Source organism: Salmo salar, chromosome ssa06 (genome assembly GCF_905237065.1).
Source record: "Salmo salar chromosome ssa06, Ssal_v3.1, whole genome shotgun sequence".
Lineage (NCBI taxonomy): Eukaryota > Metazoa > Chordata > Actinopteri > Salmoniformes > Salmonidae > Salmo > Salmo salar.
Window position 1 is genome coordinate 49,279,753 of NC_059447.1, and position 121,896 is coordinate 49,401,648.

The 121,896-nt window shown below is 43.0% G+C and overlaps 3 protein-coding genes across 4 annotated transcripts in view; all 3 read left to right on the top strand.

Annotated features, from left to right (window-relative positions):
- The window catches only part of LOC106607584 (serine/threonine-protein phosphatase 2A 56 kDa regulatory subunit), a 158,114-nt gene extending 113,352 nt beyond the window's left edge, over positions 1 to 44,762 (top strand). The window contains exons 3-13 of the mRNA XM_014204662.2: positions 18,945 to 19,046; positions 19,177 to 19,269; positions 32,585 to 32,715; positions 34,039 to 34,098; positions 34,476 to 34,584; positions 35,498 to 35,551; positions 37,540 to 37,590; positions 37,722 to 37,841; positions 42,533 to 42,660; positions 42,980 to 43,081; positions 43,379 to 44,762. Of these exons, the coding sequence (XP_014060137.1) occupies positions 18,945 to 19,046; positions 19,177 to 19,269; positions 32,585 to 32,715; positions 34,039 to 34,098; positions 34,476 to 34,584; positions 35,498 to 35,551; positions 37,540 to 37,590; positions 37,722 to 37,841; positions 42,533 to 42,660; positions 42,980 to 43,081; positions 43,379 to 43,625 (1,197 nt within the window). The 3' untranslated portion in view covers positions 43,626 to 44,762. The remainder of the gene's footprint in view (positions 1 to 18,944; positions 19,047 to 19,176; positions 19,270 to 32,584; positions 32,716 to 34,038; positions 34,099 to 34,475; positions 34,585 to 35,497; positions 35,552 to 37,539; positions 37,591 to 37,721; positions 37,842 to 42,532; positions 42,661 to 42,979; positions 43,082 to 43,378) is intronic.
- A 5,349-nt stretch (positions 44,763 to 50,111) lies between these two features.
- LOC123743330 (rho GTPase-activating protein 20-like) lies at positions 50,112 to 88,430 on the top strand. The gene is made up of 4 exons (XM_045719514.1): positions 50,112 to 50,453; positions 78,750 to 78,838; positions 84,345 to 84,515; positions 88,262 to 88,430. Exons 1-4 carry the CDS (start codon positions 50,346 to 50,348, stop codon positions 88,428 to 88,430), a joined length of 537 nt encoding a protein of 178 aa, XP_045575470.1. The 5' UTR covers positions 50,112 to 50,345.
- Positions 88,431 to 89,482: 1,052 nt separating this feature from the next.
- On the top strand, positions 89,483 to 97,090 carry tagap (T-cell activation GTPase activating protein). Of its 2 annotated transcripts, XM_045719475.1 has the most exons (10): positions 89,483 to 89,643; positions 90,290 to 90,374; positions 91,091 to 91,144; positions 91,645 to 91,693; positions 92,017 to 92,180; positions 93,731 to 93,892; positions 94,101 to 94,210; positions 94,721 to 94,901; positions 95,171 to 95,267; positions 95,456 to 97,090. In XM_045719475.1, the coding sequence occupies exons 2-10, from the start codon at positions 90,348 to 90,350 to the stop codon at positions 96,706 to 96,708; spliced, it is 2,097 nt and encodes a 698-aa protein (XP_045575431.1). In that variant the 5' UTR covers positions 89,483 to 89,643; positions 90,290 to 90,347; the 3' UTR covers positions 96,709 to 97,090.
- Positions 97,091 to 121,896: the final 24,806 nt, after the last annotated feature.

A 121,896-nucleotide genomic window follows, 5' to 3' on the forward strand; every position in this document is an offset into this window, starting at 1 on the left:
TACCCTCCATTTACCCATCGCCACGGTAGATTTATTGTATTGAAACATGCGTGGCATAATCGAGTAAAGAGGAAGTTGTACTACACCACCTCTGTAACTTACTGGCAATTGTGTTCATGCAGCACAGCATGAATATGATTTGCTCTAAATTATGCTGTAGCTAGGCTCCATCTCTAATAGGCTTTGTTAGAAATGAGTGATGAGTACTACATGTCTACCTAAACACCCTACAGTAAATGCTGTCTTTAACACACAGACACATGAACACTAGTACACACAGAGAAGCACTTATGTCCATAAACACACACACACATACAGTACACACACACACTATTCTGGATTATAGGGATTGGGCTGCCACTGGGTAATGGGCATCGTGCCAATGCAGGCTGGTCTTTAGATCATGCCATGGTTTTACTCTTACTAAGTTATCTTGCATATTTGCATTATCTGTGTGTGTGTGTGTGTGTGTGTGTGTGTGTGTGTGTGTGTGTGTGTGTGTGTGGCTAACTTTAAAAACAAGCCTTTCTGTGAGTTAGTCAGGCCTTGTCACAAATGATTGTGACTGAACAATACCATTAAACTGTTTCTATGCATCCTAGACTACAGGTAACCTAACAGTTAAGAGCATTGGGCCAGTAACTGAAAGGTCGCTGGTTCGAATCCCTGAGCCGGCAAGGTGGAAAAACCTGCCGTTCTGCCCTTGAGCAAGGCAGTTAACCCCCAACAACAGCTGCTCCCCCGTGCACCGATGACGTGGACGTCTATTTAAAGCAGCCCCCCCGCACCTTTCTGATTCAGAGGGGTTAGGTTAAATGCTGAAGACACATTTCGGTTGAATGCAGTTAGTGTGACTGACTAGGTATCCCCTTTCCCTACATTCAATTAGGCCTGTCTGTCTTTTCTAGTTTTGCAAAGGAAACTAGTCTTTCAGTCCCAAGATTTTGAGGAGACCTAGTGAAAGTAAACTAAAAATAGAAGGTAATCTGTGGTCTCGGGAGACCTGTAGTGAAAGGCTTCCAGGCTCAGCATCGTTCAGTACCTAGTAGCCCAAGAACACACACTGCTGCTCCCCAACAGGTTTCGCCTTTTAAAAATAGAGGGAGCAGGAATTGTGCAAAAAGCATAGGGAACCAGCACTGTTCATGCACCATTGAGAACTTCAAATATGGAGAAAGAGAGTAATGGAAACAGGGAGATGGTGAGAGAGGACTAATGTTCTGTCCTCTGCTTTCTGTCTGTGGCAGTGATCGATTTTCCTTATTTATTTGTTCAAGGAGGCGGTGAACACGTCCATGTCTAGGCTATTTCCTGTGAAAGGCCAGGCTGCTGTGGCTCGTGACTAGAGTGACTCTCTTCACTGAACCTGAAGCTACCACTGGTTGTTGGGCTTGTTTTGGTGTATTTACCCAGCATTTTATAGGTAGGGCCATACACCAGACCTGGGTCACAAATACAATTTCAATTATTTCAGTTACTTTCACATTCATTTCAAAGTAAGTTTTCAGATATTATGTATTTGAAAATACAAGTAGTTGAATATTGGAATGTATTTGGAATACAAATATGCATTTGAACCCTATCAGTCCCGAGACCCCAGCAAAATTGTTTTTACATTTTCTTTTCAGCACAACCAGCGCTACATGTACAACACAAAACAATTTGACATAAATAGTTGCATTCATGAGTTTTATTGACAAATGTAAAAAAAAAGTATTATAATAATGGTCCGCCAAAGCAAAAATGTATTTACACGGCTTGTATTTACACCATGTAAATACATTTACACGGCTTGTACAAAACATTGGGAACACCTTCCTAATAGGGTTGCACGATATATCGGAATCGGACAATATTAGCTAAAAATGCCAACATCGGTATCGGCCCGATGTCTAGATTAACACCGATTTGCAAAACTGATGTCAAAGCTGACGTGCATACCTATATAATGTAGGTAATGACGCCACGTAAAATGTTGCGCTACACGTGCAACACAGCATTCCTAACCTAGCCCACAATGTCTGCTATGTGGCTTGAGCAGTTAACAAGTCTAGCAGTCATTTGAAAGAGTAAGAACATTTCACCGAGACAACTGAAAGGCAAAATCCATTAACGGCAAGATAATGAAATTCATCAACCGTTCTCTGTCATGGGAGATGTTAGCTTTTGTCGACTAGTCGAGCACCGGTACACACAACCAAGTGTGCTATTTTTCAGATGTTGCCCTACCGGAGTTACACAGTAATAGTGTCACTGCTATTAGCTTCACGACATACTATGGAAGCTGTTTGGGTCTTTGCGTGTCAAAAAAAGATACACGTCAAATAACACTATTTGACACGTCAAATAACACAGTTCTATTATAGAATGTTGTGTGTTCTGAATTTGCACGTGCAAGCCAAGGGCCACCACTACTATCAGTAGCACTGCCAAAGCTGTACAAAAAAGTCTGCAAACAAGCAAACACCGTCCACGAACAATGTGCTTACAGTACCGTGTTGGTAATAAAGCATCATTTGTTTGATCGCAACTTCTGGGTTAGCTAGTTTTCGCTTGGTACCTAGCTAGCACCAATACAACCAGCCTGATAACAATGACCAGTAGAAACTGCAGTCATTTTCATTATTCTTAGCAATGATCTAGGAATCCTTGTAAGTATTAGCTAGGTTGCCACTTGTTTTTCACCTATTGAAATTTAACTTCTGTTCATGAAAATAAATAGCTAGCCAGCTACTTAACCCTGTTGCCCAAAGCTAACATTATAAGCAGCCAGCTAGCTAGTATCTGGCTAGTGAGGCTTGACTGGCCCGGGTTATGTGTTGTGAAGCTAGCCACAATAAGGATTAGGCACAATAGTGGAATTTGTGGTTTGCCTTCAAAATAAAAGTACCTATTTGAAAGTGATGCAGAAGGTTACAATTGGTGGAATCATGCCATATTTAGACTGGATAATGTTAAACAAGGTTGGAATGTGAAGCAATGAAATGTGGTATCAATCTACTCAGTGACACCCACAGAACACAACTGTTTAGAGTTTACGCAAATATTAGTGTTGTAGCTCTTATCGCGGGACTGTGAGTGTGTGAAATTACCTCCCCAGTCAGCCTATTGTCATGACATGCCCTGGGGGGAGGATCATAGCCCCCCCCCCCATCTCTCTCGCTCGCTCTCTCTCTCCCCACAGTTTTATGACTTTACGACAGGTCATAAATACCTGGTATAAACTGCCATGCAGTATTGAGAGTCTAAGAGAACAAAGAACCTCTCTTGGCCAAACTCCTAAATCCCCAAAATGCGAGAATCAAACAATATTTCCACTTTTGAGAATGTGGGAATGGTCCGTTAACACTTAAGGGACAGTTAAGACGAGTGTGTTTAATTTGGTGATCTCATGTGGGTCAGGAAACACACACCGTTATCTCTTAAAGTGTACATTTCCCAACTGTCAGGTTTACATCTAAATATTGTGAAACGTATGTGATTAAACATGAAACTATTTGTGAAAAGATGTAATGTGATGTTAACCTTCTAAATGAGAGTATGGATTTTCATAAAGATTATCTAGTCAGTAGCCACGCCCACGTGAGCATAGACATTACATCGGCGTCATGGAATCGCCCATTTCGACTGAAATGTATAAAACCCCCTCCTGATGAAATTCACACCAGACCACGCAAACCACGGTGTAAGCTAAGGTTGCAAATGGTTGTATTTCTAAGACTAGAAAACATGCTAACGTGACATGTTGAAATAGTTGGCACTACAACTCTACCGAAGGACAAGACTATACCATGTGGAGCATTGGCTACACAGCTGGAAATGGTTAAACTCTATCGATCACAGAATAAGAGCAAATCTTAGACGTATAATTACTAGTCTGCAGCTAGAAATTACGTAAGTCTAGTACGAGAATATCGACAACCGCCAAAGCATCTATCTATGAGAACTAGAGGTCGACCGATTAATCGGAATGGCCGATTTAATTAGTGCCAATTTCAAGTTTTCGTAACAATCAGTAATCTGCATTTTTAGACACCGATCATGGCCGATTACACGGTCTCCACGAGGAGACTGCGTGGCAGGCTGACTACCTGTTATGCGAGTGCAGCAAGGAGGCAAGGTAAGGTGCTAGCTAGCATTAAACGTATCTTATCAAAAACAATCAATCTTAACATAATCACTAGTTAACTACACATGGTTGATGATATTACTAGTTTATCTAGCTTGTCCTGCTTTGCATATAATCGATGCGGTGCCTGTTAATTTATCATTGAATCATAGCCTACTTTGCCAAACGAGTGATTTAACAAGCGCATTCGCAAAAAAAGCACCGTCATTGCACCAATGTGTACCTAACCATAAACATCAACGCCTTTCTTAAAATCAATACACAAGCATATATTTTAAACCTACATATTTAGCTAATAGAAATCCAGGTTAGCCGGCAATATTAAACTAGGGAAATTGTGTCACTTCTCTTGCGTTCATTGCACGCAGAGTCAGGGTATATGCAACAGTTTGGGCCGCCTGGCTCGTTGCAAACTAATTTGCCGGAATTTTACGTAATTATGACATAACATTGAAGGTTGTGCAATGTAACAGGAATATTTAGACTTATGGATGCCACCCATTAGATAAAATACTGAACGGTTCCGTATTTCACTGAAAGAATAAACGTTTTGTTTTCGAAATGATAGTTTCTGGATTTGACCATTATTAATGACCAAAAGCTTGTATTTCTGTGTGTTTATTATAATTAAGTCTATGATTTGATAGAGCAGTCTGACTGAGCGGTGGTAGGCAGCAGCAGGCTCGTAAGCATTCATTCAAACAGCACTTTACTGTGTTTGCCAGCAGCTCTTCGCAATGCTTCAAGCATTGTGCTGTTTATCAACTCCCGAGATTAGGCTGGCAATACTAAAGTACCTATTAGAACATCCAATAGTCAAAGGTATATGAAATACAAATGGTATAGAGAGAAATAGTCCTATAATAACTACAACCTAAAACGTATTTCCTGGGAATATTGAAGACTCATGTTAAAAGGAACCACCAGCTTTCATATGTTCTCATGTTCTGAGCAAGGAACTTAAAGGTTAGCTTTTTTACATGGCACATATTGCACTTTTACTTTCTTCTCTAACACTTTTGTTTTTGCATTATTTAAACCAAAATGAACATGCTTCATTATTTATTTGAGACTAAATTTATTTAATTGATGTCTTATATTAAGTTAAAATAAGTGTTCATTCAGTATTGTTGTAATTGTCATTATTATAAATATATATATTAGAAAATCAGCCGATTTTAATCGGTATCGGCTTTTCTGTTCCTCCAATAATCGGTATCGGCGTTGACAAATCATAATTGGTCGACCTCTAATGAGAACATTTCCGAATGGTGCTCTGAAGTATCCATTTTAACCACGAAAGACATTGTGACTTCTGGGAACGTTAACCAGAGACTCTGATGAACCCTACAGGATGATCGAGGATTCCAACAGAGAAGAAAACAACGACATTCGGGCATAAATATATAAATTGGAATTATTCTCTAATGAACGGCCGTTCATGTGCAAAGGATTATCATTTTAATTAGTATAATTATAGACTGTGTAGTGAATCCATTTTGTCTTTCCAGCTCTTTCTCAGTCCCCATCCCTTTCCTTTTACGACCAAGCTGTCACATCGGCTTAGCCCACTAGGGACTTTTCTATCATTGTTAGTAACCAATATCTAATGTTTATGTATTTCTATGATTATTTAGTTCGTTAGTAAATAATGATTCATTATGGGAACTAGGGTTCGTGTAGATAACCAAGAATTTTACAACATTTGGAATGAAACTAATGAGGTAACAATTCATTTATGGAAGACTAATTGATAAGATGTGAAAATATCTGAAGAGTCTTCGTGAAAGAGACTATAAATATTTTCCCGTGGTGCCCCGACTTCCTAGTTAATTACAGTTTACGTGATTAGTTTAATCACGTAATAATAACGTAGAGAATTGATTTGATAAATTGTCTTCACATTTAATGATCGTCACAGACACGACACTGTTGTGGGCATTGATATTCGTATTGCACTGAACAGCTTTACCTTTTCGGTCCGCGTTGTGAACCCGAATGAATATATAAGAATAATACATACAAAAAATATACCTATAGGCTATGCCTACGCTGCAATTTAGGCCTATGCCTCGTAAATCTGAGCTGAAAAACATTTCAGGCTATTCCGTTAAAACAACTAGAGCCTTTGCGCACATTGTAATCAAAATTCTGTACAATGGCGAGTGGTGGGGTTGATTGACCAGAATTGGAGGATCCTCCATCGTCGTTTAAATCTCCAGTTTGGGAACATTTTGGCTTCCCAGTAGATTACAACGGCAATGGACATAGTTGTGGGTAAAATGTTAACAGTATATCTCTACGCTCAACGAGAATAGCATATTCAGCTGCAAACACCTCAAATATGTTGACACGTACGCCAACATCACCCCAGTATACCGGCGCAAGACGGAAACACAAAGAAACAATGTCTCCCCTCTGCATTCAAGCAGCCCTTGGCAGCTGATTCTGATCGGGCCCCAAAAAATACAAGTGCAACAGTAGGTAGGTGATGCTTGTATTTTTTACAGTCTTTGTGCGCATATCCGCAGCTATAATCCATTCTCGGTGGTTGTGAATAGGGAGTTTCAGCACCTCGTAAAAGCCACGTTACTAACTTCTTATTTCAGCAAACAGGTAGTACCCTCCTACATGCAGTTACATTGGAAAATATTCAGACCCTTTGACTTTTTCTACATTTTGTTACGTTACAGCCTTATTCTAAAATGAATTTAAAAAATATTAAAAATCCTCATCGATCTACACACATTAAACCATAATGACAATGCAAAAACTGTTTTTTTTTTTACATTTTTGAAAGACACCTAAAGGACTCACAGACCATGAGAAACAAGATTATCTGGTCTGATGAAACTAAGTTTGAACTGCCAAGCGTCACGTCTGGAGGAAACCTGGCACCATCCCTACGGTGAGACGTGGTGGCAGCATCATGCTGTAAGGATGTTTTTCAGCGGCAGGGACTGGGAGACTTAGTCCGGATAGATGAACAGAGCACAGTACAGAGAGATCATTGATGAAAACCAGCTCCAGAGCGCTCAGGACCTAACACTGGCGTGAAAGTTCACCTTCCAACAGGACAATGACCCTAAGCACACAGCCAAGACAATGCAGGAGTGGCTTCGGGACAAGTCTCTGAATGTCCTTGAGTGGTCCGGTCAGAGCCCAGATTTGAACCCGATCAAACATCTCTGGAGAGACCTGAAAATAGCTGTGCAGCGACGCTCCCCATCCAACCTGACAGAGCTTGAGAGGTTCTGCAGAGAAGAATGGGAGAAAATCCCCAAATACAGGTGTGTCAAACTTGTAGAGTAATACCCAAGAAGACTCGAGGCTGTAATCGCTGCCAAAGGTGCTTCAACAAAGTGCTGAGTAAAGGGTCTGAATACTTATGTAGTATTTCATTTTTTTTTATTTGTCATTATGTGGTACTGTGTGTAGATTTTTTTTCTCATCAAACATTGAATCAAATTTAAATTAAGGATGTAACGTAACAAAATGTGGAAAAATTAAGGGGTCTGAATACTTTCCTAATGCACTTTAATAAAACCAAAGCTTTCAATTAATTGGCCAATGCACCCTGTGACAGTCCATTACATTACCCTGGAGTTGGAGATGTATCGTGCTACGGACACACCCCATTTTTCTTTTATTTTATTTCACCTTTTTTTTCAGTTGCGACCTGGCCAAGATAAAGCAAAGCAGTGTGACACAAACAACACAGAGTTACACATGGGATAAACAAACGTACAGTCAATAACACAATTAAAAATATATATGTACAGTGTGTGCAAATGTAGTAAGATTAGGGAGGTCAGGCAATAAATAGGCATTATGGCGACATAATTAATTTAGCATTAACACTGGAGTGATAGATGTGCAGAAGATGATGTGCAAGTAGAGAAACTGGGGTGCAAAAGAGCAAAAAAATAAATTACAATATGGGGATGAGGTAGTTGTGTGGGCTATTTATAGATGGCCTGTGTACAGGTGCAATGATCGGAAAGCTGCTCTGACAGCTGATGCTTAAAGTTAGTGAGGGAAGTTAGTGAGGGAGATATGAGTCTCCAGCTTCAGTGATTTTTGCAATTCGTTCTAGTCATTGGCAGCAGAGTACTGGAAGGAATGGCGGCCAATGAGGAGTTGGCTTTGGGGATGACCAGTGAAATTGACCTGCTGGAGCTCCTGCTACGGGTGGGTGTTGCTATGGTAACCAGAGAGCTGAGATAAGGCAGGGCTTTACCTAGCAAAGACTTATACAGTTGAAGTCAGAGGTTTACATACACCTTAGCCATATACATTTCAACTCAGTTTTTCACAATTCCTGACATTTAATCCTAGTAAAAATTCCCTGTCTTAGGTCAGTTAGGATCACCACTTTATGTTAAGAATGTGAATTGTCAGAATAATAGTAGAGAGAGTGATTATTTCAGCTTGTATTTATTTCATCACATTCCCAGTGGGTCAGAAGTTTACATACACTCAATTAGTATTTGGTAGCATTGCCTTTAAATTGTTTAACTTGGGTCAAAAGTTTTGGGTAGCCTTCCACAAGCTTCCCACAATAAGTTGGGTGAATTTTGGCCCATTCCTCCTGACAGAGCTGGTGTAACTGAGTCAGGTTTGTAGGCCTCCTGGCTCGCACGCGCTTTATCAGTTCTGCCCACAAATTGTCTATAGGATTGAGGTCAGGGCTTTGTGATGGCCACTCCAATACCTTGACTTTGGAAGTATGCTTGGGGTCGATGTCTATTTGGAAGACCCATTTGCTTTAACTTCCTGACTGATGTCTTGAGATGTTGCTTCAATATATCCACATAATTTTCCTTCCTCATGAAGCCCTCTATTTTGTGAAGTGCACCAGTCCCTCCTGCATCAAAGCACCTCCACAACATGATGCTGCCACCCCCGTGCTTCACGGTTGGGATGGTGTTCTTCTGCTTGCAAGCCTCCCCTTTTTTCCTCCAAACATAACAATGGTCATTATGGCCAAGAAGTTATATTTTTGTTTCATCAGACCAGAGGACATTTCTCCAGAAAGTATGATCTTCGTCCCCACGTGCAGTTGTAAACCGTAGTCTGGCTTTTTTATGGCGGTTTTGGAGCAGTGGCTTCTTCTTGCTGAGCGGCCTTTCAGGTTATGTCGATATAGGACTCGTTTTACTGTGGATATAGATACTTTTTGTACCCGTTTTCTCCAGCATATTCACAAGGTCCTTTGCTGTTGTTCTGGGATTGATTTGCACTTTTCGCACCAGATCTTTTTTAGGAGACAGAACACTTCTCCTTCCTGAGCGGTATGATGGCTGCATGGCCCCATGGTGTTTATACTTGCGTACTATTTTTGTGCAGATGAACGTGGTACCTTCAGGCATTTGGAAATGCACCCAAGGATGAGCCAGACTTGTGGAGGTCTATAATTTTTTTCTGAGGTCTTGGCTGAATTCTTTTGATTTTCCCCATGATGTCAAGCAAAGAAGCACTGAGTTTGAAGGTAGGCCTTGAAATACATCCACAGGTACACCTCCAATTGACTCAAATGATGTCAATTAGCCTATCAGAAGCTTTTAAAGCCATGGCATAATTTTCTGTAATTTTCCAAGCTGTTTGAAGGTACAGTCATCTTAGTGTATGTAAACTTTTTGACCCACTGGAATTGTGATACAGTGAATTATAAGTGAAATAATCTTTCTGTAAACAGTTGTTGGAAAAATGACTTGTCATGCACAAAGTAGATGTCCTAACTGACTTGCCAAAACTATAGTTTGTTAACCTCTCTGGGCCAGACGTCCCACCCTAGTCAACAGCCAGTGGAATCCCGTGGCGCGAAATACAAATACCTAAAAAATGCTATAACTTCAATTTCTCAAACATATGACTATTTTACACCATTTTAAAGACAAGACTCTCGTTAATCTAACCACACTGTCCGATTTCAAAAAGGCTTTACAACGAAAGCAAAATATTAGATTATGTCAGCAGAGTACCCAGCCAGATATAATCAGACACCCATTTTTCAAGCTAGCATATAATGTCACAAAAACCAAAATCACAGCTAAATGCAGCACTAACCTTTGATGATCAGATGACACTCCTAGGACATTATGTTATACAATACATGCAAGTTTTGTTCAATCAAGTTCATATTTATATCAAAAACCAGCATTTTACATTAGCATGTGACGTTCAGAACTAGCATTCACACCGAATACTTCCGGTGAATTTACTAAATTACTCACGATAAACGTTCACAAAAAACATAATTATTTTAAGAATTATAGATACAGAAATCCTTTATGCAATCGCGGTGTCCGATTTTAAAATAGCTTTTCGGTGAAAGCACATTTTGCAATATTGTGAGTAGATAGCCCGGCCATCACAGACTAGCTATTTTGACACCCACCTAGTTTGGTACTCACCAAACTCAGATTTACTATAAGAAAAATTGGATTACCTTTGCTGTTCTTCGTCAGAATGCACTCAGGACTTCTACTTCAACAACAAATGTTGGTTTGGTTCCAAATAATCCATAGTTATATCCAAATAGCGGCGTTTTGTTCGTGCGTTCAAGACACTATCCGAAGGGTGACGCGCCGGCGCATATCGTGACATAAAATTTCAAAATATTCCATTACCGTACTTCGAAGCATGTCAAACGCTGTTTAAAATCAATTTTTATGCGATTTTTCTCGTAAAATAGCGATAATATTCCGACCGGGAGACGTCCTTTTCGTTCAAAGGCTCAAAATGTAAAATGGACTCTTCACGAGCGCCCGTCTCATTGTTCTCAGATCGACCACTTACCAAATGCGCTACTGTTTTTCAGCCAGTAACTGCAGAGTCATCATTCAACGTTCTGGCGCCTTCTGAGAGCCTATGGGAGCGTTAGAAAATGTCACGTTACAGCAGAGATCTTCTGTTTTGGATAGAGATGACAAAGAAGGCCAAGAAATGGCGCTTCCTGTTTGGAATCTTCTCAGGTTTTGGCCTGCCATATGAGTTCTGTTATACTCACAGACACCATTCAAACAGTTTTAGAAACTTTAGGGTGTTTTCTATCCAAATCAAACAATTATATGCATATTCTAGTTACTGGGCAGGAGTAGTAACCAGATTAAATCGGGTACGTTTTTTTATCCGGCCGTGCAAATACTGCCCCCTATCCCCAACAGGTTAACAAGGAATTTGTGGAGTGGTTAAAATGAGTTTTAATGACTCCAACCTAACTGTAGGTAAACTTCTGACTTCAACTGTATATATGTGTGTATATATAATCGATACGCATATACATACATACATACATACATACATACATACATACATACATACATACATACATACATACATACATACATACATACATACATAGATGACCTGTAGATGACCTGGAGCCAGTGGGTTTGGCGACGAATATGAAACGAGGGCCAGCGAACAAGAGCATACAGGTTGCAGTGGTGGGAAGTATATGGGGCTTTGGTGACAAAATGGATGGCACTGTGATAGACTACATCCAATTTGCTGAGTAGAGTGTTGGAGTCATTTTGTAAATGACATCGCCGAAGTCAAAGATCGGTAGGATAGTCCGTTTTTAGGAGGGTATGTTTAGCAGCATAAGTGAAGGAGGCTTTGTTGCGAAATAGGAAGCCGATTCTAGATTTCATTTTGGGTTGGAGATGCTTAATGTGAGTCTGGAAGTTGAGTTTACAGTCTAACCAGAACCTAGGTATTTGTAATTTTCCACATATTCTAAGTCAGAACCGTCCAGAGTAGTGATGCTAGACGGGCAGGCGGGTGCAGGCAGCGATCGGTTGAAAAGCATGCATTTAGTTTTACTTGCATTTAAGAGCAGTTGGAGGCCACGGAAGGAGTGTTGTATGGCATTGAAGCTTGTCTGGAGGTTTGTTAACCTCTCTGGGACATCTGGGACGCAGTATACAGTTACCCGCCAAGTTCTGGAGTCAACTAAACTCAGAATTAGTATTATAAATCTTCCCTTACCTTTGCTGATCTTCGTCGGAATGCACTCCCACTTCCACAAGAAATGTTCTTTTTGTTCGAAAAACTCCATATTTATGTCCAAATACCTCCGTTTTGTTTGCGCGTTCAGATCACTAATCCAAAGGTATAACGCGAGAGTGCAAAACCAGAGACGAAAAGTCAAATAGTTCCATTACCGTTTGTAGAAACATGTCAAACAATGTTTACAATCAATCCTTAGGGTCTTTTTAACATAAAACTTCGATAATATTCCAACCGGACAATAGCGTATTCATTACAGAGGAAAAAGAAGGAGCGGCGCGTCAGTGTGCCTGCGCAGTAAACAACTCACTGGTCCCAGGCAGTCCACTGATTGATTGAGCTCCTATTCTCTGCCCAGTGACAGTAGACACATGAAACAAGTTTCTAAAGGCTGTTGACAGCCAATGGAAGCCTTAGGAAGTGCAAAATGACCCCACAGACACTGTAATTTCGATAGGGATTAGATAGAAAAAGTCACTTCCTGGTTAGATTTTTTTTTCTCTGGTTTTTGCCTGCCATATGAGTTCTGTTATACTCACAGACATCATTCAAACAGTTTTAGAAACTTCAGAGTGTTTTCTATCCAAATCTACTAATAATATGCATATCCTACCTTCTGGGCCCGAGAAGCAGGCAGTTTAATTTGGGCACGCCTTTCATCCGGACGTCAAAATACTGCCCCCTATCCTAGAGAAGTTAACACGGTGTCCAAAGAAGGGCCAGAAGTATACCAGAATGGTGTCGTCTGCATAGAGGTGGATCAGAGAATCACCAGCAGCAAGAGCAACATCATTGATGTATACAGAGAAAAGAGTCGCCTGAGAATTGAACCCTGTGGCACCCCCAGAGACACTGCCAGAGGTCCGGACAACAGGCCCTCCGATTTGACACATTGAACTCTATCTGAGAGGTAGTTGGTGAACTAGGCAAGCCAGTCATTTGAGAAACCAAGGCTGTTGAGTCTGCCGATTTAAGAATGCAGTGATTGACAGAGTCGAAAGCCTTGGCCAGGTCGATGAAGATGCCTGCACAGTATTATCTTGTACGATGGTTGTTATGATATCGTTTAGGACCTTGAGCGTGGCTGAGGTGCACCCATGACCAGCTCGGAAACCAGATTTAATAGCGGAGAAGGTACGGTGGGATTCGAAATGGTCAGTGATCTGTTTAACTTGGCTTTCGAAGACTTTAGAAAGGCAGGGTAGGATAGATATATAGGTCTGTAACAGTTTGGGTCTGGAGTGTCCCCCACTTTGAAAAGGAGGATGACCTTGGCGGATTTCCAATCTTTAGGGATCACAGACGATACAAAAGAGAGGTTGAACAGGCTAGTAATAGGGGTTGCAACAATTGCGGTGGATAATTTTAGAGAGGGTCCATATTGTCTAGCCCAGCTGATTTGTAGGGGTCCAGGTTTTGTAGCTCTTTCAGAACATCAGCTATCTGGATTTGGGGGAAGGAGAAGTGGGGGTGGCTTGTGCAAGTTGCTGTGGGGGGTGCAGAGCTGTTGGCCGGGGTAGGGGTAGCCAGGTTGAAAGCATGCCCAGACGTAGAAAAATGCTTATTGAAATTCTCAATTATCGTAGATTTATCGGTGGTGACAGTGTTTCCTAGCCTCAGTGCAGTAGGCAACTGGGAGGAGGTGCTCTTATTCTCCATGAACTTTACAGTGTCCCACTTATGGGAGTCACTAGTGCAAATCTGACACTAATGGAGGCAGTCTCATGTTGCGTTCGTAACCAAGGGGAAGTGGGAATTTACCATACGACTGGGAAATAATCCACTTGAACGGTGGTAATTACTATCATCCTGAGCACCCACTTCTCCCACATGGTGAACTCTGACGTCAGCTACAAAGGAAATGGCCTCTAACAGTGTTTTATCGGCAGTTAAATGCAACAAAACAATATTTATAAAAAACAATATATTCATGTGTTTTTTTAACTCTATAATTTGTTTATAAGCGTGATAGCTGTACTTTGAGTTTGTTGACACAGCTTGTTGGCCTTTAGTCAATTGCAGTTTCTTAATGAGTTCAAATCACATGAATGCATCCAACTGGTAGTTATGACTTCACAACTGGTAAATTACCACCTCCTGCTCAGTGGGATTGAGATCCGGGCTCTTCGCTGGCCATGGCAGAACACTGACATTCCTGTCTTGCAGGATATCACGCACAAACGAGCAGTACGGCTGGTGGCATTGTCATGCTGGAGAGTCATGTCAGGATGAGCCTTCAGGAAGGGTACCACATGAGGATGTCTTCCCTGTAACGCACAGTGTTGATATTGCCTGCAATGACAACAAGCTCAGTCCGATGATGCTGTGACACATCGCCCCAGACCATGACAGACACTCCACCTCCAAATCGAACTCGCTCCAGAGTACAGGCCTTGGTGTAACGCTCATTCCTTCGACGATAAACGCAAATCCGACCACCACCTCTGGTGCGACAAAACCGCGACTCGTCAGTGAAGAACACTTTTTGCCCGTCATGTCTGGTCCAGCGACGGTGGGTTTGTGCCCATAGGCGACATTATTGCAGGTGATGTCTGGTGAGGATCTGCCTTACAACAGGCCTACAAGCCCTCCGTCCAGCCTCTCTCAGCCTATTGCAGACAGTCTGAGCACTGATGGAGGGATTGTGCGTTCCTGGTGTAACTCAGGCAGTTGTTGTTGCCATCCTGTACCTGTCCCGCAGGTGTGATGTTCGGATGTACCGATCCTGTGCAGGTGTTGTTACACGTGGTCTGCCACTACGAGGACGATCAGCTGTCCGTCCTGTCTCCCTGTAGTGCTTTCTTAGGTGTCTCACAGTACGGACATTGCAATTTATTGCTCTGGCCACATCTGCAGTCCTCATGCCTCCTTGCAGCATGCCTAAGGCACGTTCACGCAGAGAAGGGACCCTGGGCATCTTTCTTTTGGTGTTTTTCAGAGTCAGTAGAAAGACCTCTTTAGTGTCCTAAGTTTTCACAACTGACCTTATTTGCCTACCGTCTGTAAGCCTTAGCCTCGTCGTTAAGCCTCGTCTTAACGACCATTCCACAGGTGCATGTTCATTAATTGTTTATGGTTCATTGAACAAGCATGGGAAACAGTTTACAATGAACCCTTTACAATGAAGATCTGTGAAGTTATTTGGATTATTACGAATCATCTTTGAAAGACAGGGTCCTGAAAAAGGGACGTTTGGTTTTTTTTGCGAGTTTATTAGTTTATGCATAGTACTGTCTGTAAACAATTTGTCTTTTCTTAGGAAGTGTCTAAAATAAATGGTGTTAGCCGCTAATGCTAATCATTAGTTAGCTAGCTAAATCAATTGAGGCCAGAGAAAAAAGTGGTAAAAAAATTATGAAAATTGCACAGCATCGCGTCAGCTAGGCAAGAATGAAGGCTACCCGACACTCACTTTTAAGTTGAACGCCATGTTTCTTCTCAAATCCGCAGGACGTAAAACAATATAGAGATAAGATGGATATCTATTTTGAGAAATTACATGTAGTATATTCATATTTTAGCATACACTTTTCATATTGTGAAATTCCTGCAGTCGGCACATGACCACAGAGGCATTGCTCTGGCTACTAAGCAAAAACTATTTACACAATAAACATACAATTCAAATATGCTATTTTGTCGTCAATGGATGAACGGGCGATAAACCAAATAGAAACTGATAATGGTGCATGTGACTTCAATGAACTGAATGATGAGGAGGGTGAAGATGGTGATTTTAAATTTGATTGATCTAAATGAAGAGGGTGAAGAGGTTGATTGAATTTAGAACAATAGTGTAATGATAAAGAGTTGTGGGCAGGGGGTCTAATTATTTTATTATAAAAGCCTGGAAATGGTAGCCTATATAATCTTCCCTCAGAGAATCAAATCAGACACTGAGAACAACATACAACGTGTGTAGTTCACAATAGCAAGCCGAACCAAACTACTGGACACACTGACCGCATTGCTGCAGAATTTAGATGGGTTGTAGTCAGATTGAGGATCGGATATTGAGCTTGAAATCGATTCTTCTTTATCTGATTCTAACGTTGACTTCGAGCCTCCGCCTGTGATGCCTGAGCCTCGTCGCAGTAAAACCAGAACTGAGCCAACTGAGACCTGCTCTCCCGCTTCCCCAAACACCACAGCTCCCTCTCGGGAAAAAGAAGACACAATGTCTAGTCGGCAGGTGTACACGAAACAAGGCCTATGAAAACTGCAGTGCAACCAATTTGTTTGTGGGGCTTGTTCACACAAAACCCTGAACCTGTGCTGACTGTGGACCCAAAACATAAAAAGAAGCCAAGATTGATTAATGCATAATGGCACAATACAGTGTCCAATACAATCAACAAATGACTGTTTTTTTTTATCTTGTCATTAATATATTTCCACATATTTCTTTATGCAATTAATCCTTTACAATAGTTTAACTATTTATCAAGGGTTGGTGCTTATGTTTGCGCACCTTGCAGGTTGACATGCAAAAGTAGACGCTGGAAACGTTCTCAGCAGGTACTTATATACTGAAAGGCCTGGCGGTTCTAGTGTTAATAGGGATATGCATCTTTACCGTTCAAGACGATTCGATACGTATCTAGATACATGGGCTCCGATACGATACAGAAACTAGACGTTTTAGTTTGAAACGATTCAGTTTGATTAGAGGAACGAATCCATGTGATCTCATCACAATCGGCCACTAATTAATTTGTCATTTTTGCAGATGAAAAATGTTCGAGCTAGTAATTTATCAAAATGTATTTTTTTTTTAATTGCTATGACATAGCCAATGAATATATAGCACAACTTTGGATTTCACCCGTCTCATAATCGAATGGTTTAGACATGTGGTCACCAACCTTTTCTGAGCCAAGATCACTTTCTGAACCAAAAGGCAGGCCGAGATCTAACGCTCAGATTTTTTTTTAAACATGTTACATTTTTTTAAAACCTGTGCAACATTTAAAAACAGTTCTGTAGCAATGAGGTTTGTGCAGTAGGCAATAGCTCAATACATTATCACTGCATATAAGCTATTCTTGAATTGCCCTGCCAATGTTGTTATTTTCAGACCATTGTAAAATGATATATGATCACCCTGGTAATATATAATTTGTTTTATTACTTGTGAGGCATAATTGAAATCATTTGCGTCTATTTTTTTTTTTTTTTTTACTGGACTGCGTCTGATGCAGCCCAGTATCGCCAAGCGCTACATTGACCATCAGATGCTTGTGATCAGTCTCGGAGGGAGGGAGGGATGAGTCATGTCGCACTTCAGTATTAGTGACTCATGCACCAATTCATGTTTTTTGTTGATTTTATTTAATTAAAAAATATATATATTTTTTTTTTTTGGGGGGGGTAAATGTAAATATCCATACACACATATATACATACAAAGACCTATATAAACATATATACTTTTTTAAAGAATATACATTTATTATTATTCCCTGCAAACCCTACCACCGATCCCCCAATTGGAGTAAACTAATAAACACTTCGGCTTTTACCTTCAATTTATTCATCTTATACACATTTTACAGACAGTCTATTTTACAATAGTTCTTTTTTTTTCCTTTTTTTCCTTCCTCTATTTTTGATGTCCATCCAGTTTGATTTCTATTTGTAACTGTTCTATATCATAAAAGTTCTGAACCTATATACATTTTACAGACTCCGTATGTTTTACATTGTTTATCCTGTTATTAGTCCCACCCTTCAGCTTCATTCAACCCCTCCCATCTATCTCTCAACATCATCCATTTCGGATTTCTATTTGCCATATATTTTTCAACTGTGCCGTGATGCTTCACAAAACAATTGAACCTTTCTATTCTCATAGCTTCTACAGATTGTAAATTAAAAATAAACATTTTTGCTAAAATAATTATTATATTATTGATTGATTGACTATGGCTTTTCAAATCACTAACCCTAACCCAATTCATGTTGTTACTCGTATGACCAAATACTCCTCGATATTAGAAACGCGCTGCTAATAACTACGCAAGTCTATCGATAGCGTGAGTGTCTAGGGAGACAGTGTTTTATGGCTTATAAAGTGTTGACAGTGCTGAATAAAATCTTAAACACCAACTCATAAAAACAGCAGCTCTTTGCTGTATTTGTTGACAGTCTCTCTGGTCATGTTTTTTTAATTTTACACAGTAGACGACTATCAATTTCGCTGTGGGCTAGTGAAAGCTGCAGACACGGTGATCTGGCTATTTGATTGGCCAGCCGTAGGCCTATAGGTACACTTGCTTTTCTTTCCGGGTCTGCATGATAGGGGGAGTTTGTACCTTCAGACTCATTAAATGGTTCAGAATGAACAGTTAAACTACCCAGTGTACAGGGCAGCTGAATCAAGTGCACCTACCCCAAACTGTGCAAAACTTTTTACAGAAATGTTTGGTGATCGACTAGGAAACCCTTGCGTATCGATGAATCGTTACATCCCTATTGCTTGAATATACCACAACCCTCAAGCCTTATTGCTTAATTAGACTTTAGTTTGACTGTAACAGCTAGCCAAACTGCATTGGACATGAAATATCTTAAGAAAAACCATTCTGGTTTTTCTTTCATTATGTATTGTATGCTGGAAACCTAATGGATAAACAGTGTAATACCTCAAACACCTGTATAATCTTTGAGTTTCATGTAGCTCACCAAATCTAAGGTCTGTTTCCCATAGAGAGTGGGTGAAAGTTTGCACTTTGGCCAAGTGCTTTCATGTAATTTTTTGCTGTTTTAGTGTATTCATTATATGTCCTCTTGTTCACAGATCTGCACCAACATTTTGCGGACTCTTCCGCCTAGTGACAACCCCGATTTTGACCCAGAGGAGGACGAGCCCACTCTAGAGGCCTCATGGCCACACATACAGGTAAAAACATGTCACTTTAATTTGACCTCTTCTTAACTTTTCTTTACGTATGTGTTATACCTGTTAGTATGAGCTTTATGTACAATTCATGTACCTTTTCATAGATTTGTATTTGATTTACTTTTCCCAGCTTGTCTATGAGTTCCTTCTACGATTCTTGGAGAACCCAGACTTTCAGCCCAGCATCGCCAAGCGCTACATTGATCAGAAGTTCGTGCTGCAGGTAAGCATCGCATCTGATGTCACACTGACCCGTTAATGACCCTTATCCTCTCAGATTTCATGCCGTCATCGTCAGTCACTCAAATGGCCACATGACATCACCATCAGCAGGGGTGTATTCAATAGGAAGCAAATTTCCGAAAACGTTCAACTTGACCAATAAGAAACTGTTGTTTTTGTTGCATAATGTGTTCCGTTGACAAACGTTTTGCTTTGTTTGCTATGGTGTATAGGGATGTTCCAAATAGACCATTTAAAAAAAAAAAATAATAATGTTTAAACCGCCATTTTCTTTATCGGTTTTCTGTTAAAGCGATAAGAAGCATTCATAGAATTCAACGTGAATTCAGAGCGTTAAGCATTGCACCTGTACTACAATTACTGTACCTCAATTTCACTTTGGAAAGTTTGCATTTCCTTCTCATTTAACTATTACCATATAGGACTTCGCTGCTGTCACTTGCCTTTCTCTGCCATTTTCCAACTGTTAACGATGACGGCGTAGGGGTGGAGAAATCAACTCCTAAGAATCGTCTCCTAAGATTCAGTATTTTGGGAACAGAGGAGACTTTCATAGCAAGCTAGCGAGGGACTGAGAGAGAGGGGAGGGGCACAGTAAAGGCATGTCGGCCACCAGGCAGACAGTCAGAACCGTGTACTAGGCCTGTCTTATCAGCAATCAAAAGCTGCATCCCACAATGGAATGCTGTATCTCGCAATTTCTTGACTTGCTATGTCTCACAACTTCAGTAAAGCAGGGCCTATTATCAATGAATATGCTAGGATATTGAGAAGTTGAGCCTCGCGCTTCATCGCTCTTAGTTGTTTTGGAAATTGACCCACTATGCTGTTTCTTTCTGCATCTACGCCCAATATATTTTTGGATAGGGATTTTTCTTAACATTAAGGATCCCAATTTTGTTTAATAGTGTGCACTAACGAATACACCCCTGGTCTGTCAGTGTTGTTCAAAGCTATTGTATTGATTCACCAAATATTGTAGAGACTCTCATTTCATGTTGTTTACTGTGTTAGTTCTATGTGGAACTAAAGGGTACACACAGACCCAAAAAGACAGACCTGGCAGCATTACAAGCCTCAGACTGACTGCTAAACATCTACTCTTCAAAAGACAGTACAATATATCAAACACAAACCGCATTTGGATAATCATGTGTAAGCGGTCATATTGATTTAGTTTAAACAAAAACAGCACCAATTTCCAAATCTGTTTTTTGCTCGAGAGCCTCAAGTTCAGAGTATGAAAGACCAAAATGTTTTGATTATATCTCCTGGCAGTTATCAAAACCAGGCATGTGGTGTCGCTTTGGAGGAAGTCATCTTACAACAACTTGTACATTTCTTCAGTGTCAGTCTCAGCATTTAGCCTAGTTTGTCGTCGTATGCTTCGGCTTGGTATTCCAGGATCTATACCGTCATATTAATTTGGCACCAAATGGTAGAAAACAGACAAACTGGGAGATACGACCTGAACTGTCAATAAGAAACGCAGGTTTCCGCATTTTGATATTAAACGTTTTGCTACGGTGTGCCCTAATGAATACGACCCAGTCTCACCCTTGCAGGAGCAACCAACCGGGGCTGCGCCGTGCGTATTTATCGAGCCGTCCTGCTTTCCCCAGGGCAAGGGAGCGAACAGGGACTAATACTACGGCCTGGAATGTTGGCTGAGCTGCAGCATCCGAGGTGCTCAGGCTAAATTTCCATGATGCGAGTGGTGTCGTGGGGAGCTTTGAATAGCTCCCTGTTTACATTGCAGGAAGAGAAAAGGGGACTGTGGTCAGAGAGAGGCTGGGGAAGAGGAGCGGAAGGATGGCAGAACAAGCCCAGTTTTTTGTTGTAGTGTCAGTGCTTTCCCGTCTCTCTGTAAGCTTGTTAGAGACAGATCTTGACATGGGAGAGGGACTGTACGATATGCTCACAGTGGAACTGATGGTTAGAATGTGTTTCATTTCATCTTGGTAAGCAGTAAGTATTTATTTTAGAAATGTTTGTCTGGGGAAAAAGCATCCCTCTGCGAATGTTTAGCTCATTCATAGTCTTCAAATGAGTGTGTGTGCACGTGTATACTACAGTATGTGAGTGCATGCAGAGGGGAAGAAAGTGCAGCCCTGTCATTAGCGTAGTTACAGAGGTGTTGTCACCACAGTACGGCTTCCTGTGAGTCTGCTGATGCTGGACAAAAAACTCTACCAAAAGCTTTGAATGTGTCATATATCAAATATTCAATTGATTCATTTTGATTCAATTTAAAGCATCAAATGGCTTGAAGTATTTCCTGGCGATGTACAATGCTTTCAAAAAGTCTTCACACCCCTTTACTTTTTCCAAATGTTGTTGTTACAGCCTGAATTAAAAATGTATTAAATTGATATGTTGGTCACTGACCTACACACAATGCCCTATAATATCAAAGTGGAATTATGTTTTTTGAAATTTGTACAAGTTCATTTAAAAGGAAAAGCTGAAATGTCTTCTGCCAATAAGTATTCAATCCCTTATGGCAAGTAAATTAGTTCAAGAATACAAATGTGCTTAACAAGTCACATAATAGGTTGCAATAAGTATTTAACATGCGCCGTTTATACCTCCCGTGTGCATGCCAGCATGCCGGTGATTAGTGGTAGTAGTGGTGGGCAGGCTTCTATTTGAATAAATCCATTGAATATTCACCATAAAAAATAAATCCATTATTAATTTGTTCCTAAGAAACATTTATTTTGTAGTGAAAATATAATGGAATATAACAGAATAAAATAAATATTATTTTCCCCACACAACGTGTGGAACCGCTGTCATATAGAAAAGTTATATTTCGAAACAGAGCCGAAGCCCATGCTTTTTTGATCCACGTTTCATCTCTTTCCTGTCCTCACTACCACTTTGTTAGGGAGCATCTGTAGGGTCTTACATTGAGAGTATCTTAAAGATAATCAATTTCCCTTGCCAACATTTTTTAGCTACCGTAAATTCCGGACTATAAGCCGCAACTTTTTTCCCAGGCTTTGAACCTCGCGGCTTAAACAATGACGCGGCTAATATATGGATTTTTCCCGCTTTCAATTTTTATTTTCCAAAAAAACACATTCTGTGACGTGCTCAGTTTTTTGGCGGCATGAAGCTTTCATTAGACCAATGAAATTGCCGAACGGGTTAAGGTCAAACAACTTTTTAGTTTACTGTTTAGATTAAATCGAGCGCTCTCAAACTTCCCATCATTCTGATTACGGTAGTCATTTTGTCACCCTCATCATGGCAAAGACACGGAGAAATGCATATGATGCAGCTTTCAAGTTGAAGGCGATTGATCTGGCTGTTGGAAAAGGAAATAGAGCTGCTGCACGCTAGCTTGGTCTTAATGAGTCGATGATAAGACGTTGGAAACAGCAGCGAGAGGAATTGACTCAGTGCAAAAAGACAACTAAAGCTTACTGCAAATTTTTTATTTTTTGTTACAAGCCGTGTTTCGTTAAAGCCTATTTATTTTTGTTACAAGCCGTGTTTCGTTAAAGCCTGTGTAAAGTTCATTTGTTTCAATGTAGGCACCTGCGGCTTATAGACATGTGCGGCTTATTTATGTTCAAGATAATATATTTTTTTAAATTCAGTGGGTGCGGCTTATATTCAGGTGCGCTTAATATTCCGGAAATTACAGTACTATCTTTAAGCCTTTGTCTGGGGGGGGGAAAAATCTATCCATAACTGTTATAGGGGTTACCGTCCTCCCTCGACTAACCTTTGTGCACTCGAGGAGTTAACTAGTTTGTTGTCGTCTTTTACTAAATTAGAAGTTATTATCCTGGGTGAACTAAATTATGAGTGGGAAATGCAGGCTTTAGACAATTTATACTGAACAAAAATATAAACGCAACATGCATCAATTTCAAAGTTTTTACTGAGTTACAGTTCATATAAGGAAATCAGTCAATTGAAATGAATTCATTAGGCCGTAATCTATGACTGGGAATACAGATATGCATGTATTGATCACAGAATCCTTAAAAAAAAGTTGGGCCTGTACCAGAAAACCAGTCGGTATCTGGTGTGCCTCATGCAGCGCAAGACATCTTTTTTTGCATAGAGTTGATCAGGTTGCTGACTGTGGCCTGTAGAATGTTGTCCCACTCCTCGTCATTTGCTGTGCGAATTTGATGGATATTGGCGGGAACTGGAACACGCTGTCGTACACGTCGATCCAGAACATCAATGGGTGACGTCCGGTGAGTATGCAGGCCATGGAAGAACTGGGACATTTTGAACTTCCAGGAATTGTGTACAGATCCTTGCGACATGCATTATCGTGCTGAAACATAAGGTGATGGCGGCAGATGAATGGCACGACAATGGGCCTCCAAGATCTCGTCACGGTATCTCTGTGCATTCAAATGCCATCAATAAAATGCAATTGTGTTCATTGTCCATAGCTTATGCCTGACCATACCGTAACCCCATCGCCACCATGGGAGACTGTTCACAACGTTGACATCAGCAAACTGCTCACTCACACGACACCATACATGTGGTCTGCTGTTGTGAGGCCCGTTGGACGTACTGCCAAATCCTCTAAAACGTTGGAGGCAGCTTATGGTAGAGAAATTAACATTAAATTCTCTGGCAACAGCTCTGGTGGACATTCCTGCAGTCAGCATGCCAATTACACGCTCCCTCAAAACTTGAGACATCTGTGGCATTGTGTTGTGTGACAAAACTGCACATTTTAGTGGCCTTTTATTGTCCCCAGTACAAGGTGATCATGCTGTTTAATCACTTTCTTGATATGCCACAACTGTCAGGTCGATGGATTATCTTGGCAAAGGAGAAATGCTTTTTAACAGGGATGTAAAACAAAAATGTGTGCCCCAAATTTGAAAGAAATAAGCTTTTTGTGCATATGGACAATTTCTGGGGTATTTTATTTCAGCTCATGAAACATGAGACCAACACTTTACATGTTGCGTTTATATTTTGTTCAGTGTAAAAGGCATGTAATGATCTAAACCTAACCCAGCTAGAGACTAAGCCTACACCGCCCAACCCTAAAGATCCTTCAAAGTCCACTCTGATTTGGTCTTATTTTAACAAATACACCAGAGAAATATGTTTCCACTGGTGTCTTCGCCAAAGACATTAGTGACCATTGCCCAGTTGTTTGTGTTACAACTGTGAGAATACAAAAATCGAAGCCTCGTGTCATCACAAAGAGGAAGTTCAAAACTTCAGTGAACAGGCTTTTTTATTTTAGTGACCTTTGATTGTATTTCAGCTATCCCTGAACCTGATTTAGCTTTGAGCCTTTTTGCAGATGTCTTCAATAGTATTGTATTCATGCTACCTTAAAAAAAATTAAGGGTAGAAGGTAGATCAAATGCCTGGTTTTACTCAGGAATTTGCAGTCATTCATAAAAGAGATGATGCTTGGGTCAAGACCAGGACAGGCTTTGGCCCAGACTGGCAAGCTTTTAAGCAAATGAGGAATCATTGTGTAAGACGAATCGGAAAGGCTAAATCTGATATTATTGAACCGCTCATTCGGATTGGGATCGCGGCTAAATTCTGAGAAACTTTCAAGTCCCTGTATGGTTTTACTTCCTCCTCTCTGCCACAACAAATTAATTCAGACACTGGCCTCATTACGGGAAAAAATGCCAGAATTGATGCATTTAATCTAGGCCTAACCCCATTTAGTCGACTGGTTGATTGTTTGGTCAATAGGCTGTTGCTCGACTGAGATTTCTTTAGTCGAGCAGTAGCAAAAAAAATAAACACTATCATTGTGTACAAGACACCTGTCTGATTTGCGCCTGTCTTAGTGGACTAATCCATTGTGGAGGCCATGGGGATGACATGTGCTACTGAAATTGTATATTGTTATTTACATAAGAACAATGGTGCAAAACTAAAAATATATATATATCATTTTATAACAAATGCACTTTCTCCCCAGTTTGCTGTTCTTAAACATCAGTGCGCTGTTGAATTGGCACCTTTTCCTAGTTGCTATGTGCATAACATAGAACAATGTGGCAGGGGCAGCAGCTGAGTTAAGAGATGAGAAAACAGCTCTTACCTTATTTGTCTAAGAAAAGTGAGGAGAGAGGAAACGCCAACTTAATTTGGTCTATAATCAACAGCCTAACTGTTAAATGTGTCTAGCTTTATAAATCATCCATAGACAGTGCATTTGGAAAGTATTCAGACCTCTTGACTTTTTCCACATTTTGTTAACGTTATAGCCTTATTCTAAAATGGATTAAATAGTTTTTCACCCCCCTCATCAATCTACACACAATACCCCATAATGAAAAGGAAAAACAGTTTTTTATACATTTTTGCAAATGTATATTAAAAAAAAAGTATTACATTTACATAAGTATTCAGACCTTTTACTCAATACTTTGTTGAAGCACCTTTGGCACCAATTACAGCCTAGAGTCTTCTTGGGTATGACGCTACAAGTTTGGCACACCTGTATTTGGGGAGTTTCTCCCATTCTCCTTTGCAGATCCTCTCAAGCTCTGTCAGGTTGGATCGGGAACGTCGCTGTACAGCTATTTTCAGGTCTCTGCAGAGATGTTCGATCGGGTTCAAGTTTGGGCCACTCAAGGACATTCAGAGACTCGTCCCGAAGCCACTCCTGCATTGTCTTGGCTGTGTGCTTAGGGTCATTGTCCTATTGGAAGGTGAACATTTGCCCCAAGTCTGAGGTCCTGAGTGCTCTGGAGCAGGTTTTCATCAAGAGATCTCTGTACTTTGCTCTGTTCATCTTTCCCTCGATCCTGACTAGTATCCCAGTCCCTGCCGCTGAAAAACATCCCCACAGCATGATGCTGCCACCACCATGATGCTTGGCATCCAAGCCAAAGAGTTCAATCTTGGTTTCATCAGACCAGAGAATCTTGTTTCTCATGGTCAGAGTCCTTTAGGTGCCTTTTGGCAAACTCCAAGCGGACTGTCATGTGCCTTTTACTGAGGAGTGTCTTCCGTCTGGCCACTCTACCATAAAGGCCTGATTGATGGAGTGCTGCAGAGATGGTTGTCCTTCTGGAAGGTTCTCCTGTCTCCACAGAGGAACTCTCTCTACTGACAATTCCTTTGACCCCATGTCTTGGTTTTTGCTCTGACATGTGCCATCAACTCTGGGACCTTATATAGACAGGTGTGTGCTTTTCCAAATCATGTCCAATCAATTGAATTTACCACAGGTGGACTCCAATGAAGTTGTAGAAACATCAAGGATGATTAATGGAAACAGGATGCACCTGAGCTCAATTTCGAGACTCAAGACTGTAAACTCTCCTTCCAGACTCACATCAATCATCTCCAATCCAAAGTTAAATCTAGAATTGGCTTCCTATTTCGCAACAAAGCATCCTTCACTCATGCTGCCAAACATACCCTCGTAAAACTGACCATCCTACCAATCCTCGACTTCGGCGATGTCATTTACAAAATAGCCTCCAATACCCTACTCAACAAGCTGGATGCAGTCTATCACAGTGCCATCCGTTTTGTCACCAAAGCCCCATATACTACCCACCACTGCGACCTGTACGCTCTCGTTGGCTGGCCTTCGCTTCATAATCGTCACCAAACACATTGGCTCCAGGTCATCTACAAGACCCTGCTAGGTAAAGTCCCCCCTTATCTCCGCTCACTGGTCACCATAGCAGCACCCACCTGTAGCACGCGCTCCAGCAGGTATATCTCTGGTCACCCCTAAAGCCAACTCCTCCTTTGGTCATCTCTCCTTCCAGTTCTCTGCTGCCAATGACTGGAACAAACTACAAAAATCTCTGAAACTGGAAACACTTATCTCCCTCACTAGCTTTAAGCACCAGCTATCAGAGCAGCTCCCAGATCACTGCACCTGTACATAGCCCATCTATAATTTAGCCCAAACTACTACCTCTTCCCCTACTGTATTTATTTATTTTATTTATTTTGCTCCTTTGCACCATATTATTTATATTTTAACTTTGAACTTTCTTCAAATTACAAATCTACCATTCCAGTGTTTTACTTGCTATACTTTATTTACTTTGCCACCATGGCCTTTTTTGCCTTTACCTCCCTTATCTCACATCATTTGCTCACATTGTATATAGTCTTATTTTTTTCTACTGTATCATTGATTGTATGTTGTTTTACTCCATGTGTAACTCTGTGTTTTTGTATGTTGTCGAACTGCTTTGCTTTATCTTGGCCAGGTCGCAATTGTAAATGAGAACTTGTTCTCAACTTGCCTACCTGATTAAATAAAGGTGAAATAAATAAATAAATAAAAAATGTCGAGTCTCATAGCAAAGGGTCTGAATACTTATTTAAATAAGGTATTTCAGTTTTTACTTATTTTTTTTAATAAATTTGCTAACTTTTCTACAAATCTGTTTTCGCTTTGTCATTGTGTGTAGATTGATGAGGGGGAAAAAACGATTTAATACATTTGAAAATAAGGCTGTAACAACAAAATGTGGAAAAAGTCAAGGGGTCTGAATATTTTACGAATACACTTAAAGGGGAACTGCACCCGCTGATTTGGCTTTGTTTTTTGGCTTGCTCCTGAAGAAATGTTGGCGGCCATGACATAAGCCAAACGTGAGTTGGCTTAGTGGTGTGGTATAATGTGGGTGTTTCTTGGCTCTGCATCCATCCATGACCAGGGGATCAGTCTGGCACACAAATGTGCACTTGTCTAACAGAAAAACAGTCAACAATTGTCATCATCCCTCAATTATAAACATAGCTCAAGAAATAATGTCATCTCATTTGGAAGCTAATTCTATGCTTTACGGATTTAGATTCAGGCTGGTGACGCTGTTACATTATGCAACCTACTGTGACATGTTTTATGTCCCTGGGTTGGTTTGAGTTTGTTGCTGCTAGTTAGTACACTGTTGTAGTCAGACATTAGTTAGCTAGTACCACCATAGATGCATCCCATATTTATTCGTGCCTCTCAGAGGCTGTGACTGTTTCGTCTAAGTTACACTAACTTAGTGGCATGGAAATACGATTACATTGCTAAAGTAGGCAAATAATTAGTAGGTAACAACTTTGTCGTATTATGTCGTCAAATTTACTTTAGAGAGATGGCAATGTTGTCATTACTGTTACTAGCAAAGTTCGTCAAAAATACCTAGCAATGCTAAAGTTATACTGCACCTAAAGTCAGTCTGGCGACATCACAATCATGACGAAAGATTTTCCTACTAATTATTTGCCGGCTTTTGAAATTGTGTTTCCAAGCCATATCTGAGTTGTATTGAGGTAGGCTAACCTTAAGCAGCTAGGTAACGTTATTAGGGTAGCTAGCTAGCTAACGTCAGCGATAATGATTATTACATTTACATTTTAGTCATTTAGCGGACGCTCTTATCCAGAGCGACTTACAGTAGTGAATACATTTCATAATACATTTTTTTCCGTACTGGTCCCCCGTGGGAATCGAACCCACAACCCTGGCGTTGCAAACACCATGCTCTACCAACTGAGCCACACGGGACATAGACTGCTGGTTATGTATATGATTTACCTACTGGTATACTCACCACCACTGGGGACCAACGAACTCCAACCACCTATTCCGCTGGATAGGATCCTTTGGCAGGGCATGCCGACCACGATCCTTTGAACGTGTTGGAGGCGACGTAACATAATGTAACAGAAACAAGGGAGCCCCATTCAATGAAGGGAAGCAAAGTGGGTGGAGGGGTGACTTGCACGTGGAGCTTGGCAAAAGGGGGCATGATTTGTTGACATAATTGTAATCCAAAACCCAACCTTAAATTACTCTTGATGCACTGAGGTTCCAAAATGTGTTTTAGATGAGACCGATTGTATGACTTAAAGGATCCTATTTACACTTTGAAGTCCATTTTGACACTAGAATAAATGTTTGACTCAATGCCACATAGGCCGTTTTCAAAGGGATTAGTTGTTTTTAGGCTTCTGCTGTGGTAGGATCAGAATGCCCATGTCTTCACTGTCAGCTCTGTGCTTGTCAGGGCAGGGGAACTGGGAGAGCGGGCCTGATGGGACAAACAACATGGCAGGGAAATCACTCGGGACATTCTGTTCTTACTGACTGACTGGCTGGCTGGCTGATTGACTGACTGGTGTGACTGACTGACAGGCTGACTGACTGGTGTTAGTGAGGAGTTATTCTCACCTGCCCCGGCCGTATCCTGAACCTGAACAGGCCCTTTGCTGTTGAACAAGTCGTTTAGTCACTTCAAAAGATGCATCGCTGTGCTAGAACTGAACTGAAACCTATTATGAGTCATGCATTCAAAGTAGGCCTACATTAGCATTCTCTTTCTCTGTTCCCTTTCTCACTTTTTACTTTCTATACTTTCTATTTTTACACTGTTTCGGGTTTAGGTGTGCGCGCACACATGCAATTTTGTACCTTTTAGGTATTGTTAACCAGTATTGCATTTGCTTCCTGTATATAACACAGGTTAGGATACGGACTGTAGAAAGAGGGTGTTTGTGTGAGTCTAATCCCTATCGTTAGATGTATGCTGTGAACCTCTTAGGGTGGCCCTATGTGTTGTCAAAACATAAAACACTTACAGTGTAACAGGTCAGATAAAACACTTACGGCCTCCATACGTTCCCTCTGTTCTCCCCCTCCTAATCCACGGTTAGCCTGTCCAGGCAGAGATTTCTCTGAGAGCCCACTGAGTGGTCATCTTTTGGCTGTGTCCCATATGGCACCCCATTCCCTACTACTTTTGACCTCGGCCAATAGGGAATCCCATAGGGTTCTGGTCAATAGTAGTGCACTAAATATGTGATAGGGTGCCATTTGGGACACAAGCGGTGCCTCTGATTGAACCGTTCCCATGCATGGAAGTTATTATTAAACTGTACCGTCACATCAAGTGCAGGCAGCGAAAGGAAAGAGAGCTGCAGGCAGACCAGGGGGGCAGTTTTAACCTTGGAGCACAGACTGAGGCTCAGCCAGGGCAGAGGGGAAGAGTGAGGATGCGCTAGAGGTCACGACCTCCCCGTAGATACACCCCGCTTGTTTATGTAGCTGCTCCAGACCCCCTCCCTCCCTCCCTCCCTCGGCCTTCTCAATCAATGTACTGCACACAGCTACAGTGTAGACTGTACATGCATTATAGCACACCCATAATAAGTATTTCTACAGCTCTCTCAAATGCATGCATGTGCATAGTGTGTACGCACAGCACGCTCACACACACAGCAGGGGTGCGATAACTTTTCTGTCACGCAGTGTCAAGCTCATTCGACACCTTTCTTTAAGCTACTCTCAGAGAGTGCTGCTGCACATAAACAGACCTGATGAGGATCAGTCATTTTGTTAATGCAGCATTCTCCTTCAAACCCGGTCTCAGTGGGTGTCGGGGCTTTAAAAAAAACATATCTGTTGTTCTGCTTCCCGATCGATAGCATAAGAGGTGTTTAAATTGAGCTCAACACTGCTTTCTATGAATTTTAGCAGAACGTAGCTCTTTGCTTTGCCTCTTTTCTCTGCAGCTGCAGGTAGTCTTAGACCTGCAGAGAAAATGACTATACTTTGAGTGTAAGTTTTAGAAACCTAATGGCTTGCTCAGGGGCAAAAAGCCTTGTCATTTCAGTTGAACCATCAGTAACTACACTTTTGCAGAGAGAATTGACCTTGCTGGAGGTTGGTTGGATCACAGGCCGTAATGTCAGAGTGACTTTATGTGCACTGATTGACTCATTTCAAAGCATCCGTACTGTGTTTGAACATGGCGCCAAAGGCAATTAAGAGAAACCGCTGTGCTAGCTGGTGCCTTGACATTGTCAGAGGCAGAGGACATGGAAGGCTGCATTTAAGACAACTGGGTCGTGTTCTGTAATGGAGAAAAGGTATTGAAACAGGGAGCTACTTAAGTACCTGTCTAGTGAGAACATAGAATTTTTGTTGCCAAACGTTTTGCTACGGTGTGCACTACTGAACACGACCTTGGATAGGATCGTTCTGTAATGTCTTGTTTTCTTTGGTGCTAAGACGTGTTGACTTGGCATGTTAGCACCAATCGTGTAATACAGTAGTCTCTTCCACTCTACTCTCAGAATGTTTTTATAGTTCAACTTCATACTGTGAAACGTGTAGATTGACAATGACGAACTCACAGTAAAGTGTCCCTCTTGGCTCTTTGTGTAAGAGACATGGGGCTCTTTTTGGGTGACCTTGTAGGACAGAACATATGCTCGGATGAACACGGTCCGCTCAGCTCCTAATGCTGCTGTAACATAACAGACATGTCAAAGGTCTAGTTCAGGACAAACTGCATTAGCCTCTGGGTGAAATCCCACTGGTCGGGTCTTGATTATCATTGATGGTGATTGAATATTGACCCTGGCCTCCTGCATAGCTGAATCATAGCCTGGAAGGGGACACATCCCAATAATACCAAGCAGCAGCATCCTTTCCTATGGCCTATTTCCTTGTGCTCGCTGATTTAAACAGACTTGATGGAGTTAGGCTAAGCAGCATGGCATGGATGAAGCAGAAACATTTTCCCGTGTTGCTTGTAGGCCAGCAGTCCTGTCGAATCAGTGCAGGGTTACAGTAAGTACATTGCAAAGGAAACCCTGAGAGTATTGGTATGAAGCCTCGTAGTGTCTTTGTGTCTGCAACAGGGGAGTGTGCTGCGTTTGGTGTCAGGCTGGGGGAGGATGGCAGGACTGTAATTGTGGCACTTCTCTGCTGGAATGGCAACCCTGTCATTGTGGTGCTGGCAACCCCATAGAAAGACGAAGAGTAACGTTATAGTACTAATGACTCATCATACTGAAGGATGGAAATAGCCTTTTTCTATGCCAAGGCTTTGTATCTATATACAATATGGTGTCTACATGTGCATGTTATAAAAGTGGTCGATGGCTGCAATATGATTTGATTATGTCCACTCTTTGCTCAGATGACTACTAGCAGTCATATAGTGGATTATATGTGTTGCATTTGGTGATAGAGGTTGTAAGCTTTAGTTGAAACTGTCTTTAAATTATGTTTATTTTCTTTTTATACCACCCTCTGTTGGTGTGACTTGGACCTTTGTATGTTTAGGCTTCTATTTGTTTCTATTGACAATTTTGGTAACAGACAGCCTTTGCACAGCGTCTAGAAAATCAAATCAAAGCGAAACACCACTGTCATCATGGAGAGAGACAGCCCAGTCAGGAACAAAACTTTCTATTCTAAGCTTTGAGAATGACACTGGGAAGATAGCCTATAAGTTGATGTCCTCTTTTTCTGTCCCTCTTTGTCTCTGTCTCCTCTTTGTCCATGGCAGCTCCTGGAACTGTTTGACAGTGAGGACCCCCGGGAGAGGGACTTCCTGAAGACTGTCCTGCATCGGATCTACGGGAAGTTCCTGGGGTTGCGGGCTTTCATCAGGAAGCAGATCAACAACATCTTCTTGCGGTGAGTGAATAGTGAAGCGCCCCTCGTTCACCGGAACAAACAGCAGGGCATCCTTCAAAGACCCACACAGGGATCCTTAAAACTGGGTTCAAACCCCCCGCAGCTCAGCCCATAAAAAGTCCATGGCCGTATTCATTAGGGCCTTCGGTAGCAAAACGTTTCGCAACGTAATAGAAATGAGCATTTCTCATTGGAAGAGTTCAGGTAGTCCCGCTGTGTTTCAGTCCATTTTCCTCCGCTTGTTGCCTAATGAATACGACCCTTGTGTTTTTCTCCAGTTGGCTCCTTTTACAATGCCACCACTGACCACCACCTCCTTTCAAACCGGAACCACCCGTATGTCTCTGAAAGCCCACACCTGTCAGTTAGTTTCCCCTCTTCTTTCTGTCAATGCCCTGGCTGAGAAGGGGAACTGTACTGCTGTGAGTGTTTCCTTGGCAGGCTTTCCCTGCCATGCTCTTTTAGACAGAAACAGCAGCAGCGGCTTGGGGACAACTGATAGATAGTCTTGATAATTTCCCATCTATGTCAGACCCCACAGCACATCTGTTGTCAGTGCAGAGGAAATGTCCTTTGGTCATAGGGTCAAAAGTCAAATGGGATTCTCATAAAGGATAGTTTCAGACTTTCTAGATGCAGTACTATGATGACAGTAGAGTCATTATTTTGGATTGCAATGATGTTGAGCTTTTCTCAATCCTTCGGGCTCCACTCCTAACTCTAAACATAATGTCTCATCTCAAGTGACGACCACTAGCAAAACTGTACCTCCATTCACGTTATGAGACACAGAAGCACAGCAGAGAGTCCTGTTGCTGTGGTTACAGAGAAACGCTTTACTCCTTGTTGATTGAGGGAGGGGCCCACTCAACGCTGACCATCTGCCGCCAGGATTAAAAATGCCATCGGAGGGCATTCAAGTGCTCCATTCGAGCCGCCATACCCACTGCACGGTCTGACTGGCAGGGCAGTACCAACGGCTTCCAGACAGCCCAAATGGGTCATTCAACAAAAAAATAATCATTGTTTGGGGGGGGTGGGGGGGCTCTGTTTGGGCTGCTCTGCTTTCTGCAAATGAGGTGGGGGGGGTTAGTTGGGTTAGGAGCGCTACAGTGGCTGAGCACATTTCACAGCTTTTACATGTTGTGATTCGACTCAGTGAGCATCAAAGTCAGCAGAGGGTGCCATTTTAGCCTTCCTAATGCACTGTCTCTCTCTCTCTCTGCTCCATTGTGTCCAATCAGAACCATACGCTCCGGTAGTCTCTGTGTAGTCATTTGAAGTTTGATGATGGTGTGTGTTTGTGTTGTCTGATTCTGGTAGGTTCATCTACGAGACCGATCACTTCAATGGAGTGGCCGAGCTCCTGGAGATACTGGGGAGGTGAGTCCAGAGGTTTTTGTGGTGTGATTTCAAGCATGCATCGACAGCATCAACATATAGCAATGTTATCAAGCATCTTTGACTCTAGCTGCATGTTGCACAAAACTGCAGTAGCACAGCAAGCACATGACATTGTATTAGGTGGAACTAGGACATGAAACCTTGTACACTCACTCGGGCGCTTCCTGTTAAAAGAAAAATGAAGCTTTATTATTTTGTTCCACAGTGAAATGTCTCCCTGGTTCTACCTATGAATACTCATCTCTCTCTGCCTCTCAGACCGCCCACCCGTGTGTGTGTGTGTGTGTACAGTCTCTCATGCATGCGTGTTTGCCTCTCAAGGCGATGATTGGAGTGTTGCATTTGTATATCTGCAGCATCATCAATGGCTTTGCACTGCCGTTGAAGGCGGAACACAAGCAGTTCCTGATGAAGGTGCTCATCCCCATGCACACCGGCAAAGGGCTGGCCCTGTTCCACGCACAGGTAACCAAACACCTAATACAAGATCAATAAATAACACATTTTAACAATTTGCTTTAACTACTCTCTCTCAGTAGTCAACCGCTCTTCTATCTAATCTGAGACATGTAACTGGTATTATGTGGGTTTAAAATGAATTACAGGTCAAATGTTATACAATATTATGACATAGTAATTAGCTTAACTACCCGTTTGTTCTGTCAGGTCAGTCTTTTTGAACAGTAGGTGATGTAGAAAGAAGCCTGTGTAAGCATAACTCATGAGCTAAAATGAACTGTGCTCTGAAAAAAGCCTTGGATAACAGTGCCATCTAGAGGCCGTATTATACACTTGAAAGCTCTGATAGTGTTGTATGCACTGAGTGTTCAAAACATTCCATTACATAGACTGACCAGGGGAAAGCTATGAACCCTTATTGATGTCAACTGTTAAATCCACTTCAATCAGTGTAGATGAAGGGGAGGGGACCGGTTAAAGATGGATTTTTAAGCCTTAAGACAATTGAGACATGTATGTGTGCTATTCAGAGGGTGAATGGGCTTTTGAACAGGGTATAGTAGAAGATACCAGGTGCACCGGTTTGAGTGTGTCAAGAACTGCATTGCTGCTGGATTTTATAAACTCAACAGTTTCCCATGTGTATCAAGAATGTTCAACCACCCAAAGGACATCCAGCAAACTTAACATAACTGTGGGAAACATTGGCGTCAACATGAGCCAGCATCCCTGTGGACCGCTTGACACCTTGTAGAGTCCATACCCTGACAAATTGAGGCTGTTCTGAGGGCAAAAGGGGGTGCAACTCAATATTAGGAAGGTGTTCCTAATGTTTTATACACTTGGTGTATAGTACACACCACATTGGAATGTGTCTGTTAAGTACGTAAGCTCACTTGCCTGTTCTTTGTCCTTTCAGCTGGCCTACTGTGTTGTCCAGTTCCTGGAGAAGGACCCCACCCTCACCGAGCCGGTACTCTAACTAACTAACATTCCTTACATTCTACTATGGAGACACTAGGTTCCCATAAGAAAAAGTAATATATGGCTATATATATATGTGTGTGTGTGTGTGTGTGTGTGTGTGTGTGTGTGTGTGTGTGTGTGTGTGTGTGTGTGTGTGTTCACTACCGTTCAAAAGTTTGGGGTCACTCAGAAATGTCCTTGTTTTTGAAAGAAAAGCACACTTTTTTGTCTATTAAAATAACATCAAATTGATCAGAAATACAGTCTAGACATTGTTAATGTTGTAAATGACTATTTTAGCTGGAAACGGATGATTTTTAATGGAATATCTACATAGACGTACAGAGGCCCATTATTAGCAACCATCACTCTAATTGATCATTAGAAAACCCTTATGCAATTATGTTAGCACAGCTGAAAACTGTTGTTTTGATTAAAGAAGCAATAAAACTGTCCTTCTTTAGACAAGTTGAATATCTGGAGCATCAGCAATTGTGGGTTCGATTACAGGCTCAAAATGGCCAGAAACAAAGACCTTTCTTCTGAAACTCGTGTATTCTTGTTCTGAGAAATGACGGCTTTTCCATGCGAGAAATTGCCAAGAAACTGAAGATCTCGTACAACGCTGTGTACTAGTCCCTTCACAGAACAGCGCAAACTGTCTCTAACCAGAATAGAAAATATAAATGGACTGACAGGGAGACATAGTGGAGTGGTAATGCGCATGCAAGCAGTTGCTCCTTACGCCACTTGGGTACACCTCAGCATCCACCGAGAGGCTCTTGCTGCCAAGGGAATGCCTGACAGCTTGAAAGACGTTTTGGACACTACAGTGAAAATGCTTAACTTTGTTAAAGTAAGACCCCTGAACTCTCGTGTATTTTCTGCACTTTGCAATGATATGGGCAGTGACCATGTAACGCTTTTACAACATACAGAAGTGCGCTGGTTATCATGGGGCAAAGTATTGACCCGTTTTTTTAAATTGAGAAACGAGCTTAAAGTTTTATTTACTGACCATAATTGTCGCTTGTCTGACCGCTTGCATGATGACGAGTTTCTCACATGACTGGTCTATCTGGGTGATGTTTTTTCTTGCCTGAATGATTTGAATCTAGGATTACAGGAACTCTCCGCAACTAAACTCAGCAAAAAAAGAAACGTCCTCTCACTGTCAACTGCGTTTATTTTCAGCAAACTTAACATGTGTAAATATTTGTATGAACATAAGATTCAACAACTGAGACATAAACGCAGTTCCACAGACATGTGACTAACAGAAATGGAATAATGTGTCCCTGAACAAAGGCGGGGTCAAAATCAAAAGTAACAGTCGCTATCTGGTGTGGCTACCATCTGCATTAAGTACTGCAGTGCACCTCCTCCTCATGGACTGCACCAGATTTGCCAGTTCTTGCTGTGAGGTGTTACCCCACTCTTCCACCAAGGCACCTGCAAGTTCCCGGATATTTCTGGGGGTAATGGCCCTAGCCCTCACCCTCTGATCTAACAGGTCCCAGATGTGCTCAAAAGGATTGAGATCCGGGCTCTTCGCTGGCCATGGCAGAACACTGACAGAACGAGCAGTATGGCTGGTGGCATTGTCATGCTGGAGGGTCATGTCAGGATGAGCCTGCAGGAAGGGTACCACATGAGGGAGGAGGATGTCTTCCCTGTAACGCACAGTGTTGAGATTGCCTGTAATGACAACAAGCTCAGTACGCTGTGACGCACCGCCCCAGACCATGACGGACCCTCCACCTCCAAATCGATCCCGCTCCAGAGTACAGGCCTCGGTGTAACGCTCATTCCAGTTTCCTATAGGGAACAAACAGTGCTAGCTTCCTCAAACATTTATTTTTTTCAAAATCATCAATAGCTCATATTGTACCAAGGTAAATAGCATGTCAAATACTGTTGGTTTGTTGACTAAAGACAGACAGATAAAATGAAAGGCTCTTCCTTGGAACTAAATGTCATCTGTTCAATCCTCAGGTGATTCGGGGGCTGTTGAAGTTTTGGCCCAAAACCTGTAGCCAGAAGGAGGTATGTCTGTCTGGCTGTTCCGGTCTGTTTCTCTGTTATGACTGCCAGATTACACCGCACACTGGAGCAGATACTTGTAAAAAAAAGTGTATCGGCATCTCTTGAGCATCTGTGTGCTGTGATGTACCTAGGTGATGTACCTAGGGGAAATCGAGGAGATCCTGGATGTCATTGAGCCCACCCAGTTCAAGAAGATCCAAGAGCCCCTGTTCAAGCAGATCTCCAGATGTGTGGCCAACCCCCACTTCCAGGTACAGTCTTGACTTCCAACTTACTTTTAGCTCCTTGTGGAAAGGAAGTTGGCAAAGGGCCTCAATAAAAGTGCATCTCCAGCATACCCTTATCGTTTTAAAAGCGAATTTGATCATTAGAAAACCCTTTTCCAAGTATGTTGGCACAGCTGAAAACTGTTTTGCTGATTTAAAGAAGTAATACAACTGGCCTTCTTTAGACTAGTTGAGTATCTGGAGCGTCAGCATTTGTGGGTTCGATTACAGGCTCAAAATGGCTAGAAACAAAGACCTTTCTTCTGAAACTCGTCAGTCTATTCTTGTTCTGAGAAATGAAGGCTATTCCATGCGAGAAATTGCCAAGAAACTGAAGATCTCATACAACGCTGTGTACTAGTCCCTTCACAGAACAGTGCAAACTGGCTTTAACCAGAATAGAAAGAGGAGTGGGAGGCCCCGGAGCATAACTGAGCAAGAGGACAAGTACATCAGAGTGTCTTGTTTGAGAAACAGACCCCTTACAAGTCCTCAACTGGCAGCTTCATTAAATACACTGCTCAAAAAAATAAAGGGAACACTAAAATAACACATTCCTAGATCTGAATGAATGAAATAATCTTATTAAATACTTTTTTCTTTACATAGTTGAATGTGCTGACAACAAAATCACACAAAAATAATCAATGGAAATCCAATTTATCAACCCATGGAGGTCTGGATTTGGAGTCACACTCAAAATTAAAGTGGAAAACCACACTACAGGCTGATCCAACTTTGATGTAATGTCCTTAAAACAAGTCAAAATGAGGCTCAGTAGTGTGTGTGGCCTCCACAGCCCTGTATGACCTCCCTACAACGCCTGGGCATGCTCCTGATGAGGTGGCGGATGGTCTCCTGAGGGATCTCCTCCCAGACCTGGACTAAAGCATCCGCCAACTCCTGGACAGTCTGTGGTGCAACGTGGCGTTGGTGGATGGAGCGAGACATGATGTCCCAGATGTGCTCAATTGGATTCAGGTCTGGGGAACGGGCGGGCCAGTCCATAGCATCAATGCCTTCCTCTTGCAGGAACTGCTGACACACTCCAGCCACATGAGGTCTAGCATTGTCTTGCATTAGGAGGAACCCAGGGCCAACCGCACCAGCATATGGTCTCACAAGGGGTCTGAGGATCTCATCTCGGTACCTAATGGCAGTCAGGCTACCTCTGGCGAGCACATGGAGGGCTGTGCGGCCCCCCAAAGAAATGCCACCCCACACCATGACTGACCCACCGCCAAACCGGTCATGCTGGAGGATGTTGCAGGCAGCAGAACGTTCTCCACGGCGTCTCCAGACTCTGTCACGTCTGTCACATGTGCTCAGTGTGAACCTGCTTTCATCTGTGAAGAGCACAGGGCGCCAGTGGCGAATTTGCCAATTTTGTTCTCTGGCAAATGCCAAACGTCCTGCACGGTGTTGGGCTGTAAGCACCTGTGGACGTCGGGCCCTCATACCACCCTCATGGAGTCTGTTTCTGACCGTTTGAGCAGACACATGCACATTTGTGGCCTGCTGGAGGTCATTTTGCAGGGCTCTGGCAGTGCTCCTCCTGCTCCTCCTTGCACAAAGGCGGAGGTAGCGGTCCTGCTGCTGGCTTGTTGCCCTCCTACGGCCTCCTCCACGTCTCCTGATGTACTGGCCTGTCTCCTGGTAGCGCCTCCATGCTCTGGACACTACGCTGACAGACACAGCAAACCTTCTTGCCACAGCTTGCATTGATGTGCCATCCTGGATGAGCTGCATTACCTGAGCCACTTGTGTGGGTTGTAGACTCCGTCTGATGTTTTGGTCACTTTTGAATGCTGACGGTGCTTTCACTCTAGTGGTAGCATGCTACCACTAGAGTGAAAGCACCGCCAGCATTCAAAAGTGACCAAAACATCAGCCAGGAAGCATAGGAACTGAGAAGTGGTCTGTGGTCTCCACCTGCAGAACCACTCCTTTATTGAGGTTGTCTTGCTTATTGCCTATAATTTCCACCTGTTGTCTATTCCATTTGCACAACAGCATGTGAAATTTATTGTCAATCAGTGTTGCTTCCTAAGTGGACACTTTGATTTCACAGAAGTGTGATTGACTTGGAGTTACATTGTGTTGTTTAAGTGTTCCCTTTATTTTTTTGAGCAGTGTATTTCTACTACATTGCATTTTAGTTACTGTTTATACATGCCACATATTTATTTATATCCTGGATTCTTGACATACAGTAGCTCACTAATATATCTACTACTATACATTTTATTCTTAGTATATCTTGTGTAAATTAATCCGGTGTACACTCAGTGGCCAGTTTATTAGGTACACCCATCTAGTACCAGGTCGGAACCCCCCCCCCCCTTTGCTTCCAGAACAACCTGAATTCTTTGGGGCGGGGACATGTTGCTCAATTGGTATCAAAGGGACCAAACATCTGCCAGGAAAACACTCCCTACACCACCGCCACCATCCTGTACCGTTGACACCAGGCAGGATGCCATGAAATCCTGACTGTCATCAGCCTGATGCAACTGGGATTTGTCGGACCAGGCAATGTTTTTCCACTCATCAATTGTCCAGTGTTGGTTATCGCATGCCCACCGGAGCCCTTTCTTCTGTTTAGCTGATAGGAGTGGAACCTGGTGTGCTTATCTGCTGCAATAGCCAATCCGTGACAAGGACCGACGAGTTGTGCGTTTCGAGATGCCATTCTGCATACCGATGTTGTACTGTGCCGTTATTTGCCTGTTTCTGGCCCGCCTGTTAGCTTGTACGATTCTTGTCATTCTCCAGGAGGACGACCGTTAATGAGATAATGGAACCGGCACGCCTGGCACCGATGATCATTAATTTGCCCGTTCTAACAATAAAATGGAACAGTAACTCATTGCCTTGATACCTGTCTGCCTGCTTTATATAGCAAGCCACGGCCACGTGACTCACGGTCTGTAGGAGCGAACCATTTTCAGTGAACGGGGTGGCGTACCTAATAAACTGGCCACTAATCGTATATACGTATAGATTGCATTTGGATTACTGTTAGTGTTAATTGGATTCGTTCCGACATTTCTTGTGTATTTATTTATTTTGTTGTGTACTTGTTTGACATGTTACTGCATTGTTAGGAGCTAGCAACAAAAGCATTTCGCTGCACCCGCTATAACACAATACCTCATGACAATACAAAAAAAATAATTTATAAACTTTTTCTAATTTATTAAAAATAAAAAACGGCTTTCACATTTCCAAGTATTCAGACCCTTTTACTCAGTACTTCGTTGAAGCACCTTTGGCAGCAGATACAGCCTCATGTCTTCTTGGGTATGACGCTACAAACTTGGCACAACTGTATTTGGGGAGTTTTAACCATTCTTCTCTGCAGATCCTCCCAAGCTCTGTCAGGTTGGATGGGGAGCGTTGCTGCAAAGCTATTTTGAGGTCTCTCCAGAGATGTTCGATTGGGTTCAAGTCCAGGCTCTGGCTGGGCCACTCAAGGACATTCAGAGACTTGTCCCAAAGCCACTCCTGCATTGTCTTGGCTGTGTGCTTAGGGTCGTTGTCCTGTTGGAAGGTGAACCTTCGCCCCAGTGTGAGGTCCTGAGTGTTCTGGAGCACGTTTTCAACAAGGATCTCTGTACTTTGCAGCATTCATCTTTGCCTTAATCCTGACTAGTCTCCCAGTCCCTGCCACTGAAAAACACCCCCACAGCATGATGCTGCCACCACCATGCTTCATCGTAGGGATGGTGCCAGGCTTCATCCAGACGTGACGCTTGGCATTCAGGCCAAGCTGTTCAATCTTGGTTTCATCAGTCCAGAGAATCTTGTTTCTCATGGTCTGAGAGTCCTTGAGGTGCCTTTTGGCAAACTCCAAGCGGGCTGTCATGTGCCTTTTACTGAAGAGTGTCTTCCATCTGGCCACTCTACCATAAAGGCCTGATTGGTGGAGTGCTGCAGAGATGGTTGTCCTTCTGGAAAATTCTCCCATCTCCACAGAGGAACTCTTGAGCTCTGTCAGAGTGACCATCGGGTTCTTGGTCACCTCCCTGACCAAGACCCTTCTCCCCCGATTGTTCAGTTTGTCTGGGCGGCCAGCTCTAGGAAGAATCTTGGTGGTGTCAAACATCTTCCATTTAAGAATGATGGAGGCCACTGTGTTCTTGGGGACCTTCAATGCTGCAGAAATGTTTTGATTCCCTTCCCCAGATCTGTGCCTCGACACAATCCTGTCTCAGAGCTCTATGAACTATTCATTCGACCTCATGGCTTGGTTTTTGCCCTGACATGCACTGTCAACTGTGGGACCTTATATAGACAGGTGTGTGCCTTTCCAAATCATGCCCAATCAATTGAATATACCACAGGTGGACCCCAATCAAGTTGTAGAAACATCTCAAGGATGATCAATGGAAACAGGATACACTTGAGCTTAATTTTCGAGTCTCATAGCAAAGGGTCTGAATACTTTAGACATATTTGCATATTCCATTACAGTCAATGGTAAGTGATGACTCAACAAAATGTGACAGCCAATTTTCGCTGTAACGAAACAAAATATTTATAAAACGATTTTGTGAATAAACTACCAGCACAGAAACAGTGAAAGTAAGGCCACATGTAAAAATGGGTGAACTTAATGTTACTGTCATTTGTGAAGACTGCCAGCCCAGCTCATTTCCTCTTGATCCCAACAGGTAGCAGAGCGAGCCCTCTACTTCTGGAACAACGAGTATATCCTGAGCCTCATTGAGGAGAACATCGACAAGATTCTGCCTATCATGTTTGGTAGCCTGTACAGAATCTCCAAAGAACACTGGAACCCGTACGTACTCCACTCTCAGGTTCTCAACCCATTGCCCTCAGGGTAAAGCAGTAACAAGTAACAACGCAATGCTTAATACTGAACTCTTAACTATGGTTGGGGTTTTAAGTTTTCTGCGATATCCCTCTAACTGTATGTATGACAAAATGGTATTGCTTTATTAGGGCGTAATACAAGTTTGTGTTTTTCTAGTTATCCAATCCTAGCATTGCTACTGTAGGATTGAGTGAGAGCCAGTGAACATCTCCGGATGTGTTTAATTCTGGCTCATCTCCGGATGTGTTTAATTCTGATGCCATTATCCCCTGTATGTTTCCAGGACAATTGTAGCTCTGGTCTACAATGTGCTGAAAACCCTGATGGAGATGAACAGCACGCTATTTGATGAGCTGACAGCCTCCTACAAATCAGACAGACAGCGGTGAGTGAGCTCCTCCAGTTCATATATTCATTTTAGTTCTTCAGTCTAAACAAACAGTGTGAGCAAACTAGTACAATATATAGTAAGGGATTGAGTTGGGAAACAACTCTGGCTTGTTTGCTTTGTACAACACATAATACATTGGATTACATTACCTCTGTTAATTACCCATTTTCGAGGACAGTCAGTCCTTCAGTCCCCCTCTGTACCTAAGGTCTGAAATTGGTGTGTGTGTGTGTGTGTGTGTGTGTGTGTGTGTGTGTGTGTGTGTGTGTGTGTGTGTGTGTGTGTGTCCAGGGAGAAGAAGAAGGAGCAGGAGAGGGAGGAGCTGTGGAAAAAGCTAGATGAGTTGAAGCTGAGCGATGCGGCAGCACTGGTGCAGAACAACAGCCACGGGCTCCAGAACGCTGCCCAAAACAACAACAACAACAACAATCACCACGACAACCAGGAGAAGAGCACCGCTATCTCCGCGGACCATGAAGACCCCGTTGTTGCCATGGATACCACGGAGGGTGTTGAGGTTGTCACAAGTGCCAAATGACACAGGACTCCATTTTGTACTCCGTAACAGTTTCAAGGCCGTCTCAGAACTGTCAGGGAGGGGCTTGGGGGTGACGGGGAGGAGGGGTCTGAGAAAATAGCAACAAAAAAAGAAACCTCATCAGTATGTTCAATCTATATACAGTAAAACTATTTCAAATGCCAGCAATTGTCCTTTGGCAGAAAACGTATATTTCAATTTAAGAATATTTTGGGATGTTACAATGTGGCCACAGTATATTGGTAAACTTTTTTGTCTGATCAAAGAATTTATCCTTTCACATTTACTTTCTTAACTGAGAAAAGATTTTTGTGATATTCAATGTATAAAAAATATGAGGGGGGGGGGAAATAATGACTTGAAAATAACGTTTCTGATTGTGCTGCACTTAGAGAAGCTAAATGGCTATTTTAAGATTTGTCTTTTGTATGTGCTTTCATCACTGCTCCCAACACGGTTGCAAACTTAAGCGAATAGGGGTTCAGGGGGCGAGCTTTAGGGGGTGGGTGGGAGACCGTGGAGACAGGAGTGTGTTCATAGTCCCTACATAGGAGACCTGAGTGAATGTCACTATCATGAGGTCTCATGTTTTTGGGTGTTTAATATTCTTATCTGAATACATGATGCTGAATGTTATAGCTGTTATTATAACACATTCAAAACCTGCAGCCATAAAACCTATTTACAGTAAGTATTTGAAATGAGCTTAGTTTAGAGAAACAAATGATGAAATGGTCACAGATTTAAGTACGTATAACATATTTTTCCAGTCTAAATAGAGAATCGATTAATAATTAAAAAAGCTGATGTAGAAAAAAGAAATGAGCCATATATTTTTTTTCCAGAGTATTGTTAAAGACAGATGTTGATTTTTGAAACCAGGTGGTGGCAAATTGTCTGGTTTCTGCAGATGGCTGGATGCAGTGTGTGCGTGTATGGGGGAGTTTGCTTTAACGTGAGTGTCTGTTCTCTATTGTAGGTCCAGTCTTTTCTGATGCCTTTCTGTCAGAGTGTATGTACCATTCCAATCTCTGTGATATACAACTGTGTGGGGAACCTGTTTTGTAATGACAGACCTTATCTAGGTTTTGAACACCATCAAAATAAAGTCTACCTTATGTTTCTACTCAAAAAAAACATGGGTATGGCTCTCTTTTTCTTTCGTCTTGAGTAGCAGCAACATTTTAAGTCACTAGATGGCCCCAGAGTTTAAAATTAATATTGTGTGTCGGAGTTGTAGTATCCTAATTTAAAACCCTATTTATCAAAAGTGATATAGTTTCTTAAAGAATTCAAAGCCAGCACAGGTTTCAGATTTTGTTGCCTTAAAGTTTCCTTTTAAAAATATTAATTTAGGATTTTTCCACACTGATCTTCTACACAACCTTCACATTTAAAATGAAAACATTTTTAGAAAATGTAAAATTGAACATTTTATAAAATGTTTAACGGATTTTATTTTTGGAAAAGTGAGGCGAGCAAGCAAAGTTTTTACAATGTAGTAGACAAGTCTTAAAATATCATAGCATCCTTAGTTCAACACCTAACGGCTTAATCAATCGATTTTAGCCTCTTGTGGAGGCTAGAAGAAGCATAGTTCAGACTTAATCCGAGTGGAAGTTGTGTATCTCTACTGGAAACTTGAAGACATATTTTTCAGATGTATTTTTGTTGAGAAAAGTAAAAAGGGGCATTTAATTAAATTTGTACAGCCTTACAAATAGTAAACCGGAATGTCTTGATTGCAACAGTTTCCTCAGAGGTTGGGATGTAATCTGTAATCTTTTTTTGAGAAGATTTAAAACGGGCAAACCGCAGTAATCCCCATCACTTTTTCTGTAAAAACTGAAGAAAAGGGCTAGAGAAATGTAACCACTGAAATTCATAGACAGATCTATGGATGCAAGGTCTGACCATGTCAAATTATTGTTTTAACCCTGTTTCGAGGCTACACAATGTTTGTTTAATTTTAATTTGTTTACAAACATTGGAGTAAAACAAGTTTATAATTTGGGCTCTGATGGGGTACGGCGGTTGAATTAAGATCATGAGGCCTTTATAAGAATCAATGGATACATACCATTATTTAACAACTACAGATTGTCCCTTTAAATATTACACCCCAAAATGTGGACTATAAAGTGTAAAAGGGGGAAAGGACAAATTATTTGAATACGTTGGAAAAGTGTCTTCATATCAAGATAATTTGATAACGTGACAATCTACAGTATGTACTGCAGGCTGTGTACCTGAATAGTGAGACGCTCACACGAAATAGCCTATCTGTAGCTACTCGGGTACAGAGTATTTATAGCATGCCCATTGAACACAGCGAGAATAAAGACTCCTGCTTAAAGCAGTCCACACATCAGAGAAAAAACTTCAGAGCCTGACCAAAGAATCCCATAATAATTATCTTCAGAGACAGCGGCTGTGAGAAGAGAATACACATGATAATTGAGCAAGCAAAGGACATGTCACGTTATGCTAATTAGGAAGTATGAGGAGACAGACACGAACATGTGATCCAATGCCACACATATTTTGCTTTTGCTGGCTATTAAATGTTGAGGTAGAGTCAGATGTCTTCAAGTTTCGTGAGGTGATTTACCCTTTCCTGAAATGTTATCAAAAATGATCCTTCTGAACTCATCTGTATACACAGTTGTGGGTGGGAACAGCACTGTCTCCTCCAAACTCGTGCCCGTTGCTGACATACATTACCGTCCAAAAGTTTGGGGTCACTTAGAAATGTCCTTGTTTTCCATGAAAACATACATGAAATGAGTTGCAAAATGAATAGGAAATATAGTCAAGATGTTGAAAATGTTATAAATAATGATTTTTAATTGAAATAATAATTGTGTCCTTCAAACTTTGCTTTCGTCAAAGATTCCTCCATTTGCAGCAATTACAGCCTTGCAGATCTTGCATTCTAGTTGTCAATTTGTTGAGGTAATCTGAAACGATTTCACCCCATGCTTCCTGAAGCACCTCCCACAAATTGGATTGGCTTGATGGGCACTTCTTATGTACCATACGGTCAAGCTGCTCCCACAACAGCTCAACAGGGTTGAGATCCAGTGACTGTGCTGGCCACTCCATTATAGACAGAATACCAGCTGACTGCTTCTTCCCTAAATAGTTATTGCATAGTTTGGAAATGTGCTTTGGATCATTGTCCTGTTGTAGGAGAGAATTGGCTCCAATTAAACGCCGTCCACAGGGTATGGCATGGCATTGCAAAATGGAGTGATAGCCGTCCTTCTTCAAGATCCCTTTTACTCTGTACAAATCTCCCACTTTACCACTACCAAAGCACCCCCAGACCATCACATTGCCTCCACCATGCTTGACAGATGGTGTCAAGCACTCCTCCAGCATATTTTCATTTTTTCTGCGTCTCACGAATGTTCTTCTTTGTAAGAAATCCAGCTATGTCCTCCGATGAACCATCAAACAGGCAAAGCGTCAATACAGGACTAACATTGAATCGTACTACACCGGCTCTGATGCTCATCGGATGTGGCAGAAAATTACAGACTACAAAGGGAAGCACAGCCGCGAGCTGCCCAGTGACACGAGCCTACCAGACGAGCTAAATTACTTCTACGCTCGCTTCGAGGCAAGTAACACTGAAGCATGCATAAGAGCATCAGCTGTTCCGGATGACTGTGTGATCACGCTCTCTGTAGCCGATGTGAGTAAGACCTTTAAAGAGGTCAACATTCACAAGGCCGCAGGGCCAGACGGATTACCAGGACGTGTACTCTGAGCATAAGCTGACCAACTGGCAAGTGTCTTCACTGACATTTTCAACCTCTCCCTGTCTGAGTCTTTAATACATGTTTCAAGCAAACCACCATAGTCCCTGTGCCCAGGAGCACTAAGGTAACATGCCTAAATGACTACCGACCCGTAGCACTCATCGTCTGTATCCATGAAGTGCTTTGAAAGGCTGGTCATGGCTCACATCAACACCGTTACCCCAGAAACCCTAGATCCATTTCAATTTGCATACCACCCCAACAGATCCACAGATGATGCAATCTCTATTGCATTCTACACTGCCCTTTCACACCTGGACAAAAGGAACACCTATGTAAGGAACACCTATGTGAGAGTGCTATTCATTGACTACAGTTCAGCATTCAACACCATAGTGCCCTCAAATCTCATCACTAAGCTAAGGACCCTGGGACTAAACACCTCCCTCTGTAACTGGATCCTGGACTTCCTGACGGGCCGCCACCAGGTGGTAAGGGTAGGTAACAACACATCTGCCACGCTGATCCTCAACACGGGGGCCCCTCAGGGGTGTGTGCTCAGTCCCCTCCTGTACTCCCTGTTTACTCATGACTGCATGGCCAGGCATGACTCCAACACCCTCATTAAGTTTGCCAATGACACAACAGTGGTAGGCCTGATCACAGACAACAATGAGACAGCCTATAGGGAGGTCAGAGACCTGGCCCAGGACAACAACCTTTCCCTCAATGTGATCAAGACAAAGGAGATTGTTGTCGACTCCAGGAAAAGGAGGACCAAACGCCCCCATTCTTATCGACGGGCTGTAGTGGAGCAGGTTGAGAGCTTCAAGTTCCTTGGTGTTCACATCACCAACAAACTAACATGGTCCAAGCACACCAAGACAGTCGTGAAGAGGGCACAACAAAACCTATTCCCCCTCAGGAGACTGAAAATATTTGGCATGGGTCCTCAGATCCTCAAAAGGTTCTACAGCTGCACCATCGAGAGCATCCTGACCGGTTGCATCACTGCCTGGAATGGCAACTGCTCGACCGCAAGGCACTACAGAGGGTAGTGCGTATGACCGAATACATCACTGGGGCCAAGCTTCCTGCCATCCAGGACCTCTATACCAGGCGGTGTCAGAGGATGGCCGAAAAACATTGTCAGACTCCAGCCACCCTAGTCATAGACTGTTCTTTCTGCTGCCACACGGCAAGCGGTTCCGGAGCGCCAAGTCTAGGACCAAGAGGCTTCTTAAAAGCTTCTACCCCCAAGCCATAGGACTCCTGAACATCTAATCAAGTGGTTACTCAGACTATTTCCATTAAAAACTCACTAAATCTATCGACAAAGTCGATAAGTTGGCAACACTGAATGGAAAATTAAATAATGCATCAATCTGTGGCGTGATTTGTTGAATCAATTCATCTGACATAACAAAAAGTACATTCCATTGCATGAGCCACATCAGTTAGCATAATTTCAATCAACGTTCTACATTACCATGGAAATGTACACTTGGGTTAACCTGTCAAACTGCCAGAGTCAAGCCTTTTGCACACCTGTTGCGTCAAACTGTATGTGTTCCCGACAGAAGTCCATTCATTTCATTGGGAGGCAATCCACACCGCTGCGACTTATCTGCAATGTGTGGCAATGTGTGCAGTGTGTCGAATGCATTGGATTTCCTCAAGTTGTGTGCTACATTGCCGTGCAGTACCAGTAGTAAACCACCGAAGAATTAGCTAATTTGTTGTGTTATTATTTTGGTTGTGATGCGGCGCATGAATTGTGAAGACTAAGTCAAATGTACCCTACTGCAAATGACCTGTGTGCACACGGCCTTAGACGCTCCATGCCCAAGGGAACTAAGTGGTGCATCACAGTATTTTTACATAACTCATATATCACTGCCAGTCTCTAAAGCAGCTTTGATCAAGCCAGACATGAAAACTCTGACACGCTTGTGATTGTCGTGATTGTCTACGTGCTGCACTTTTGTATTATCCAATGGAAGCATTGGCATTATCGTTTTTTCCCATCAGACATGCAAAGGCTGTTTGTTGGCATGTAGTGTGCATAACAATAACGTTTACATGGTTTCTCTCAAATGTGTTATTGGCATATCGCACCCAATACTCTTTTGATATGACGTTGTCATGTTTGTAGAGAAATTGCTTCAGTGAATTTCAGAAATCTTGATGGCTTGTCAAGGAAAGATGTGATTGGTGATAATACATTTCTTTGTATTCCTATTCACTTTCATATTAGGGATATCAGACTCAAGTCATCCACATCCTCTTTGGTGATTAGGGCTCAGATCTGAATCTACCTTCTGAATTCATCTGCCTAATGATGATGACACTGAAGCTTGGTCCCTATGGGAAATCTTAGCAAAGGTCGAGTAAGAGGGTAGAATCATAATTGATATTTGGATGTAAAAATCGGCATAACCCCAGTGGAAAATAGTCATTTAACATCCTGGCTTTGTATCTACTGTGATAGGATATTTTTCATCATATCACACTCCAGTTCACACAAACACATCCAGACCTGAAAGGTTGTGTGCATGTATGCCTTTTCATGTGTGTGTGACCCCCCTCTTTCCTGAGATATTGTTGGGGCTGGTTGTCACGGCGGTGCCTTCTCGTTAGCCTGGAAATAGGGGCGAGCACTTTGGTGGGACGCCCAGCGATCTCATTACTACAGGAAGCCTGTCCGAGTATAGAGATGGAGAGATGATGGGGTCCAACAGGCCAAGGTCAAGCAGAACCCTGTTTACTTTTTGTCCGGCGCGCCTCCATTGTTCTAAACCCTCATTAGCGCTAGCTGAAAAAGCCAGTCAGTAGGACCCTGTGCCCCTCCTGTGTACTGTAGAGCCCCACTATTCTACTCTCACAAGTCCCACCACTGTTCCCCTGCACTCCGCTCCACATACAGACTGGACAGGAACACGGACCGGGATACATGGACACAAACATGGAAGCTCCAAGAACACGAACATTGGAAGATCTTGGGATCGCAGTGATGAGGAGGGGAAGCTATGACGAAGCTGCGGCTTTAGGACTACATCCTGTGAGTACTAACCAACTTTAGTAGGAGTCTTTGTAGCCTTCATGGTTAAATTTTGAGTGGTGCAGATATTTATTTTTATTTCACCTTTATTTAACCAGGTAGGCTAGTTGAGAACAACTTCTCATTTGCAACTGCAACCTGGCCAAGATAAAGCAGTTCGGCACATACAACAACACAGAGTTACACATGGAATAAATAAACATACAATCAATAATATAGTAGAAAAATCTATATACAGCGTGTGCAAATGACGTAGGATAAGAGAGGTAAGGCAATAAATAGGCCATGGTGGCGAAGTAATTACAATATAGCAATTAAACACTGGAATGGTAGAACGTGCAGAAGATGAATGTGCAAGTAGAGATACTGGGGTGCAAAGGAGCAAGATAAATAAATAAATACAGTTTGGGGATGAGGTAGGCTATTTACAGATGAGCTATGTACAGGGGCAGTGATCTGTGAGCTGCTCAGTCAGCTGGATATAAGGTATTGACATGGCAAGGGTCAAATCATAATGGCTTCATTGGTGTTGCCATGTGATAGCTATATGCATTGTTTTCAATAGCGCCATTTTTGTCAAAAGATTTATCCTGCATAATTGGCTTGACATTCAATTAGAAAGACAAAGACATCACAGAGACTTGAAGTTATTTGACCATATTTTCAAACAACAGCCTTTTGCATCATTATCAACAGAAAAATGGACTAATGGCTACACAGACAAAACTCATTAACAACCTACCTATGACTCATGTTTGTCATGGAAGCATGAACACACACACACACACACGCACACTGCAACACCCTGAACATAACTCTGGAAGCTTTGAATAAACTTTGTAAAAGCATTTGGAGAGGGTGACCTCTCCACCCTAACCTGTGTGTGACAGTAGGGCCTTATGTACATCTCCACGCACACTATGCTGTGCCTGGGCTCAGTCGAGAGGAAGAGATCTCACACACCTCAGCTCAGCCTCAGAGCTGAGGTGTGTGAATCATTTCTCCATTTCTGAATCAGGATCAAATGCTACACTATACGTACAAAAGTATTAAAGAAAATGAATGGATTCAGCTATTTCAGCCACAACAGGTGTATAAAATTGAGCACACAGCCATGCAATCTCCATACACAAACATTGGCCGTAGAATGGCCTTACTGAAGAGCTCAGTGACTTTCAACATGGCGCCGTCATAGGATGCCACCTTTTCAACAAGTCAGTTTGTCAAATTTCTGCCCTGCTAAAGCTGCCCTGGTCAACTGTAAGTGCTTTTATTGTAAAGCAGAAACGTCTGGGAGCAACAACGGCAAGCCCTTGAAGTTGTAGGCCACACAAGCGCACAGAATGGGACCGTCGAAGTGCTGAAGTGTGTAGGGCGTAAAATTTGTCTGTCCTTGGTTGCAACACTCACTACTGAGTTCCAAACTGCCTCTGGATGCAACGTCAGCACATGAACTGTTCGTCGGTAGCTTCATGAAATGGGTTTCCATGGCCGAGCAGCCGCACCCAAGCCTAAGATCACCATGCACAATGCCAAGCATCGGCTGGAGTGATGAATCACGCTTCACAATCTGGCAGTCCGTCGGAACAATCTGGGTTTGACGGATGCCAGGAGAATGCTACCTGCCCCAATGCATAGTGCCAACTGTAAAGTTTGGTGGAGGAGGAATAATGGTCTGGGGCTGTTTTTCATGGTTCGGGCTAGGCCCCTTAGTTCCAGTGAAGGGAAATCTTAATGCTACAGCATACAAAGACATTCTAGAGGATGTTGTGCTTCCAACTTTGTGGCAACAGCTTGGGGAAGGACCTTTTCTGTTTCAGCATGACAATGCCCACGTGCACAAAGCGAGGTCCATACAGAGATGGTGTGTCGAGATCAGTGTGGAAGAACTTGACTGGCCTGCACAAAGCCCTGACCTCAACCCCATCGAACACCTTTGAGATGAATTGGAATGCCAATTGCAAGCCAGGCCTAATTGCCCAACATCAGTGCCCAACCTCACTAATGCTCTTGCGGCTGAATGGAAGCAAAGTCTCTGCAGCAATGTTCCAACATGTAGTGGAAAGCCTTCCCAGAAGAGTGGAGGCTGTTATAGCAATAAAGGTGGGAACAACTCCATATTAATGGCCATGATTTTGGAATGAGATGTTCGACGAGCAGGGGTCCACATACTTTTGGACATGTAGTGTATGTTGGCATCTTGGGAAAACCTTGTAACTCTATTTTTGCGTATTTCTAAGTTTTTTTCTCACAAATTGAAAGTAGTAAATTCCATCTGCTGTTGATGTGCTATGAAAGTTTCATGAAAAAGTATACTTTTTTCCAGGATGCCAACACAATACTGGCATTGACTTTTGGTATTTAAGATTTCTCTCCATCATGTAGCAAAATGAGTAAAATTGTCGTTTTTTAAAATAAAATTGTTCTCTCAGCCCCAGGGAAAAAATGTGTTGATTTGCAGAAATCTTGCTTTATAACTGTAGCATTTTATCTCCCCCGTCGAGGGGGGCCACTAAAATGTTTGGTCCATGAGGTGGGGAAACCCCCAACAAAATCTTGCTGAGGACTCCCAAAAGTGGGTAGGTTTTCATGAGCTTGGGTTCGAGGAAAACACAGAATTTTTTATTTGTTTCCCAGGCTGAAAAGTATATATGTTCTTTTGAACTGTTAATATGGTGGACATTTGACACAATTACAATCATGGTCTTGAATTGGACTCACATTTTTCTGGTCTCGGTCTTGACGGTCTCAGACCCCTCTCTCCCCCCAGTCTTGGTCTTGACTCGGACTCGATTTGCTCCGGTCTTGGTCTTGAATCAGTTTCGCTTTAGGGGATCTCAAACACAACACTAGCTCTAACAGCACCTTCTGAACTGTTGTGATGGGCATGGCAATGTTTTGTGCATACCTGCAATACATCAGGCAAGAAATACCAGGTTTTGGTCACGAAAAACAAGCACATTTTTTCTGATTTAAAAAGTTCAGGTAGCACCAGGTTGAATCTGTTCTGGTTAGTGTTTATTGGCTTATTTCACTGTAGAGCCTCTAGCCCTGCTCATTATACCTTATCCAACCTCTCAGTTCCTCCACCCACACATGCTATGACATCTTCTGGTTTCAATGATGTTTCTAGAGACAATATCACTCTCATCATCACTAAATGCCTAGGTGTACTTCCACTGTATTCACATCCTACCATACCTTTGTCTGTACATTACCCTTGAAGCTATTTTATCGCCCCCAGAAACCTGCTCCTTTTTCTCTCTATTCCGGACGTCACAGACGACCAATTCTTATAGCTTTTAGTCGTACCCTTATCCTCATCCTTCTCTGGTGATGTTGAGGTGAATCCAGGCCCTGCAGTGCCTAGCTCCACTCCTACTCCCCAGGTGCTCTCTTTTGATGACTTCTGTAACCGTAATAGCCTTGGTTTCATGTATGTTAACATTAGAAGCCTCCTCCCTAAGTTTGTTTTATTCACTGCTTTAGCACACTCTGCCAACTCGGATGTTCTAGCCGTGTCTGAATCCGGGCTTAGTAAGTCCACCAAAAACTCTGAAATCTTCATCCCTAACTACATTGTTTTCAGACAAGATAGAACGGCCAAAGGGGGCGGAGTTCTGTCCTACTATCCAGGTCTGTACCCAAACAATTTGAACTTCTACTTTTAAAAATCCATCTCTTTAAAAACAAGTCTCTTACCGTTGCCGCCTGCTATAGACCACCCTCGGCCCCCAGCTGTGCTCTGGACACCATATGTGAACTGATTGACCCCTATCTATCTTCAGAGCTCGTGCTACTAGGTGACCTAAACTGGGACATGCTTAACACCCCAGCCATCCTACAATCCAAGCTTGATGCCCTCAATCTCACACAAATTATTAATGAACCCACCAGGTACCACCCCAAAGCCGTAAACACTGGCACACTCATAGATATCATCCAAACAAACCTGCCCTCCAAATACACCTCTGCTGTTTTCAACCAAGATCTCAGCGATCACTGCCTCATTGCCTGCATCCGTAATGGGTCAGCGGTCAAACGACCTCCACTCATCACTGTCAAACGCTCCCTGAAACATTTCAGCGAGCAAGCCTTTCTACTCGACCTGGCCCTGGTATCCTGGAAGGATATTGACCTCATCCCGTCAGTAGAGGATGCCTGGTTATTCTTTAAAAGTGCCTTCCTAACCATCTTAAATAAGCATGCCCCATTCAAGACATTTAGAACCAGGAACAGATATAGCCCTTGTTTCTCCCCAGACCTGACTGCCCTTAACCAACATAAAAACATCCTGTGGCGTTCTGCATTAGCATCGAACAGCCCCCCGTGATATGCAACTTTTCAGGGAAGTTAGAAACCAATATACACAGGCAGTTAGAAAAGCCAAGGCTAGCTTTTTCAAGCAGAAATTTGCTTCCTGCAACACAAATTCAAAAAAAGTTCTGGGACATTGTAAAGTCCATGGAGAATAAGAACACCTCCTCCCAACTGCTCACTGCACTGAGGATAGGAAACTCTGTCACCACCGATAAACCCACGATAATTAAGAATTTCAATAAGCATTTTTCTACGGCTGGCCATGCTTTCCACCTGGCTACCCCTACTGCATTCCACAGCACTGCACCCCCACATATACTCCCCCAAGCCTTCCCCATTTCTCCTTCTCCCAAATCCATTCAGCTGATGTTCTGAAAGAGCTGCAAAATCTGGACCCCTACAAATCAGCCATGTTAGACAATCTGGACCCTTTCTTTCTAAAATTATCTGCCGAAATTATTGCAACCCCTATTACTAGCCTGTTCAACCTCTCTTTCGTGTCGTCTGAGATTCCCATAGATTGGAAAGCAGCTGCTGTCATCCCCCTCTTCAAAGGAGGGGACACTCTTGACCCAAATTGCTACAGACCTATATCCATCCTACCCTGCCTTTCTAAGGTCTTCGAAAGCCAAGTCAACAAACAGATTACCGACCATTTCGAATCCCACCGCACCTTCTCCGCTATGCAATCTGGTTTCAGAGCTGGTCATGGGTGCACATCAGCCACGCTCAAGGTCCTAAACGATATCGTAACCGCCATCGATAAGAAACAATACTGTGCAACTGTATTCATTGACCTGGCCACAGCGTTTGACTCTGTCAATCCCCACATTCTCATCGGCAGACTCAATAGCCCTGGTTTCTCAAATGATTGCATCGCCTGGTTCACCAACTACTTCTCTGATAGAGTTCAGTGTGTCAAATCGGAGGGCCTGTTGTCCGGACCTCTGGCAGTCTCTATGGGGGTGCCACAGGGTTCAATTCTTTGGCCAACTCTTTTCTCTGTATACATCAATGATGTCACTCTTGCTGCTGGTGAGTCTTTGATCCACCTCTAAGCAGACGACACCATTCTGTATACTTCTGGCCCTTCTTTGGACACTGTGTTAACAACCCTCCAGACGAGCTTCAATGCCATACAACTCTCCTTCCGTGGCCTCCAACTGCTCCTAAATACAAGTAAAACTAAGTGCATGCTCTTCAACCGATCGCTGCCTGCACCTGCCCGCCTGTCCAGCATCACTACTCTGGACCTTTCTGACCTAGAATATGTGGACAACTACAAATACCTAGGTGTCTGGTTAGACTGTAAACTCTCCTTCCAGACTCACATCAAACATCTCCAATCCAAAGTTAAATCTAGAATTGGCTTCCTATTTCGCAACAAAGCATCCTTCACTCATGCTGCCAAACATACCCTCGTAAAACTGACCATCCTACCGATCCTCGACTTCGGCGATGTCATTTACAAAATAGCCTCCAATACCCTACTCAACAAACTGGATGCAGTCTATCACAGTGCCATCCGTTTTGTCACCAAAGCCCCATATACTACCCACCACTGCGACCTGTACGCTCTCGTTGGCTGGCCTTCGCTTCATAATCGTTGCCAAACCCACTGGCTCCAGGTCATCTACAAGACCCTGCTAGGTAAAGTCCTCCCTTATCTCCGCTCACTGGTCACCATAGCAGCACCCACCTGTAGCACGCGCTCCAGCAGGTATATCTCTCTGGTCACCCCCAAAGCCAATTCCTCCTTTGGCTGTCTCTCCTTCCATTTCTCTGCTGCCAATGACTGGAACGAACTACAAAAATCTCTGAAACTGGAAACACTTATCTCCCTCACTAGCTTTAAGCACCAGCTGTCAGAGCAGCTCACAGATCACTGCACCTGTACATAGCCCATCTATAATTTAGCCCAAACTACTACCTCTTCCCCTACTGTATTTATTTATTTAATTTATTTTGCTCCTTTGCACCCCATTATTTCTACTTTGCACTTTCCTTTACTACAAATCTACCATTCCAGTGTTTTACTTGCTATATTGTATTTACTTTGCCACCATGGCCTTTTTTGCCTTTTACATCCCTTATCTCACCTCATTTGCTCACATTGTATATAGACTTATTTTTCTACTGTATTATTGACTGTATGTTTGTTTTACTCTATGTGTAACTCTGTGTTGTTGTATGTTGTCGAACTGCTTTGCTTAATCTTGGCCAGGTCGCAATTGTAAATGAGAACTTGTTCTCAACTTGCCTACCTGGTTAAATAAAGGTGAAATAAATAAATAAATAAAAATGTAATTTCAAAATATTTTCTCCCCACTGAACATGACCCTGAACTCTCTGATGGCACATTTCCAAACATGATTTACCCCAGTGTTTTACCCAAATGGCTCAGACTTTTCTGTTTCCATCTACGTGGGACCATGGCTCCGGCAGACCTGCTCTCATTTGGGGCCAAAGCCACTGGTACTTATCAGCCTTCATTTACATAACAATGATTAACTGTGAACTTGAACACCTTCTCACAAAGCAACTATTTTGATTATGCAGAGGTTGTTGATTCTCCTCTTCACAAGACCTAACTGTCAGCCCTAGATATGGAAACACAATTTCCCTAGTATAACATTAGGGTGTATACAATAGTGTTAGGCATTTTCAGAACACAAGGCACAAGAACACCCATTCAAGAGAGCTGAGTCACAAGACGACCTTTGACCTTTTATCCAATCAATATAGGTACAGGGCCTGTAATGAACGATGCAGTGGCCTAAAGCTCATCAATGGGCAGGATGAATGGGTCTTCTTGTTTAGTGTTCAGTGACCTACACTCAAGTGAGCATGATTCACGTTCATGATTGTGAATGTGGGTGCTGGTTCTCTGACGAAAGTGGGTCACGCAAGGTAGCTATATATGACCAATGTGGGTCTGTCAGTGGGTAAATTTGCCAGCTAGTCTGCTCCTCTGATGTGGCCTTGCTGGAAAAGAGGGCACCTCTCTAGGGTAGGGTGCCAGAGGGTAAAACGGTGAGGGGTGCTTTGTTGTATATCCTTGTCTTGGTGTTCGACGTTTACTTCCAGCCCATAACTCCTCATAGGGAGTGTCTATCCAGCATTTCTCTTTCTTTCACCTTGGTCAGCCCGTAAAACAGTTTCTGCGAGGTCTGTTTGTGGGGAGAGGCAATCAAAGTAGGACAGTCTGTCAAAAACAAGATGGCTGCCAGATAATCACGATGCCATGCTTTGTTTTCTTTGATTTGTTTTATTTTTAATGACAGAGAAAGATTTTATTTTCCTGTGATTACGTCTAACCTGGATAAAGTTTGTCCACTAAAACCTTTGTTATGTTGTTGAATTAAAGTAGTAGTCCTGGTTTTCGTTTAACTCACTTTAATAACAACTAGTAATCATACAGGTTTCACGGTTCAAAGCCATTCTAGTTCTAACATTCTAGTCATGTCTTCATTCTTATAACAGGTAGGTCTTCTCGTGATATAGTCTATTCAACTATACTACATCCTTTCCCTTGTTAGAATTAAAGTCCACAACTTTGACAATAAAATGATATTCCTGTTTCAGTAGCTTACACAAATTAAATACTATTTTCTTTTACATTCAGGTAAGTACTTTGTTTAATTTTTTTCACAACCTGTTTTTAAACATAAACCAAAGTTTCAATAGAAATTTTCAGTGCTTCTATATCAACATTCAACAGTCATTTATGGAATTCTTTGGATACAAATCTTATTTTAGTTCAGTTCTTTAGATTTGAGTTTTTTTACATTACCATGTCTGTAAACCTTACTATCTTTTCCACAAATCTACCACTCCTGGTAGTCACTTCTGATAGTTCCATGGCATTATATACTTCCACGGCTGAGTCATTGGCAGGTTCTGGAACGCTAAACACAAGTTGCAAAAGAGTGTGTCAAAAGTGTTTGACATTCCTGATGAGTTTATATCCATCTTCTGTGCTCACTAGTTCAAATGAGTTGTCATAGGTGTGTCTCAGTAACATGCAACTAAGCGTGTCTCTCGGAACTTGGCATCCAGCTCTCCATTCACCATACCTGCGATGTGCACAATGTCTCCAACATTGATGTTGTGTTCTTTGGCTCTGTTTGTTATGTCAGCATATTGTTTAATTTTCTGTTTGTAGGTTTTGTGGTGATTTTGATTGTCTTTTGCTTTTAGTTTTTCCTTTATCTTCTCAATGCTTGGCAACTTTGTTCGATTGTCTCTTCCAAACACGAGAAAGGCTGGTGTTTCTCCTGAATTGTGATGAGGTGTTGAGCAATAGACTAGAATCTTTGGTAGCTCGTCTTTCCAGCTCTTCCATCACTTTTGGCTGTTCTCAAGGCTTTCTTAAGATATCAATGGAATCACTCGATTTCCCCATTGCTCTTAGGATAATACGGTGATGCTGTGATCCCACATTTGTCAACAATTTTTTTAATGTCTGCCCAATGAATTGTCTGACATTATCCGTTACCACCTCTAGGTGGTATCTAAAGCGTGAAAAGATTTTCAACATCTCTGAATACACTGCATTTGAAGATACTGTATGTCAGATATGACAACAGTTTCTGGGTAAGAGGTGTAATAGTAAATTATGGTAAGTACAGCCGTGGCCAAATATGTTGGCGTCCTTGCACTTTTCTTAAAGAATTCCTTATTTCTTCTAAAATAAGTTGACATTTTAAAACTTCTGGTCCCCACACCTTGCTATTGGATTTTCAACATTGCAGAACCAACTTGATTTTTGTAGAGATAATAAATATGCAACGTATGTCTTTTCTGTGATGTGCTCAAACTTGTAGTTGTATGGTTTTGGGCTCCCGAGTGGCACAGCAGTCTAAGGCACTGCATCTCAGTGCTAGAAGTGTCACTATAGACACCCTGGTTCAAATCCAGGCTGTATCACAACCGGCTGTGTTTGGGAGTTCTATAGGGCAGTGCACAATTAGTCCAGCATTGTCTGGGTTTGACTGGTGTAGGCTGTCATTGTAAATAAGAATTTCTTCTTAACTGACTGGCCTAGTTAAATAAAGGTTAAATATTTTTTTATATAAAAAATAGTTGTAGTCTGAGTTCAAGTCTTTGAATTCTCGTCGGACACAGCGTCAACTTCTCTGGATTGACCATGTAGATCAGTGGCTTGTGATAGTTTTTTAGTCAAAACTTGACTCCATTTAGAAAAGTTCTAAAGTGTTCTACTGCCCATAGGCATCCAAGGGCCTCTCGCTCATTCTGAGAGTATCTTCTCTTTGTAGGGGTCAGTGAACGACTTGTGTAAGAAATTGGCCTGTTCTGTCCATTTTCCTGTAACAATATAGCTCCAAGTCCTACTGGGCTTGTGTCACTAATCACAACTGTTCGTACATCTAGATTTATTTAATGTATTTTTTACCCCAATTTGTTGATATCCAATTGGTAGTTACAGTCTTTTCCCATCACTGCAACTCCTGTACAGACTCGGGAAAGGCAAAGTTCAAGAGCCATGCATCCTCTGAAACATGACAATGCCAAGCCACACTGCTTCCTGACACACTGCTCGCTTAACCCAGAAGCCAACCACACCAATGTGTCAGAGGAAACAACTGGCGACCATGTTAGCGCCCAGCCCGCCACAGGAGTCGCTAGAGCGCAATGGGACAAGGACATCCTGGCCAGCCAAACCCTCCCCTAACCCGGACGACGCTGGGCCAATTGCACATCACCTCATGGGTCTCCCGGTCGGTGGCCAGCTGCGACAGAGCCTGGGATCGAACCCAGATCTGTAGTGACGTCTCAAGCACAGTAGTGCCTTAAACCGCTGCGCCACTCAGGAGGCCTGGTACATCTAGTTTGAAGTACACTAGACATGGTTCATGAGTCAGGGCTTTTCATTTCTCTGAATGATTTCTGTTTTGGATGTCCATTCACACTCTTGTCCTTTTCTGATCAGTTTCCATAGTGATTCTGAGAGGCATGCGTAGTTTTGTATGAATTTCATAAGATATCCATGTCCCCAGGAATGAGCGTAATTCTCCTGTATTCCCTGGTCTTGGTTCTTTGCTTACAGCCTCTACTTTCTGTGGGTCTGGATTTATCCCTTCTGCCATGACTATGTCGAAGGATTTCAATCTGCTTTAGTCCAAAGATTAATTTTTCCTTGTTAAGTGTCAGTACTTGGAATTTTTAGAAGACTTTCCTCAGTCTCTGTTCCAGTTCACTTTTGCTTTCAGCAAATACAACATTGTCCATGTTGCAAACTACACCTTGTAATCCACATAGCATAAAGTCCATGGCTTTCTGATAGGCCTCATATGCGTTTGATAATCCAAAAGGAACTTCCTTGAATCTGTAGCATCCTCTGTGTGATGAATGTTGTCAGGTTTCTTGATTCTGGGGCTTCTAGTTTTGCGAACACTTTCGCTCGCATTGCATTCAGTGTACTGTTAACTGTGGGAGCTGGGTGTTATTCTCGTATGACAGCTTTGTTTGGCACAAACATACTTTTTTGTGTCTTTCTTTGGAATGAAGAGAATATTGGAAGTCCATTCCTTCATTCACTTCTTTGATGATCATCATCTGGCATCCACTTCTTGATTGACAGCTTCCAGCATTGGATAAGGAACGAGTCTCAGGTCTTGAGCTACAGGGGCTATTTTCTCATTCACTGTAACTTTGTGACTGTATCGATTGATATGTCCAAGTCCTTGGAAAAGGAACTCATATTCCTGTGCTAGCTGCACAAATCTGTCTGGTGATTAGCCTGACCTGACGTTGAATTGCATAGAATTCTACGTCGGGCAAATATGAGCATTTAGATTAGGAAAGTTTCCTCTCGCGACCTCTACAAGCCAGAATGCTGAATAAAATGTTACTCTATGGGGTTATCCATGTGGTTGGTCCTTTTGCAGGTAGGAATGTGAGACAAAATATCCACAGATTAGTGTTAACCCGACCTTCACTATCCTGGTCTATATATAATTTGTATTTCATGTTTTTATTTTCAATACTGATGCAATTAGCACGCGACAAACACTTGCATAATATGGCCAAGCCTAACTGAACTGCGAGGAAACGGGCTTCTGTGGTCTACATTCGGTTACATTCAGCTATTGTTTACATATTGTCCATCACGTGCAATGCGTCAACAGATTGAAAACACAAGCGACAGTACCTACCGGCGCTGCAAAAATCAACACTTCCTGTGGATACCCCATCTCCACCTCCTACCGCCAAAAGGACCAACAGCATGTACAACCGGTAAAGTAAGTGTAAATATAATTTCATTCAACATTTTGTCTTGTAGAGACGACTGCATCTTTTTTTTACAGCAACTTCTTTCAGACTGATATCCATGGAGTAATCATGGTAACAGACTGATGTTTAGGCAACCTAGAGATTGGTCTACTGAACTGACATTGTCTCCTGTAGTCAACATTTTGCCACTAGTTCTTGCAGAACTTGAGGAACTCCTTTTTTTCCTTAAACCATTCCATAAACATGCCCTTCCTAAACCACACTATATAGTCTTGACTCTCTCTCTCTCTCTTTCTTTCTCACTAGGTCATGCTGGCACTAAGAAGACATCCTTTACCAACAGCATCATTTGTTGGCATTGGGAAATGACACAAAATGAACACCTCATTAAAAGACCTAGAGCTTTTTGTTTTACATTGTGTTTCACTTTGAAGACACTATCTATGAGTGGCGATGGCCCCTAGTCAAGTAGACAGTTGACATGGGCTATAATCTATAGTAAGTGATGCCTTTTCAACATGGCTCCTCATGTTTAACTCTGTCACTCAAATAATGTTGCCTGATACCACTTTTGAACATTATGTGTTTATATATAGTAATCTTATCTTCTTTCACCAAAGAACACAGTTCTTCAGCTGAAACTCTCCCGAAAGGCACGTTTTAATTTTGTGCCCTGACCCCTAAAGAAAGATACTGTTGTTAGAGTGCTGTGATAAAAAGTAGTCTATACATTCTTAATTTCCCTTCCCCATTCAGAATAAATGCATAATTGGTAACAGTATAAAGATATTGAAGCACATTTGATTACTATGCTAGTAGTTCTTGCCTAAGAAAATGTTGTGTGGGGTTCCCATTTCATTCCGTAAAAGTACTTTCTGTAGTGCCTCTTTCAGCCCTTATGCTGCCAGTCATCCAGTAATTTATGATGCAGTACTATCACTTTATTTAGGCTACTCAATGTCTCATAGGCTTATCATGCAAACATTTCATGCAAACAAACACTTCTTACTCATTACGATTGTACAAATACAAAACTTTCAATCAATCATTCGACCAATCAATCATTGTGTCATCACTATAATTTCCATTCCGACATTCTATCCATCACAGTGTCATTCTATGATGTCGAAGTACAGTTCTAGGTCATTGTGCATATCTTATGTAGGTCATATGAACTTCATCCACAACGATTCCGCCGATTTTGGAGCTGTATAGGACTGAGGCCAACACATCTCTCCCTGTCTTCCCCAACCAGCTCTCCGGACTTCCAAAGACAAGGTCGCAAGCAATATTGCGTTCTTGTCTTTATCCACAACCACCGCTCTGTGACCCAGGGCTGTTGCCTCACGGATTTGTTCCTCTGTCCACCACAGACTTTAGCGAGGACACGATTGTCAGAGTGGTTTTTGAAGACTAGAACTAGCTACGTAGCTAGCTGGTAAAGGAGGCTTTTCCCCAAAGCCTAACACTTCCTCCTCTCGCACAAAAGCTTCACGTACATGTTTACAGTCTTTCATCTCTCATCGCCATAAATGTGTTGTTGAATTAAATAAATAGTCCTGGTTCTCGTTTAACTCGCTTTAATAATAAGTAATAATCATACAGGTTTCACGGTTCAAAGCCATTCTAGCTCGAACGATAAACACTGAAGATGTCTTCATTCTTATATCAGGTAGGCAATCTCGTGATATAGTTTATTCAACTATACTACAACCTTTTTGTCATTGTTGTTGTTTTCTATGGAGGGGTAGATGATAATAATGCATGAACAGGTATGTTCAATGTCTTAAAAAATATCAGGGACGTTATTATGTTCTGTTTGTTGACAAGATTTTGGAGAGTATTCTTTAAAAAAAATTAATTTAGTTAACCTTTATTTAACTAGGCAAGTCAGTTAAGAACAAATTCTTATTTACAATTACGGTCTACCCCGGCCAAACCCGGACAATGCTGGGCCAATTGTGCGCCGCCCTATTGGACTACCAATCACGGCCAGTTGTGATTCAGCCTGGAAGGGGTAGATGTCCTCATTTCTTTCATAGCCTTTTCCTTAATTTGTTCATTGCTTTGTCCTTATTATTATTTTTCTGGTTTGTCCTTCACAAGATGCCATTAGAAAAGCCTCTTCTTTTACAGGCATCGATATTGAATTTATGGTAGGTCTAGAATGACTGTGTCACGTCCTGACCAGTTTTATGTTTATGTTTAGTTCATTGGATTGACCTTCAATTGGAGGCAGCTGTTCCTCGTTGCCTCTGATTGAAGGTCCTATGTATAGGGGTGTTTTTGTAATGGGATTTGTGGGTAGTTGTCTCCTGTTTTGTGTCTGTGCACCTGACAGGACCGACAGGTCGTTGTTTTGTATACGTGATTTGTTTGTTTTTCCTTCTTTTGATTTAATAAAGAAGATGAGTATACACGTTCCCGCTGCACCTTGGTCTAATCCTTATGACGCCCGTTACAGAACTACCCACCACCAACGGACCAAGCAGCGGGGTAAGGAGCTGGAGAGGAGCTATCGGGAGTCGTGGACCTGGGAGGAGATCTTAGCCGGAGAGGGACCATGGAGGAAGGCTGGAGAGGATCGGGAGTGTTTTGCTGGAACACGGTTGGCATGGAAACCTGAGAGGCAGCCCCAAAAACATTTTTTGGGGGGCACACGGGTAGTTTGGCTGGGCCAGGGTTGAGCCCTAAGCCAACTTCCCGTGCTTACCAGAGGCAGCGTGGTACTGCTCAGGCCCCGTGCTATGGGGTGATGTGCACGGCGTCGAGGCCAAGCATCCACAGGCCGGTATGCACGGTGCTAGCGTCCCGCATTTGCCGGGGGGAAGCGGGCACCCAGCCAGTAAGGGTGGTGCCAGTCCTGCGCTCGAGACCACCAGTGCGCCTTCACGGCCCAGTGTATCCTGTTCCCGCTCTCCGCACTAGCCCTGAGGTGCGTGTCTCCAGTCTGGCATCTCCAAAGCCAGCACCACGCACCAGGCCTTCAGTACGTCAGCCCAGTCCAGGATGTCCTGTTCCCGCTCCTCGCACTAGCCTTGGGGTGCGTGTCTCCAGTCTGGTACCTCCACTACCAGCCCCACGCACCAGGCCTCCAGTGCGTCAGCCCAGTCCAGCTCGTCCTACTCCTGCTCCTCGCACTAGCCCTGTGGTGCGTATCCTTTGTCTGGCACATCCTAAGCCAGCTCCACGCATCAGGTCTTCAGTGCGCAGTCCCCGTCCAGAGCTTCCGGCAACAGTGCCTCGTCCAGAGTGTCCGGCGACAGTGCCTCGTCCAGAGTGTCCGGCGACAGTGCCTCGTCCAGAGTGTCCGGCGACAGTGCCTCGTCCAGAGCGTCTGGCGACAGTGCCTCGTCCAGAGCATCCGGCGACAGTGCCTCGTCCAGAGTGTCCGGCGACAGCGCCTCGTCCAGAATGTCCGGCGACAGCGCCTCGTCCAGAGTGTCCGGCGACAGCGCCTCGTCCAGAGTGTCCGGCGACAGTGCCCCGTCCAGAGTGTCCGGCGACAGTGCCCCGTCCAGAGTGTCCGGCGACAGTGCCCCGTCCAGAGCTTCCGGCGACAGTGCCCCGTAGAGAGACGGCCCACAGTCCGGAGCCGAGAGAGATGGCCCACAGTCCAGAGCCGAGAGAGACGGTCCGGAGCCGAGAGAGACGGCCCACACTCCGGAGCCGAGAGAGACGGCCCACAGTCCGGATTTGTTTTGTTGTTTTAGGTGCATCCGGGGTCTGCACCTTTGGGGAGGGGAACTGTCACATCCTGACCAGTAAAGGGGTTATTTGTTATTGTAGTTTGGTCAGGACGTGGCAGGGGGTGTTTGTTTTATGTGGTTCGGGGTTTGTTGGGCTATGTACTTATGTAAGAGGGGTGTTTGTTTTATGTGTTCCGGGGTTTTTTGGTCTATGTTCTATGTTAGTGTATTTCTATGTTCAGTCTAGTCTATGTTTAGTTCATCAGCTGTTCCTCGTTGCCTCTGATTACATTTACATTTAAGTCATTTAGCAGACGCTCTTATCCAGAGCGACTTACAAATTGGTGCATTCACCTTATGATATCCAGTGGAACAACCACTTTATAATAGTGCATCTAAATCTTTTAAGGGGGGGGGGGGTTAGAAGGATTACTTTATCCTATCCTAGGTATTCCTTAAAGAGGTGGGGTTTCAGGTGTCTCCGGAAGGTGGTGATTGACTTCGCTGTCCTGGCGTCGTGAGGGACCTTGTTCCACCATTGGGGTGCCAGAGCAGCGAACAGTTTTGACTGGGCTGAGCGGGAACTGTGCTTCCTCAGAGGTAGGGGGGCCAGCAGGCCAGAGGTGGATGAACGCAGTGCCCTTGTTTGGGTGTAGGGCCTGATCAGAGCCTGAAGGTATGGAGGTGCCGTTCCCTTCACAGCTCCGTAGGCAATCACCATGGTCTTGTAGCGGATGCGAGCTTCAACTGGAAGCCAGTGGAGAGAGCGGAGGAGCGGGGTGATGTGAGAGAACTTGGGAAGGTTGAACACCAGACGGGCTGCGGCGTTCTGGATGAGTTGTAGGGGTTTAATGGCACAGGCAGGGAGCCCAGCCAACAGCGAGTTGCAGTAATCCAGACGGGAGATGACAAGTGCCTGGATTAGGACCTGCGCCGCTTCCTGTGTGAGGCAGGGTCGTACTCTGCGAATGTTGTAGAGCATGAACCTACAGGATCGGGTCACTGCCTTGATGTTAGTGGAGAACGACAGGGTGTTGTCCAGGATCACGCCAAGGTTCTTAGCACTCTGGGAGGAGGACACAAGGGAGTTGTCAACCGTGATGGCGAGATCATGGAAAGGGCAGTCCTTCCCCGGGAGGAAGAGCAGCTCCGTCTTGCCGAGGTTCAGCTTGAGGTGGTGATCCGTCATCCACACTGATATGTCTGACAGACATGCAGAGATGCGATTCGCCGCCTGGTTATCAGAAGGGGGAAAGGAGAAGATTAATTGTGTGTCGTCGGCATAGCAATGATAGGAGAGACCATGTGAGGATATGACAGAGCCAAGTGACTTGGTGTATAGCGAGAATAGGAGAGGGCCTAGAACAGAGCCCTGGGGGACACCAGTGGTGAGAGCGCATGGTGCGGAGACAGATTCTCGCCACGCCACCTGGTAGGAGCGACCTGTCAGGTAGGACGCAATCCAAGCGTGGGCCGCGCCGGAGATGCCCAACTCGGAGAGGGTGGAGAGGAGGATCTGATGGTTCACAGTATCAAAGGCAGCAGATAGGTCTAGAAGGATGAGAGCAGAGGAGAGAGAGTTAGCTTTAGCAGTGCGGAGAGCCTCCGTGACACAGAGAAGAGCAGTCTCAGTTGAATGCCCAGTCTTGAAACCTGACTGATTAGGATCAAGAAGGTCATTCTGAGAGAGATAGCAGGAGAGCTGGCCAAGGATGGCACGTTCAAGAGTTTTGGAGAGAAAAGAAAGAAGGGATACTGGTCTGTAGTTGTTGACATCGGAGGGATCGAGTGTAGGTTTTTTTCAGAAGGGGGTGCAACTCTCGCTCTCTTGAAGACGGAAGGGACGTAGCCAGCGGTCAAGGATGAGTTGATGAGCGAGGTGAGGTAGGGGAGAAGGTCTCCGGAAATGGTCTGGAGAAGAGAGGAGGGGATAGGGTCAAGTGGGCAGGTTGTTGGGCGGCCGGCCGTCACAAGACGCGAGATTTCATCTGGAGAGAGATGGGAGAAAGAGGTCAAAGCACAGGGTAGGGCAGTGTGAGCAGGACCAGCGGTGTCGTTTGACTTAGCAAACGAGGATCGGATATCGTCAACCTTCTTTTCAAAATGGTTGACGAAGTCATCCGCAGAGAGGGAGGAGGGGGAGGGGGAGGAGGATTCAGGAGGGAGGAGAAGGTAGCAAAGAGCTTCCTAGGGTTAGAGGCAGATGCTTGGAATTTAGAGTGGTAGAAAGTGGCTTTAGCAGCAGAGACAGAAGAGGAGAATGTAGAGAGGAGGGAGTGAAAGGATGCCAGGTCCGCAGGGAGGCGAGTTTTCCTCCATTTCCGCTCGGCTGCCCGGAGCCCTGTTCTGTGAGCTCGTAGTGAGTCGTCGAGCCACGGAGCAGGAGGGGAGGACCGAGCCGGCCTGGAGGATAGGGGACAGAGAAAATCAAAGGATGCAGAAAGGGAGGAGAGGAGGGTTGAGGAGGCAGAATCAGGAGATAGGTTGGAGAAGGTTTGAGCAGTGGGAAGAGATGATAGGATGGAAGAGGAGAGAGTAGCGGGAGAGAAAGAGCGAAGGTTGGGACAGCGCAATACCATCCGAGTAGGGGCAGAGTGAGAAGTGTTGGATGAGAGCAAGAGGGAAAAGGATACAAGGTAGTGGTCGGAGATTTGGAGGGGAGTTGCAATGAGATTAGTGGAAGAACAGCATCTAGTAAAGATGAGGTCAAGCGTATTGCCTGCCTTGTGAGTAGGGGGGGAAGGTGAGAGGGTGAGGTCAAAAGAGGAGAGGAGTGGAAAGAAGGAGGCAGAGAGGAATGAGTCAAAGGTAGACGTGGGGAGGTTAAAGTCACCCAGAACTGTGAGAGGTGAGCCATCCTCAGGAAAGGAACTTATCAAGGCGTCAAGCTCATTGATGAACTCTCCAAGGGAACCTGGAGGGCGATAAATGATAAGGATGTTAAGCTTGAAAGGGCTGGTAACTGTGACAGCATGGAATTCAAATGAGGAGATAGACAGATGGGTCAGGGGAGAAAGAGAGAATGTCCACTTGGGAGAGATGAGGATTCCAGTGCCACCACCCCGCTGGCTCGATGCTCTAGGGGTATGCGAGAACACGTGGGCAGACGAAGAGAGAGCAGTAGGAGTAGCAGTGTTATCTGTGGTAATCCATGTGTCCGTCAGCGCCAGGAAGTCTAGGGACTGGAGGGTAGCATAGGCTGAGATGAACTCAGCCTTGTTGGCTGCAGACCGGCAGTTCCAGAGGCTGCCGGAGACCTGGAACTCCACGTGGGTCGTGCGCGCTGGGACCACCAGGTTAGAGTGGCAGCGGCCACGCGGTGTGAAGCGTTTGTATGGCCTGTGCAGAGGGGAGAGAACAGGGATAGACAGACACATAATTGACAAGCTACAGAAGTGTTGTTTCTTGTATTATTGTCTCTTGTGTCTTTAGAGAACTGTTTCACTTTGATATCCTTTTTCTTCTGTCCTGATTTTCTCTTTCTTTTCTTCTGTTAACTAGATATTCTTTGTTGTTCTTCGTTAGCTAGCTAGCTTCTTCCAAAAGAGTGATTGAAGGTCCTATGTATAGGGGTGTTTTTGTAATGGGATTTGTGGGTAGTTGTCTCCTGTTTTGTGTCTGTGCACCTGACAGGACTGTTTAGTGTCGTTCGTTGTTTTGTATACGTGATTTGTTTGTTTTTCCTTCTTTTGATTTAATAAAGAAGATGAGTATACACGTTCCCGCTGCACCTTGGTCTAATCCTTACGATGCCCGTTACAGACTGTCCTTCACATTTACATTTTATAAAGGAACATTGGGCCTTTATTTTTCCAACAAATGTAGTAATCACAATTTACAATACTACATTCGGTAATGCTTTCTGGGCTCTTGTGCTCACCTTTATCTAATACATACAGTGCATTCAGAAAGTATTCGTACCCCTTGACTTATTCCACATTTTGTTTTGTTATAGCCCAAATTCAAAATGGATTAAATACATGTTTTCTCACACATCTACACACAATAACCCATAATAACAAAGAGAAAACAACATGTTTTTAGACATTTTTGCAAATGTATTAAATGAAATACAGAAATATCTCATTTACATAAGTATTCACACCAATGAGTCAATTCATGTTAGAATCACGCTTGGCAGCGATTACAGCAGTCTTTCTCTGTAAGTCTCTGGATTGTACAATATCTGGAATGTACAATATTTGCACATTATTCTTTAAAAAATGTTAAGCTCTGTCAAGTTATTTGCGATCATTGCTAGACAGCCATTTTCAAGTCTTGCCTTAGATTTTCAAGCCGATTTTAGTCAAAACTGTAACTAGGCCTCTCAGAAACATTCGATGTCATCTTGGTAAGCAACTCCAGTGTATATTTGGCCTTGTGTTTTAGGTTATTGTCCTGCTGAATGGTGAATTTGTCACCCAGTCTCTGTTGGAAAGCAGACTGAACCAGGTTTTCCTCTAGGATTTTCCCTGTGCTTAGCTCTATGACAAACATACCCATAACATGATGCAGCCACCACCATGCTTGAAAATGTGAAGAGTGGTACTCAGTGATGTGTTGGATTTGCCTTAAGCATAACACTTTGTACTTAGGGCATAAAGTTAATTTCTTTGCCACATATTTAGCAGTTTTACTTGAATGCCTTATTGAAAACAGGATGCATGTTTTGGAATATTTTTATTCTGCACAGGTTACCTTCTTTTCACTCTGTGGAGTAACTACAATGTTGCTGAGTCATCCTCAGTTTTCTCCTATCAAAGCCATTCAACTCTGTAACTGCTTTTTTACCCATTGACCAATAATTGCTTTTCTTTGCGAGTCATTGAAAAACGTCCCTGGTCTTTTGTGGTTAAATCTATGATTGAAATTCACTGTTCGACTGAGGGACCTTACAGATAATTGCATGTGTGGGGTACAATGATTAGGTGGTCATTCAAAAATCATGTTAAACACTATTTTTGCGCACAGAGCCCATGCAATTTATTATGTGACTTGTTAAGCAAATTTTTACTCCTGAACTTATTTAGGCTTGCCATAACAAAGGGTTTGAATACTTACTGAATCAAGACATTTCAACTTTTTATTTTTAATGAATCTGTAAACATGACTAAAAACATAATTCCCTTTTAACAATATGGGGTATTGTGTGTAGGCCAGCGACACAATCTCAATGTAATCTGTGAGGACAGATGCTGTAGACGAGAAGCAAGTACAGGGAGTGAACATGAACAGGAACAGGGGGGAAAAAACAACAATAATGCTGACACGGGGATGAAACAGACAGATATAGGGAAGGCAATCAAAATGTGAAGGAGTCCAGGTGAGTCCAATGAGTGCAGATGAGAGGGGAAGCAGGATCAGGCGTGACAATTCCACCCCCCTCTAGGGGCGCCACCTGTCCTCCCACCTGGGCAAGCCTGACGGGCCGGCTGAGGCGTAGAAGCCCGACGAGCCGGCTGAGGCGTGGGAGCTTGATGGGCCGGCTGAGGCACGACATGGGATGGGAGCATAATGAGCCGGCTGAGGCGTGGGAGCCCGACGAGCCAGCTGAGGCGTGATGTGGGATGGGCGCCTGCCGAGCCAACCGAGGCAAGGAAACCTCTCGAGCCAGTTAAGGCATGGAAGACCGACGAGCCAGCTGAGGCACCCCTGGTTCCTATGGCAGCGGCACCCGGACCCGACATCACCAACAAAACAAAAACCTCCCTGATGTTTTGAATATTGGTGTCAGCATTCTGTGAGGACAGATGCTGGAGACGAGAAGCAAGTACAGGGAGTCAACATTTAATGAAACATGGACAGAAACAGAATACGGACAGTGTCTGGACAGGAGAAAACAAAACGACAATAATGCTGACATGGGGATGAAACAGAGGAAACAGACAGATATAGAGAAGACAATCAAAATGTGAAGGGGTCCAGGTGAGTCCAATGAGCGCAGATGCGCGTAATAAAGGTGACAGGTATGCGTAATGAAGGGCAGCCTGGCGCCCTCAAGCGCCAGAGAAGGGAAGCGGGAGCAGGCATGACAGTAATTCATTTTAAATTAATACTTTCGGAAGGCATCTGCAATATTATGACCACATTCAAAGACCGGGCCGCCACACCCTCAGCCTGGTACACTTTGTCCAGCTGATTTGCTGAGAACCGGCACTGTTTATTTGGAAGCACTGTGCTAGGATTAGCCCTGGCTAGCCTTTTTGAAATTACTCTTACCACTAGCCATCTTACTCAAGCACGGAAGCACTGGCTACACAAGCAGAGCAGAAAGTAGTGGGTTTTTAGCGAACACAAAACCAATACCAAGAGTAAAAACTTGATTACTCTCACCCCACTAACAGACACCTAAGTTGGAGCCAAATCTCTTCATGTAAATTGTAAATTGCGTTACACGTTATTCCTTCATGCTAGCTGATGAGGGAAGACTTGAGGAAATGAATAAGAACTCCGATATTATAGCCAGGAAGGCCCCCGAGGGCGGGTGGGCTCAGCATCCATTGGTCCGTTGGGGGTGATTTCTGTTTTGTCAGGTGAATATGATAGGTCGTTGACTCTCCATAGTTATACAGAATGACCGACTGAAAGGGAACTCACGTCTATAGCATTCTTTAAAAAAATATATGGGGTAGATCAGCTTTAATATTGCAGAATGATTGTAGCTTCCATCAATGTAATTGTCTGAGCACTCGTTGGATGCTTTTCCTTTACTCTGCGGTCCAACTCATCCCAAACCATCTCAATTGGGTTGAGGTCAGGTGATTGTAGAGGCCAGGTCATCTGATGCAGCACTCCATCACTCTCCTTCTTGGTCAAATAGACCTTACACAGCCTGGAGGTGTGTTGGGTCATTGTCATGTTCAAAAACAAATGATAGTCCCACTAAGCGCAAACCATATGGGACGGCATATCGCTGCAGAAAGTTGTGGTAGCCATGCTGATTAAGTGTGCCTTGAATTCTAAATAAATCCCTGACAGTGTCACCAGCAAAGCAACATCACACCTCCTCCTCCATGCTTCATGTGGGAACCACACATGCGGAGATCATCCGTTCACCTACTCTGCATCTCACAAAGACACGGCAGTTGGAGCCAAAAATCTCAAATTTGGACTCAGACCAAAGGACAGATTTCCACCGGTCTAATGGCCATTGCTCATGTTTCTTGGCCCAAGCAAGTCTCTTCGTCTTATTGGTGTCCTTTAGTAGTGGTTTCTTTGCAGCAATTCAACCATGAAGGCCTGATTCACGCAGTCTCCTCTGAACAGTTGATGTTTCGATGTGTCTGTTACTTGAACTCTGTGAAGTATTTATTTGGGCTGCAATTTCTGAGGCTGGTAACTCTAATGTCCTCTACAGCAGATGTAACTCTGGGTCTTCCTGTCCTGTGGCGGTCCTCATGAGAGCCAGTTTCATCATAGCGCTTGATGATTTTTGCGACTGCACTTGAAGAAACTTTCAAAGTTCTTGACATTTTCCTGATTGACTGACCTTCATGTCTTAAAGTAATGATAGACTGCCATTCCTCTTTGCTTATCTGAGCTGTTCTTGCCATAATATGGACTTGGTATTTTACCAAATAGGGCAATGTTCTGTATACCACCCCTACCTTATCAGAGCACAACCGATTGGCTCAAATGTATTAACCTCTAAAGAAGCGGTCCCCCCCCCCACGCGCAAGATGGTTGAGCTAACGTAAGCTAATGTAATTAGCATGATGTTGTATGTAACAAGAACATTTCCCAGGACATGGACATAAATTCTTGTTAATCTATGTGCACTCACTGTCCAATTCATAGTAGCTATTACAGTGAGAGAATAACATTCTATTGTTTGAGAAGAGTGCACAATTATGAACTTTAAAATGTATTAATAAACAAATTAGGCACATTTGGGCAGTCTTGATACAACATTTTGAACAGAAATGCAATGGTTCATAGAATCAGTCTAAAACGTTGCACTTACACTGCTGCCATCTAGTGGCCAACATCGAAGTTGCGCATAACCTGGAAAAGTACATTGTGACCTTTCTCTCATTGTGACCTTTCTCCATCAAAGATGATGGGGAAAAAAGAAACGCACGTTTTTTTCTTTGTATTATCTTTTACCAGATCTAATGTGTTATTCTCTCCTACATTAATTTCCACAAACTCCGGGATGCTGGCCTTCTAGGCAGAGTTACATAGAAAAAGCCATATCTCAGACTGGCCAATAAAAAGAAAAGATTAAGATGGGCAAAAGAACACAGACACTGGACAGAGGAACTCTGCCGAGAAGGCCAGCATCCCGGAGTCGCCTCTTCACTGTTGACGTTGAGACTGGTGTTTTGCGGGTACTATTAATGAAGCTGCCAGTTGAGGACTTGTGAGGCGTCTGTTTCTCAAACTAGACACTAATGTACTTGTCCTCTTGCTTAGTTGTGCACCAGGGCCTCCCACTCCTCTTTCTATTCTGGTTAAATCCAGTTTGCGCTGTTCTGTGAAGGGAGTAGTACACAGCGTTGTACGAGATCTTCAGTTTCTTGGCAATTTCTCGCATGGAATTGCTTTCATTTCTCAGAACAAGAATAGACTGACACATTTCAGAAGAAAGGTCTTTGTTTCTGGCCATTTTGAGCCTGTAATCGAACCCACAAATGCTGATGCTCCAGATACTCAACTAGTCTAAAGAAGGCCAGTTGTATTGCTTATGGGTCCCGTGTGGCTCAGTTGGTAGAGCATGGTGTTTGCAACACCAGGGTTGTGGGTTCGATTCCCACGGGGGACCAGTATGGGGAAGAACAAAAAAATGTATGAAATGTATGCATTCACTACTGTAAGTCGCTCTGGATAAGAGCGTCTGCTAAATGACTAAAATGTAAAATGTTATTTAATCAGAACAACAGTTTTCAGCTGTGCTAACATAATTGCAAAAGGGTTTTCTAATGATCAATTAGCCTTTTAAAATGCTAAACTTTGATAAGCTAACACAACATGCCATTGGAACACAGGAGTGATGGTTGCTGATAATGGGTCTAAAGATCTGCCGTTTCCAGCTACAATAATAATTTACAACATTAACAATGCCTACACTGTATTTCTGATCAATTTGATGATATTTTTATGGACAAAAAATATGCTTTTCTTTCAAAAACAAGGATGTTTCTAAGTGACCCCAAACTTTTGACCGGTAGTGTATATGCCAATCATCTGGTCCGACCGCATTCTGTCCCCTATCAACACTTTTTAAACTTTTGGTGCCAACGAGAATGACGTAAGAATACAGTCAAGACGACAAGCTTGACTGAGCCTCCGCCATGTACTATATATATATATCTCACTAGGTCAGGATATTTAAGCCTTCATATATCCACTAGTTCCAATATATCCATGACATTCATGATTTCCTTCAGAGCATGAGGGTGATTGATTTCCTTTACGGTCCATTGAGGTATTTAAAACAGTATTATAATCTCCCTCCTTATTGCTTGTAGGGTTGATCATTTATTATATATATTGTTACGATCGTTGTTGGAAGGATTGGACCAAGGTGCAGCGTGGTAGGCATACATCTTACTTTATTAAATGAACACTGAAAAAAAAAATACAAAACGAAACGTAACGTATAGTAGGGCTAAACAGCACAGTACCAAAACAAGATCCCACAAATTACAGGTGGGAAAAAGCTGCCTAAGTATGATCCCCAATCAGAGACAACGATAGACAGCTGCCTCTGATTGGGAACCATAACCGGCCAGCAAAGAAATAGAAAACATAGATTGCCCACTCTAGTCACACCCTGACCTAACCAAATAGAGAATAAAAAGGATCTCTAAGGTCAGGGCGTGACAGTACCCCCCCAAAGGTGCAGACTCCGGCAGCAAACCTGAACCTATAGGGGAGGGTCCGGGTGGACATCTCCCCTCGGTGGCGGCTCCGGTGTGGGATGCAGACCCCGCTCCGCTTGTGGCTCCGCCAACTTCGGTGGTGCCTCCGGACCGCAGACTGTCGCCGGAGGCTCCGGACAGCAGACCGTCTCTGGAGGCTCCGGACAGCGGACCGTCTCTGGAGGCTCCGGACAGCGGACCGTCTCTGGAGGCTCCGGAGAGCGAACCGTCTCTGGAGGTTCCGGACCGTGGACCGTCCCCGGAGGTTCCGGACCGTGGACCGTCGTTGGAGGTTCCAGACTGTGGAACTGTCGCCGGAAGCTCTGGACTGGGAACTGTCGCCGGAAGCTCTGGACTGGGAACCGTCGGAGGCCTGGTGCGTGGAGCTGGCACAGGACGTCCCGGGCTGGGGAGACGCACTGGAGGCCGGGTGCGTGGAGCCGGCACAGGATGTACTGGACCGTGGAGGCACACTGGAGGTCTGGAGCATAGAGCTTGCACAACGCGTCCTGGACAGATGACCACCTTCGCAGGGCAAGTGCTGGGAGCTGGCACAGGACGCACTGGGCTGTGAAGGCGCACTGGGGACACAGTGCGTAGAGCCGGCGCAGGATATCCTGGACCGAGGAGACGCACATGAGACCAGGCGCGCTGAGCCGGCACCACCCGTCCTGGACAGATGCCCACTTTCGCACGGCAAGTACGGGGAGCTGGCACAGAACGCACCGGGCTGTGGATGCGCACTGGAGACACCGTGCGTATCACCGCAAAACATGGTGCCTGACCGGTCACACGCTCCCCACGGTGAGTACGGGGAGTTGGCTCTGGTTCAAACCCTGGCTCCGCCAACCACCCCGTGTGCCCCCCCAAAAAAATGTTTTTGGGGGGGCTGCCTCTCGGGCTTCCCTCGTGGTCGTGAACCCCGGTGTCATCGTTGTTCCTCCCTCGCTGCCTCCGTCTGCTCCCATGGAAGGCGATCCTTTCTGGCCCGGATCTCTTCCCACGTCTAGGATCCCTTACCGTCCAAGATATCCTCCCATGTCCAGGATGTCTGCTCCTCCTGGCCATGCTGTGCGGTCCATTTGTGGTGGGATCTTCTGCTACGATCGTTGTTGGAAGGATTGGACCAAGGTGCAGCGTGGTAGGCGTACATCTTACTTTATTAAATGAACACTGAAAAATACAAAACGTAACATATAGTAGGGCTAAACAGCACAGTACTAAAACAAGATCCCACAAACTACAGGTGGGAAAAAGTTGCCTAAGTATGATCTCCAATCAGAGACAGCGATAGACAGCTGCCTCTGATTGGGAACCATACCCGGCCAACAAAGAAATGGAAAACATAGATTGCCCACCCTAGTCACACCCTGACCTAACCAAATAGAGAATAAAAAGGATCTCTAAGGTCAGGGCGTGACATATATTTTCAAAGAAATGTGGATCATCATTATTTGGTCCGTAAGGTTAATGAGCCATATCTGTTTATGGTCCAATAAAATATTTCAAATCATTCATATATTTTGTGGATCAGTTTTGACAATTTGCACATTCGGATCATAATTCATGTTAATTAATATCATCACCCCTTTTGAGTTTGAGCCCATAGGAGGAGTATATTTCACCACCCCCCAGTCCTTTTTCCACACAACTTCATCTAAAATTGTTGAATGAGTTTCCTGTAAACAATATACATTTGTTATGTGTGCTCCCTCTCCGGCCTCAAGGTCACCAAGCTGCTCATTATAGCGCTCATCTGTCACCATCATTACGTGCACCTGCGCGTCATCAGACTCACCTGGACTCATTCACTTCCCTGATCACCTTCCCAATATATGTCACTCCCTTTGGTTCCTTCCCAGGTGTTATTGTTTCTGTTTCATGTCTCTGCGTTGTTCGAGGTTCTTGGTTTGTATTACGTTTATTTTATTGAAACACACTCCTTGAACTTGCTTACCGACTCTCAGCGCACATCGTTAATATTTACCGGATCTTTAAGCCGGTAAATATTGTTTGTCTTATTATCTGCTAAGCCATTATAATTTGAACTGGCTATACTTATTTCACCTTTGACCTTTCTGATTGGAACATATGTCAGTGATGGCTTTGGTATGCAGATAAGTGTTGGACTAGTAACTGAAAGGTTGCAAGTTCAAATCCCTGAGCTGACAAGGTACAAATCTGTTGTTCTACCCCTGAACAAGGCAGTTAACCCACTGTTCCTAGGCTGTCATTGAAAATAAGAATTTGTTCTTAACTGACTTGCCTAATTAAATAAAAATGTCTGTTTGTAGACCAAAGAATCATGCCTACTATATTTGTAAGTTCAGATACATTTTACCTACTGTAAAGTTGGACACAGCTTTCACCCTATGTGACTCCTCCAAAGCTATGTGTGTGGTGACTTTACAAGAACCCTCATTCATTTCTAACAAAGAATATAGAGCGACAGATGAGGGTGGTGAATTAGGGAGGCTGTGTTTTAGTTTTCCCATGCCTGAACAAGCTGTCATTGTTTTAGCCTGAGCCTGTTTGCTCTAGAATGTTGTGGGCCTGACAATGGGACTGGAGCCCTGGTTCCACAGTGATGGGGTGGGGGCTGGGGAAACGGGCTGGACAGAGTCTGTGTACCAAATGGCATCCTACTGCCTATATATGGGCCCTGGCCTTAGGTTGTGCACTATATAGGGAATAGGGTGGCATCTGGGACACAGACAGAATGTCAGTCCATTTCCCTCAGGCACTCATGTAGAACAATCTGGACGAGAACGGTCTAAATCAGGCTTTGCCAAACCAAAACATAAACACAGAGGGGACACAGGACTGAGTTTCAGAAACCCTGATCTGAATGATGGCTGTACAAATGAGGTCCAAATGAGGTCAATTTGGAGGACCATTATAGGTCCAGCTTTGTCATAATGAGCCTGTACAAAGATATGGCTATAATGGATTTCTGAAATCCAATTGAAAATGTCACAAACTCAGTCTGCAAGTTACTGTATCTATGAATCCAAACCTTTTAACATTTTTCTGTTCCTATGCCGTTTACCCTGAAGTAATTTATTTGATCCACTTACTCAGAGAAAGTGTGAAATGGCAGGGATATGTATGTGTGACAATGTACAGTATATGCTAACATTATGATCAAACCTTCTGTTCTCTCAAAGCACCTTCGCAGTTTGGCCCAGAGGCGTCGTTCCGCCCCGTCCCTGGCTTTTGAGAAGGCTCTGGGCAGCATGCCATGGTCCTCCATCAGGTGAGTTTGCTCTGCTCCTCCTCTACTCTGTTATCACTGTAGTATCTGCTGCCACCACCCGTCCCAGGGGGCAGTAGAAACCCCCTCCACTCACAGCCAGCTGCCACTTTGTCAGATTCAATTGATACAAATTGGATAAAAAGATTTCAATGGAAAGAAATAGGATAGAAAGGTGTTTCAAACGTCAATGGATAGACACACCTCTTATTGGTTACGATCTTTTTGTTCGAATTTTATCACTTTGATACACATTTATGAACTACGCTTCTAAACCACCCTCATTTACATGTGAAAAGACGACTTATTCATTACCGTTTAACTATTTCTTCAAAAGCAAAGCACAATTCCAAGAGACATGTAATTTACACAAGAACACATTATTTTATTGCAACTCTAAACATTATTTCACAGCCTTTCATACATTTGACATACAGTACCAGTAAAAAGTTTGGACACCTACTGATTCAAGGGTTTTTCTTTATTTTTGCTATTTTCTACATTGTAGAATAATAGTGAAGACATTAAAACTATGAAATAACACATGGAATCATGTAGTAACCAAAAAAATGTTAAACAAATCAAAATATATTTTATATTTGAGGATCTTCAAATAGCCACCCTTTGCCTTGATGACAGCTTTGTGCACTCCTGGCATTCTCTCAACCAGCTTCATGAGGTAGTCACCTGGACTGCATTTCAATTAGCAGGTGCGACTTGTTAAAAGTTAGTTTATGGAATTTCTTTCTTAATGCATTTGAGGCAATCAGTTGTGACTAGGTAGGGGTGATATACAGAAGAGAGCCCTATTTGGTAAAAGACCAAGTCCATATGGCAACAACAGCTCAAATAAGCAAAGAGAAATGTCAGTCCATCATTACTTTGACTGACCTTCATGTCTTAATCAGGAAAATGTCAAGAACTTTGAAAGTTTCCCTAAGTGCAGTCGCAAAAACCATCAAGCGCTATGATGAAACTGGTTCTCATGAGGACCGCCACAGGACCGGAAGACCCAGAGCTACCTCTGCTGAAGAGGATAAGTTCATTAGTCACCAGCCTCAGAAATTGCAGCCCAAATAGATGCTTCAGAGTTAAAGTAACAGACACATCTCAACATCATCTGTTCAGATGAGACTGCGTGAATCAGGCCTTCATGGTTGAATTGCTGCAAAGAAACCACTACTAAAGGACACCAATAAGAAGAGACTTGCTTGGGCCAAGAAACACCAAATTTGAGTTTTGTTCCAACCGCCGTGCCTTTGTGAGATGCAGAGTAGGTGAACGGATGATCTCTTCATGTGTGGTTCCCACCATGAAGCATGGAGGAGGAGGTGTGATGGTTTGGTTGTGCTTTGCTGGTGACGCTGTTGCTGATTTAGAATTCAAGGCACACTTAACCAGCATGGCTACCACAGCATTTTGCAACAATACACCATCCCATCTGGTTTGCCCTTAGTCCCACTATCATTTGTTTTCAGCAGGACAATGACCCAAAACACACCTCCAGGCTGTGTAAAGGCTATTTGACCAAGAAGGAGAGTGTTGGAATGCTGCATCAGATGACTTGGCCTCCACAATCACTCAACCCAATTGAGATGGTTTGGGATGAGTTGGACCACAGAGTGAAGGAAAAGCAGCCAACAAGTGCTCAGCATACGTGGGAACTCCTTCAAGACCGTTGGAAAAGAATTCCAGGTGAAGCTGGTTGAGAGAATGCCAAGCGTGTGCAAAGCTGTCAACAAGGCAAAGGGTTACTTCTTTGAAGAATCTCAAAACATTTTGATTTGTTTAACACTTTTTGTGGTTACTACATGATTCCATGTGTTATTTAATCATTGATGTCTTCACCATTATTCTACAATGTAGAAAATAGTAAAAATGAAGAAAAACCCTTGAATGAGTAGGTGTGTCATCTTTTGACTGGTACTGTACGAACAAACATAAGATCAAACTTCCCCCTGCTGTGACCACTAGTTGAATGGTGTCACTATGACTACACCGACTGAGGTGTCATTGGGAAAGGGGGCTACAATGCCCACTCTATGGTAACTGAGGACACAGATCTGGCCACTGTCTTAACCCACTCAGAGCTCCCTCATCACCCCCAATGTTCAAGACTAGGGGAACTCTGAAGAAACAGACAGATTAGGGGGGATGGAAATTGAAATCAGAAAACAAACAAGTGTGGGGTTGTGAGGACTGGCGAAGATAAAGTAAATATCACGTTTAAAAAAATTCATTAAAAAAATGTTTTAATGAACCATATAAATATCAGAAGGACATAGGGGAATAATCTAATAACCCCAGCAATAACTGACTGTCCATCACATTACATATTCAAGGTCAGTCTTCGAACATAAAGTGATCTTCCCAGCCTGTGGTTCAAGGGATTACTAGTAAATGCAATCCATATAAAGTTGATCTAATGTGGCTCACATTAATACAGTACTTTGACAACTGGTTGCTGAGAACTATACCCATCTATTTATTTCTCTCTCATATAGAACACTACCCAGTGGTGGAAAAATGACTCAAGTGAAAGTCACCCAGTAAACTACTAATTGAGTAAAATTATTTGGTTTAAAATGTACGTAAGTATCAAAAGTTAAATTCCTTATATTAAGTAAACCAGATGCCACTATTTTATTTATTTCCAGATAGCCAGGGGCACACTCCAACAACCAGACATAATTTACAAACGAAGCATGTGTTTTAAGTGATTCAGCCTGAACAGCGGCAGTATGGATGACCAGGGATGTTCTCTTGTTAAGTGCATACATTTGTCAATTTTCCTGTCCTGCTAAGCATTCAAAATGTAACGAATGCTTTTGGGTATAAAGTACATTTATTTTCTTTAGGAATGTAGTGAAGTAACATAAAAAGTTGTCAAATATAAATAGTAGGGCCTCCCGTGTGGTGCAGGGGTCTAAGGCACTACAGTGCTTGAGGCATCACTACAGACCCGGTTCGATCCCAGGTTGTGTCACAGCCGGCCGTGACTGAAAGACCCACGAGCAATGCTCACAATTGGCCCAGCGTCATCCGGGTTAGGGAAGGGTTTGGCTGGCCGGGATTTCGTTGTCCCATCGCATTCTAGCGACTCCTTGTGGTGGGCCGGGTGCCTACAAGATGACACTGGTCACCAGCTGGACGGTGTTTCCTCCGACACATTGGTGCGTCTGGCATCCGTGTTAAGCGAGCAGTGTCTAGAAGCTTAGCAGGGTTGTGTTTTGGAGAATGCATGGCTCTGACCATCGCCTCTCCCGAGTCCGTAGGGGAGTTGCAGCGATGGGACAAGACTGTAACAACTACCAATTGGGAGAAAAAAGGGGTAAAAGTACAAAAAATATAAATAGTAAAAGTACAAAAAATATATATACCCCAAAAAACTACTTAGGTAGTAATTTTAAGTATTTTTACTTATGTACTTTACACCATTGACAGTACCCATCTATACCATCTCAAATTCAACCAACATATTATTACAAATGTTTTTTAAACAATTTATAAACTATACAAAAAAATTAACAGTTTATAAAATACTTATAAACCCTTTCATAAAGTATAGTGTTATGAAAATGTATATGGTTTCATCACGTGGATTCATTTATGGAATTTTCCATATGACTGAATGATGTCTGGAATAAAAACCAGTCTTTGATCAGCCTCAACAGTAGTTCACACCAAGACCACCACAGTTCCAAACGGACAGGTGGGGGAGTCCACTCCAACCAGACAACTTAACTTCATCAGAGACGTCACACTCCCACCCGTTCAAAACACAAGCAAGTGAACCCTAAGCTACAGTGAGGGGGCGGAGGATGCTAGTTTCACTACAGTGGGTGGGACAAGCTTCTTTGACGTAGAATATGATCTTTAAGCCTATACTGATAATGTTTAAGTATGCTAAGTAGTGATGTCGTGTAGGCACTGTGTCTAGTGGTAAGGCCAAGTAGGTCGGAGAGTGTAACCTAGGAGAGTCCCTCTGTGATATCAATTTGAATATGTGTACAAAAAACACACATTGAAAGAGGGACATGAAGACAGAATGAAGACATAAGTTCCACATAGAATACAATGTGAATTCTCAAAACCATTTCTCTAATGCAATTTAACTTATACGTTCTCCATAAATGCACAAAGCATGGGAATGATACTGAGTGTTTTTGTTTATACTGTAAAACATTATGTAATGAGTGAATATATTTTTGTTCTGAAGAAGATTAGCAACATTGTAAAATGCTACTTGTTTTCCATGAGATACAAACAAGCAACATCTTTATGGTTAATAATTATTGTGGGAGGCAAGAAAAAGGCCTAAAAAGTCAGAGGAAACCTGAGAAGAGTCATAGCAACAGGCTGGAAGCCAATTGTCATGTGTGCTCCCTCTCTGGCCTCTAGTTCACCAGGCTGCTCGTTATGGCGCACACCTGTCACCATCGTTATGCGCACCTGCGCATCATCAGACTCACCTGGACTCATCACTTCCCTGATTACCTTCCCTATATATCCTTTGGTTCCTTCCCCACGCGTTATTGTTTCTGTTTCATGTCTGTGTGCTGTTCGTGTTTCTTGTTTTGTATTATGTTGCGTTTTATTTATTAAAACACTCACTCCCTGAACCTGCTTCCTGACTCTCAGCACACATCATTACACCAATATGAAGATATATGTATTTGCTCTACGTTTTGCATACGTGGTCCTCTCATTCTGTTCAAGAAAAAATAAATGTCTGCACTCTGGTATGCTCCCATGGTGATTTAATCAGACACACACAAAAGACAACATTTTGATCCGAGTTGGATCTTCGTCAGGTTATCCGAAACGTTGTCTTTTTTATGTGTCTAATTAAATCACTATAGGAGCATACCAGATTTGCTGACATTTTTTTTTTCTTTGATACGTTCTTCTGTCCTGTTGGATGTGGATGTGCATATTATTAAATGTGTTGTCTTTATACATTACCGTACATGATAGTTTCATCTGTTGCTGGCCCTAAAACAACCAATGGGATAAAACATGGGAAATATGTGATACAATTTCCAGTATACATCACAACAACCTCTCAATAATGAAAACCTGTGCAAAGCCCATGTTCAGTAGTGGTAACACACCCAGTGCTGTTACATTCATGCCTCCCCACCGGAGATCGGGTTTCAATCCCTGTGTCCTCCTTTCTTTATCATCCCCATTTACTTCTGTGCTGTTTAAATAAAGAAAAAAAAAATCCTGTTGGTCTGAATAATAAAATCTATAATTTAGAAATAAGTCATAGTGAAAAGCTTGCCTAACATTGATCTGCTGGTAGTGTAGGCCCTGTGTGTTGAAATAACTGACCTGAAATACCCCCCAAAATGTATGAAACGATTCTGAAGTTCTGATGACAAATGATCCGATGTGGTCATATGGCAAAAATGAAAACTGACCCTTAAATCCACCCACACACGCACCGTGCAGGCACACAAACATAGTTCCTCCATAGTTCTGACCCCCACTCTCTCTACCCTAGGGAGGAGGCTCCGTGCTGGGTGTCGGTGGAGCAATGCCCTTTCGTCCTGGGTCTTAGCAGTGAGAATGCAGAGCTGGTCCTGGACGCCTGTGTTCAGATCACAGAAGGCATGAAGACCAGAAGGAGACAACTCTTCCTCTTCAGCGACGTGATCGCCATCGCCATGCTCAAGTAAGATATCTTCTTGGGGCTATGTGGGACGCTAGCGTGCCACCCGTGGTGCACCCTATCAACAGCAGGTGCATTTCAAGAGCGGCAAATTTGAAACCAAATAAATGTCAAAATTCTAATTTTTCAAACATACAACTATCTTACACCCTTTGAAAGATAAACATCTCCTTAATCTAACCATGTTGTCCGATTTCAAAAAGGTTTTACGGCGAAAGCATAAAGTTAGATTATGTTAGGAGAGTACATTGACAATAGCTGTGTGTAATGTTTTGTCAATTCAAAGACAGGGTCACCAAAACCATAAAACCAGCTAAAATGATGCACTAACCTTTTACAATCTCCATCAGATGACACTCCTAGGACATTATGTTAGACTATGCATGCATTTTTAGTTCTATCAAGTTCATATTTATATCCAAAAACAGCGTTTTACTATGGCATTGATGTTGAGGAAATCGTTTCCCTCCAATAACCGGCAGTCAAGTCAGCACCACAAATTAAATAATTAAAATTAGAAAACATTGGTAAAATATTATATTGTCATTTAAAGAATTATAGATTTACATCTCTTGAACGCAATCAACTTGCCAGATTTAAAAATAACCTTACTGGGAAATCACACTTTGCAATAATCTGAGCACTGCGCCCAGAAAAATATGCTTTGCGATACAGACAAACGGCCATGTTGGAGAGATCTAAAATCGAAAATACTATGTAAATAATCCATTACCTTTGATTCTCTTCATCAGATGTCACTTCCCGGGATCCCAGGTCCATAACGAATGTAGTTTTGTTCAAAAAAGCTCATGATTTATATCCAAAAATATCCGTGTTGTTAGCACATGATCTAAGCCAGCCGGACTTCTCGTCATGAACGAGGGGAAAAAATATATTTACGTTCGTTCAAACATGTCAAACGTTGTATAGCATAAATCATTAGTGCCTTTTTTAACCAGAACATGAATAATATTCAAGGTGGACGAATGCATTCTCTTTTATAACGTATTGGAACGAGGGTACCCAACATGAACTCGCGTGCCAGAGTCTAATCGGCCATCACCGTTCCATGGCTCTTGTTCGGTCAGATCTCACAGTAAAAGACTCAAAACACTTTGTAAAGGCTGGTGACATCTAGTGGAAGCAATAGGAAGTGCCAAAATATTAATCAACCCCTGTGTGTTTCAATGGCATAGGCTTAAAGGTAATTCAACACATCAGGTATCCACTTCCTGTCAGAAAATGTCTCAGGGTTTTGCCTGCCAAATGAGTTCTGTTATACTCACAGACACCATTCAAACAGTTTTAGAAACTTTAGGGTGTTTTCTATCCATATATAATAAGTATATGCATATTCTAGTTACTGGGTAGGATTAGTAACCAGATTAAATCGGGTACGTTTTTTTATCCAGCCGTGAAAATACTGACCCCTAGCCCCAACAGGATATGGAACATGATAAGAACACAAACTCAGCAAAAAAAGAAACGTCCCTTTTTCAGGACCCTGTCTTTCAAAGATAATTCATAGAAATCCAAATAACTTCACAGATCTTCATTGTAAAGGGTTTAAACACTGTTTCTCATGCTTGTTCAATGAACCATAAACAATTAATGAACATGCATCTGTGGAACGGTCGTTAAGACACTAACAGCTTACAGACGGTACGCAATTAAGGTCACAGTTGTGAAAACTTAGGACACTAAAGAGGCCTTTCTACTGACTCTGAAAAATACTAAAAGAAGATGTCCAGGGTCCCTGCTCATCTGCGTGAGCGTGCCTTAGGCATGCTGCAAGGAGGCATGAGGACTGCAGATGTGGCCAGGGAAATAAATTCCAATGTCAGTACTGTGAGATGCCTAAGACAGCACTACAGGGAGACAGGATGGACAGCTGATCGTCCTCGTAGTGGCAGACCACGTGTAACAACACCTGCACAGGATCGGTACATCCGAACATCACACCTGCGGGACAGGTACAGGATGGCAACAACAACTGCCCGAGTTACACCAGGAACGCACAATCCCTTCATCAGTGCTCAGACTGTCCGCAATAGGCTGAGAGAGGCTGGACTGAGGGCTTGTAGGCCTGCTGTAAGGCAGGTCCTCACCAGACATCACCGGCAACAATGTCAGCCTATGGGCTTTTAAACCCACCGTCGCTGGACCAGACAGGACTGGCAAAAAGTGCACTATATTGACGAGTCGCGGTTTCGTCTCACAAGGGGTGATGGTCGGATTCGCGTTTATCGTCGAAGGAATGAGTGCTACACCGAGGCCTGTACTCTGGAGTGGAATCGATTTGGATGTGGAGGGTAGTGTCTGGGGAGGTGTGTCACAGCATCATTGGACTGAGCTTGTTGTCATTGCAGGCAATTTCAACGCTGTGCATTACAGGGAAGACATCCTCCTCCCTCATGTGGTACCCTTCCTGCAGGCTCATCCTGACATGACCCTCCAGCATGACAATGCCACCAGCCATACTGCTCGTTCTGTGCGTGATTTCCTGCAAGACAGGAATGTCAGTGTTCTGCCATGGCCAGCGAAGAGCCCGGATCTCAATCCCATTGAGCACGTCTGGACCTGTTGGATCGGAGGGTAAGGGCTAGGGCCATTCCCCCCAGAAATGTCTGGGAACTTGCAGGTGCCTTGGTGGAAGAGTGGGGTAACACACATCAGTTTATGTTTCAGTTGTTGAATCTTATGTTCATACACATATTTACACATGTTAAGTTTGTTGAAAATAAACGCAGTTGACAGTGAGAGGACGTTTCTTTTTTTGCTGAGTTTATATATACTGTCTGCATAGCAACACACACAGACACCACATAGATTGTCTGAGTTTGCCTTCAGAGAACAGAACTGGTTAACCTGCATTTCCTCTCCCCAAAGTCCTTCAATCTCTCTTTCCCTCCCATCACTCTCTCCCTCCTTCCCACCCTCCATTAATTCTGCATCCTAAATGGTAATGTATATAGCCCAGCTCATATAGAGGGAATATGGTGCCAGGCGTACCGGTTTGTGTCAAGAACTGCAACGCAGTTCAAGAATGGTCCACCACCCAAAGGACATCCACCCAACTTGACTCAACTGTGGAAAGCATTGGAGTCAACATGGGCCAGCATGACTGTGGAATGCGTTCGACACTTTGTAGAGTCCATGTCCCGACAAATTGAGACTGTTTTGACAGCACACTTGTGACTGAAGACAGATCCTCAATACAGTTGATGCTAGGCTTTACACAAAATCACGTTCCCTCGACAAGGCCTGCAGTAAGTGCGTGGGTCTATGGATCCACACGCGACAAGGTGACAGTTTCAACGTTGTAGCTAATCAAAAGTGGTGAACTAGGCCTTGAGCGAGTGCCTTCCTACTCACGAGCTGACAGGCAGGCAGACAGACACAGGAAGCTGATCATGGAACACAATGCATTCATAAAGAGAGAAATCAGATCATTTCCTGTTTCTGAGTGATAAGCAAACAATCACTGATTTAGAAATAGATTACAATAATGAGGAATACATTAGTACCTATAGCAACCATTGGGATAGAGCAGTGGATCATGCAGGTTTCTCGGCTTGATGAGCTGAGATACAGTCCTAGCTAGGCCTGATGAAAACATTAACTGACTCTCTAAATTCTCAACCTGCTAGCCCTCATACCATCCATGATCACATAATCCTCTCTCTCTCTCTCTCTCTCTCTCTCTTGCTCTCTCTCTCTCTCTCTCTCTCTCTCTCTCGCATATTTAGGTCCAGTGCTAGCTACCGTCTGAAGCACAGGGTGAGTCTGGAAGATCTGTGGCTTTATGGCTTTGAGGACGAGCCAGAGGAGGAAGAGGGAGAAGGGGGAGAGATTGACCTCAGGACGTCCCTGGTCCTGGCCTGGCCCCTTGCCTTCTGTGTGGTGTCCTTCCAGTGAGCATCAGCCATCCTCTGTGTGCATACATGAGTGCACACTCATACATGTGCACACACACACACACAGACACGCAGGCAGACACTCAGGCAGGCAGGTGCGCACACACACACACACACACACACACACACACACACACACACACACACACACACACACACACACACACACACACACACACACACACACAAATTTTCTTTTTGACCATTTTAATCATGGTAAGGTACTTTACTGTTACCCAGAAATTATTTCATATTGAGATAAAAACAGCTGCATTGCACCTGGTTTGGATGGTTTCCATAAGATTATGAATGAAGTAGGGAAATCAGAACAGTCTACACCATCACAAGATAATGGCTGGTGAAAGAGGAAATGTTGAAGCTGACCATCAGACCTAGGATCACATGTCAGGGGCTTTACAGCACTTTATCAGAAAGATTATCTTTGAAATATAGAGGGAGTGTTGAAATTGCATGGTCACAAATAGACACAACATTGAATAAAATAATTGAAAGGGGATAGAATAGTGACTGAGTAACAATGAGTGTCTGTTTTGATCAGTAATAATAGCTATCCCTCGTTGGTCTAGATATGGGTCATTTAGTCATGTTACTGGGGTCTGAGTCATGGACTCCCACAGTTTCTTTTCAAGCAAACAGTCAAATAAGACTGTTTGAACGTTGTTGACTAGAGTCATTCTTAGAGTCTGTGGTTCAACAGTTTATTGCACTACAGATTACCAGTAAGCACCAACAGTATATGAACTGGTCAATCCGTATAGTGTCTGTAATCAAAATGTAGGCACAACCAAAGATGAAAGAATAGACAGGAAAAATTAATACAAAATATGCACTTTTAAAGGCCTAACACAGTTATTACTATCATCTATACAGGTGAGTGAGGATTAGTTTAAGTTAGTCTCCCTCATGTCTCTTTCCACATGGCGACAACAGCAGCAGCCCCAACACATAGAGGAAGTGGAAGGTGTTTTGGTCGGGGCCGCCATGACGCTGCTTCCTGTCCCCATGACTGAGCTACAGTTTCCATCGCTCTAGTTAAAAGAGCCAGAAGGTGTGCTGTGTCTCTTTAGTCAGTCTGTCTGTCCATCCGTGTGTTTGCTTCGTTCCTCTTTCACTGTGGATTAGTAACGCCCATGCTGTTATTTTGCCTGCAGCTCACCTGAGGTAAAAGAACGCTGGTTGGATACTCTTCACAGGTAAACACTACTATTATCTCCATATATAATACAAATGCCACTTGATTGAGCCTTAATGGGTAACTTGGGTTACTGGGTTATACTATATGAAGATAGTCATTATGTGTAGTAACTTGCAGTATCAATGGGACTGTACTGCTAATCCCATTCAATTAGATATAATAACTATTGAAGGACTGTGAATAGAATTAGTATTATAAGCATACCTGTGTTGGAGATGGGAACTGTATTTTAGTGAATATTACAATATTCTTCATGATGTCAGAACTTATAGTTCAATATAGCATATAGTTCCAATATTTTTTTCTGTCATACAATTGTTAATGGTTATCATTATTTTCACTCATATTCAAATTAAGATTTGATCATATTCAGAATATCCATTTGATCCTCTTTTAAAACACACCCCGCAACACACTCGCTCACACACACACACACGCACACACGCACACACAACGGCAAACACACCCTTTTGACACATACAGAGAGCGGTTGTGTAGAGACCACATGTACGACAACATCCATCTAACTAGGGAGTTGTCACCCTCTATTATGGCTCGTGAGAATAACTAGGGACTGACTGGAGATCAGTGAAATATTTGTATATAGATGTATATATTTTATATATGTATTTTCCTCATTCCAGGAAAATTAAAGCAGCAAAAGAGAGGGCAGGTTCTACCACACCACCCCCAAGTGTCCTGATGAAGGTGCTGAGCGGCAGTATCACAGTAAGTCTATCGCTTAGGTCATGTCCCAAATGGCAACCTATTTCCCTATACAGTGCAGGGCACTGGTCGAAAGTAGTGCACTATAGGGAACAGGATGCCATTTTGGATGCAGCTTTATCCTATTCTCCAGTGTGCAAAATTTACAGAAACAGCTATCAGAACACCTGAAACAGAAGAAAACTGTGAACTTTATTACCATAGCGCATACTTTGTAGACTGTAGTCATAGTCCCTGATACATCGCACAGATTCTTGTTACCAAAGGCGGTGATGGCAGATACTGTAGAAACGATGGTTATACTTTCACCTGTGTCCAGCCAGTCCTTGATATCGATTTACCAGTGTTCTGCTCTGTCATTGATATCAAGATATCATTGTATTGCACCGTATACAGCCAATTTAGAGCATTGACTTGCATTCTATCTCTTGCTCTCCTGTTGATGGCTCTTGTGGCTCTGAAGAGGCATATTACCTCTATAAAGGGCCATTATCAGTAAAGACGGAGTATCAGACATTCTTAGAAAGGCGCTCAATGCAGACACACTTTGCAGCACCATTCAAGCATAATAGGCTTTTGTTTGACACCATTCAAATTGTATTTATAGAATTGGAATGAGCATACATTGACCTTTGCCTAATATATAGTATAATTGCTTCTGGGAGGAGTCACAACTTTCATCTGCACTATAAATAATAATCTCTCTCTCTTCGTTTCAGGCTAAAACTCTAACAGGTGGGGGCATGGAGCCTTCTATCAAGTTTTCGCTTGATGTGAGTTCCGTACAGTACACTTTCTGCTTCTTTCATCCATGTGTCAATTGTTCTGGTTCAACATGTGTTGGGGAGAAACACCATGTATGAGGTTATATCAGGCTTATTTTTAGGGTTTTGGGGGGAATTCAGACCACTGCAATCTGTTTATCAAATAGAAGCACTTATATAACCCAAGTGTATACATTGTAACACTTTATTGATACTGTACAGTGATTGTGCTTTTTTTAAGGAGGGTTTGTGTTGTTTCATTCAAGTGGAGGACCTTGTGTTGTTCTTGAAGGGACATTAGTTTGAAAGTGGTGGGCTTTTTTGATGGGTGTTATTGAAGGGTAAATTGTTAGGGTGATTGGGGAGTTTGAGGAGGGAGAGGGGGCGGGTTAGATAATTACCACCCCGCACCCTCACATGGAAACAGGCATGCAAACAGAGGATGTGGCTCCCCTGCCACATGTTCCTCATACATGCTCATGACTACATCTCCTGTTTTGCGTTTCCAGAGTGACGCAAAGATCCCCGCCCTGCCCAGCGGTGTAACACAGCCCATTGGTGAGTTTGAAAAACAACATCTCTGAACCACAAGGTTGGTTAAGGGCCCACAGTGTGTATATGTGTGTGGGTGTGTGCCAACTTAGGCAGAGAAAATAATTCAAACCATAGGAGAGAGAGAGAAACAGGACATGCCAATGATCAGTGTGAATGTCAAGCTAAAATAAGAATGTCAACTTATATCATGTGTTTATCTCTCTCTCACACACTCACTCTCTTTCTCATGAATGCTATTAGTACACCATAAACCTTAATGCCTCCTTTATAATAGTGTATGCTATACCTACACAAATTGCCTAAATGTTTGGCTTCTTTCGTAACAGAAAATGGTAGCAACAGTAAGTGGAGCATCTTGAGGAAGTTGAGGAGAAGCTCCACCCTCACCAGCATGCCCTCCCGTCCAGACACAGACTCCAAGAGCCATCTGTTTGGACAGTCTCTCTCCAAGACCTGCCCAGAGGACGGGACTCTTCCGAAGCCCATCAAGGTACGTCAGTCTACCAAACTGTACCACAACTATCTTTGTTCTGTAATATCTTTGTTCTGTAATATCTTTGTTCTGTATTATCTTTGTATGTCAGATTTTCATAATTTGTACAAGGTGTGGATTGAGTGAGAAATAGACAGCTGTAATGAAACATAGTGACAGCTAATGATTTGATCTGCACCTCATTCTACCAAGGTGTTTAGTTCAAAGGGTTTATTGACTAGGGCACTTGATCAATCAGGCCATTCAATTGTTACTAATAAGTGCAGTTAGTTACCAAAGCACTTGGTAATGGTTGCTAAGGACCTGCTTGTCTGCAACCCAACCACAGATTGAATCTATGTGATGTTCCACTTCCAGCTGACATGCGCAACGCACCGTTTGTCTCAGTTTGCCCCTGGCCTACCCCTCACAGAATCATTTAAGCATATAGGGCTCCCGAGTGGTGCAGCGGTCTAAGGAACTGCATCTCAGTGCTAGAGGCGTCACTACAGACCCTGGGTAGATTCCAGGCTGAATCACAACTGGCCGTGATTGGGAGCCCCATAGGGCGGCACACAATTGGCCCAGCGTCGTCTGGGTTTGGCCTTGGTAGACAGAGTTGCAAAGAAAAAGCCATATCTCAGACTGGCCAATAAAAATATAAAATGAAGATGGGCAAAAGAACACAGGCACTGGACAGAGGAACTCTGCCGATAAGGCCAGCATTCCGGAGTCGCCTCTTCACTGTTGACGTTGAGACTGGTGTTTTGCAGGTACCATTTATGAAGCTGCCAGTTGAGGACTTGTGAGGCGTCTGTTTCTCAAACTAGTCACTAATGTACTTGTCCTCTTGCTCAGTTGTGCACTGGGGCCTCCCACTCGTCTTTCTATTTTGATTAGAGCCAGTCTGCGCTGCTCTGTGAAGGGAGTAGTACACAGCGTTGTATGAGATATTCAGTTTCTTGGCGATTTCTCGCATGGAATAGCCTTCATTTCTCAGAACAAGAATAGACTGACGAGTTTCAGAAGAAAGAACTTTGTTTCTGGCTATTTTGAGCCTGTAATCGAACCCACAAATGCTGATGCTCCAGATACTCAACTAGTCTAAAGAAGGCCAGTTGTATTGCTTATTTAATCAGAACATCAGTTTTCAGCTGTGCTAACATAATTGCAAAAGGGTTTTCTAATGATCAATTAGCCTTTTAAAATGATAAACTTGGATTAGCTAACAATTGGAACACGAGTGATGGTTGCTGATAATGGGCCTCTTACGCCTATGTAGATATTCCATAAAAAATCTGCCGATTCTAGCTACAATAGTTATTTACAATATTAATAATGTCTACACTGTATTTCTGATCAGTTTGATGTTATTTTAATGGACAAAAAATGTGCTTTTCCTTCAAAAACAAGGACATTTCTTAGTGACCCCAACCTTTTGAACATTAGTGTGTATATATATATAACATGTACACACGCACATCCACAGCAGGTTGTTTGACTTGTTCATGCCATTTCTCAGCCTGGTTTGACCTCTTTCCTCCGTTGTTCCTCTCTCTCCCCACCAGGATATATTGGTGCTGCTGTGCAAGAAAGGCCCCTCCACAGAGGGGGTGTTCAGGAAGAACGGCAACAGTAAGAACCTGAAGGCCATCAGGGAGCAGCTCGACAGCGGGACGGAGGTAGAGATGGAGGCCTTGCCTGTGGTTCTCCTGGTGGGACTACTTAAGGTAAAGAATCATCCATGTGTTCACTGATTTGTCCTTTCCTTTTCCATGTCCGTCCATCTGCCTGTCCACCTGGAGCAGGGAGACAAAGGGAGAAGCAGCTCTATGACCTCCAATTAGACCTGTTAGTGTGTTAGCACCTATTGCTACTTATCAGCAGTCTTCTACTGTATTATGTTCTAACCCCCGACACCTTCCCTCCTAATTGCAGAGTTTTCTGAAGGAGCTCCCGGGTAGCCTGCTAGTGTCGGATATGTATGAGACCTGGATGAAGGCCCTGGAGACTAAGGAAGTCCACCACAGAAGCTTAGAGCTCAAAAGGTAAGGTACCAGCCATTAAAAAAGAAATAACCTAGAATCAGTTTGTTTTTATTTTTAGTGCAGCATTACCAAGTTACTACCAACTACTAGTGAGCTGATGCTAGGCTAAATGTAGCTTTAGCAACTGTACCACCTGTTAAGCCATCCCCATTGGTGAACTATATTACTGTTGTACTTGTGGGGCATAATCTTATATAAAACTGTAGGCTACATGAGAGGCCGTAGCCGTAAACATTATGCTAATGTAGGCTAATGTAGGCATTTTGGTTGAAACCCCCCCCCCCCCAAAACGTATTTGACATTTAGGTGTTGCAAAGAATAGATTCAGGGGGCTTTTCAATGGAGTTTTTTAGAGATTCAGACAATGAGGAAGTAGTGCCTCTACCCTCAATGTGTACACTTATTTTTAGTTTCCTCCCCCTCTCAAAAAGAGAAAACAAATTGCGAGCGGCAAACTGATCTACATTTTTTTCCTGTTCTTTCTCTCCTTCCCTCCCTTTCCCCTCTCAGAGTGGTAGACAAGCTACCAGGACCTAACATCCTCCTGCTGCGGAACATTCTGTGTGTGCTCCGTCACATCACGGAGAGCGCGGACGCCAACATGATGGACGCCAATAACTTGGCATTGTGCATTGCACCCACTCTGCTGCAGAAGGACATCATGTCCTTAGATGTGCAGACCGTGGAGAAGGTGAGAATCCGGTTCTGACTGGACTCTTTGAAGCTGCCAGTGTGGTTTTCATGTACGAAAACAACCGTGTGTGTGTGTTTGTGTCTGTGTGTGGGCCTATAGCTTTGCATTAAATGTATCCTACTATAGTCTGTGCTGAAACAGGACTGAGTTGTTTAGCAAAAGGAAATGCCAAATCTTCACACTTTAAAACAATGTTACTTTCAATCACTCAACCATTGTTCTAAGTAATATTAAAATGTTTGTGTTCTTTGTGATGTTTCCTTTAGGTGATAGAGCTGACACAGTTCCTGATCGAGCATTGCTGTGACATCTTTGGAGAGGACGTCCTGAGCCTTTTGGGAGATCCTGAAGAGGATAACTCAGGTAAGTTAACTGTGCTGCTTTAGGTGCGACTCTCTGCAATGCTACACATTCTTTCACAGAAAATAAAAACATTCTGTGAACACAGGTTTCTGGGAACATGTTTCAAAAAGCTTGAAATAAAATAGAACAATGGGAATAGGAATCATACATTGTACACTGCAACTCATCAATGTTCTCTTTCTCCTCAGATTCCGTGTCGTCACAGCAACATGATTCTGCGTATGACAGCAACGACCCAGACGCTGAGGGGGACAGTATGGGGTCCACGCAAATAGAGGGTGAGGGGGAAAGGGGCGGCTCGTCCCCATCTCTCCTCTTTGCGTGCGGGATGCAATGCGGCCCTATCCCTTCCAACACCATCTTCCACACCTTCACCAACAAGAAGCCCTTCAACCGCCGCTGCTCAGAGCCAATCATCTTCTCCTCTGCCGAGAAGAAGAGCCTGATTGGCCTGGCCCGTAGTAACGACGATTTCTCCGTGGAGGGGCGGGACTTTGAGGAGCATCCACTCAAGAAGCAGATCTCTGACTCTTTCCTGCTCCCAGAATGTGGTGTTACCAACACCAGGCACGCCGCCACGCTGTCTCTCCCCAAACTCGGTGGCAGCCAGACGATGACTTGGCGGCAGCTTGACCCGTCATGCCTGTCATCCTGCTCTCTGGAGAGCGCCTCCTCCAACACATCAGACATCTCCCTGTTCACCAGCCCGCCGCTGACATCCCCAGCCTGCCAACACAGGGGCCAGTCCACACTCCATACTCCCCTCTCCGCCAAGCCCAGGGCAGAGCCCCCGAGGGCGGACACGACGGAAGTGGTTGAGCGAGGCACCCAGTCCATGAACAGTAAAGCCCTGATGAGGACCAAGAGCCTGGGGGCCTTTGGCTTCGCCTGGGGCAGTCTCAAGAAAGGCGACCTCCAGAAGGAGAAGCCTTTCTCTTGCGGGACCCTCGAGGAGGACTCCCAGAGTGAGGTGGAGGCCCCAGTGGCCAAGGCCCCTCTCAGGCAGAAGCGCCCCCTGTCTGCGGTGGAGGTCTTCCTACAGGTGGACAGCAGACTGCCCTCCCAGCCCCCTTCGTACGAGCAGGCAGTCCAGAGTGCGACTCAGCCCTCCCCACCGCATTATGGCTCCATGACTGTCAGTGCCGTCGCCGCCACTCTCAGCAGGAAGTCCCGCCCAGCCTCTATGAACGCAAACTTCCTGTACTCCTGTTCCGTCAATCAATACACAGACTGCTTCTCTCAGGGGATAGATGGTGATGTCACTGCAACCCAACAGCATTCGGTCGGGTTCCGCCAGCGAGCGATGTCTGAGTCCGTGTCAAGAGCACGCCACGAGACCCTGTCACACCATGAGACAGCGTCACGCCATGAGACTGTGTCACGGAGGTGCAGCCAGCTTGTGTTCGAGGAGTATTCTTACACCAAGGAGTCCTACGTTTGAAGGCCTTTTTCAGACAATATGTTTCACTTTTTTCACTTTAAATGTACACAAATTAAAATGTGCAACTGATAGGTTGGACTTGCTGAGTAGTACTGTTTAGAGTACAAAATTGCGATATTTTACCTGAAAAGCTATTTATAAATAGACTCCTAGTTTATCTACAGTAAAGCTATGTAAATAATCACAATCTGAATCTGCAGGTATAGAGGGTAACAATATGGTATTGTTGGTATTATTTCCATTGTTTTACTTTTGTTAATATACTGCTATGTACTGTACATAAATGTGTAAATTTGTGAAAATGTTTTCTTCCCTGTGTCTTTTTCTATGTCTTGACTCTACAACATCTTTACTTCCACTACAATAAAGGACCTTTATGTAACATTGTGATTTTGTTCTCCAGTTCTTACGGTAGGAGCACTAAAGTCCTTTGACTTGGTAATTGCATCCTCAAGCATGCAGGGCCAGTCAAACAACCATGTGCTAATGCTAATACAAGAGATGAGCTCCCATAATTACATAAGCCATACTGCTTTCTTAGTTCTGCCATTAGTGAACTCATTAATGAGGAACTAACTGGGATGGCCTCAAAGGGTCGGGGCGGTGAGCGTTAGACCAGTTAGGTCCAGCTTGCTCCTCCTTTCTAGGCCAGTTGTGCAACACCATCTAACATCCTTCATTGAGAGAACAGTATGTTCTGGCTGGCTGCTCGAGAAAGAGGAAGCCAGAAGCTGATCACGTGGACGGATTTGGTTTTTCTCTGAATCGCGCGTTGTTGCGGATGCCTTGAGCTGATCCGATGCCACTGCTTCCTCTCTCAACTTTTTAGTGAGAGAGATTTCCTCTCTTAGCGTTGGTCTCTAATTCATTATTGTTCAGCTCTAGTAGGCTCTCATTTTCCTGCAGTACAGACACACGTAATGTACTAAAGTATTAATTTAACTATTATTAAAGCCTTACTTATTCATGACTACTCTCACCAAGGAGGATTCATTTTCAAGACTTTCCTAGATTCATTTACTACGAGCATGATTAATTTCCTCAAATCAGATACTGACTCTTAGACCAGTAGCTAGCTGTAATGAAAAAAATAGTGTACCAAGCTAAGGCTCTGGTCCCAAAGCTGCCAAGTTTGTATCATGCCTCGGAACCTCACACTGCCCACCCGAAACGTCACATTCGTTAAAACGCAACATTAAAAAAGAGTGGTAAGGAGAGTTGGAAGAAGACACAATGCATGCCATTTGTTTTTGGAAGTTTCTATGGACAGTGTTTATAGAATATGAATCCATGTACAGTGGGCAGTATGTATGTTGTGTTTCATGACATTTATCATGCCTTCTAGAACACTCAGAGACTTGAGCACTTCTAATGTTCATTGTCTTGCATCAGATAGCGCAACATTTGTCTGCACTAATGGTTGAGGGACTAGCATCGCATAGGACGCCGCCCGACATAAGACAATGTCCTGTTATAGTATATGATAAAATAACATTACAGTAAATTCATACAGCACATGACAAATCAATGTTTGGTTATGATGAACCCAACCATTATATATAAGCCATACTGACCATAGAAGACAATGGAATCAAGCACTTAGCTTGATGCAGGCTGAGGCTGAAATTGAAGCTACAGAGAAGGGGGTCAGCCAAGTTACTGTGCCTGGATGCATTTAGGGCTCTATTCAATCAGATCTGCTTTAACTAACTCTTGCATAATGGTTGTTTTGGCGGTGTCGGAGGTGGAACTGAGTTAGAGCTGTCGAAACCACATGTGGCTCCTGGCATTATACCTAAAGTGGACATTGTCATTGGCTGCACAGAGTTGCATTACGAGAAATCCCATGCAGCCAAGTTTACAAGTTTGAACACTGGAATGTGAGATGTAATCTAGACCTCGATTAGGCTGATAGAAATCCTCATTATTTAGTTGAATGATTTTCAGTTTGAGCGTCATTATTTCTATATAGCCTACACTTTCTCGTTGTGAACTTCTAACTCGAGTGGAACGGGTGATGCTTTGTGACAATGATCAAGAGCAGCTGCTCACCGATTTGACATCTCCAATGCAGTTACACCTCCGACACCATCGAAAACATCAGCAGGTTTTGGCTATTGCCAGTTAACGCTTGATCTGACTGAATCAAGGCCTTAGTTTCAGAACATCGTTTTACTAGAAAAGAGACAAACGACTCATGGCTATTTTCAGTCACTATGACTGTGTGTAGACAGGCAGCCTAATTCTAATATTTTTCCCACTAATTGGTCTTTTAACCAATCACATCAGATCTTTTTCAGAGCTGAACTGATTGATCAAAAGACCAATTAGTGAAAATAATATCAGAATTGGGCAGCCTGTGTAAAGGCAGCCATAGAGCCTTACATAATGTGGGCAAGATTGACTGATTGACAAAATTAATGGATGGATAGATGTCCTGGTTTTTACATAACTGTAAGAACATGGCAGTCTACAGAAATGACTAATGAGCAGAGAGACACTATAGTACCAGGCTGTATCCTTTTACAACCCTTAATGATGACAGACAGCAGTAAATAATGTACACGCAGACAGAAGACAGGGTGAGGGAGGGCGACGGAGGAGGTCAACAAACATCAATACAGCTTCCCAAAGCCTTTTCAGAAATGGGAGATCGCATCCCTCCATCTAATCAAACAAGGATGTGAAGAGATGGTTTGAAAATAGCCCTCCTGAGAATTTTTTATTAAATGTTCATAGTCTATTATTGACATGTTATTTCCACCAGTTTGTTTTACGTAAATGTTGACCATAGAGACATTGTCTATGATATTGACCCCATGACCCTGACAACTGAAAAGGGCAGGAGTAGCTCAATGCACTGACTGACAATATTTCCCAAGGGAAGATTTAATTAATTTGCTCAGTGTTGTAACACTTTCGGTTACATAAAACTTTAGCTAATAATACACACAGCACAAACAAGCAATTATGTCGTAATATCTTCACTGTGTCATACCTGCTAGCTTATAAATACAAAGTCGAAGGGATAACCTAATTGAAAACATAATTGAGAGTGTACCATAAATATTGGATAATTACTGTTAGTACAAACTTGCATCGTTGCAACCAATCACTGGCATGAAATAAAGGCATTGAAATGCAAAGCATCTTATGCAATGTTTACTTTTTTCACAGTGGTTTCACTTTTGTTACTACATAGAACTACCCTCTCTACTTCATGTGGCTTAGATTTCTTTCTGTCACTTTTGGGGACATTTAGAGAACTGATAATGTTGTTTGTGGTTGACATGCACATTTTGTGTTGCAGTTTCATATAGTCTTGTGGCTAAGAAAGGTTTTGTGCTCCATATAAGCAGAGCAAAACAAAAACATTTCAAATGTTTGTTTTGTTTGAATTCAGGGTTTTCAAGTGAGAAAGTTTGAAACAACAAGTTGCTGTGGTTTCATGTCACTGATGCATCGACTAGTGTTCTCTCTCTTCACTCTGAAACCACAACTGCTTCTTTGTCAGAGTGAAAATGTTCAGAATGCTGTAAAATGTCAACAAGTACTACAAACAGAGTGTGTCAATTCAAAGTGTCAATTCAGTATACAGTATATATGCCTACCACAAACAAAACCTAAAGAGAAAGTAGGCCTAACAAACCCAAAAGGAGAAGTAGACTTGCCTACAGATCAATTTTGCACACGGTTTGGATATGCTTTTAAATGACTTTGCTGGAGTCTGGAGCAGAAAAGAAATGTATAAATAACAACATATGTTGGAATCAGACAAATGCAATTCCCAAGATTACACATCCTTAGACAATTGGGAAGACTATTGGTTAGTGGACAAACATTGATAATCAGAAAATGTGCACGCCAAGGTGATTTTTCTAAATGTGAGAAGTAACAGACAAAAAAACATCTTGTCTCATTGACAGAACAGGAGAACTGGAGGTTCCCTCGGCTGATCAGAATGAAAGAATATCAAACACACAGGGATCTCATTAAGATATTTGTTAGGTTGCGTCAACAGCCTTAAAACTCAATTACATGAAAATACATAAAGAGAGTCGCACACCAGAGGGGCGGTCCCGAGGACCAGGAACGGGCCGGTCACTTCTGCTGAGGTGCGGGAACCTGACGAGCTGGCTGAGGCACGGGAGCCTGCCGAGCCAACCAAGTCTTGTGAACCTAACGAACAAGCTGAGGCATGGGAGTCTGACGAGCTAGCTGAGGCATCCTCGGTAGACTCGGCAACGGACGCTTGCCGGGGCAACCGGGTCTTGTAAACTTGACGAACCGGCTGAGGCATGGAAGCCTGACGAGCCAGCTGAGGTATCCCCGGTTGTTCCGGTAGCGGCACCCGGATCCGACGTCACCTACACTCACAAAAAAAACTCCCTGATGCTCCCCTTTGGTGAGGCGTTATTCTGTAACGTGTATGCTGGGAGTCGGGAAACAAGTTCAGGGAGTGACTTTTAATAATAAATAACACAAGGAACAAAACAAGAGTAGGGTACAGACATGAAACAACAGAACAGAAATAATAACACCTGGGGAAAGAACCAAAGGGAGTGACATATATAGGGAAGGTAATCAGGAAGGTGATTGAGTCCAGGTGAGTCTGATGAGGTGCTGATGCGTGTAACGATGGTGACATGTGTGCGTAATAATAAGCAGCCTGACGACCTCAAGCGCCGGAGAGGGAGCATACGTAACTTTCTAAAATCCTTCTATGGAAGAGATACATAGATGATGTCTTTGTGCTCTGGGGAGGAAGTCAGAAGGAACTAAATGAATTCCAAACTCTTCTAAGTGAGAATAACTCAAATTCACCATGCAGACTGATGACAGAAAAATTAACTATCTGGACTTATGGATCATTAAAGGGAATGATGCATTACACACAGACTTATACACAAAGCCCACAGACCACAACATCCTGCTACGTTCGGACAGTATGCATCCCCTTCCCCTCAAAAATGGTTTACCGTGAAGACAGTTGTCCAGGGTTAAACGCATCTGTGTCTAACAGTCAGATGTTGACAACAATGCTAAGAAAATGAGAGGCTACAAGGACAAAACTCTTGTTGATGCAATTATGAAAATATCACAAAAACCAAGAGAGGAATTGCTGAAAATCTAAACCAAAGAAGAAAAACAACGCACAGTCTTTTGTACTAAGTACACCAAGTGTTCAGAGAAAATGAAATCAATCCTGAAAAGCACTGGCATATTCTGCAAACAGACAAAAAAATTGCACACCTCTTCAAGAAACCCCCACTGGTGGTGTACAAGCGTGGCTGAAATATTGGAGACAGCCTAGTGAGATCTGACCTGGCCCCTGAGCCCACTCAGACACTCTTGGCACCCATTCCAAATGGGAACTACAAATGTGGCTCATGCGCACAGTGCAACAATACTACAAAACATATGTTAGGGGTTTTATCTATCTCATAGGGATTAATCTATCTCATCACCTGTCCATGTGGGAAAGCCTAAGTAGGACAAACAAAAATACAATAAAAAAAACACATAGCTGAACACCCCAGCTCAATCAGATGTATGAACAATGACTATCCAGTAGCAGCTCACACCCTCAAATACACAGGTATCGAGCATGTTACTCTACCAAGGAGAGGAGGTAACGTCGAGACCCTGGTACTACAGAGGGAGGCTTACTGGATCTACTATCTAAAAACACTGACCCCTAGTGGTCTGAACATTGACCATAACCTCAGGCCTGCTAAATTAAGTCTGCTAAATTAACATATTCTTTCTACAGTTGTAGTGGGCAGTAATATTCGACATGTGTATATAGAGTATATATGATATTATAAATACCTCATGTGACTCGTAATAAGACTAAGCAATTAGCCAATTAGCCAAATGTTATTGCGGGTGTTGCGAAACACTTGTGTTCCTAGCTCCAACAGTGCAGTAGTATTTAACAATTCACAACAATACACACAAATCTCAAAGTAAAAGAATAGAATCAAGAAATATATAAATATTATGATGAGCAATGTCGTATTGGCATTGACTAGAATAAATTATATACATATAGTAATTCACAGTTCATCCTGTCCAGACACAAGTTATCACACATCCATATACAGGCCATTTGGAAAGTATTCAGACCCCTTTGACGTTTTCCACACTTTGTTATGTTACCGTCTTATTAGAAAATTACAGTCTTATTCTAAACCTAAACACAAAACCCTACAATGACAAAGCAAAAAATGGGTTTTTAGAAATGTTAGCAAATGTATAAAAAAATAATAATGAAATATCACATTTACATAATTATTCAGACACTTTACTCAGTACTTTGTTGAAGCACCTTTGGCAGCGATTACAGCCTTGGGTCAGTCTTCTTGGGTATGACGCTACAAGCTTGGCACATCTGTGTTTGGGGAGTTTCTCCCATTCTTCTATGCAGATCCTCTCAAGCTATAGGATTGATGGGGAGCGTCACTGGACAGCTATTTTCAGGTCTCTACAGAGATGTTTGATCGGGTTCAAGTCCGGGCTCTGGCAGGGCCACTCAAGGATATTCAGAGACTTGATCCGAAGCCACTCCTGCGTAGTCTTGGCTGTGTACTTAGGGTTGTTGTCTTGTTGGAAGTTGAACCTTCACCCCAGTCTGAGGACCTGAGCGCTCTGGAGCAGGTTTTCATCAAAGATCTCTCTGTACTTTGCTCCATTCATCTTTCCGTCGATCCTGACTAGTCTCCAGTCCCTTGCGCTGAAAAACATCCCTACAGCATGATGCTGCCACCACCATGATTCACCATAGGGATGGTGCCAGGTTTCCTCCAGACGTGACACTTGGCATTCAGACCAAAGAGTTCAATTTTGGTTTCAGAGAATCTTGTTTCTCATGGTCTGAGAGTCCTTTAGATGCCTTTTGGCAAACTCCAAGCGGGCTGTCATGTGCCTTTTACTGAGGAGTGGCTTCCGTCTGGCCACTCTACCATAAAGGCTTAATTGGTGGAGTGCTGCAGAGATGGTTGTCCTTCTGGAAGGTTTTCCCATCTCCACAGAGGAACTCTGGAGCTCTGTCTGAGTCACCTCCCTGACAAACGCCCTTCTCCCCCGATTGCTATGTTTAGCAGGGCGGCCAGCTCTAAGAAGAGTCTTGGTAGTTCCAAACTTCTTCCATTTAAGAATGATGGAGGCCACTGTGTTCTTGGGAACCTTCAATGCTGCAGATCTGTGCCTCAACACAATCCTGTCTCGGAGCTCTACAGACAATTCCTTCAACCTCATGGCTTGGTTTTTGCTCTGACATGCACTGTCAACTGTGGGACATTAAAGAGACAGGTGTGTGCTTTTCCAAATCATGTCCAATCAATTGAATTTACCACAAGTGGACTCCAATCAAGTTGTAGAAAGGATTATCAATGGAATGCACCTCTCAATTTTGAGTCTCATAGCAAAGGGTCTGAATACTTATTTAAATAAGGTATTTCTGTTTTTTATTAGTAATACATTTGCAAAAACTCCTAAAAACCTGTTTTCGCTTTGTCATTATGGGGTATTGTGTGTAGATTGATGACGGAAAACATTTATTGAATCCATTTCTGTGGTCTGAATACTTTCCGAATGCACTGTATAGAGACGATGATCAAAGACAGGAATTTACTAGACTGTTTGTAATTAAACAAAAATAATAATAATGATATTCATATTAAGAGCAATTACAACAAATAATAAAGAATAGGCAAATATTAATAATCACACTATACTTCCCACTGGCTGTCCCTCAGGTTTGGCAGCCACATATTTGGCTGCTAAAACGACAGCATTTTTTTTTTTCTCGCAGAGTATGTATTTCATTTAGTTTTCATCATTTAGGTTTTCAAATTCTTCGTTGTTTTATTAATTTTGTGGAAGAAAGTATTTCTGATATCAGAACATCTCATATCAGCTCTGTCTCTCTCTTCCGGGGGGCAGAATGAGTGCAGCTTGTCTGTCCTCTCTGGGCAGCCAGTCTATGGCCAGGCTGTGCTCATTGAGTCTGTACATACTGTTTTCCTCCTTGCTTAGTCTTTCAGTTTATTCACAGCCAGGTTGAAGTTCCCTGTGGAGCAGATGTATTTTGGATTTTTTGGTCCCAAATACTGTGTGTCTGTGTTCTATATGAGTGGAGCCCAGTAAAAATGGACATCGGTTTCCCTAACATCTGGATCTTTTCTGGGATGTCCTAATTTGTCTTTTTGAGATTGACTGTCAGGGCCCAGGTCTGACAACTGTTGCAGACGATCTAATTGCTGCTAATTGTAGCCCCACTTTTGTGGGGCCAGTAGCACCAGCTGTTGATTGTTCTAGTGCAGCAGTTCCCAAACTAGGGGCCGCGACCCATATCGCCTGATATGAAAATGGGGTCTCGGGAACAATTTCACAAATCCTGAAAAACATCAAAACAAATATGAATAAATAAATATATTTATTCAGCCACTGCCTGTTCACCCCGCTACCATCCAGAAGGCGAGGTCAGTACAGGTGCATCAAAGCTGGGACCGAGAGACTGAAAAACAGATTTTTTCTCAAGGCCATCAGACTGTTAAACAGCCATCACAGAGAGGCTGTTGCCTACATACAGACTTGAAATCATTGGCCACTTTAATGAATGGATCGCTAGTCACTTTAATAATGCCACTTTAATAATATTTACATATCTTGCATTACTCATCTCATATGTATATACCGTGTTTTATACCATATATTCCATCTTGCCTATGCCGCTCTGTCATTGCTCATCCATATATTTAAATGTATATTTTTATATTCCATTCCTTTACTTAGATTTGTGTGTATTAGGTAGTTGTTGTCAAATTGTTAGATTACTTGTTAGACATTGCTGCACTGTCGGAACTATTTAAAAAATTTTTCACCTTTATTTAACCAGGTAGGCTAGTTGAGAACAAGTTCTCATTTACAATTGCGACCTGGCCAAGATAAAGCAAAGCAGTTCGACACATACAACAACACAGAGTTACACATGGAGTAAAACAAACATACAGTCAATAATACAGTACAAAAATAAGTCTATATACAATGTGAGCAAATTAGGTGAAATAAGGGAGGTAAAGGCAAAAAAAGGCCATGTGTCACGTCCTGACCAGTATAGAGGATTATTTGTATTATTTGGTCAGGGCGTGGCAGAGGTATGCTTGTTTTGTATGGTGGTTTTTTTGTGTATAGCTTAAAGGGGTGTGTTATTTATGTGTTCTGGGGTTTTGTGGTGTATGTTTTAGTATGAGTAGGTTCTAGATTAAGTTTTCTATGTGCAGGTTTGGTTGCTGGACTCTCAATTGGAGGCAGGTGTTTCTAGTTGCCTCTGATTGGGAGTCCTATAAGTAGGTGTGTGTTTTGTTTGTCACTTGTGGGTAGTTGTATGTTAGCACTGCTTTTGTTTAGCCTGCGACACTGTTCCTGTTGTGAGTTTTGTTTATTGTTTTTTCCTCGTGGTCACATTTAAAATAAAAGATGATGAGCACGCAATCCGTTGCATATTGGTCCACTTTGTCCGACAGCGATTTCAACATATCTTCTGACGAAGAGGAATGTGACACCATGGTGGCAAAGTAAATGCAATATAGCAAGTAAAACACTGGAATGGTAGATTTGCGGTGGAAGAAAGTGCAAAGTAGAAACAGAAATAGTGGGTTGCAAAGGAGCAAAATAAATAAATACAGTAGGGGAAGAGGGTGGGCTAAATTATAGATGGGCTATGTACAGGTGCAGTGATCTGTGAGCTGCTCTGACAGCTGGTGCTTAAAGCTAGTGAGGGAGATAAGTGTTTCCAGTTTCAGAGATTTTTGTAGTTCGTTCCAGTCATTGGCAGCAGAGAACTGGAAGGAGAGACAGCCAAAGGAGGAATTGGCTTTGGGGGTGAACAGAGAGATATACCTGCTGGAGTGCGTGCTACAGGTGGGTGCTGCTATGGTGACCAGTGAGTGGAGATAAGGGAGGACTTTACCTAGCAGGGTCTTGTAGATGACCTGGAGCCAGTGGGTTTGGCGACGAGTATGAAGCGAGGGCCAGCAAACGAGAGCGTACAGGTCACAGTGGTGGGTAGTATATGGGGCTTTGGTGACAAAACGGATGGCACTGTGATAGACTGCATCCAGTTTATTGAGTAGGGTATTGGAGGCTATTTTGTAAATGACATCGCCGAAGTCGAGGATCGGTAGGATGGTCAGTTTTACGAGGGTATGTTTGGCAGCATGAGTGAAGGATGCTTTGTTGCGAAATAGGAAGCCAATTCTAGATTTAACTTTGGATTGGAGATGTTTGATGTGAGTCTGGAAGGAGAGCTTACAGTCTAACCAGACACCTAGGTATTTGTAGTTGTCCACATATTCTAAGTCAGAACCATCCAGAGTAGTGATGCTGGACGGGCGGGCAGGTGCAGGCAGCGATCGGTTGAAGAGCATGCATTTAGTTTTACTTGTATTTAAGAGCAGTTGGAGGCCACGGAAGGAGAGTTGTATGTAATTTATGCTCGTCTGGAGGGTTGTTAACACAGTGTCCAAAGAAGGGCCAGAAGTATACAGAATGGTGTCGTCTGCGTAGAAGTGGATCAGAGACTCACCAGCAGCAAGAGCGACATCATTAATGTATACAGAGAAAAGAGTTGGCCCAAGAATTGAACCCTGTGGCACCCCCATAGAGACTACCAGAGGCCATCCGATTTGACACATTGAACTCTATCAGAGAAGTAGTTGGTGAACCAGGCGAGGCAATAATTAGAGAAACCAAGGCAATTGAGTCTGCCAATGAGGATGTAGTGATAGACAGAGTCGAAAGCCTTGGCCAGGTCAATGAATACAGCTGCACAGTATTGTTTCTTATCGATGGCGGTTACGATATCGTTTAGGACCTTGAGCTTGGCTGAGGTGCACCCATGACCAGCTCTGAAACCAGATTGCATAGCGGAGAAGGTGCGGTGGGATTCGAAATGGTCGGTAATATGTTTGTTGACTTGGCTTTCGAAGACCTTAGAAAGGCAGGGTCGGATAGATATAGGTCTGTAGCAGTTTGGGTGAAGAGTGTCCCCTCCTTTGAAGAGGGGGATGACAGCAGCTGCTTTCCAATCTATGGGAATCTCAGACGACACGAAAGAGAGGTTGAACAGGCTAGTAACAGGGGTTGCAACAATTTCGGCAGATAATTTTAGAAAGAAAGGGTCCAGATTGTCTAGCATGACTGATTTGTAGGGGTCCAGATTTTGCAGCTCTTTCAGAACATCAGCTGACTGGATTTTGGAGAAGGAGAAATGGCCTTCCGGCTTGGGCGAGTAGCTGTGGGGGGTGCAGTGCTGTTGACCGCGGTAGGGGTAGCCAGGTGGAAAGCATGGCCAGCCGTAGAAAAATGCTTATTGAAATTCTCAATTATAGTGGATTTATCAGAGGTGACAGAGTTTCCTATCCTCAGTGCAGTGGACAGCTGGGAGGAGGTGTTCTCATTCTCCATGGACTTTACAGTGTCCCAGAACTTTCTGAGTTTGTGTTGCAGGAAGCAAATTTCTGCTTGAAAAAGCTAGCCTTGGCTTTTCTAACTGCCTGTGTATATTGGTTTCTAACTTCCCTGAAAAGTTGCATATCACGGGGGCTGTTCGATGCTAATGCAGAACGCCACATTATGTTTTTGTGTTGGTTAAGGGCAGTCAGGTCTGGGGAGAACCAAGGGCTATATCTGTTCCTGGTTCTAAATTTCTTGAATGGGGCATGCTTATTTAAGATGATGAGGAAGGCATTTTTTTTTAAATAACCAGGCATCCTCTACTGACGGAATGAGGTCAATATCCTTCCAGGATACCAGGGCCAGGTCGATTAGAAAGTCTTGCTCACTGAAATGTTTCAGGGAGCGTTTGACAGTGATGAGTGAAGGTCGTTTGACCGCTGACCCATTACGGATGCAGGCAATGAGGCAGTGATCGCTGAGATCTTGGTTGAAAACAGCAGAGGTGTATTTAGAGGGCAAGTTAGTTTGGATGATATCTATGAGGGTGCCCGTGTTTATGGCTTTGGGGTGGTACCTGGTGGGTTCATTGGTCATTTGTTTGAGATTGAGGGCATCAAGCTTAGATTGTAGGATGGCTGGGGTGTTAAGCATGTCCCAGGTTAGGTCACCTAGCAGCACGAGCTCTGAAGATAGATGGGGGGCAATCAGTTCACATATGGTGTCCAGAGCACAGCTGGGGGCAGAGGGTGGTCTATAGCAGGCGGCAACGGTGAGAGACTTGTTTTTAGAGAGATGGATTTTTAAAAGTAGAAGTTCAAATTGTTTGGGTACAGACCTGGATAGTAGGACAGAACTCTGCAGGCTATCTCTGCAGTAGATTGCAACACCGCCCCCTTTGGCCGTTCTATCTTGTCTGAAAATGTTGTAGTTAGGGATGAAGATTTCAGAGTTTTTGGTGGACTTCCTAAGCCAGGATTCAGACACGGCTAGGACATCCGGGTTGGCAGAGTGTGCTAAAGCAGTGAATAAAACAAACTTAGGGAGGAGGCTTCTAATATTAACATGCATGAAACCAAGGCTATTACGGTTACAGAAGTCACCAAAAGAGAGCGCCTGGTGAATAGGAGTGGAGCTAGGCACTGCAGGGCCTGGATTCACCTCTACATCACCAGAGGAACAGAGGAGGAGTAGGATAAGGGTACGGCTAAAAGCTATGAGTATTGGTCGCTTATGACGTCTCGAATAGAGAGTAAAAGGAGCAGGTTTCTGGGGGCGATAAAATAGCTTCAAGGTATAATGTACAGACAAAGGTATGGAAGGATGTGAATACAGTGGAGGTAAACCTAGGCATTGAGTGATGATGCGAGAGATATTGTCTCTAGAAACATAATTGAAACCAGAAGATGTCATAGCATGTGTGGGTGGTGGAACTGAAAGGTTGGAAAAGGTATAATGAGCAGGGCTAGAGGCTCTACAGTGAAATAAGCCAATAACACTAACCAGAAGAGCAATGGACAAGGCATATTGACATTAAGGAGAGGCATGCTTAGCCGAGTGAACATAAATGTCCAAGTGAGATTCAGACAGCTAGCCGGGCCATAGGTAGCAAGTTGGCAGAAGATGGAGGGAGGTCTGTTTTTAGCCACCTCGTGCATTTCTGTCTGTAGATTCGTGGGGTTCCGTGTGGTGGGGGGGACCAGTCCAATTGGCAATATAGTTATAGTTATAGTGGCCCAAGAAAATTGTCCGATAGACCTATTAAGATAGCAGTCGATAAGACAGCTAACGATTAGCGGGCCGCAGATGGGCATTCAGGTTACGTTGCGACGGAGGGGCCAGTTGGATAACTCCCTCGGGCAGATAATGTCGGTAGTCCAGTAATGAAGGCCCGATGGGGCTCCGCATCGGCAGTAAAATGGGTCCGGATAGGTGATTGTAGCCCAGGAGTGGCTGATGGAACTCTTCAGCTGGCTAGCTACGGAATAATTGATGTTAGCTCCGGGACCAACGTTAGCCAATAGTCACTCGGTAGCAGCTAGCTAGCTGCAAGATCCAGGGATAAATGTCCAGAGCCTGCGGTAGAAATCCGGAGATATTGAGAGAAAAATAGGTCCGGTATGCTCTGGTCTGAGTCGCGCTGTACAAAACTTTTGATAGCTTTTCGAGCTAAGGGATAGCTGATGACCGCCAACCATGGCTAGCTGAACTCCAACGTTAGCCAGTGAACTGGCCAGCCTCTGGCTAACCTCTGGCTAACCTCTGGCTAGCTTCTGTTGTGGATTTCAGATTTGAGGTAAATAATACTTAATTTTTTTTAATTGGTGAGGCACGTTGCAGGAGTGTGTTTTGAGGTTGAGTTTTTAGGAAAAAATATATAAAAAGATATGCGAAGAAAAGATGTAAATATATATATATATACACGGGACACGACAAGAGGAGGACAACGGACGTCTGACTGCTATGCCATCTTGGAATGATGCGATTGAACTAGAAGCACAGGCATTTCTCTACACTCGCAATAACATCTGCTAACCATGTGTGTGACCAATAAAATTTGATTTGATTTATAATATTATAATATCGTATTTGTATCTCAAAATCATAGTAATATGGTTAACCTTAAAAATTTGAATTAAAAATGATTCAAATCTAAAAGATACAATTCAACCAGAGAGTGCCATTAGATCATGGGAAAAGACTGTTGCACTTGACTCATTCCCACAGTGAATGGCTATGCTCTCTATGCTATGAAACCCCACACTATTGCAGAGACTTTGATATTTCCGTCTGGAATTGATATGGTGAAAACAATATGAAACTTACATCTACAGTATATAGCCCCCAAACAAAATATACAATGCCTTCAGGAAGTATTCATACCACTTGACGTATTCTACATTTTGTCATGTTACAGCCTGAATTCAAAATGGATTAAAAATAAATAAATAATTACCCATCTACACACAATTCCCCATAATGACAAAGTGAAAACATGTTTTTAGAAATATTTGCAAATGCATTGTCTACTTCACTGTCTACTTGGTAAGCAACGCCAGTGTAGATTTGTAATCCTTAGTAATCCTTCTAACCCCCCCCCCCTAAAAGATTTAGATGCACTATTGTAAAGTGGTTGTTCCACTGGATATGATAAGGTGAATGCACCATTTTGTAAGTCGCTCTGGATAAGAGCGTCTGCTAAATGACTTAAATGTAAATGTAAATGTAGATTTGGCCTTGTGTTTCAGGTTATTGTCCTGCTGAAAGGCGAATTCATCTCCCAGTGTCTGGCGGAAAGCAGACTGAACCAGGTTTCCTCTAGGATTTTGCCTGTACTTTTTTTTAATCATGAAACTCCCTAGTCCTTAATAATTACAAGCATACCCATAACATTATGCAGTCACCACTATGCTTGAAAATATGGAGAGTGGTGCTCAGTAATGTGATTGTATTGGATTTACCCCAAACATAACACTTTGTATTTAGGATAAAAAGTTAAATGCTTGCCACATTTTTTGCAGTATTATTTTAGTGCCTTGTCGCAAACAGGATAAATGTTTTAGAATATTTGTATTCTGTACAGGCTTCCTTCTTTTCAATCCGTCAATTAGGTTAGTATTGTGGAGTAATTACAATGTTGTTGATCCATCCTCAGTTTTCTCCCATCACAGCCATTAAACTCTGTAACTGTTTAAAAGTCACAATTGGCCTCATGGTGAAATACCGGAGCTGTTTCCTTCCTCTCTGGCAACTGAGTTATGAAGGATGCCTGTATCTTTGTAGTGGGGATATTCATTGTCTGCTTTTACATTTTATACCCATCTACCAATAGGTGACGTTTTTTGCGAAATCTTACAGATAATTGTATGTGTGGGGTACAGAGATGAGGTAGTCATAAGAAAATCATGTTAAACACTATTATTGCACACAGTGAGTCCAGTGAGTCCAACTTATTCTGTGAAGCAAATTTTTACTCCTTTTTTGTGGGGTGTGACGTTTGCACTCATGACGCAGGTACATTTTCAGCCAACTTACAAGCAAATACTTTATGAATTTATTGTTATAAATCAGCTTGCAAGGTTGCTAGCCAACTAGCCTGCTAACTGTAGCCCTACCAGCCAGCTAATGTTACCCTGGCGTGACGTTTTGCTTTGGCTGAATGCTTGGGGTCACTGTCCTTTTGAAACGTACATCTTTGCCCGAGTCTTAGGTCGTTTCCACACTGAAGCAGGTTCTCATCAAGGATTTGCTTGTATTTGGCCCCATTCATTGTTCATTTGATCCTTATCAGTCTCCCAGTCCATGCTGCTGAAAAGCATCCCCATAGCATGATGCTACCACCACCATGCTTCACGGTAGGGATGGTGTTAGAAGGGTGATGGGCTGTGCCTGGTTTTCTCCAGACATAGTGCTTTGTATTCAGGCCAAAGAGTAACATTTTTGTCTCATCTGATCACAATATTTTGGGTTACGGTTAGGGTCAGATTTAGGGTTAGGGAAATTGTTTTAGACCGTTCCCCAGACATATGCCTCATCACAATTCTATATCAAAGATCTACGGACAGTTCCTTGGACTTCATGGTACAGTTTCTGCTCTGACATGCACTGTCAACTGTGGGACAGGTGTGTTTCTTTCTAAATCTTCTTCCGACATGCTGACCACACCGCTCATGTCGCGTGCATTGCAAAATAAATGTACACATACATATTCCCACATGGATGATTGAAAATGGGTGATTGAAGGATTAACTGAGGTCCACACTCCAGTCCAGTTGGTAGTGGTAATGTATCTTAAAGTTGGTTGTCAACCGACATATAAAGTCCAAAGAAGAAGTCGAAGCCTGAAGGAGAAGAGATTACTAGAAACAAACTTTTACCCAAACTTTAGCAACAGCAAGCTAGCTAGCTAAATTGCCATAAATGTTTAATGCTTTTTGACTTGTCCACAAATTACTATAGCTGGTTCAGAGTTCGTTTTGATATTTCAACCTGCGGATCCTGATCGTGTCTGGTGTGGGTGGACAAAATCAACATGCGCGCGATAGCGGACGCACGAGCGTGAGCAGTCTGGTCAGCATGTTATTCTAAGAGTTTAACGGTGGTAGGCATTCAATATGTTGCATTACTGCACCCAACTGGACTATACTATAAATCCATTATCATTTTTGATCTAAAAAAAACATTTTAAAAACACCCTTCCAACTAACCATACACTCATTAAAAAACACACTACCCCATTCCACTACTTTGACCATATCTGCTCCTGCACTGTGCCAACGAACTGGGATGATAAAACACCACCACTCAACACACCCTGGAAATTTTCTCAAATCTCGTATTCCCAAAAATTTCACTGCAGCCGCCACAACATCAATTTTTTTGTGATTACGTTCCATTTCGGAGGTACTGTTAATAACCATTGCTCCCTAACCTAGACGAAGCTGGGCCAATTGTGTGCCGCCCTATGGGACTCCCGATCATGGCCGGTTGTGATACAGTCCACTACAGGTTACCTTCACTGATTCAACTGCACCCAAATCTTTTCCCACCCACCCTGAAACCACAAATGGATCCGCCAAAAGGCAAGGATCCACATTCCAAAAATGTAACTCCTACTGGACCAGATTCTTCTTTATCATGTACATTGATGCTATGCTCGTGTTCCAAGCTTTTCACCACACCTTCCACCTCACTTAACTCGCCCTGATTCACTTCCATTTCACCTAAAGAACTCGGTCTGGTGCACGGCTCACTCTGTTTGCACTTGACACCAATCCGCAATGTTCCTCAAAATCTAATCCATCGTCTGCTTTCCTCATTCTCTTCGACTTCTTCTTTTTCTCCCCTCTATTCCTCCTCAGAAATCCACCTTTCTGTGTCCCTGTCCCAAAATTCCTCTTCTCCTGACTTTGCTTGCGTCCCGGTGGCATCCCGATGTAACTCCATCTCTTAATTGTCCTGCTCACCTCAGAAACGTGTCTTCTCCAGGCGCAAACAATTTGAGAGCATGAGCAGCGGCCACACACAGAAAAACAACCCCCAAACTCAACTCTGTTCTACTCTCATCGTGGCGGAAAACCTTCAGCTCCCCGCTTCTTTCGTCTCTCTGAACACTGGACCTCGTTCGACGCACTCCCTCACTTGCAGCTATCAAACTCGTTTCCCCAAATAATGTATTCTGTTGCTTGCTGTTGTTCTTCTAGCTCTGAAGGTCACATTTTTCTCTCCTTCATGAGAAGGAATACTTCTAAATCATGTCCAAACAATGTAATTGGCCACAGGAGGACTCCAATCAAGTTGTAATGACATCTCAAGGATGATCAAAGGACATTGAATGCAGCTCAGCTCAATTTGAAGTGTCATAGCAAAAGGGGTGTGAATACTTACAGTGCCAGTCAAACCCTACTCATTCAAGGGTTTTTCTTTATTTTTGCTATTTTCTACATTGTAGAATATTAGTGAAGACATCAAAACTATTAAATAAGACATATGGAATCATGTAGTAACCCAAAAAGTGTTAAACAAATCCAAATACATTTTAAATTTGATATTCTTCAAAGCATGCTCTTGGCATTCTCTCAACCAGCTTCACCTGGAATGCTTTTCCAACAATCTTGAAGGAGTTCCCACATATTCTGAGCACATGTTCGCTGCTTTTCCTTCACTCTGCGGTCCATTTCATCCCAAACCATCTCAATTGGGTTGAGGTCAGGTGATTGTGGAGGCCAGGTCATCTGATGCAGCACTCCATCACTCTTCTTCTTGGTCAAATAGCCCTTACACAGCCTGGAGGTGTGTTGCGTCATTGTCCTGTTGAAAACAAATGATAGTCTCACTAAGCGCAAACCATATTGGATGACTTATCATTGCAGAATGCTGTGGTAGCCATGCTGGTTAGGTGTGCCTTGAATTCTAAATAAATCACTGAGTGTCACCAGCAAAGCACCCACACACCTCCTCCTCCATGCTTCACAGTGGGAATGACACATGCAGAGATCATCCGTTCACCTACTCTGCGTCTCACAAAGACACAGCAGTTGGAACTAAAAATCTTGTGTTTCTTGGCACAAGCAACTCTCTTCTTCTTATTGGTTTCTTTTAGTAGTGGTTTCTTTGCAGCAATTCGAACATGAAGGCCTGAATCACGCAGTCTCCTCTGAACAGTTGATGTTGAGATGTGTCTGTTACTTGAACTCTGTGAAGCATATTTGGGCTGCAATCTGAGGTGCAGTTAACTCTAATGAACTTATCCTCTGCAGCAGAGTTAACTCTGGGTCTTCCTTTCCTGTGGTGGTCCTCATGAGGGCCAGTTTCATCATAGCGCTCGATGGTTTTTGCGACTGCACTTGAAGAACATGTAAAAGTTCTTGAAATTGTTTATCTTTGCATATTTGAGCTGTTCTTGCCCTGATATGCACTTGGTCTTTTACCAAATAGGGCTATGTTCTGTATACCACCCCTACCTTGTCAAAACACAACTGATTGGTTTAAATGCATTACACAAATTGACTTTTAACAAGGTATACCTGTTAATTGAAATGCATTCCAGGTAACTACCTCATGAAGCTGGTTTGAGAGAATGCCAAGAGTGTGCAAAGCTGCCATCAAGGCAAAGGGTGGCTACTTTGAAGAATCTAAAATCTAAAATATATTTTGATTTGTTTAATACTTTTTTGGTTACTACATGATTCCATGTGTTATTTCAAAGTTTTGATCTCTTCACTACTATTCTACAATGTATAAAATAGTAAACATAAAGAAAAACCCTTGAATGTGTGACGTGGTGAGGTTGTACCCAGGTGCAGAGAAGAGACCAGACGAGGAATCAGTAGTTAAGGATAAACATAAATACTTTTGTAAATACTTTCTGATAAACAGTAGCCGCGGGATCACAGTACAATGGGGGGGGGGACAAACACTATGTCTCTGTTGACCAAAAATTCAATGACCTCCAAACTAAAATTCCTCTCTTCTTTGGCTTATTTCTGAGGACAGATTTTTGGCAGAGTAAAACCTCTCGCTTTTCCTTTTCATCTCTGACATTAACCAGATAGAGCTAGCAAACGCAGAGTAGATTCTCCATATGACGTTGCAAAATAGTGCATTGCGGGTAGTTAAGAAGATATCCAGAAATTTGTTAAGAAAGGAATTGTCCATAGAGCTCCGAGACAGGATTGTCGAGGCACAGAACTAGAGAAGGGTACCAAAACATTTCTGCAGCATTGAACGTCCCCAAGAACACAGTGACCTCCATCATTCTTAAATGGAAGAAGTTTGGAACCACCAAGGCTCTTCCTAGAGCTGGCCACCTGGCCAAATGGAGCAATCGGGGGAGAAGGGCCTTGGTCAGAAGGGTGAACCCGATGGTCACTCTGACAGAGCTCCAGAGTTCCTCTGTGGAGATGGGAGAACCTTCCAGAAGGACAACCAGCTCTGCAGCACTCTACCAATCAGGCCTTTATGGTAGAGTGGCCAGACGGAAGCCACTCCTCAGTAAAAGGCACATGACAGCCCGCTTGGAGTTTGCCAAAAGGCGCCTAAAGGAAGATTCTCTGGTCTGATGAAACCAAGATTGAACTCTTTGGTCTGAATGCCAAGCGTCACATATGGAGAAAACCTGGCACCATCCCTACGGTGAATCATGGTGGTGGCAGCATCATGCTGTAGGGATGTTTTTCAGTGGCAGGGACTGGGAGACAAGTCAGGATTGAGTGAAGGTGAACGGAGCAAAGTACAGAGAGATCTTTAATGAAGGTCCAGAGTGCTCAGGACCTCAGACTGGTGTGAAGATTCACCTTCCAACAAGACAATGACCCTACGCACACAGCCAAGACAACACAGGAGTGGCTTCCCAACAAGTCTCTGAATGTCCTTGAGTGGCCCAGCTAGAGCCCGGACTTGAACCAGATCGAACATCTCTGGAGAGACCTGAAAATAGCTGTGCATCAACGCTCCCCATCCATCCTGACAGAGAGGATCTGCAGAGAAGAATGGGAGAAACTCCCCAAATACAGGTGTGCCAAGCATGTAGCATCATACCCAAGAAGACCCGAGGCTGTAATCGCTGTCAAAGGCGCTTCAACAAAGTACTGAGTAAAGTGTTTGAATACTTATGTAAATGTGTTATTTCAGTTTAAAATGTTAATACATTTGGCAAAAATGTCTAAAACCCTGTTTTTGCTTTGTCATTGTGGGGTATTGTCTGTAGATTGATGATGGGTGAAAAAAACATTTACTCAATTTTAGAATTTGGCAGTAACGTAACAATGTGGAAAAAGTCAAGGGGTCTAAGTACTTTCCGAATGCACTGTAAATCTGAAATGTCAGACTACAAATTGCAATAAAAGATCACTGTCTTAAAAAACACGAAATCACCTTTAAGTAACATCAAACCAAATATGGAGTTGATTTGAATTGATTTCAGGTGATTTAGACATTCTTTTTTAAACATGCTTACCTGCCCCCATCACTTCCATAGATTTTTAGCTAGCAGTGGCTAAAGTTAGCTGAAGAAAACTGAACAATGGATTACAGTTTCTCTTGGCCCATACTACTTTCAGGGTGAGGAACCATCTAACATCAAGTTGTAAAATAGCTTAAAAGCCAATTTATGCTTGACCCAAAATAGAGTCTCTGGGCATTTCCATGTAATAGGACCCATGAGCACCAACATGTGAAGTTCATAGGATCATGTCAAATTGGGTGTCAAAAGAAAGTCTATATTTTTGAGAAATCGGCAATGGAGAAATGCCACCGTGAGGATAAGGTACGGGAACGGGACCATCAGACATGGCTGATGCCACAGGGATACATGTAACCAATTCTCAGCACAATAGATTAAATAGGTCAGTTGAAAAAGTAAATATCCATTACCATGTGTAACAGAGGTGGTTTTTTAGGGTGCTGAGTGGTGGTTTGCTCGTGTGATGAGTAACCTTGCCTGAGACCTGAAAACGTACAGTATATTAGCTCTCCGAGTGAATGCCAAGGCTTAAGTTCAGAGGGATAACAGAGGCTCTCTTATGTGCTCGGTCACCATAGCATGAGGTTCAAGACAGACTGTTTGGTGGGAAACAGAAGTGAACTATGACTTTCTTTATCTCTATTTTCTGAACAGGATTATCGGATCGCCCAGCAGCCAGAGGTGCTGGAGAGGGAAATGGTGGAGAAGATTGCGGCACGGGCATTTGCCCAGCACTTCCTGGCCGACCTGCTCCCCACGGTCTACACCACGCTGAGGGATCATGGCTACTTCTACGACCCTGTGGAGAGAGGTCAGTCTACCTCCAGGGCCTTGTGGATTGTCCCTTGACCCTTTCCCCCAACACCTTCCCTTAGACTTACAGAATCAAGTTACATAAGAGGTCATGGTACATGAGACGGTTAATGCACAAGAGAGTAGAGCAGGGACAATTTCTGTGATTTTTCTACACCTTCCTGTAGATTGTTCTAAAACCATTATTTGGTCAACAGTAATAGCCAATGCATTATGTTGATTCCTGCTATGAAAGTATCTGCCTGTCCATACTTCGCGTTTGACTACTGTGTGAACGAGCCACACACTCCCTCTCTCCACTGTGCGCATGGAGGAGAGAGAGATGCATTCTGAGAAGCACAAGCATATACAGTACCAGTCAAACGTTTGGACACACCTACTGATTCAAGGGTTTTTCTTCATTTTTATTATTTTCTACATTGTATAATATGGAATCATGTAGTAACCAAAAAAGTTTTAAAGAAATCAACATATATTTTATATTTGAGATTTTTCAAAGTAGCCACCCTTTGCCTTGATGACAGCTTTGCACACTCTTGACATTCTCTCAACCAGCTTCATGAGGTAGTCACCTGGAATGCATTTCAATTAACAGGTGTGCCTTGCTAAAAGTTAATTTGTGGAATTTCTTTCCAACTTAATGAGTTTGAGCCAATCAGTTGTGTTTTGACAAGGTAGGGGTGGTATACAGAAGATAGCCCTATTTGGTAAAGGACAAAGTCCATATTATAGCAAGAACAGCTCAAATAAGTAAAGAGAAACAACAGTCCATCCTTTCTTTAAGACATTTATTTTATATTTAACTAACCTTTATTTAAAAACACATTCTTATTTACAATGACAACCTACACCGGCCAAACCCAGACTATGCTGGCCACCCTATGGGACTTGTGCTTTTGTGTGTGTGTCCTCTTATCATCTCCAGATATTGAGACTGGCTTCCTCCTGTGGCTGATGGCTCATGCCGGTAACACTTTGGAGAAGAACTAAGTGGCCAGAGCAGTGCTGGACAGTAAGTCGATGGATGCACTTCTGAGATTTTTCAAAGATCAATGCTTGACATGTCCAAACCTGTGCAGTTATCATAAGCCTACCATGAATGCATTTGCTGTGAGGCACTCTGAGATTTAACTGGCCATAAACATTATTTTAGCACCATCTAATGGGCATTGTTTAATACTACAGATGCAATTGCAAGTTAAGAGTTAGAGGACCAGCCACCCTGGCATTGACATTGCTGCAGTGCTGATCTCAAATATCCTACAAAGACCATGATGCAGAAGCAACATATGACATGCCATTTTAAAGACATGTGTTATACCTATGTAATATCTGTGTTGAACCCACAAGAGTGCTAGACCCACAGGGGCTAAACCCACCAAGGTACTCATATGCAGACCAACATAGTTATAACATACAGCATAGAACAGAATCTAACCTGTCTGTCTTCGTTACAGTTCTCATCCATGATGTCACCCAGAAGAGGCTGGAGCTGTTCAAGCAGGTGGAGTCCCAGGACCCCTCGTTCCAATGAGGGCCTGTACCACTATGGTGGGACATACAGGTAATATCAGCAAATCCAAAATAACCAGCAATTGTTGATGGTATAAAAGCATGAATAAATCCACTGTCTGTATACTTATTAATGTTAGTTATTTGTTTTAGTTTAGTTATTTGATATTGGTGTCAGAACCATTGATGCTGTGAGGGTGTTTTTTTAATGAAAGAGACCTCCCTATTCTGTCAGGCCTGAATAACTCGAGTTTTCATACACATTTTTCATTCATGATGCATGCAAAAGTCAGACTTAAGAGCGCCCATCTCAAGTTTGGATTCAGCCGAACGATGTACTACATGTTTCTCACTCTGGCCTACACCACTCAACAGCACCTCCCTCAAGAGTTGCAATCAAAGTGATGATCGTAGGACGACATATATAGCTGTCTGAAATCACAGCCATGTATTTAGAGTTGGGCCATTGAGGTTTCTGCATTATGATGCATTTACACGACACTGTATAAAGAATTCCGTATGGAAGCAATTCTACTGGGCACAAACTGGTTAAATCAACCTTGTTTCAAGGTACATTTGTCAATGTATTGTGATGTGGACTACGTGGAAAATACATTGGATTTGAAAAAAAGTAATCAATGTAAACTGTTTTGAGGGTAAAGTTTCAACCAGAGAATTATGTCATCATGGTAACACATTTTCAACATAGACAAATCTTGTATAAAACAGGTTGAATTACACCTTTGAAACAACGTCAGATCTTCTACGTAATATCCACTATAAGAAAAAAAACTATAGACCGGGCAGCACTTCCTACTGGGGAGTTGATAGATCTACAGCTATCCCTTTGGACTCCCATCTAGGGTTTTAACCAAGCACAGCTTTGATATTTGTCAATGACCATAACCAATGTGCTATCGTAAGATTGATTGTTGATAAATCTCCACTTAATAGATTCCTGTTGATATTGAAGTCATTCCAGAGGGTAGGTTCAACAGAGCAAATTAAATGTAACCATACTTTATCAATCATACACTACATGGCCAAAAGTAGGTGGACACCACATCTAATTAGTGGATTCGGTTATTTCAGCCACACCCGTTGCTGACAGGTGTATAAAATCGAGGACACCGCCATGCAATCTCCATAGACAAACATCGGCACTAGAATGGCCACATTGAAGAGCTCAGTGACTTGGCAACGTCATAGGATGCCACCTTTCCAACAAGTCAGTTCGTCAAATGTTTTCCCTGCTAGAGCTGCCCGGTCAACTGTAAGTGAGGTTATTGTGAAGTGTAAACAAAAGTTTTGGAGCAACAATGGCTCAGCCGCGAAGTGGTAGGCCACACAAGCTCACAGAACGTCCTCGGTTGCAACACTCACTACCGAGTTCTAAACTGCCTCTGGAAGCAACGTCAGCACAACAACTGTTCGTCAGGAACTTCATGAAATGGGTTTTCATGGCTGAGCAGCCGCACACAAGCCTAAGATCACCAGGCGCAATGCCAAGCATCGGCTGAAGTGGTGTAAAGCTCGCAGCCATTGGACTCCGGAAAAGTGAAAACGCGTTCTCTGGAGTGATGAATCATGCTTCACCATTTGGCAGTCTGACAGACGAATCTGGGTTTGGCGGATGCCAGAAGAACGCTAACTGCCCCAATGGATAGTGCCAACTGTAAAGTTTGGTGGATGAGGAATTATGGTCTGAGGCTGTTTTTAATGGTTCGGGCCAAGGCCCCTTAGTTCCAGTGAAGGGAATTCTTAACGCTACAGCATACAATGACATTCTAGATGATTCTGTGCTTCCAAATTTGTGGCAACAGTTTGGGAAGGCCCTTTCCTATTTCTGCATGACAATACCCCTGTGCACAAAGCGAGGTGCATACAGAAATGGTTTGCCGAGATCGGTGTGGAAGAACTTGTCTTGCCTGTACAGAGCC

Bases quoted from the DNA above. Each gene is read 5' to 3' on its own strand.
- LOC123743330 (XM_045719514.1), top strand. From the start codon at position 50,346: ATGGACACAAACATGGAAGCTCCAAGAACACGAACATTGGAAGATCTT. The intron at 50,454-78,749 runs GTGAGTACTAAC...GTTCTCTCAAAG, and splicing joins CGGCTTTAGGACTACATCCT to CACCTTCGCAGTTTGGCCCA. The intron at 78,839-84,344 runs GTGAGTTTGCTC...TCTCTACCCTAG, and splicing joins ATGCCATGGTCCTCCATCAG to GGAGGAGGCTCCGTGCTGGG.
- tagap (XM_045719475.1), top strand. From the start codon at position 90,348: ATGAAGGTGCTGAGCGGCAGTATCACA. The intron at 91,145-91,644 runs GTGAGTTCCGTA...TTGCGTTTCCAG, and splicing joins CTATCAAGTTTTCGCTTGAT to AGTGACGCAAAGATCCCCGC. The intron at 95,268-95,455 runs GTAAGTTAACTG...CTTTCTCCTCAG, and splicing joins TCCTGAAGAGGATAACTCAG to ATTCCGTGTCGTCACAGCAA.